Source organism: Marmota monax, unplaced genomic scaffold (assembly GCF_021218885.2).
Source record: "Marmota monax isolate L192 unplaced genomic scaffold, Marmota_monax_Labrador192_F-V1.1 WCK01_AAM20220418_F8-fsc00002, whole genome shotgun sequence".
NCBI lineage: Eukaryota > Metazoa > Chordata > Mammalia > Rodentia > Sciuridae > Marmota > Marmota monax.
Window position 1 is genome coordinate 3,945,758 of NW_026693571.1, and position 144,179 is coordinate 4,089,936.

At 36.2% G+C, this 144,179-nt stretch overlaps 1 protein-coding gene and 1 long non-coding RNA gene across 4 annotated transcripts; one reads left to right on the forward strand and one right to left on the reverse strand.

The window, feature by feature from the left end:
* Positions 1 to 2,505: 2,505 nt before the first annotated feature.
* On the reverse strand, positions 2,506 to 83,010 carry Ugt8 (UDP glycosyltransferase 8). Of its 3 annotated transcripts, none has more exons than XM_046459113.1 (6): positions 82,347 to 83,010; positions 54,848 to 55,671; positions 14,560 to 14,702; positions 12,809 to 12,885; positions 9,826 to 10,045; positions 2,506 to 6,763 (listed from the first exon to the last, which is right to left on the reverse strand). In XM_046459113.1, the coding sequence occupies exons 2-6, from the start codon at positions 55,667 to 55,669 to the stop codon at positions 6,400 to 6,402; spliced, it is 1,626 nt and encodes a 541-aa protein (XP_046315069.1). In that variant the 5' UTR covers positions 55,670 to 55,671; positions 82,347 to 83,010; the 3' UTR covers positions 2,506 to 6,399. The 3 variants fall into 3 exon arrangements, with proteins under 3 accessions (XP_046315069.1, XP_046315068.1, XP_058439723.1); XM_046459112.2 differs by having other exon boundaries at positions 82,423 to 83,009; XM_058583740.1 differs by lacking the exon at positions 82,347 to 83,010 and adding an exon at positions 81,367 to 81,931.
* LOC124102643 (uncharacterized) lies at positions 74,207 to 78,826 on the forward strand. Its single transcript, XR_009228137.1, has 3 exons — positions 74,207 to 74,313; positions 75,277 to 76,588; positions 78,686 to 78,826. It is a non-coding gene; the product is annotated as an uncharacterized LOC124102643 (long non-coding RNA).
* Positions 83,011 to 144,179: the final 61,169 nt, after the last annotated feature.

A 144,179-nucleotide genomic window follows, 5' to 3' on the forward strand; every position in this document is an offset into this window, starting at 1 on the left:
GTTCCCTTCATTGTTTTTTTTCTATTTAGTTTTCATAGAATCTGTTATGTGAATAATTTGAAAACATTTCCCATAAATATCTAAGAGTGGTTTCTCAATCAGTGATGTGAGGAATGACAGACTAATACTAGAGCTGGCATCTGAAAGCTGGTAGAGTAACAGAACACACTTGGCATAAAATAGAATTCCATGTAGCCAAATGCTAATTTACTTTAAAATTGGAGAATGACGCTGGGCACAGTGGCACACACCTGTAATCCCAACAACTCAGAAGGATTGCAAGTTTGAGGCCAGCCTCAGAAACTTAGTGAGGACTTAAGCAATTTAGTGAGAACCTATCTCAAATTCAAATTAAAAAGAAAAAGAAAAGAAAAAAGAACAATGAAAATGTATTAAATTGCTACTATTTCCCTCTGACTTAAGGAAACCCAAGCAAAGATGAGCTAAGTACTTCTATTTTGGCAGATGTGACTTTACCTACCCCTCCACTGGTGTAACTACATTCTCAGGGATTGCATCCATGTATACTGAAAAGCGCATCACCAGAACATCCACTATGTAATAGGGCCCATATGCCTATACATGCCTGGACACTGCCAATGTCTTACATTTGCCAATGACTGCTCTGGATACTACATTCAAGATCTTTAAAGGTCTCTGCTTGATATTGCTCCTTCCTAAGATATATCAGAGGCATTCTGAGGTGAATTTTGATCTAAACATCTTATCTCTGCCTCCTTCCCAGGCAGACCCTGTATTTCTTACACCTTTCTACTGCTACATGGAAGATGATTCTGCTGCCATCCTAGGTTGAGATGTTTTTGAATGCCTACCACCTGTCCATCTGGGACTTTTCTTTGACTCTATTAAGCAGCTGTCCACATTTCCAGCATGTTCTGTCAACATTGGGAATATGAACTATGCTAAATAACTGGAGTAACAGAATCAATGACTTACACATTTAACACATGCTAAAGGATCCTGTTAGTAACATCAACAATGTATGAGGCAGGCATTCACTGTGGATAGGCAGAGTTTTTCCTGGTACAAGTGGGCTGTATAAGAATTTTAATTGACCAGTGGGAGGTAAAAAGAGGTACATGTGGCATGACAGTTTAGAGATCACTGAGCTATGCCCCAGAAAATTCACCCAGTGCCATATCCAGAGAGTCACACAGCAAGTGCCCCAAGGGAAAAAAATGAGCACTCACTGGTAGGGCTCTTTCAATACCCACTAGAAGCACGGTCTGCACATTCATTATTTTCAACGAACCTTACAACCTACGTGATATTCAATTGGCACAGATAACAGGTTTTAAAAACAAAACAAACAAACAAACAAACAAACAAAAAATACGCAGGACATGTTCTCAGTTTAGCATTCTGTACTTTTGGATACTTGCACTCCAGTGGTTTCCACATTCTGTTAATAACAAAATGCATTACTAAATAGGCACAATCTACGCAAAATAAATAGGAAATGGGAGTCCAATTTAGTAAATGCCTAACAAAGATAAGAGAAAGCTTGGAAGCAGGACCATGGATGAGAGAACAGGTGGTGCAGAAAAGCAGAGGGACTTGAGTGAATTTCTCCATTGTCTTCATCCTTTTGAGACCCCCGAAACAGAAACTGTCATTATTAACTGAATTGATTATGAGAAATGTTATTTATACCTAGAATTTACATGTAGTTTAAATTTCTAAACCTAAAAATGTTTTTATTCTAGAATAAAAAAGAAGATGCAAGTACAAGAAGGAAGAATACATTCAATGCAGTGGATTAAGTTTATTTTATATCATGTTCTTTCTATATTATCTCATTTTGGCAAGATGTATTAGGAAAGGTACTTCTGACCAAGTTTCTAAAACTTGTTAGTTCTTTTGAACTTTCTTCAGTTTAAAATAGACAGCTTTTATTATGTGAAAGTCTTTAAAAATTCCATATTACTTCCAGTCTTCAAGAAAAAAAACAATATTTTTAGTTTGAACTTTTAAAATAATTTCTAAAAATACTACATACACATAAATATATATAAAATTCTATTGATATATATTTTATCCCATTGATATAAATATCATTAGCATTTTTTTTTCTTTTTCCTTTTTGTTATTGGGGATCGAACCCAGGAGCGCTTAACCACATAGCCACATGCCCACCCATTTTTAGATTTTGAGACAGGGTCTCACCAAGTTGCTTAGGGCCTTGCTAAACTGCTGAGGCTGGCTTTGAACTTGTGCTCAGTCTCCTGTGCAGGAATTACAGGTGTGTGCCACTATGCCCAGCAGCATTTGCTTTTTCTGATGAAACTTAACTAATTGCTAATGTTGGTATTTTTAAGCATTGATGCCCTGTCACATTCATAAGTTGAATCTATGCTATAACCAGAAGGCAGACTTGGGCTTGAAAGCAGAACTGATGATTTTTAAGCTATTCATCACCAGTTCCTGTGGTTTGTGAATAAAATGCATAGGCCACTCCAAGATATCACAGCACACACACACATATCATTGCTAATGTGAAATTTAATGTTACATGAAATTTACCAACGTATGTATATTCAAAAGTTTCCATTTTCAGCTCCAAGTAAAGAATATTCATGAATCTCCTTCAGAGTTCTAACAGGGTGACTAAACCAGAATTGTCATGAACATATGAAATTCACCTTTTCAACATATTATACTTTAATGCAGTTCTGTTCTAAGTACAAGAGTAACAGATCTCTCATTTTAAAAATTAAATCTATGTGAATGAAGTATATTGATAACAAAACTTTTCTTGGTTGCTTGTTTTTTTTTTATTTAATTTCGATCTAAATGGAAATCTCATCTTGAACATTAGGACTAAGGAATCTGATTTTAGGAGAAATGATCTCTTGAAGTATGGATGACTCTATAGATTCAATGAAACTCAAATTAGTCCCTCTCTCTGAAGTAGGGAATTATCACTTATTACACAAGATAGGATTACTGAAAAAGCTTAAATTAACTGTGGGAAGTAACATAGGAATATAATACTTTTAATTCTATAAAATTCAGTGAGAAATTCATGTTTTACTGGTTAATACATAAAAGCACTTTGTAATACCTGAGATATTGTAATACCTGAGATTAATGTTGGTGTTGGACTTCTTTTATAGACAGACATTTTAGCCATCATATTTGAAATAACAGTATAATTTTACATGGAGTTCAGATTTTTCACTCTGAATTCTGATTATACTCTATTGAAAAAAATCTGGATTTACCACACCACCTATGCAGAGTGTCAGAGATTTTGCAGATTATTATGAGAATTATCTCTTAAATTATGTCTGAATTACCCCAAAGAAAGAGTAGGAATGATACAATTATTGCATGCCTCTTGGTTTCCCTATTTTAAAAACTAAGATTATCATTATTTATGTCACTCATCCCCTGCTATAATCACCCCTAATTCAGGAATACAAACACCCAAGTGATTTGGGACCTGTGACGCTTTGCAGGATTTGTAGGAAAATGAAAACATGAGTATTTTAATTGTGTGAACTTCTAAGCACGTTTTATTAAAATTTGTCAGAAAAATTATTTTGCTATCTGCCAAAAATATGAATAGCATTTTTTTTGCATGAAATATATGTCTTTAAAAGCTAGTTAAAACTCTTACCATCTCAGAAGTAGGACAAGATGTTCTCTGACACATTTAGAGAGGTTTCAACAACAGAATTCCTATGATTCTCAAACTTCATTATATAAGATTTAAAAATTCTCCATTTCAAGTTGTTTTTGATTATACCAAAAGGAAACAGACATTCTCAAATGTGATTTTACATTTACAAACTAGCTGAATTACTTAGTAGCAAGAATAAAAATGAATTAATTGTACTTTTTTTCAATAAAAGAGATCACTGGATTATCACTTGAAGTCATTCTTCAAATTACTTGGGTCGTTTTGAAACATTTTCTCTTCAGAGTGAAGACATAGAATTTTAGTTGTATTTTGGGATTTGGTAAGTAGCTGAGTTTTGGAGAGTTTCTAGCTTTCTCCAACCTCAATCATAAATCAATGCTTTAACCCAAACATTAGCTTTTTCCTACCCCTGTGCTTATGTGGTGGAATACTAGAAGTTACGTTCTAGAGGCAAAGTGTCTTAATTCTCATTTGTTTTGAACATCATAGTCAGCTATAGAGATATTTAAAAAGCTGCAAAAAATCTTTCTAAAAAATAAATGAATAAATCCCTTCTTGAAAATTTTACTTTATTAGAGAATTTAACCCAAGTGTGGAAAATTTAAAATCACTCTCTCTATGAAAACTGTCTAACAATAAGCTTCCTAAGAAAAAATAAAAATAACAATGATCAGTAAATACCTACACTTAACATTCTTAAATCTGGAATAGAATTTTAATATCCATGTTGATGTACTTGTCAGGTAAATCCCTCTGTTTAATAAAAATACATTCTCACATTTAATACATTGTTTTCACACCCGAATACACATACAAAAATTGGGAGACCTGTCTTAGAAACATGTTTATAATGAATGTACATAATATTGTGAAATAAAATCTGAATAAAAATTTTATTCCAACAACATTTCTCTATTTTAAATCATGTTTATTATTTAAGTTTTTATCACAGTGGAGATTAAGTTATAATCATCCAGTCAGTGCCTATTAACTTCATCAAATTCCAAGAAAGTAAAATCAACTCATTCATACACTCTAAGCCCTGTTACCATCCCACCATTCATTGCCTGTGTATTCTTTTGTCCCTTTTAACGGCAACATTATTATAAGATTGTGAAAAAGTATAATAGGCTTATATGTGTAATACCATTTCTTCAAGTATTCAGAGAGCAGTACGTTTGTCTGTATTGTACATTAGAAAACTACTTGTGACATTATTTCTAAGTACAGGAAAGTGGCTCCTGGTGGGAGTGTAATGAAGTTGTATGTCATAGTGTATGACAAGGATTTACAGCATTCTAGAATTTTCATAACTCTTCTATTAGTGAATGACATTAGGTAAATGTTGCATTTTTCAGATGTCAGTCATAGGATTTCAAACTACAAATAAATAAAGCATACACTCAACAGGTGTAGTGCAAATACTAAGTAAACAGAATGACATGGAAAAAATAATAGTAAATGGTCCAGCAGGGAGGTCCTGGTTTTATGATGTCTGTGACTTGCATCCCTGTTCTACATGAATACTGTCACTATTCCATGTCAGTCACAATGACTGGAAAAAGGCTGCCGAAGTGAGGCTGAAGGACCAAGGAGGGAAAGAAGAACTTATCTTTACAAACAAGTGGCTCTATTTCTGTCACCTCTGTATACCAGCAAATTCTACAACTTCTGCAGACAAAGCAGGTACCAATAATGAGAACCATTTAATGTTCTGTTTGAAAGAAATAACTGTTGGCACCTATGTACAATAGAGTGTGGCCCAGAAAATAAAAGAGATAAAGATGATGTTATATCACAGAAAAGCCATCAGTCACATAAACATTCAAGCAATGGCCTTATTTTAAAATGCCCCATATAAGCAATAATCTCTAGTATTCTGAACAAAAGTCAGAGTTTGCTGCTTTGTCTTCATTATGCATTGAACAAAATGTTACTTGTTAAAATAAAAATAGGAAAAAATAATAAAATTCTTCCAGAGGAAAATTATTAGTAGGGGGAAAATGTGACAACTAATTTATACATTTTTAATTACACGTTTCCCCCCAGAAGTGTCCATAGTTGGTAACAAAAGGAAAACAAAACAAGTAAACAAAAAGGACAAAAAACTGTGCCATTTATCTTTTCATTTACTTCCTCTGTATTCAGTTTTGAGTGTTCTCTGATGGAGTGTTCTCTGATGTAGTGTTCTGAGTTCACACGTTAATGCTACAGGAAAAGCTACAAGAGAGACATCTGGATCCTGACTGTCTTATTACTTCATTCATGAATGTGTTGTACCCTCAACAAATGTAGCAAGCAGCCAGATAAAATTCTCTGAATTAGGACACGGACATACATACACACACACATACACACACACACAGACATACATACACACACACACCCCTCTTAGTAAGAGAAAAGAAACCATTCTTTATCTGTGACACACACATATCAACATTTAAAACTAAGGTCTGATACAGTCACTTAATTAATTTAAATAATTAAGGCTTCTAAAAGGTTCAGTGCCAAAACTTTCTGCATCAGTATTTGAACCAAATACATTTTCGCATTTTTAGGTTTGTGCTTTGTACAGCCATCTTAATTCCACAGAAATTCATTAGTAAGATCTGATAAGGAAGTGTTAGAATTGTTTGCTGACATTTTACTTTTAGTAGCTGTTAAACTAATTTCTAGCAATAAAAATTCAATGACTGAACAGATTTATTTTCATCACCTGGGCTGCTGGCTCATTTCACCTTCTTTTCATGTTTAATATGACCATTTCTTTTGTATTTGCCATTGAGGAGTCCATTGTGGTAATGTCCATTAACAGTGCTATGCTTGTTTTTAGGCCACAGACTGGTGATTTTTCTGTAGGTAAATTTGGTCACCCAGGACAAGAGGAAGTAAAACAAGGCAGCACCAAGCAAAAGCACACAGGCAATATCCAGTAAAAAATACTGACAGAAAGAAATTTGATGGACAGCGGCACGTAGGTGATGGGCTCCATTGTGACGAAGAATGTAATCTATCCAGTAGACAGTCCGATTGACAGGGTGACCAGGTTGATCCTTGTGAATTTCTGAAAGCTTCTGAGCTCTCCGACGGTAGCTGTGGAGTGGGTTCAAAATGCAGAACAATTACGCATATTGAAGGTTCTGTATTTATGGATCTCTCAATTTAAAAATGGGGGAAATAATAAAATTACTATCCTTCAGTGGGTACTTCATATGCTCCAGGCACTGAAAAAATATTTTAAACACATTATCTTATGCTAACCCAATAAAATACATTTAAACTGGTGAGGCAAATGAAAACCACACAGAAAGTAACCTGAATAGAACTTGAGATTCTAGTTCAAGTTTTCCGGACTCCAAACCCTATGCTCTTTCCACACTAGAGGCTTTTAATTACTACTAATCAATCAGTGGGTCTGAACCAGCAAGGGCAGTATTTACTAGATTCTAAAAGTAAAGGACAGAAAAAAAATGCAGAATCAATTTTTAAGCAATGACTTTCTTTTTGTATTTAAAGCAATACTGAATGATACTATAAGAATATTCTTAAACATATAAAAAGGTTGAAAAATACTACTAATTACAAAGTCACATATGACATTATATGTAGTATATGTGTGAATATATGTGAGCATGTATGTATGTTTAAAGAAAGCACTCTCAAAGAGTTAATTTTAAAAACAAGCTACAATGGTAAATATAAATATATTTTATATTAATTTAAAAATATGTAACTGCAATAAAATGCATTTCATTCTAATTTAAAAATATCTGAACACAATAAAGTGCATTTTATTTTAACTTAAAAATATGTAAATAAATAGTGACAATCAATGACAAATGACCAGAGTCCCTTTGTATATGGATCCCTGATTGAAGTTGATATTGTTTTGACATAAGAAATAAAAATTCTGCCTAGAGAGATTAAGAATATATATAATAGAGGATATGGTTCAAATTGTGCTTTACAGAGAAACAAAAATTTGTACATACATGAAGACCTGATAGGTCAAGAGAAGAGTATGAACTAAATCATAATGGTGGGAGGCAAGAATATAGCCAAAGTCATTTGGAAAAGGCATCTAGTACTAGGGATGTTCAGTTGAGTTAGACTTGCTTAACAGTAATCAGAATGACAAAATATGTAGCTTAATATGAAAAAAATTCAAAAATGTATTCCAATAAGAATATGAAGATTGCAAAATTAAAACAAACAAACAAAAAAAGCAAATACTGTGATTAAAATGGTCATTCAAGCCAGCATTGAACTATTCCAAGGAATATCTTCAATAAGGCCCTTTGGGAAAAAGGAATTACCTTGTAATTACAGCTCATTACTTTACAAAGTATGTCTTCCGTTAAAAGATGGCCACAGATTAAAGATGCAATTTTAATAGTGATTAACTCCCACCTTTCTTTATAACTTGCCTTAAAATAATAAAATCACCAGATTCAAAACAAACAAACAAAAATCCCTCAAAACAAGAGAAGCAATGAGTTCATTAAATAAACCCTAAAGACTAGTTAGGGAAGAAGTAAAATATATAATGTAATTTAAATATGATATGCTATAATATCACTTAATTATAAGTAAAAGAAATAAGAAATACTTCTTCAGCAATATTGGTTACTTGGTTTAAAGTAGAATATCTTGGATATGATATTGGTGAAGACCTCTCAATAATTATTGCACATTAAATGTGGTACATGGTCATGTATTTGAAAACAAGAAAGATAATGAATTCAGTTTATATAATGAATTTTAGCAAAGAAAAATACTTTATAAATTATTGTTATTTTATACAGTAAGATATGTTCAAAATATTTCAGCTAAATATTTAAAAACTTCAAGTTATATGCAATTAACTCATTATTTATTAATGTGCATACTTTTCTTAGAATGATATAAATGTATTCACTATACAAAATTTAAAATTCTAAAATTGAGCTTCTATGCATACTTTGATATTTTGTAACTATTGTTTAATTTTAATGTTACCTGAGATTAAATCCAGCTTTCCCTGTGATTCATCCTGGCTAATACCTCACAGAACACAGAAGGACTGAGCTGGGGTTATAGCTTAGTGGTAGAGCCACACAAAACTCTTAACAAAACAAACAAAACAAAACAAAACAACCCACTGAACTATTCTAAATTACTGAACTTTTTGCTCTTCTCTTTATAATCTAGTATCAGTAATAATTGCCCCATCCAAAACACTCTTAACTTTTGGGCTTCATTTAAAAATTTACATAGAATATAGACAAATTTTTTCCATAAGAACATTATGTTTTGAAATTCATTAGATCATAAGAAGAGAAGTACAGGTTATAGAAGATGAATATACTCTGGATCATAAAACATACTGCTCAAGTGTCAGAGCAGTGATTAAGACACTGGGTATTTTAAGGGGTCAGAGCCTAAGGGACACCTCTGAGCCCACACGAAGGCTACAAAATGAATCTCAGTCAAATCCAGAATTTTCTATGCAAGCTGTATCACTTTATATGGAGTAATACTTCTTACAGTTGGTATTCCTTAGAATATGGCAAAGTTTCTCATCTCAAAGTTAAGCCCTGGTTATGAACAGAAAAAGTTACACTCTTCAAGTCTAATGTTATTTGAAATACATGATAAATTCAATATCATTACAATGGGGAAAACTGCTCCTTTGTTTTCAAACTACACAGGCCATTCTCCACCCTCTGAGACTCATTTGCAAAACTCAGGGCACAATGAAAATTTAAAAAAGAAAAAAAATTGTGATTCATCATTTACAAAGTAAATAAACCTGAGCATTTCAACAATATCTAGTACTACGGAAAGCCAGCAGCAGCAGGCTGATGTTGTAGTTACAAAAAGCTCTGGCCTCAGAATCCAACAGTCCTGGCTTCAAATTTCTACTCTAATAGCTGTGTGACCGGGCAATGACTGAAGCTCTCTGAGTTTCAAGTGCCTCATTTCTACCACGTAGATGATGAAAACTATGATATATTTAGGATTATAAGCTTCACACTGAAATAAAAGACACAACATTTGACACACTGTCGGGCCCCAGTGATTGTTCCCATTGTAATCTCTCTGACAATGTATTATGGGGTGGGTGTGTGTGTGTGTGTGTGAGAAATCTACTTTAATATTAATTGAAACCTTACCTGGGGTTATTGATAACTTTCACCAATGCTTCATAAAGCTCTCCTTCAGTTACTGTCTTCCACTCTAGCAATATTCCCATGCCTTTTGCCTGTACCCGGGTCATAGTGTCATAATGGTCTCCAAAAAGTGGGATGCCCACTACAGGCACACCATGATACATAGTTTCAAAAATACTGTTCAAACCACCATGGCTCAGGAAGGCTTTAATATTTGAATGCCCTAAAGAATTTTAAAAAAAAAACAACTTACATTATCTCTCTAGATGTTTCCAGAAATTTCTTAAATAGCAATACTACAGTAAATATACATTTAAGATACAAGATTTTCAAAGGCATAATTTAACTGATTCCTGTCTTTAGCAATGAAAACGTTTGCTCTTAACAAAATTACCTGGTTTGTATACATCAATCAAAAGCCATTTTTAGGTAACTGAAATGTATATCTTCAAGCATTAAAATACATTACAACTTTCAAACACTGACAACATGTGCCTAGCAACACAAATTTCAATGGCCAAGAAAGAATAGGAAGCCAATGAAAGCAGAAATGCCAAATGTTATCAAGGTACGACCACATTCTACTAAAAATAGGGATTTCCTTTCTGGCTACTCAAGCATTTATCTATATTAGAGTCAAACACACTTGTTTAAAAAAAAATGTAAGTCTGGATTCCAGAAGTCAATTAACTATTTAGTGCTTATCTATGAAAGAACACTGTACAATAATCACCATTTACAACACTCAAGTTCTCCCAGAATCCATGTTTTATAGTACTTGTTTATATACCTAAAGTGTAAAACTGAACCAAGCAGAGGAGGATATTTGTACAAAATCAGTACTAAGAGACGCAACATCATCATGTAACATCTAGTTGTCTTGGGAATAAAAGAGATGACTTCTCAAAACTTTAGTGACATTTGTCCTCATGTAGTAAATAGCCTACGTGTCATAAAAGGGATCAAAAACTTTCAAAAGAATTTTTTAAAAAATAAACTCCACACTTAGGAAATCTGTTTTTGGTAAAAAAAAAGAATTGCAGCATGCAGAAATATATTTTAGATATACACACAGCATTCAAAGTAGACTGTGTGTGTGCATCTCAGCCTTAATGGGCTCCCAGAACATTCCTGCCCAAAGTCAAACAGAGTTTGGTCAGGCAGTGTCTCTATCCCTTACTTGCAAAAATGGCTTCTCATACTTTTAGGCTCAAGTAAAGGAAATCCACAGAAATCCACAAAAGTGGTTTTCAAACTTTCTTTTTAGCAGCAGAACCCTATCTCTGAACAAAACCATACCACCAAACCCAGCAGTACAAAATAAAGCAGAGCTGGTGGGCAGAAAGGAGGGGGATATTAAGAGGTTAACAGGAGGGGAAAGATACTGATTTGGTTCCTACTTCTCACTCTGGAAGAATCTTCTGATCATAGTTGGAAACCATCAAAAAACATGCAAAGATCATGCCTAGAGTGAAAAAGGGCATTTATCTTAGAGAAGTCAGGGAGCTGACTGGAGGACCAGAGAAGACATGGACACCGGGAGGCCTCCGGGCCTGGACCATTGAATAGTTACACCTTGCTGTAGGTCACACGGTGAAAGAAGTTTAGATGTTGCTGGATAATAGTGTCACACTTGCTCTGAGACAGCTGATTGTCAAGTTATTTAACTTTCCGGCTTTCTATGGAATTTGAGGTCACAGTAGTAGACAAAAAAGTAAAAAGAAGGAAAAAATGCAAGCATTTCTCACAAGAAAAAATGTCTTATGTTTGTGTCTCCTCGGTTTTATCATTTACAGAATATTTACAATGAAGTAGATAAAAAGAACTATATGTATAAAACTCTTTACTTTTAATAGTTACAAATTCATATTGCTGGTTTTTAGGAGGATCACTGTGTACCTTTTAGAAATCGTGTATTAAAAGCTTATTTTTAAGAGTATAATTTAAAATTAAAGTCACTTTATATAATGTTAGGTGTTACCATTCTTAAGTAAATTGTGGCTAATATTGTGAACTCTAATAACTTTTTTCTTTATGATTTCCTTTATATATATTAAGCCTTAATATAATATTATATTTTCCTAAAAACTTAATAACACTTTTACTATCTGTGCTTATTAAACATAGAATTAAATTATTTAGATTCAAATATACCTCAAAGATATGAATAAAATTATTATATTTTAATTTTGAGTTGAGGATCAGAAGCCCAAGAAATAAATAAAACAAAAAAAAACAAAGTGTTTTACAATGAATCCCACTTTCATTTATGACTATGCCCATTAAAAATAAATAAATAAATGGAAAGGAAACTAGTAGAATATTGGAAGGGGATTGGGGGAGAGAGGAGATGAGGGAAAGGGTGAGTAGTAGGGAAATAAATTAAGCAAACTGTGTTGTATGCATGTACAAATATGTCACAATTAATCTCCACTATTATGTACAACTATAATGCACCAATAAAAACACTTAAAAATAAAGTGTTTCAAAAATGCCTACTGATTTATGAAGAAATTCAGACTGATGACCCGATACTGAAATTAAAACAAATCTATTTCTCTAGCTTTCTGCTTCTTTTTGGTTTCATACAAATGAATAATTTCTAATTTCTCTGGATTATCAGAGACATCTATAATAAAACTGTAACACCAGTTTGTATTATTTTCTTTAGTTTAATTTTACTACTTTTATCTGGCTATCCAAATCAGGTATAGCTTCATCACTGGTAATTTATGTAGCTTATTAAGTATATTTTCCAGATAATTAAAATTGATGACTGGTCTAAAATTTTAAATTAAAGACCATAGTGATTACATTTCACATATCATTTTCCAATAAAGGTTTGAAATGTTGGTCTGAAATTTAAGAATTGAGAGACTAGATAAAACATAATGACTTCATCATAAACTATACGTGTATTTTACAAATTGCTTAAGCATAAAAATTAAACTCTTAACATCCAAGTAAGTACCCACATGTCACTCACCAAGCAGGTCGTTTTGCGGTAACCACTCTATTAGTTTTGTGTTGTTTCCTAGATTCTTTGGTTTGGTTCCAGAAAACCTAAAATGCATACCAGACAATGAATCTCTCAAAAATCAAACCTTACTCATGGTACAGTGTCTCTGGTTAAACTTTAAAGTAAATGTTTCATGATTATTTGTTGATATTTTTAAGAAATGAAATCATCCATCAGCATCAACAAAAATTGATTTTCTTTTTAACCAAACATCTTTCACTGATTGAGGGACAGGTAAGAAATAATTTGCTTCTATAAAGATCTATTTTCCACTGGCTTTTCTCACCTATGCATAGAGATGCGGGAAAACCAACCAAATGATCCTTTGCTAGAAGTCATTCCACACTAGTTAGTACTCAGAAGCTGAAAATAGGAAGAGTCACCAGGGGCAGTCACCAGCCCTCATCGTGGACACCCTGAGCCCAAGGAGAAAGGGGCAGGAACTGGAAGAAAGCATACAGAGCCCCAGGGAAAGGAGGTCTGGAGACCAAAGGATTTTAGTAGGCTGTTCCCAATCTGATTTTTAAAAGATAAATCATAAAGGTGCTTAACAACCAGAAAAAAGACAAGAGTCTGAAAAGAACAGGTAAAACTATCCTAAATAAAGAAGCGGCAAGTTTTCTGGGTGAAAACTAATAGAATAAATAATGGTACTGGAATCTGAAAGGAAAAGTTCTGAATAGTTAGAATACAACATGTGTCCATCTCATAGCTCAGCCAGGAGAAGCTGGAAGTCATTCCTACATGGTAATTATCAATCAAAGGAGAAACCTACATGACTCAGAGTACTTGGAATGACTTGAGACACTTTCTTCTAATTGTGGTAGAAACCCTGGGATTGACCATGTTCATTACTATATCTCTATAACCCCACAGCAGTGGCACATCCTAAATAAATATGTGACAAATAAAGTGTTCAAGTCTGATTTGTAAACATTAGGTTGGGAATTCCAGAGACAGATACCTGTTATCAGGGTCTGCACAAGAAGCTGGAGTTGATCTAGGGGGTCTACCTTTTTTATTTTTTTTTTTATTTTTTGTACTGAAGATTGAACCCAAGGACACTTAAACACTGAACCATATCCCTAGCCCATTTTAAAAATTTTATTTAGAGACAGGATCTCACTAAGTTGCTGAGGCTGGTTTTTGGTTTGTGATCCTCCTGCCTCAGCCTCCCAATCTACTGGATTACAGGCATGTGATGGTTTACAGTTCTTTCTTAACCAGTGTTAACTAGTAAGTTCCTGAGTTTTAGAGGCCTGGTCTCTTGGATTAAGAAATCAAAAACATCTATAAAGTGGGAGCCCAAAGAAGTTCAAAAGTCCTTGAAATATTTTATCTATTTATTCAATCATCCTTTTCTGCCTCATTTCAAAACTGATTTGAAGGAGTACATACAGGCAATATATGACTAAATTTTAAAATATCATAGAAGAGTAATCAAGGGTAGAAATCTAAGGGAAACATACAAATTAACCCTCCATAAATCATTCCAAATCATATAGGGTAAAAACATTATAGATCAGAGGTCTCTTTGTCTATAATAGTCTTATGAATTAATTCTTAAATTTCAATAACCAAGAAACAAAATGAAAACTCAGGGGCTTTCTACTAATCTTGCCAGTGAATCAAATGTGATGTGTTTTATGGGACCTGCAGGCCAAATAAGTGGGTACTGAAAATCAACAGCAAAGAAAGAATATGAATCATTACCTTACCTCCAAATCACTTTTTGAGGTAATCTTCCCAGAGCTCCTGCCAGTTTGTTAGCAATGTCTTCTGACAAATACTTGACACCAGCTCCAAAAGACACCAGGACAAAGCCATGTTCATTAGCACCATTTACCCACCTTTGGAGATCCTGTAAATCAAAACAGGACAGTTAGTTTTATGAAGACCAGTATCATTCTCAGTCAGGGTCATCAATACCTTGGTTTAGAAAAGTGGAAGGTAAAATATATCTTGGAGAAAAGACAGCCTTTTAAACAAATGGTGCTAGGAAAACTCAATAGACATACATAGAAAAATGAATTTAGATCCCTCTCTTTCATCCTGCAAAAAACTCAAATTGAAATGGATCAAAGACTTAGGAAAGAGAGCAGAAACTGCACAACTAGTAGAAGACAACATAAGGTCAACACTGCATCATATAAGTACTGATACTGACTTCCTTAACAAGACCCCTAAAGTGTAAGAAATAAAACCAATCATCAATAATGGGATGCCATCAAACTAAAAAGCTTCTGCACAACAAAGGAAGTAATTAAGAGCATGAAGAGAGAGCCTACAGAATGGGAAAAAAATCTTAGCCAATTACTCCTCCAAAAGGGGATTAATATCCAGAATATATAAAGAACTCAAAACATTTAACACCAAAATAAATAAATAAATAAATAACACAACCAATAACTGGGCAAAAAAAAAAAAAACCTAGGCAGAAACCCTTCAAAAAAAAAAAACAAAAACACAAATGGTCAACAATTATATGAAAAAATATCCAACCTCTCTAGCAATCAGGGAAATGCAAATCTAAATACCCTAAGATTTCATCTTATTCCTATCAGATGGCAATCAAGAAAAGGACAACAGAAATACTAGTCAATTTGTGGGGGAGAAAAGGAACACTCATACATTTTTGTTGGGACCGAAGACTAGTACAACCACTCTGGAAGGTGGTATGGAGATTCCTCAAAAAACTAGGAATGGGGGCTGGGACTGGGGCTCAGTGGTAGAGAGCTTGCCTAGCATGTGTGAGGCACTGACTTCTATTCTCAGCACCACATGGAAATAAATTCATAAAATAAAGGTCCATGAACAACTAAAAGTACATGTAAAAAATATTAAAAAAAAATAACTAGGAATGGCACCACCATATGACCCAGCTATCTCACTCCGTGGCATATATCCAAAAAACTTAAAATCAGCATTCTATAGGGACACAGCCACATTAATATTTGTAGCAGCACAGTTCACAATAGCTAAATTATGAAATCAACCTAGATGCCTGTCAATAGATGAATGGATTGAGAAACTGTGATACATACACACACACACACACACAGACAATGGAGTTTTACTCAGCCATAAGAAAGAATGAAATTATGGCATTTGCCGGTAGATAGATGGAAATGGAGAATGGATTTTATGCTAAGTGAAATTAGTCAAACTGAGAAATTAGAATGTTTTCTTTTACATGCAGCAGCTAGAGTGAAATAAGGAAAGGGGGAGGGAAGAATAAAGATTACATAAAGAACCAATCAAATACAAATTAATAGATGAGCAAAAGGAAGTCTAGTAGAGTAGAGGAAGAAGAATGGGAGAGGGGAGGGAAGACAGGAGGGAAACAGGGGAGGGAAAGCGGGGGAATCATGAACTGAAATCAATTTCAATGCATGTGTGAATTGTCAGGATGCACCCAACTATTATGGATAAATTTCTAATAATTAAAAAAAGCTGAAGGCAATTTTCTGAAACAATTAAAAAGTAAAGAAGACCATATGTTATTTTCCTCTGAGTAACTTCCTTCGATTAAAATATTACATCTGACAACACTAACTGAAATAAGGCATACTTTTTTTAGGGGGTGGGAGGCAAGGATCAGTAAATAATAACAGTTGGAAGTGGTGGCACATGCCCCTAATCACAATGACTTGGGAGGATCACAAGTTTCAAGTGAGCCTCAGCAATTTATTGAAACCCTGTCTCAAAATATAAAGTAAAAATGACTGGGGTTGTGGTTCAGTGGTAGAGTGCTTGCCTAGCATGCATGAGACACCAGGTTCTATCCCCTGCACCAAATTAAAAAAGAAAAAAAAAAACACTAAATAAACAAATTAAAGGTATTGTGTCCATCTACAACTAAAAATATTTTTAAAAAAATAGATTGGGGATGTGACTTAGTAGTTAGTAAAGGGCCCTTGAGTTCAATCCCCAGTACCAAAACAAAACTAACAAACAAATAAAACAACCTTCCAAACAACAACAAAAATCAGTAGCTAATGACCTAAGATCTCAGAAAATTGAAACTGATATTTGATACATAGTCAGAGACAAATTTTATATGAGGTTATAAAAAAAAGACTTGGATTGAACATGACAAATCAATCATATTGGCAAAAAAAATTAATGCAGCTTTGACATATGCTTGATTTATATTGAAAAAGAAAGCATTTTATTTTATGGGATACCGCTTGCTATATTTCATTCCAGAGGCACCAGCTTATTTTTAAAGACAAGTCATCCTTCTGAATAAATTTTGCCTAAGACATCAAGTTTCAGTTCCCCATATAAAAACCAACAGTGCTACAGCACTTTGAAGAATACACAATTCCTCTATAAAGACAACACATCTGCTGTCCACTGATACCACGTAGGCCACATATAGTCAGGAAAACAGGGGCCTGACCCATCTGTGCTCATGTTTGCAGTGAGCTCTCAGTTATCTCTCATGCAGCCTATAGTTGTCCTGCTCTGGATCACGAGTCATTGCATTGGCCCTGTCACTCAGAGTTTACATCTCATATCATTTTCCAGCAAAACTAAACATGTAGCTGAGGAGTACTACTCAATAAGGAGTATTATCACAAAGTAAAATGGAAAGTTAGGCCTAAGTTTTCTTTTTTTTTTTTTCCCTTTTCCTCTGATCACTTAATGGTATTTGCTTTACCTGGCTCTACTACACACATTCTAAGTAGGAGAAGGGCGGGACCACCTTCTAAGCTCCAGTGGATTAGTGAATACTGTCACTACTGGACTGAAAGTGAAGATGGAAAGGAGGAATAATATCCTAGCTACTGAGAAAGTAAAACAGACTACACTTATTTGGTAGGAAACTCTACTCATTTATAAATATATAAAAGAAATAGAGGCTCTATCAACCTTAGATTAGAGCTATTAACTGCTGCCTCTACCAAGCATATCACATGTACTGAAAATTTAATAGTGTTATCTGTGGATTTAAGTAAGAAACCAGAACAAATCGATTTAAAAATTTAATGTTATGTACAGTCCAAAGCCAGATGTACTTAAAACACATATATAAATGCTTCATGATAGAATGATTTGAACACAAATAGTCCTTTATTCCTATGGTTTGTCTTCAAATAATTTATCACCTATGATCTAGTTGTCTAAAGAAGAAACTTTTAGGGTCAATGTTATTTACAAAAAGTTTACATTCAAATTTAGTAAGGCTTATGATAATGCTATTTAAATTTTGCTTTACAAAGACTTAAAAAGTCTCTGAGTTTCAACAAATTCCCCATAAAAGACTTCTTCATTTTTTTTGTTCTTTGTTTTGCATGATATAAGACAAAATCCAAGTGTTTATTTTTCCTCCCATAATCATTAGCCATTACATGAATACATTTAAGTATTTGGCCTTCATTGCTATGTAAGGGAACAGGAAAAAAAATGTATTCATCATGGTTTTCTTCAGGAAACATACTCAGTATTTTTAGAAGATACTAACCTACTTATTTCCTGGGCTGGAGGGAGAAGAGATGAAGGGAAAGGGCAGAATAGGGACTAGGAGTTAGTCTAACTCTTAGTAGGACTAACTCCTAGTTAGTCTGGCTAACACCTGGCTACTCCTGGACACACACCTCTTTCCCTCCATAATCTCATTTCCAACCTAAACACACAAAATCTTAACGTGACAAATGTTTTATGGGAACATTGAAGGGGGTGAGTTTTGGATGTGACTGACAAGGGTGACATTAGGAGGCATTAACAGCTGAGGCTGAGGGGGTCTTAAATTTCCAGAACTCATGGCAAAGGCTTTGGAATTGAAACTTCATAAAAAGTATGTCCTTATCTCTGATGGGCTGGGAGGCCCTAGGTGCCTTCTCTACTATGTATATGTATACAGGATTTTCTGAACTTTAAGACCCCATCAAAATGTGTGCCAAAATGTGTTCAATATAAACAAAATAATTTCAGAAATTTAACACTGTTAAATAATAAAGCACTTTAGAATCCCCCTGTCCCCACCCCTCAGAAAGTGTCATATTACAAAAACTGGACTAAATCTTCATCCATTTACGATATCAACGAATCTGTAAATACTCAAGAAGAAATCCGAAATATAAAAAAGTACATGAAAAAATGAACACTTTATTAAGTAAAGTGTAAGTAATACTGCCACTTATTAGCAGTATTACTTCCTATGTATATTATGGACATTTTTGTATATACATACCCAGCAAACATTTCATTCAAGAGATGAACTTGGAAATTGCATCCAGTTCTTAAATTTAGCTGTTAGCACTGCATGCACACTGCTCCACTAGATGGCATAGCAGGCACAGAGCAGGGAGGCCTGGGCTTCAACCATCACCAGTCCAAACTCAGAGCACATATCTAGGGGTTCAGGGAAAGGATTCTTTCAAAATGTAAGTGAAAGCCAAGTGATCAAAGTAATGGGTCAAACTCTGAGCAATAAATCATCAACATTCATACGTATCTCCTCACTTTGAGACTCAATAATCCCATTCCTATGCTACTTATCACTTCAGATAGCCACCTATACTTTCCTATAGAGTTCTCTCTCTCTCTCTCACACACACACACACACACACACACCCCTATATACATACATACATATATAACAACCTCACAATATGAATGACACCTTCACAATAAAAATACTCATTTTATCTCCTCGTAGGATTAAATGACAAGTTCTTTGAAGGAAAAGGTACCACAATAAGGAAACACGGATAATATATATTATATGTATCATAATCAGATACATATATAAAGCATTTGTCTTTTTTTAATGATCATGACCAATATAGAAAATGATTTGTTCTCTAGTGTTGCCAGATTTCTTTTCATAAAATAATTATATGCCCAATATTTTGACTGGGTCACAGGATGAATAAAAGCAATGAGAAATACGCTATGCTCCCATTGCCCACTGCCCTACACATAGCACCATGAAGTACGACAAGGAACTTTACATGCAGAAAGCAAATACTCCAAAAGGGTAAAACTTTCAGGTAAATCTTTGACATGAGGAATGTAAAGAAAGGGAAGATCGGAAAACACAATAAAAGACGGAGTACAAAGTTAGTTCTTGAGACTTTTACAGAAGACCATCATTGGATGACTCTTTTCTTTTATATACTCAGCCTCTTTCCAAACACAGAGACCTCCTATTAATTATGGCTAATGTAAAACACGTCCCAATGACAAAAATGTAAAAACCACCTTTTAAAAAAAGTACTACAGAACCAATAATGTAATAACTAAAAGCTGGATGGTGAAGGCCCCCACCTCTGTCTTCACTAGACTTAATTCTGAGGACACGAGAATTTTCTAGAAGTCACATCTTCAACAGGTGTGAGGCCTGTGGGCAGGCTGGACATCAGTAGTTAGACCCAGATATGTCCTGAGGGCACCCTGTGACCCAAGTCTATTCCTTTCTCTCCCCCCAGAATGGGAACATTGAGAGGGGGCCAGCCAGACAAGAAATCAAAAACACTGCATCCTTTGTCAGCCCCACCATTCTGAGGGAAAGAATGCCTGGACTGTGACAGTATCCCACACAGAGGCAGTGATGGCAGAGAAGGGGGCAGGGTGCCGGGGCTGCTTTCCTTGTTCTTAACACACATCTATGGGCCTCTTTTCCCATTTTAAGTTGTCTGATAAAAAATGTTCTGCTTAGGTTAGGTGAAAAAATATTTTCATTCTGCAAAATCCAGTAGTTGAAATCACAACATTTTGACATAAAATATTTTTAAAACATCTTGGGATATCAAATGTGATCTTTGACTACTAAAAAGATAGTTAAAACTTATTAAACAAACAAAAAAAAATCCTACAGAGAATGTAAAAGTTGCCAATCAAAAGGATCATTATTTTCACCAAAATTTGTTTGACAAGAGAGTTTCCTCAAACCCCAAATCTACAATTTGTTGTGATTACAATGAAGATGGCCTAATCTCTGAGGCCCAGCTTCCTCATCTCTATAAATGTTGATAATACATCACAGGACACTGTGAGATTAAATGAGATCAAATATGTAAAAGTTGTTTTCTTTCCAACTAAAAATTAGCCTATTCTTTTCCCTAGCTAGGATATCTGATAACAATATCTGATGAACAATAAATGGGCTAAAATGCTATACACATTGAGAAAAGGAAAAAAAAGGAAAAGTCATATTACACCAAGATATTTTATCTGTTATTCTTTCTTTGCCATATTTTAAATTCTTCAGAACAAAGCTGCTTGAAATACAGAAACAAAAAGTAGTGAATACAATGTTTTTATATGTAATATCAAGTCTAGTTGTCAGATTTTCAGAAAATTATTTATAAGATTATCCAAAGGGTTAAACTACAGCTAACCCAAGAAAGAGAGAGAGATCAACGTCAAGGTGATTTTTATTGAGATTCTGCAGTATATTTTTTTCTTTCTCATAGGCTTTTACCTACTGCCAGTACAGTTACAATTAGAAGAAGTAAGCAAAACTTGAAACCTGCACTTGACTTTGAAGAGAATGAAATTTTCAAGGTTCTTAAGACCTTCAAGAGACTGCATACAAGCGGACAAGCGGTCAGGATGACCCAAAGACATGGGTATGGCAAGGTATTGAGGTACTATGAAAAGTACCCGTGGGATGTAAAAAAAAGACAGAAACATTAAATAGAGAAGCTTTCATTGGAAAAGAAAAAAATTCTATTTGAAAATGACATGTAAACCTTGGAGAGTATGGGGGAGGATTTGCACGTTTACTTAAAATAAGAAAAGGGGAGGCAGGGGAGAGATAAAGATGAAGAAAGAGGAGATCCACATTTCTACAAAGATCCTGGAACATTCTTTACTTAATATACCATCAGGCTAACTGTCAAAGTTCTATCAAATGATCACTTATCAAATAGTGCCCCAGAAAGGTTGGTGGGTTTCTAATTTCATTCATTAATTTAACACGGAACATCTGTTGTGCATAATACTGGATACTCTTCCAAGTACATGGGGCAAAACAAATAATAAATGACTAAAACTTCCTGTCTTTGAAGTGTTCACATCCTTTTTTAGGGGGGGGGGAGGCATTGGGAATTTAACCCAGGGTTTCTTTACTGAGTTATATACCTGGTCCTTTTCATTTTTTCTTTCGAGACAGGTTCTCACTAAGTTGCTGAGGCTGGTCTTAAACTTATGATCCTCCTATTTCAGCCTCCTGAGTTGCTGGGATTACAGGTGTGTACCACCATGCCCAGCAAAGTTCACGTTCTTAGCAATGTGGCCATACCTATATTTCCACCTGGAGTACACTGGGTTCTGGCATTTATTCTTCATTCCCGAGATACAGCCTGTCTGGAAGTGCCTAACACTTCCACTTCACATCACAGCTCTTTACCAGAGGCCCTTGGTTCTCCCTGTAGACCTATCCTCTCACAGGATTTTGAACTTACTATCTTGCTGTAGTAATTTTAGCATATAGATATAACATACAAGACCCACCCACCCCCAGCTTATGAGACTCAGTACTTATTTCTTTTAGTAAAACAAGAAAGCTAATAGTAATTTGAATCCTTAAACAAAATAAAAACAATAAGTCTATTGCTGTAATTTTCCATTCAGTGAATTGGATTAATAAGACTATCTTTCCCTTAGAATTTAAGAGCAATTATTGGTCCACTTACAACAAGTTTCCTTTTAAAATGAAAGTTTAGCTAATAAATTATGTGACCTGACTATAAGAAGACAGGCCAGTCTTTCTGCCTTCCTTCTTTTCTTCTAGGGGAAAAAAAAAAAAACTGACACATTTTCCCTAATCATTATAATGTAAAGTCACAGGGACATAAAGATTGATGAAGAATATTTGCATAGCTTCAAATTTTGAGTAATTACCAAAGTAAAATTAGTAACTCGACAGAGAGTAAGCCTGGTGTCATAACACCTTAGTCAAAATGGACATTCTCAATAATGAATCAAGTCAAGACCATCGACCCCCTGATCAGATGCATGCCTTCTGCAGTATTCCTGCCAAGAACACATAACCTGAATCCAATCATGAGGAATGGAAGATAAGTCCAAACGGAAGGACATTCTATCAAATAATAGTCCATACTCTGGAATCCAAAGTGTCAAAGTCATGAGAATCAAAAAAAGCAACGAATAAACATTTATGAAGAAAGGGCTGAAAGACACACACCTGGTTCTGAACTGGAGTCTTTCTTTATAAAGGACATTATTTAAAAAATGGCAAAATTCCAATGAGGTGTGAGAGTTAGGTGGTAGGAATGTACCATTGTTAATTTCCTTATTTTGATATCCCGTATTGTGGTTATGTACAAGAACAGTCTTGTGTGTACAAAACACATACTAATGTGTTTAAGATCTCATACAGGAAAATTACTTTCAGACAATTCAGGTAAAAAATAATAATAACTATATGGGCTCGGTAGTTCACATCTATAATTCCAACAACTCAGGAGCTAAGGCGGGAGAATTTCAAGTTCGAGGCCAGCCTCCACAATTTATTAAGACCCTCAGCATCAGGATGAAATCCTGTCACAAAATTAAAGAACTGGGGATGTAATTTAAAAGCACCCCAGGGTTCAATCTCCAGCACCAAAAATCAAAACAAACAAACAAAAAATACTTTGAATTATACTTGCAAATTTTCTGTATATTTCATATTGCTTAATAATCGATTTTGCAGATTGCTATATTGTATAGCTTACAAAGATCTGTATATCTTATAAAGAGAAAATAAAAGAAATACAGCTTTTTATTTTTTTGTAGATATATATAATAACTTTATCGTATTTATTTTTTTATGTGGTGCTGAGGATTAAATCTAGTGTCTCACACATGCTAGGCAAGTGCTCAATCCCAGCTCAGAAATACAGCTTCTAATGACAATTCCATGCATTACCATTGGTTTAAAAACCAAATACTCAGGATTTGGGACAAAAAATAAAATTTTATTTCACTGCAGAAAATATTTCTAGGTAATCTATTTTTATTTATTTTCAGATTTAAATTTCATCTACGCTTCAGCATCTGAGTAACACATTTAACTGCACTTTTTTTTTTAACAGTCTATATATAGGAAACTGATAAGTAGTCTTTGGTAAAAGCAATGTAGGATACATATATTACTAATCATTCCTGAAAATTACAAAAGCCATAGCAAAAGACACAGGAATTACATTGTATAGCAGACTATTTTCCCAAAAAATAGCTAAGGCATATTTCCAGTCCCTCATGTGCTTTCAGAACCTCTGCATCAGGAGGGGCTGCTACATCCATACCTGGGCAAGCTGGTGACTTCTCTGATCAACAGAGAACAGCAGGAGTAACAAAGGATACAGCTGCCACCTGTTTCTGTTGCTCTTGGAACATCCACCCTAGGGAGCCAACTACCATGCTGCCAGCAAATCTAAGCCACATGGAAAGGGAAAGAGTAGGTGTAAAAGCCCGAGCCAGGGTCTCAGCCAACAGCTAGTGTCAGCCACCAACCACATGACTGAAGGAACCTGATGATGATCCCACCCTACAGTTGTTGAGCCCCAGATCATGTGGAATTCAAAAAAATCTTTCCCCTGTTCCCTGTTGGAATTTCTCACCTATGGGCATGATAAATGGTTGTTTAAACATCATTTGGGTTTTTACAGCTCTAGGGACTGAGAGTCTCAATGTATCTTCATTTGGATCCTTTCTCAAGAGTCACAAATGGATTTTAAAAGCAGGGCTAAGAGCAACCATTCTTGCTCACAAGAGATAAGGAAGAATAGGAAGTAACTAACAGTAGCTGAACATATTATTTTGTGACTTTAAACTCATTTATGTTATATCTTCTAAGAAGAAAAAAAAAGAGTGGATAACAATGAGGCCCATTGATACCAAAAAAACTAGTTCTAAGGCATGTACCTCTGGTCCTGAACAATACTTCAATTAAAAAAAATGCAAAAACCTGGTATTTTTCCAAAATAATGCTGGAACAACATTCCCTTTTGAAGTCTACTGATATTGCCAACAGGGAGAGAGTACAGTGCCCTTTTAATCTGTTGGCATATTCATTTCATCAATAATCCAATCACAGTTGAACAAAGCTTATTGGTCACCTTCTATGTGCCAGGCACTAGACGCCAGGAAAATAAAAGAACAAGATATGGTTTCCTGCCCAGAAGTTCATAGTCCAATTCAGACTGTGGCCCATATAAACACTGCCTTTTCTCCACTCACTGCTTGCATGTTGGGGAAAGGGAGACCCTGGAAATAAGTAATAAACTTTAAATAGCACATTTACATTAAATATCTGGATATGTTATCTTTTTTTTTTAACTTCAGGGTGGCATTCTCAAAGAGTTTGACAAAAAGCAACAAAAGGTTGTACACTAATATTTTCAAAACCAATTAGAAAAATATTGATAATCAGCTCTATGAAATAAATTGTCAAAATTCTTTGGCAACTAAAGAAGCCCTTCATAAATAAAAACAATTCTCTTTTTTCTAATATTATAACGTAGCTATTTGGAGTTTCTAGATTATAAACCTGTATAGAGAAAAATAGTAAGTGCAGAATTTGGCTAAAGCTAGTCAAATTCTTATGATTTGCAAGGTAAAGTACTCAAATAGATCTTTCCAGGTGAATGACAGTCCCTGAGTCAGATTATCCCAAACACCTAATAATGTATAATGTTAGGTAAAGATCCAAATCCATAAAAACATATCTTAAGACCTCATGAATATTCCATTAGCTCTAGTGTTCCTATCTGACCAACTTGAATAGTGTATGTAGGCAAGAAGGCAGGAGAAGTCTCATTCACTTTCTTGAGGTGAGTGACTACGCAGATCAGAACACTAGGAATGTTCTGCCCTTTCTCTTCTATCTCCCTCCCCCTTCTATCTCCCTCCCCCTGTACATAGTCTATTTCTACAATGATTGATTCAGGAAGTAAACTTCTACTATGCAGCAAGGTCAATGACCCAGAAGGGCATGGTCAGTGGTGCATTAATCCTGGGACGAGTATCTGGTCATCCAGGGAAAGCATTCCTACCTTGGGCAGAAACTTGCAAAGCCATGGTAACAGCCTGTGAGGCTGTACACGTCCATCTTCTACCTTACATAAAGACAACTTAAAAATAAATCTCTCTTTCTGCTTGGACAGACAACAGACAGATGAAAACTAGAGAAAAATCCCAGTGCGATTCAGCAATGGCTATATAAATAAAGAACAAACATCAGTTACAAAACCCAGTTAGCTGGGTGTGGTGGTGCACACCTATAATCCCAGTGGTTTGGAAGGCTGAGGCAGGAGGATTGTGAGTTCAAAGTCAGCCTCAGCAACTTTAGGAGGCCCTGAGAAACTTAGCAAGATGCTATCTCTAGCTAATTTTTTTTTTAAGGGCTGGAGCTCTGGCTTAGTGGTTAAGTGTCCCTGGGTTCCATCCTCTGTCCAAAAAAAACAGAGCTGTTTGGGTTTGCTGTGCCCCTGAGAATCCCATCCAGGAACCACTGGAATAATACTTCTTCATCACATTGTGTACTGTAGAGCCAATTCTATAGAACCAAAAATTTTGATTTATCTATTTTTCTTATATTCCAATACATGCCTTCTTTCTATTGATACAATTAACCACTATGCACTTAGAAAAGTCTGTGTAGTCCTATAGTTTTGAATAAGCAGCCAAAAAAATGTTTTTTCTTACCAAAATTACCTTTTATCTTAATTCTTGGTCCATCTAAAGTTCACTTCCCAATCCTAATAACCTTATTCTAAAAGTCTTATTCAGGTACTCTCGACTCAAGGTCAAATGCTCAAGATCTCAATACTAATCATCACCACCACCACCACCACCACCCCACCACCCCCGCCTTTTTTTAAACTTTACTCATGAAAAAAAAATTCAAACTTTTGGGCTGGGATTGTGGCTTAGGGGTGAGGCACTCGGATGTGTGGGACCCCGGGTTGGATCCTCAGTATCACATAAAAATAAACAGACAAAATAAAAATATTGTGTCCCTGTGTAACTAAAAAAAAAATCACACTTTTATTGGTTTAATTGCCAAATGATATCCAAGGCCCATCTGTTTTTCACTGACTACTCTGATGCACACCATGTCATTTGACATTCTCTGAGCTTATCCATCCATGCCCACTCTGTGACTCTGTTCACTCCTCACATGAAGTTCCTTCCACGTATCCAAATTCAACAGAACCTTCACGGTCAGCTCACATGCTGTCTACTCTATCAATCTTTGTCTGATCTTACCAAGTTTAATAATTTATTCTTTATCCTTCCTTAATAGTAATCTCTCTATGGAACTATTCACATTTGAACTTGTTATAATATCATTTGTATAAATATGTCACTGTCTCTAACATACTACAAATTCCCTGAATTTCAAGATAATACATTCAATTCAATTTCAGAAGTATACATGTATTTTCCAAAATGAATGCTGCTAAACATGGTAATTTAGGATAACTAAAACTATACTTCAGTACTTCAGGTATATTATGGATTCATTATTAATTTAAAAGACATCTGAAAGAAGCACTAAGACCATGGAACATCAAATTCTCTCTACTCCCATTCCAGGCAACAAAGACTGATGTACTAACTATATCATTCAGAAAATTCCTCTCTTGCACGTGCTGAAAAGTGAGCAGAGATTCAGGAAAGACATTCAATCTGAAGATTTCAGAGAGCAGAAATGAGGTATATATGGAAAATCAGTTAGTATTTGTTCTTGATCTTGAAAATGTCAAAATTTTCCATGAAATTAAAATGGGATCTGAGATAGATAGATAGATAGATAGATAGATAGATAGATAGATAGATAATGGGGATTGAACCCAGGAGTCATTTACCACTGAGATACATCCTCAGCCCTTTTTATTTTTTATTTTGACACATGGTCTTGTTAAATTGCTGAGGCTGGCCTTGAACTCCTGTTTTAGTCATCCAAACTGCTGGCATTGGAGTGTACCACAATGTCTGGCTAGACTTTTATATTTACAAAAGAGAAATATGGCTCAAGAAAAAGGCTTCAGTAACACTTCCAAGGAAAGGGCACTTTTAAGTATTCTTAACTGAGAAAAAGAATGGAGTCATTTGTAACATGCCAAACCTTTTCAAGTCAAATTGTTTGAAAATTTCATGATATATTTTATATTATCACCTAAGGAAAATTGATTAGAAAAAAATAATCCACTAGAAGAAAAAACTGAGGGGGGGGGGCGGGGAAAGGTAAGCAATTTCAATTTTTCCCCTCTAAGTCAACAACAAGGGAAAAAATATGCTGGCAAAGGTGTCAGTCTCATCAAGTTCTGAAAATTTGAGTCTGGGCAATCTCAGAACCAAGGTCTAGAAAGAATGCCTAGTAAAGGAAGGATCCGATTTTTTTCCAGGATCAATAAAGAAGTTTTCAGAGAGGTGAGTTTCATGTAGGAAAATTTATTATATCATACATAAAAAATGTAGGAGTAAAAAGGGCTTTCAGGCAAAAGGAATAGTAAGTTCAAGGGAAAACAGTTTAAAGACATTGCACAATAAAGAAATCTTAACTATTCTATGGAAAAGCAAGAAATGAACACAATTGATTAAAGAAAAAGAAGATACTAGAGGGGCTCAAAGGTTAAAAGCAAAAACCCTGAATTAATAATAAATTCATCTTGTATTCTTCTTACATGATAGTTGATTCCATACAACTGAATAAGCCTCCAGATTAAAAACCAATAACCAAAATTTTAAAAAAACACCACCATTATTTTTTTATTTTGAGATAGGGCCTCAAAATTGCTGAGTCTGGCCTCACACTTGGGATCCTCTGCCTCAGCATCCTGAGTTGCTGGGATTGCACCACCACAACTGGTAACTTAACGGAACTGGAAAATGTAGTCATAATATTGACTAAGTATTTCATCTTCATAACTACGTAAGAACTCATATTTAAATATCACTTTTAAGTAGAAGCTGATAAATTGATTGTAATATATTTGCAATGTGCAGTGCACATAGATTGTTTTGAAGAATACTAGCCTTTAAAAAACATAGCTTAGGGACTGGGGTCACGGCTCAGCAGTAGAGCACTCACCTAGCACGTGTGAGGCACTGGGTTCGATCCTCAGAACCACATAAAAATAAAAGAAGGAAGGAAGGAAGGAAGGAAGGAAGGAAGGAAGGAAGGAAGGAAGGAAGGAAGGAAGGAAGGAAATAAAAGTATTGTGTCCAACTACAACTAAAAATTCTAAGTCTTCCCTTTAAAAAAAAAAAAAAACATAGCTTATACAACAGAGAGACGTGAACATGGAAAAATTCAAGTGCTATTTGTAATGTTCCAGGAGGAGAACATGCAGATAGAATGGGTAGAAAAAGGGTTCCAAGGCCAGCCAACTGCCTGTCATTTTGGAATAAAGCAACACCAAAGGCAATAAATGTGACTATGCAGCTGAAGTCACTGCAAAGAATTTAGCACCAGGGCAGAGGGGACTCAGTGATCCTAATACTCTTCAGGCCCCCGGGGCGAATGCAGACTGTCCATATGAGCTCAGCTTGGGAAAATCTCTGCATACCAATCAAGTGTGGTTAAAAAACTCACTGGTCCAAAACATTGCTGCTTTTAATTAACAGTTCACATACAATTCTAAATCACTATTCATTGAATTTAAATAACTACATATAAATCACGACTTCTCAAAGTGGAGAAAATAGAAGATATACCAGGGAATACATATCATAAAGCCATAGTATCAATATATTATCCTGGAATGTTCATTTTAATCCACAAATAAAGTTTAAGTCTCTTTTTAAAATAATAAAACAAACTAAGGTGTATCATTGTGAGAGATTGCTAGTTGTCTAGCAGTAGTCACTTCAACTTTCTTAATAAGAGCTCCAAATTTTACCTGGACAGGTAAAGACCACACTTTTCAGAGCTGGTGTTAATGTGCCTAGCCAATGTTCTAGCCAATAAGATGCAAGCCAAGGTGAGCACTCTAATAAAAGATGGTAAATACCTCCTCCTTAAATAAAAAAAGGGAGAAAAAAGTACTGGAATTGGACTGATGCTTGAACCATCATTTTGATACACCAGGGATGGTAGAGTGTTGAAGGAGCAAGAGTTTCTATTGACTTCTCAAATCTCTCATATCACCTTTGACCTCTCTCAGACATTCCTTGATGTGACACAAAAATAAATTTTCATTGTTGTACAGCTACTTATTTTCAGTTCTGCTCATTAAAACATATTTTTAATGTGATCATAAGAATATAAAACAGGAGAGACTTCAAATACAAGTCAATTCTAATGGTTGACTATATATGGTTTTATCAGTATCACCCAGGTGAGCAGAATTCCTTGCTTTGTGGCGTGTAGGTTAAAGAAGTACTGCAATGTAAATTATTAATATGAGACTATCTTCTAGGTCATGTGGGTTGTTTTAAAACTAGAATATCCATGCTATGTTAGCAACTTCCAGTACCATAGAGACCCAAAGCTGCATCTAAAACTCTATCATCATCCCCAGCATCATTAATTTGAAAAAAAAAAAACTAAAATTATATTGGCCTAGTCATTTATTTCACTGCCAAAGAAATTGAGGCAAGACATTGACTGACAGGAGGTAATCTGAAGGAGAGCTAGAATTGAATTCCAATTCTAAGTTCCAGTCCACTGCTGCCATTTCTAAAATGCTGGCATGGCTGGAAATCTCTATGGAATAATGCAAAGGCTATTTTAAGTTCCTCAGAAGTATAAACCTGTATAAACTGAAGCAATTCATAAGCTTTTTAAATTTTTCTTAATGAAAAGAAATTGCTCTATATTCTCCAGGGTTAGACTTCTCCTTCCTCTTGACAGTGCACTTCTAGAGAAAAAAAAAAAAAAAGATACACATAAAAAAATCTGAACCATTGTTTCAAATAACAAATGCATTCTGTTTCCTAAATAGGATTCTTTTATTTCCTTTAAACAAAAACAAAATTAAAAAAGGGAGAAAAGTCCGTAGGTATTACTCCACCTTAATTACTGCCACTGGAGTTTAAAAATGTAATAACTACTTTTTCATAAATATATTCTTAATTATGATTCATGACAAAATTGGACTAAATTGTACAGACCATAAATCTCATTTTGTGCCATCATGGCAAGTTTTTTTTTAAATGTCTCTTCCAAAATTATTAAATATAGCCTGAATATTAAGTTTTCTGGAGCTGATATGACTAAATAAAGAATAAAATATTACTGAACATATATGCATATATGTATATGTATGTGTGTGTGTATGTGTGTGTGTTTATATATTCTATTTCCTCATCATAGGCAAGAAATGAATACTCTTTCTCTTATGCATTGAGTGCTAGTAAAGCAAATATTATCATATCCTGATTTGCTCGGAGTAGGCTCAAATATGTAACTACGGCACTCCATCCTATGCAAAGAGAAGGAATAAAATGGACTCAAAACAAGGAATCTTTTTCATTACTTATAAATAGTACAGACCAGGCAAAGGACCTTAGAAGAAAAAGGTTGAATTAATTAGAATTTATATTCCTCAGGGAAGAGAAAACACCCACCCGAAAGTTGGCAAACAAGACGTTTCATTGACACCAACTACTCATAATCAGAAGAAAGTACACTCCATTAACCATGAGCTGAAATATCCACAAAATGTCTTCCACAGTTCTGTCAATTAACATATAAGAACAAGAAAACAGCAATGGAAGGCTACAAAGGACACAGCTGAGGTGATACCTAAGAGCTGGCAGCCTGAGTTCAAATTCTGTCTTCTGCCATCACGGGCTGTGCAACTTTGGGCAAGTTAGTTAGACCACTTGGACCTCAAGTTGCTCATCTGTAAAATGAAGATAAAAGCAGTCCTTATCCAGATCAGGATTCACATCAAGAACAGCCCCCTCAAATATGTCTCTATGCCATGTGGTGCTAATTCTTGAGGTGTTTTGTAAAATGCCCAGAAATTAAAGTATTTCTTGTTTCAGGTAAATTAGTCCAATTGTTTTTTGGGCCATTGCCAGCTTTATGTCACAGTCATGGCCCTGTAAAAAAAAAAAAAAAAAATTGTGTGTGTGTGTGTGTGTGTGTGTGTTTTCCATATCATTGGGAACAGCCTTTTGCAAAAGTTTCAGAGTTTGAGACAGAGCATTCTCCTTTGGAGTTCAGAAGCTTGATTTAGGCAAAAGAAGCATTTTATTGTCCCAAGGATTTAGGGACTTCATGAGGCTTAAATGAGCTAATTGATATAAATTGCTTGGAAGGGTAAAAGGTACTGAAAAGCCTTCAATGAAGCTGGGTATAGTGGTATATGTCTATAATCCCAGCAACACAGGAGGCTGAGAAAGGAGGATCACAAGTTTGAGGCCAGCCTCAGCAACTTAGTGAGGCTCTGATCCAAAAAAAAAAAAAAGAAAGAAAGGAAGGAAGGAAAAGAAAAAGAGCTGGGAATGTAGCTCAGTGGTAAAGCACCCCTGGTTTCAATCCTGAATGCAAATAAAATAAAATAAAATAAAAGCCCTCAATGAGCATTAGCTATTATTAGTACTTAACTTATTGTAAGTGCTGAGTAATAGAAAATTGTAAGTTCTTACTATAGATCCTCAAGAAGGAAGGAGTTTGCACAAATTTTATAACATTTAGGCAACTCCTCTGGAAACTACTTGTAGATTAAAACTACCATTGATATATTTTTTAAAACTCTCTACAGGTGTCAATATTACTTTACAAAAGGATAAATTATTTGCTACTGAAAGTGACAATCTGTTTCTAGTTGTGTATTTTTTCGCAACCAGAATCAAGCACTCTAGAATGAAGGGTTCAGAATAAATCCCAGGGACAGTACTTTTCCCCACGTCAGTAGTTAGGTTTCTGAACGCCAAAGGATTTTGCTCTGTCTCAGTCTCTGAAACTTTTGCAAAAGCCTATTCCCAATGATGTGGAAATGTATTTCTGCAGGGCCATGACTGTGACATGAAGCTGGCAATGGCCCAAATAATTTGATCAAATTTACAAGAAATACTTTCATTTCTGGGGACTTAAAAAAAAAAACGACAAGAATTACAGGTAGTACATGGTATGGGGACCTATTTCAAGGGGCCAACCTTGGTATGAACCCTGATTGGGATCCTTTCTTTCCCTAGGTTTTGAGAGAATTAAGCCTAATACCCCATCCATGTCATCCTCGATGGATAATGGATTAACTACTTTTGAAGGCAGCTGGAATGGTACTAGCTCTGCACCATCATTAGAACTGAGAAAATAGTCATTCACATCATTTTATACAGGCCTTCCCTGTGGGACCTCAGCTGAGAAATGCCACTTCTGGGAAATAATTTCTTTCATTAAAATAGAAATTATGTCTCCTGAACTGTTGATGCTGCTGCTGATGATGACAACAACTCCACTGTTTCCAACACTGTTTCATCACACTGATTGATGTTATAGTGTTTTATATGCTCATCTAATGTACTTAAATTAGCAGTTATCTTTTTCACAGTGAATTTCAAACAGATAAATAATTTATGTTGTGCTGTTTTCAACAAAAGATATCTGATTCCAAGTTCTCTTAGTTAGCAATAGAAAAACAAATGGAAGGCTTTTTTTTTTCTCCCTAAGAGGCATTTTTGTTTTGTTACTAATAAATTCCATGGGAATCATTCTTTAAATATCACGTCACATATAAATTTTGTAAAACACTATAACTGAGTACATCTGTCAGAAGTACTTCTGAACTAATTCACTTTTAAAGATCAAATGTGAATAGATAGACTATAATACTTCTTATTATATGCCACATAAGATGATTATATCTGCATTTTGTATGTTTATATCTGACTCCCTCCTTCAAAATGTACATTCTTGGCAGAACTTTATTCATTCTATCTTCTTCCCCAAAACCTTGAAAAGCTTTAGTTTTTAGGAAGAATTTAATAAATACTTGGTAAAGTAATGGGTCCTAAAGGACTTAAAGTCTACCTATTTCACTAATCTATCCCTGCATAACTCAGACAAATAAGAAGCATTTTATAGATCATATTAATTCCCAAAACATAACAAGTCTATTTTTGTAGAACTATTTAACTTGAGTCTACTGGTATACAAAAATGCTAACTTCTTTAATGAAAGCAGGTTTCCCTATGACAATCATAAGAAAATTTTTATTCCTCATCTCTAGTTTTTTCTTAATCCTGTATAAATCATTATCCAGGATTTCACTGTAGTATTTAGTTACCATTTGTAAGTCTTTTTCTGTTTCCAATATTGTGATAAATAAGCAAATCTATTATGTGTTTACATAACATGGTCTAATCAAATAAGTAGAATCATAGTATGTGCAAGGGTACAGAAGACACAAAACACTACTCATTTTGTACTAGTTTTGTTTAACGGTTCAGCCTATTTGATACCAAATTAACTTCACAGAGGCCAGAAATAGTGGTTAGGAACAAAGGCCTTCAAAGAGACCTGAGCCTGATATTTTACTATGTGACTTGAAAAGAGGTACTGATTTTTCCTTACCTGATTTTAAAAAATGAGGTAACCAATAGTTCTTGCACCTCACAGGTATAAGAGGATATCATGGGGATAAAAGAAATGGTGTATAAAATGCCCTTCACACTGGATCCTCACAGTAAGCACTCAACAAATGGTAACCACTGGTGTTATTTTAATGGATACTGAGTAGTGAAATTCTTTTTTTTTTTTCCTTTCTTTTTTCCAGTAGGGAGTGAACTCAGGGGCACTTAACTACTGACCCACATTCCCAACCTTTTTTTTTTTTTTTGCTTTTTTTTTAGAGATAGGGTCTCACCAAGTTGCTTAGTGCTTTGCTAAATTGCTGAGGCTGCCTTTGAACTCTGTCTGCCTCAGCTTCCAAGCTGCTGAATGTGAAATTCTTAATGTTTCTATAGCTTGTAAACAATTTTTCATCAATATTTAGACTAGTTAATTTGCTCACTGAATTTTTTCCACTATAAACAATCTGAATTCCCTTCCATAATTTTTTCCAATCCTTGAAGATGATCAGAACATCTGTATCTCTGGGTCTTGCAAATAGTAGGTGTGATAATTATTTAATTATCATAGTTAGAAATATTAAGACATAAAGACTCCAATGAATATCTAGCCATGTGATAAGTTCCAGCAAAGTAGTACATAAAAATGACAACCTAAGAGGCAAGCGAGCCATTTTTCAGCTGTAGAGGGACTATCCAGAGGAGCATGTTTACCACTATACACTCAGTACACCCTGCAGATAATAGAACATTAATTGAATGTCAACGGCCATTAACTGAGTGAACAAAAGAGGATGTGGAATTCTTGTAGGCATAAAGCAAAGGACAGAACATTTTAGGAAGGGAAAGATTTGAAAATGCATAGACCTCAAACTATGATTTATAGTCACATATTAATTCAGTGTTTATGGAAGACCTACAATACTCTTCAGGGGCACAAATATGATGGAATAAGAGGTCCAGTCGAGGAACCAATGGTCATCACAGAACAAGGAGGAAAAGATGAATAAATAAATCATTACAATTCAATGAGATGGGCTAAAACAGATTATGGGATTTAGATTTTTAAAAAATCAAAACTTTTGAGGCTGAGATTGTAGCTCAGTGGTAGAGTACTTGCCTAGCATATGTGAGGCGCTAGGTTCGATTCTCAGGACCACATAAAAATAAATAAATAAAAGGTCTATCAACAACTAATGTGTGTGTGTGTGTGTGTGTGTACCAAAGCTTCCTTTCAAATAAAATTATATTAAAAATGGAGAACAGATCAGTTGACCTGTAAGGAGTAATCCTGAACAACAAAATCAGAAATTTATGATGAATAAGCAAGCAGATCTGATAGCTGCAAGTCTCAGTTTAAGAGACTTGAAGATCATTTAAGTGGGAGCACACAAAAGGAGATAAATAACAAGCACTGCTTTATTTGAAGGTTAATCAATCATTGTTTTTAGAGTAGATTAGATTCATGGAACAGAGTTTGAGACTGGATGAAGCCTGGAAAACAGGTTGGTGGGCTCTATGCTCTATCATTTGCTCACAAATGAAGTGTTAAAATTTTGCAGAAAATGGGAGTGGAAATAAAATGGAACAGAAAAGGATGAATGACATTTCCAAAGAAGAACCACCCACCCTTGCTGAAACCAGAAAGAATGAATCTGAAAAGAATTCAAGGAACATGTATTTCATTTTTGATGTGTCATAGCTTTCAAGAGATTTTAACAGAATATTAAATAAGAATGCCTGTTAACCAAAGTGATTCCTTTTCTATGTTTATTAATATGCTTAAAGTCTTATTTCTCTGCCATCTGAGAAACTGATATATAATTTACAAATGCATTCATTAATCCAACAGAGATTCACTGAGCACCTACCACGTATAGTACCAATGACTGAGCTCAGCACCATCAGAAGGAGATAGTGATTGATCTTTTGTTTGTGAAGTAGGGATCTACTATAAACTAATGCCCTGAACCTACTTAAAGGCTGAATATTACTAACCTCTCTCAGAAATGTGATAATAAAACATTTTTTCCTAACTCCCCAAAAGTTCCTCTTTATCAGAAATCACTTTTCTGGAGCTTTCAAAGAAAAACTAATAGCTTGAAGATGTAAATGGCTACAAAAAATAAAAAATTCAACCAAAATTAATATAAGCAAAAAAGCTCAAGGTCCTTCCGCCACCAAACCTATGAACAACTTCTTGATTCCTCAGGGCTCAGTCCTAATGTTTTTCAAGCTTAACTGTCCCAACTATTTCTGCTTAATTGACCCCACAGTGACTCAAATGACTTTTTAAGGTGTTTTATTATTCCTCAAAGCTAGGTAACTTAAAATGTAAACTTTTTACAACATTTCTTTCCATCTCCCTGAATATGAAGATAAAATTGCCTAGGAGCCAATGTACTTCTAGGTTTTCATCCTTTAATATAAGCAAAAAAGCTTATATTTAAAAAGCTTTAATATAAGCAAAACAATCAGAGAGAATGTGATTGTCCCTCTTAAGTCCTGAGAGAGACCTATTCACGGTTTTTATCTTGAACCTTAACCCCAAATTATACGAACTAAAATCCCACTGAAGTAACAAGAACTCAAAAGAGCTTTAGTTCTTGTTTTCCAAAGGTGAGTGTCTTCCTTATAGGGATATTTTGCAGTCTGAATAGGATAATGCCACACCCAGTGCATTAAATCATTAGCAATTACTTAGTTCCCAGCAATATGAAAACATGATTATAATTTCTTAGTTAGAATTTTATCAATGTGTTCTTTCTAAGAGGCTGTTCTGCGAAACCTGTTCTTTTTACCAACTTCTTGGGCTGTCAATATTTTGCTTCCGTAATTCGGCCGTTGTATTTTCACTTGAATGAGCCTGTGCATACTGAGTCACTCGGCATAGACAGCTGAATAAACTGCACTCATCGCTTTGTATATAAACTTCCTTTTATTTATTTTACCTTTCTCTTTCATAGCTATTTTAGTTTGTGAGCAATTGGATTTAAGTTAGCTGTTTGACTTTCGGTTGACAAGTGATAAAAACGTCTTGATTTCAAAAACATTGTTTTAAGGCTCTTTTAGAGGGATAAGTCATAGAAAAATAAATAGAGTGGAAATGTTTAAAGACTATTTTTCATCTTGCATTTAAAGAAATGCCTTATAATACAGAATAAGGTACTTTTATCTCGTGAATTATGATCTGTGAGCCCCTCAGATATGTTGTGTGATCTCTGATCAACACTATGCCTCAATCATAACATAATCAGATACAGCTACTGTGTTAATTTTTCTTCAAAATGTGAAATCACTTTTCTGGAGCTTTGAAAGAAAAGCTAATAGCTTGAAGATGTAAATGGCTACAAAAAATAAAAAATTCAACTAAAGTTAATGTAAGCAAAAAAGCTCAAGGTCCTTCAGCCAGAAATTGCTGCATCTGACCTTACAATTCTATTAACACATGAGGGTCATGTTAACAATTTTAAAAAGAAGTGACCTACTCAGCATATGGGTAATACTGACACCCCCTCTCACACCTTACAAGGATAATGGGGCCCCTTTTTTCCTTTTATTAATGTTTATTTTTGTCTCTCTAATATGAATTTCCATGCACTTAAAAACTACTAAATTTCAACTTACAACTTTCAAATTCACTTTTAAAACCATCAGTATTGTTAGTGTTATTTTCAGAGCACAGATGAAACGAAAAAATATAAACCTACAAATATAAGCCATCTACAAACTTTCCCTTTTTTCCCAAAGTACAAAAGAAGATGAGAAGGCTAATTCAGGCATGGAGAAATACATAAAATTCTTTCAAGTTTAACTGTTTCTATTTTAGATTCTAAAATCCAATATACATATATTTTTTTTCTTTACCATCTATTTCCCTACAGTTTACTCCAATAGTTTATTACATCAGTTACTGCAATCACTTCACTAAAATGGTCAATCATTCATCTTAAGAATCAATAAATATCACCAATACCCTAAGGGTCTTAATATCACCATAACTCTGGTCAGATAAATAACTCAGCTGGGTGCACTGGCACACATCTGTAATCCCAGCTACTCAGGATGCTGAGGCAGAAAGATCATAAGTTCAAGGCCAGTGTGGGTGCTTGCCAAGCATGTACAAGGTCCTGGTTCAAGTCTCAGTCTGACTAAATAAATAAGTAAATCTGTACTAATATACACTGAGGCTTATATAGAAACCAAATATTATTTTTATTTCTTTTTCTTTTTTAAACTGGTATATCATGGAAGTTTTGTTGGTGTAACATTCTAAATTATAAAATAACTTTGTTACTTCTGTAAATTGAAATTTATGATTGGGTCATTTAGGGAAGTCACTAGACTCAAGTTTAATATAATCCAAGTACTTTGATTATGAAAAAAAGTGAAACTGAGCCAAGAGGGACAGATCTCTCACATGGCTGGAGGAAAGGGAAGAAATAAACTAATAATGATAGTGTATTTTAAGGTAACATCACTTAAAAAGATAGCAATGCCACCCCTAGCTACCATCCAAAATGAACAGAAGATTTTTTTCAAAGAAAGTTAATACATATATATTATACACCTATATATATGTGTATATACATATATACATATACACATATATATAGGTGTATAATATATCACAAAAATTCAGAAATATTTATACATTTTTAACTTTCTTTGAAAAAAAATATTTTATTCATTTCGGATGGCTGCTAGGGTCCCCTTGAGTCAATAACTATAAATTTATTTCTCCTGAAAAATATTACATAAGTAGAAACCCGAAAATGTTTCTCTTCTAAGAAATATCCCATTCCATGAAATTTATCAACCTGTGAGATCTCAACAGTGAAAAGAAAAATGCACTATCACTCTAAACTAACTGGTCAAAAACTGGTCTTTTGTGAACCCAGAAAAGCATCCATCATCCCCACTCCAGTTCATTGCTTCCATGTGATCCCTTTTTCCTCCTACCACGCTATGTGAGGAAGACACTTGAAGCAATCAAGGGAAAGCAACCCCCTGTGAGCCAAGATACTTATTATCTTGCTCATTTTCATAAGGGGATTATTTTCTGTTTTCATGAAGTTAAGATTCAAAGCAATTACATCATTTGCCCAATGACCTACAACCCATAATACTAAAACCACAATTAAAAATTAAAACTCAGGTTTGCTGTATCAAAACCTATGCTCATTCTAATACTAAGCAGCCTCCTTAAATTTAGTTCAAAGTTGGTTTCTTAAAAAAAAAATACTAAGATACTCAGATGATATCAAAAAAAGTCAAATGGTAGCATAAAAGAAGAAAAGGCATTATATAAGACAGAGATTCATTCTAAATTAACTCAAGCTCAGTGGAGCCACCTTTCTTGATATCAGTCTCTGGACACATAATCCCATTCCAGCCCTCTGCCTCAATTGTGCCTAGATTTAATGGGTATGTGAATGTCATTATGTTAAACAAGAGACCCAGGGACATCAGAATAGACAGACTTGGAGATGGCAGGTTCTTCCAGTCCTTTATAGGAGGGCATGGTTAATATACAATTTAGCCATAACATTGAGAATAGATTCTAACACTGAATGAGTATTTGCTGGTGGTTACTGAATGAATGAAATGAGTGATTGGAGTCTGGTAAAGAGGATAGAAGAGATGTTAGATCGCTGTCCTTTATTTCCTCTTGAGGTTTTCTTTCAAGAGTGAAATCAGCTATTAGAATCCCAGGGTTAAGAAAACTACAGACTGCATGTGAGACCCTTGAGAATATTAAGGACTATAGCATTTTATGCTGCAACCACAGCACCTAACAAAAGGGAAGTACTCAAAAATACTGCTAAATAAGTAACTGAATATAACAAGAATATAGGTATGAAGAACCAGGCATTTTTTAAAAAGAATGAAATAATATTCTTAGTCAAAATCCTAATCAGCTAAGGGAGTCTCTGAGACCAAGAAAGTATGAATTGCACGTAGGATAGAAGCTAGAAAATCTATAGCAAGAGATATGTAATGATGACAGTTGGACCCAAGTATGGATGGACCAGTGCCAACCTATAAAATCTCATGGAATCACAAAATGACAGAGTGTATTCATCACTCAAACAAGTAGCTATTGCAAGGGATTAACTTTCTAATAAAACAGAGATTATGCAGAATGAACAAATATTAAAACAACCTACAAGTCAGCCTATACAGTAGCAAAAGAAGGTCCTTGATCCATGTCACAGGAGTGAGCTTAAAAATATATGTATAATGTATCACACATGGTGACCTTCAATAAAGTTCTATATAAAGGATGGAAAAGTACGGAAAAAAGAGGAGAGAGGGAAGACAGATGAATGCCCCTAACATTTGTCTAGGATAGAGATTTCTTTATTATTTTTTTTCAAGGACCTTTAGTTACTGGGTTCCCCAGAGGGTCTTATTATAAGGCATTAGTCTAACTCAGTAGAAATAGCACGGATTAAAAGTCAAGGATGGTCAAACTACAATAGAGCACCGTTGGAACTCTCAGGTGAAAAGCTGGTACTGGTCAGGCTTGGTAGTGCAAGCCTGTAATCCCAGCACCTTGAGAAGCTGAGTCAGGCCAATAGTGAATTCAGCCTCAGCAAATTAGCAAGGCCCTAAGCCACTTAGTGAGACCCTGTCTCTAAATAAAATACAAAGGTGAGGAGTGGGAGGGGATGTGGCTCAGTGGTTGAATGCCCCTGGGTTCAATCCCCAGTACCAAACAAAAAACAAAACCTGGTCCCTGTTCCTTTAGCCCAGGCCTTCATGACATTCTCCCTGTTTTCCTTCACAGCACTTCTAAATGTCAATTACTAAGCCTAGCAGTTTAATGTTCATGTCTCTCATTAGACTTAAGCTCCTTGAAGACAAAACTCAAGTTTGTTTTGCTAGGTCCTATTCTCAGGAGCTAACACAGTCTCTGAATTTAGGAAATTTTCAATGTATAATAGATAAATAAAATTTATAGATAAATAAAATTTTCCATTACATTCTGACCTCATCATCATAATAAAATAACTTTGAGGGGGTTGTTTTTAAGTAACTAAAGCAAGTTTCAATTGTCATTCTATACAATAGTATATTCTATGTAACTGATTTCAAGAAGTCTGCTAGAAGTTTTAATACACATTATTAATAAGATGTACATTTTATTAATCTGGAATAAGGTATATATGAGGTTACAAATTTTAACCTGTGGTTCTAAAGATTTAATTTAGCCCGAACTCTTCAATTTGCAATGAATAATTTGGGGCTATTTTAATGAAATAGTTCCGAACTGCTTAACCTAGGTATAAATGCAGTTATCTGAAACCTGCTGTGAACTGAGTCTTTCTAGAACATTCAGTTTGCACGACAGCTGCAGTCCACTGCTGATGGAAGCTCCTATTAAGAGGTGCCCTAAACTTTTTTCCTTGTTCACACTGAGTATGTACAACATATGAACTTAATTATGACTTGTGTACTGTGACAGAGAGCCGTCCTCCGGCTCTGTGACACCAAATGGCCCAAGAAGGCCAAACCTTAAGAGAAACTGATATTCTTTTTATCGTTGTCATTCTGGAAGGGTCTACTCCTTCTCTTACAGTTAAACAATTAAACCACAGTTGTCAGTTTCCACCTGGCTTTCAGCACACCTGCTTTAAAAATTAATTTCTGTTTCATTCTTCCATGGATTGTGGAATAAGATAATTAAGCTCTATAGAAGGTAAACAACTGGAGTAAATTAATGCAGGGTGAAAAAGGCCTGAAGGTGACTACTGTGAACAAGCATATGAACCTTAGTTCCTGGACATTTTAACATTTATTTTGGCTTCTGAATGTCTTTTTGACTTTCTAGCTTTCTGGTTGTCATCCAGATTAGTGAGATCGCCAAAATACTTTGCTTATTATTGGAGTTGTAGGAAAAATTACACTGAAATTCCAAATCTGTGCATCTCTACTAAATATGCTCTTAAAAATAACAGCTTACCTTAGTGAATGATGTGTTTTATATGATGTGCGGTGGCAGACATGAGACTCAAACTCTGAACTCTAGAGTCCAGGGACTTTTATTACTTCAGGTACATATGCACTACATGAATTGGTGAAGCAGAACTAGTCAACAAAGGTTAGGACTAGTTATGTACCTGGTGACTTCCAGACAATCAGGAAGACTTGCTTATTTCCCAAAATGCATTTTTCAAAACAAGGGTAGTTTCAACAAAATCTGTACAGCTCACACATTTTCAACGCACTGAAGTATTTTCTTCACATCTTGACTTCTCAATATGGCTTGTGTCCAGTCTATTTTATTCTTAAGCCTAAAAGAGAAAGTCAAATCTATAGGACAATGTTAAGCGCCCGTTATATTAGCACCATGTCAGATTTTTTTTTGGGGGGGGTAGTGGTGTTGGGGATTGAATCCAGGGCCTTGTGCATGAGAGGCAAACACTCTACCAACTGAGCTGTATGCCCAGCCCAACCAAGTCAGAAATTTAACATTGGCTATTACTTTTGAAGTCACAGTGACTTTGACATCTGGGGCTATAAAAAGCTGAAAATGCTGCACTACTTCCTTTCTAAAACAAGTTCAAAACTTTGAGACTAATAATGCCCCCATGCAAGTGAGCCATAAAGACTGATATCGGGGATACCCAGAGCATGTCCTCAAATCCTTTGGAATCACTGTATTTCTGCCATTTACTAACCAAACTACTTACGTTGCTAGTATTGATTCTTCTGACTTAATGCTAGACCTTTGACTTCAGTATAAAATATTCACTACTCCTAAAAAGGTAATGGGTTAAACTGCTCTCAGCCATTAATACATATCACTGAATGAATTTTTTCGTCCTCATTCTTTGCTGCAGCTTACAACATAAAAGGTTTAGAAAAAAAGGTGTGTGTGGGGGTATGGGTGTGTGTGTGTGTGTGTGTGTGTGTGTGTGTTACTGAGGATTGTACCTAGCACCTTATGCATGCTAGGCAAGCACTCTACCACTGAGCTACATCCCAAGCCCTTTTTAAAATTCTGTTTTGAGGCAGAGTCTCACTAAGTTGCCCAGACTGACCTGGAACTTGTTATCCTTCTGACTCAGCCTCCCAAGTAGCTGGGATTACAGGTGTGTGCCACAGTGGGCTGCAAGAAACAAGGTGGTTTTTATTAAAGTAAAGTAGAAAGGGATTTTTGGAATATCAGGCAGACTGAACCACAGTAAGGTCAACTGAGGATGCTCTAGTGTGATTCTTGGCCACAGAGTTCCAATTAGGGGAAACACAAAGTGCAGGGGAGAGAGCAGTAGAATGTTTATGCCTATGAGGTGGAAGGAGCTGTTGAAAAGAGTAAAACAGAAGAAAATGAGACAATAGAAAGAAGTTGAAAGGCCAAGTGTAAATGTAGCAATTTTGACTAAGGCTGACCTTATTTTAAAGAGATTATGGATTTCTGTGAAAGGAGAGTATTGACAAATTATTCCTAGTGGGTTAAGACATTTTATTTAAAGATTGCCTGCTTACATATTCAGCACAAATGCTTATTAATGAAACCACTAATGTATAAAGATTATTTATCTGTTTCTTAAACAAAAATGGTATTGTATCAGCTTCACTGAGTATGCTTTGTGTGGTTTGATTTTCTAATTAGCAATTCTTAGCATGATTAAATGCTAAATACACAGCTGTGTAAAGCTTCAGCTGGTAGTAACCAGTAGTGCCTAATACTGACTTTTTAAAGAGAATAACAAAAGTACTCAAATACTGGATATAAAACTTTTGAGGCCCTATTCAAATGAAAGAAATAAAGTTATCAATATAAGCATTGATTGTATACAATAGGTGAATAAAGCTAATAGTTATGTAGTATTCGTCACTTCTCTTGAAAAGCTATGTGGACTAGAGAGAAAACAGCCCTAGCTTAAGTAGCATATCCAGTTGAAATCACATATGCATACATATGATTTCCATTAAACTATAATTTTTTAAAAAATTAAAATTTATTACTAAGCAAGCTTATGAAGAATACACTGCACCATCTACATTAAAACACTGTCATCAGAGGCCCATACATGATTTGAAAACACACAAAAAATGGATTTTTGCATTCAACTGAAAATAAGCTGTACATAATCTATTACATAAGTAAATTCTTTTTATTTTTACCTTTCTTGTAACATCTAACAATCCTAAATAGTTAAAAATAATGGAGACTTTTGTATCTTCATAACAGAAAACAACCATATTACACATCAGCATAAACATCTTTAAATCTATAAAGATCTAATAGACAAGCCTGATTTTGAAGATTTATTTACAAAACAAGTTGCTTAAAATTTATCTGAAATAACTGTTAGGGGAAAAAAATGAAAAGCATTTGAAGTTTACCAAAATTAAATCAAAATTTTCAAAGAGTTGAAGCATTTTCCTGTACTTTCAACTTTTGCCTTTTATAAAAAACATTTTCAATATTTCATAATTTCTGTATTACAAAAAAATTAAAACATTTAACTTCCAAAAAGGATTAACTAATATATACACAAACATATATGTACATATGTATATGTTAGTTTATCCTTAAAGATATATACATATATGTATGTATAGATGTGTGTGGATGTGTGTGTATGTATATATGTATATGTGTATGTGTGTGTGTATGCATATGTATGTATGTGATGTTTAATGTGCCCTAAAATTCTCTTTAAGTTACAGTTCAAGAAAAAATATTTTCATAACAATGGTAATTTAATTATATTCTCTGGAAGAAAATGTGGTTTATGAATTATACAAAATGAAATCAGGGATTGAATTTTTAATCATTAGTTTTTAAAAATGCTATTTCTAATTATCATTTCTGATTTACTAGAAAAGTCAAAGTTTCCATAGTACATACATTGCAAAATCAGTCCTTTTGTAGGCCTCCCCCTTGTCCACCCCCAAAAGGCCCCACCTTTATGAAATACTGTACATCTGCTTGACTTTGCTTCCGTCAACATAACTTCACCAAATATAAGAATGTTTCAAGTTAAGAATAGAAGTCTGCATTTTAATATATGAATGGTGCTCAAAAATATTCTCTTTCACATCATCACTGAAGTGCAAGAAACTTTAAACAGACCGAGCCTCACCATTCACCTGTCCATAATTCAGTGATATGAGCAAGGTGATCTTCCCCAGGACCTGCAGTGAGAGGCTGAATGTATTCACTTGGTTCCCAGTGGGTGCTCTGCCAACTTTGGCAATCAGATAGACACACAGATCCAACTGGATTGTCAAAGGAAAGTATGGATTATTATAGTGTAGTTGTTTATTGTTATTTATCTGCTTTACATTTAAGATTGTGCAGAGATATAACCAATGCAAACACACTGGGAAACATCAGATTCAGCAGCAATCATAATAACTGGGCCAAAACACCACTTGTTCTGGTCACCCTTTACTTCTTAGGTCATGACTTCTCAGAACCTTGAAGGCTCGCCCTACCACCCTACCCCTTGACTTAATTTCTATACAGTAGAACACTAGAGACTGTACATCTCTATGTAAATGATATCACTTATGTCCTGGTATTAGTACAATATTTTGGGAGTCCCATATTTGAATAACTCTCTCTGACTTTTCCTATCAACACTATGTTCACAGTTTGCAATGTCAATTTGACATCTGCACTTGTATATCCACAGGCTTCTCAAATTCAACATGCCTCAAACTAAATACAGAATTTCCTGCCAACATGTGTTCATCCTTCAGTCTGTCTCTTCAAGGAAATGCCATTGCTCAAGCAGGTTTGGCCTGTTTTCTTAAAATCCCCTGTACTTGACTCCAGCTCAGTCAATTCTACCTCCCAAATAGTCTTAGAATCACTCTACTTCTCACCACCTCTGAAGCCACCAAACCACGTCTGATCTACTGCAACTTCCACTCACTTAATCCTCCCTGTCTCCTTTCTTCCCTTCTTACTTTCTTCACAAAACAACCAGCATAACCCTTTTAAAAGTAAATCCAAGCATGTGCTAGCCCACTTAAAACCTCAGTATGAATTCCAAACTCTTTACAATGTATAAGAACTAATCTCTGCTCACCTCTCCAAACTGAGTAGAGCCACCTTCCCTTACCTCATGCCATCAACTCTTCAGCACCTGGATCTCTGCCAGGTCTTCAAAGCACTGGGTCCTTCCCACTTCCCCTCTTAGGTATGGGTGCACTCTCTCTCCAGTGACTACCTTCCCTAGAGGCACTACTATGATCACCTGGGAAAGCAGTGTGTGTTTTGTTTGTTTTTTGTTTTGTATTTTACTCTACAAGAACAGATGTGGCACAAAGAAACTATAACTTGTATTTAACATTGTTAGCTTAGTGCCTGGCCCATATTGGGACCCAATGACCTGCACTGAATGTGAAAGAAAATGGCTATCCCTTATTTGAGTAGTCATTCCTTTGTGGTTAGCAAATCTTTTCACTACCACACATGTGAAAAAGTTCTAAAAGGACTTTGCGGCGAAAAAGTAAATGTCAAATCAGCTTAGTTGATCCTTGCCATGGTCCAAAAATGGTGGTAGGAGATTTAATTAGCCTCAAAGTTTTAATATTTATCAAGTTACTTGGGCTGTTTTCACTGATAAAAAGTTATAGTGTAAAAATAATTTTATCTCTTTTTTTGAAAAATGAATAGAATTAATTCATTCATTGCAAATTTAATTAATTAATTTTTGCAAAATGAATTAATGTAACTTCAAGTTACAAACACTGCAGGAATTAACATGAGAGTGGGTGGGATGTAAAGAATGACTCAGATCTCAAAGAGTTTTGCTTCCTCCATTACTCTTTCTGGAAGATTTAAAAATTTTATAGAACCTAGAGTTTTTCTTAAGGATCTATGCAAATTAAATCTTTTCAACTGCTATAAAAGACCAATTTCTGTAAATCTAATTGAGTATAAAACAATTCAACAGACATTTATTAAGCGGTTGCTATATTCAATGAAGTATAAAATCAGCTCAACTTTGGTAAGTTTATTTTTACTATATTATAGATCCTGGGGCTTGGGGAAGCAGAAGCAAATTGAGGAAAAATAAATAACATCTACAACATGGCGTTAGGCTTCCCTCTTGCATCTGAACAACATAATTCTCCTGAAAAGCCACCCTATCGAAAATCACCCACATGAAATACTACAGGCGAAAGTTAATGACCACTTTAATAGGAAGTCTCTGAAGTAGAAAAACATTTCAGAGAAAAGCAAGATCTGCGTTTTGATCTTCCTCTCTCATATTTCATTGCACTCTTACCTCTCAGAGTACTTTCTAGAATGGATGCTCTGTGAACCAACTAATTAACTGACTATATTTACGTTAATATAATCAGAATTCTTGAATCTAGTAAACATGGTTCCTACAAAGAGCAATAAAGGCTGCTTTACAAAAATATACCTTGACACAGAGCAAAAAAAAAAAAAAAAAAAAAAACAGTAGAGATGAATGAAAAGAGAGAGAAGAGTTTGAAAGAATTAGTTCTGAGGTCTTTACCTCCTTCGAACAGGACTGCACATGGACACTGTGTTTAGATCTACATCTTAAAGCAAGGGTTGGGTAATTCTGCAGAAATTTTGTCTGATTTCACAAAATGAAATTCTAAGGTAATGAACTGACCAAATGTGCAACAAAATCCAGAGTTTTTCTAGTTCTTGAAATCAATATACATACACATTTTCTTTGGTACAATTTACACTGAAAATAATTCTCTAAAACAGAGGAAAATTTGTAATTAACATGAAAAAAAAGGTGTTTCTCACAAAACACATTATAACACAATTAAAATTTCTGGATCACAAGATTCAGATTACGGTTGAGTTTAAAGCAATGGCTCTCAAAGAGTAGACCCAATAGTATCACATCACCAGAGAACTTGTACAAATTATTAGGCCCACACTGGACCTACTAAGTGACCTACAATCAAGACTTAACATGTATGCCATAGAATTCTGATCTAAACAATACTGAGGAAAGGAAATGAGAATACAAATTATAAGAAGGGATATATCATACATATATACAGGAAAATATAAGGATGAAGATTGGGGTTGGTTGCTGGGTCTGTACCCTCAGTTTTAGAAAATATTCAACTTACTTTTAAGGTTTCTACGTTATGTAGTCCAGGCTCATTGAAGTTTGACTATGGAACTGAGCCTGGGCAGGAAATCAGACTAGAAGGACAGATGTCATCAATTTGCCTGGAGTTTCCCCTCAGTTCCCTGAGGAATAAGAAACACAAAAATAGAATGGACAGGTGTACAGGCAGCAAAGAGAGGCTGGAATTCCAGCTGTCTGGCTCCTCCATTTAAAGGCCTGAAAAATCACAGACATACCCCTAAGTCTAAAGAGGCCAGCATCTGGAGACCCTCAGAGCTACTCCCTTAATTCTTTCTGCCCTTGAAAAGACATATCCATCAGTTTCTGCTCATTTAAAAGACACTCATGAGGGCCTAAGACCACATCTTTCACTTGTCAGATTCCTTCTACTTCCATGAGAACAATAATGTAGGAAAGATAAATAAAAATCCCGAAGCAGTACCAGAGTTAAGTGCTAGAACAGAGATGAATGCCTCCCCTACATCCATCCTTCACCTCCACCCAGAAACTATTCTTCTATGTGCTATGTGGAAAACAGGGAGTGATCCATGACTCAGTAATTATAGATTATCATAAACTACAAGAGTTACTACAGCAATAATAACAGCAGCAACTACCACCCACCAGATATAGCTACAACTGTTATCCACCAAAATCCTCTTTGGGTGAGTATCCTAATGTTAATAGGGCTGACTCCTTTATCCAAGAATTGCATGAAGACCAAGATTCAAAGTTACAATCACTTGGCTAAAGAAAAAAAAATAACATGTTTTTTCTCTTTGCGAAACACCGTCCAGTGTCTGGAAAGCTGCTATAAAATATTCCATAAACAAAACTAGGAAATAGGTAGTTTGTTTTCAGTATCACTGATTCTTCATAAACCGATGCTCACTTCATCCTCTCTTCAAAATCTGCACTCAGGAATAGATCCAGCAAACTCATTGGCAGTAGCTACTTTAATTTCCAAAATAGAACTATTTGGATTGGAATGAGAAGTATTTATTGAAAATATCATACCAAAAATATTGGTGCCAACAGTAATTTATTTGCAAAAATTGTCATTTGTAGAAATGATCTGTTAAAAAATATTTCACTTACAATTGCCAGTATTTGAATTAATATGTAAATGAACAATTCTCTGGGGCATATTAAAGCTTTAAGACTTAGCAGAGGTGAAGAGGTGTTTAAAAATCATGCCAGGCCCTTAAATATCAATTATCAACATGTTTAATTTGAATTTGGTTGTATATTTTGTTCTCATATTAGAAAATGCTTTTATACTCATAAAGCCTGCAGAAACAATAGATAAACTGTTTAAAACTACAATGCTTCTCAGAAAATTATGGTATCAGTGAATTGAACAGTAAGTTATTGATGGTTTCAACAGTGCCTGATTTACTTCCTGGGTAGATTCACGTAACAAGGCAATCTAGTTTCTTACTACAAAATAAAGACAAAAATGTATAAGCTACAAAACTACTGCAAATACATCTGCAAGAACATCTTACGTTAATGAGTTCCCATAGGGAATCTATTATTTCTGCTCAACTATCATGTTGTATTGAATATCTGAACTCAGAGTTAGTAAATAGAATTAAATTATTAGTCTCTTCCAAACACTCTAGTCCTCAATTTTCTAATCCCCAAATAGCTACCAATATAGTATAATATTACTATACAGATGAAGACATTCTATAAAACTATATGTGAATGATGGGATCCAAATTAGGAACCCAACTATATAGGATATATATTTTGATTAAATAATACTTATTTTAAAACTAGCACTTTAATCAATATGGTATAATAGCTATAATGCTGTCTCAGGTTTTAAATATCATGAGATAATATGTTAGAAATGTAAATGTAAAATATTATTAAAATGGCCTTGATTTTCCATAACTGCTGCAACCCTGCATCAGCCTTACAGCACTAAGGACTCTAGTCCCACATCCCAGCCTGGGAACTCCATTCCTTAGTGGTGAGATCAGCTTTCAAACACCACATGGACAGTAAATAATGGCTTCCATGCGAATTTCCATGTGAATCAATGAATGCTGAAGACACACAGGAAGGCACTGTTGTTTATTTCTTGGTTTTATTCTTCTCACAATCTTATCTCCTCACAAGGGGCTTATCTATTCAATCTGTTGTTTTTTCTTTCATTTTCTAGGTAGTCTGGCCAATGACAAAATGACAAACAGTTGTTATTTCATGATCCTCACCTTGATCTCCTGCTATTTCTTATCTTTGTTTTCTCTCTTTATATGTATTTATTTATTTATTTTTGGCACCAGAGATTGAACCCAGGGGTGCTTACCTCTGAGCCACATCTCCAGCTCTTTTTATGTTTTATTCTGTGACAGGGTCTCACTAAATTGATGAAACTGGCTTTGGCCTCCTAAACTGCTGAGATTACACACCTGGACTCATCTCTTTTCTTATTTCTTACTATCTCTCTGCTCAAGACTATGCTTCCTTCAATTAAAAATTCCCAGAACAGGAAAATGAAGATGCCCTTATCACTCCTTACCTGGCATTAAAGCATCACTGAAAGGCACCTAAGGAGTGCCATGCCATCTAACATCTTCCTTCAAGACAGAAATAGTTGCTCTGTCATTCATTACTATCCCTGTTTACATGCATATTTGGAACAGAGTAGAGATTATTTTAGTTTACCAATTGAGTAATGTCTGGCTCTCTCATTTTCTAAGTATCAATAACATTAAATAGGTATAACAGTTCATTAAAATAACTTAGCATGGAATTTTTTTATTGCTTTATGGCTGGGATGGTATAAGGACCTCCATTTGGAACAAACAGATAACAATGGTTATAATAACAATATTGTTACACTAGCCAAATCATCTAATTTTTTGGCAACTATTTCTACTTGATATAGTTCACTTAATATTAAATATTTATTGAATGCAAACTTTTTTTGCATTCACTCAGTGTGCAAAAGTGAACAACGAGGGTATCTGCCTTCAAGATGGCCACATTCTGGTCAGAAAGAGTGTGGTATGGAAAACCAACAGTGAAGGCAAAATGGTTCAGTACTGTAAGAGCTGAAAAGTGCCAAAGATCCAACTACCTGATAGGGCCAAAGCACAGGCCAATGGGAAATCACCCAAAAACCATCACGTGAAATGTTTTCATTTTAATAACTGAAAGTTTTCTGAAGTGAACTTGTAATACAATAAATTGGTATTACTGTTATTGCCCTCCAATAAAACTACTAAAAGCTACAATCACTTTCTATTAGATTTCATTCACTTTTAATATTTAAAGGACCCACTCAAAATAGGGAGCTATTTAAAGGTCTTTGTCTTGGCCAAAGCAAAGTTTATTTATTTATTTTGCATCCATGTTCTCTTCTGACCTGCCACGGCATAGCACATAAAACACTGTACTGATATGGTCCAATCTCAACCTCTTCCCCTTTATCCACATCTTTTGGGACTCCTTCCACGGGCACCCAAATAGTTGATACTACACAGAGAGGGTTCCTCCAGGAACAGTTCCAACATGCATTTTAAAATGATTCTATGATCAAGACACTCTGTTTCTTCACTTTTTACCAACACAGCACTTTGGGATCAAAAACATTTGGATTCAGTTGATTCCTATTACCAAATTCTTCAAGAACTAAAGTCCCAAAAAGTAAGAGAATCATCTGATGCTTACTTTAAGCACTAACAATCTTTTAAAATATAAAAAAATAGCAAAACTGCTCTCTCTGTATAATTTTGTACACATTTATGATTGTGTAAATGACAAGAAAAAATGAGTGACAAGAGGGATGGGCATCTTGACAAATTAATATACAGCAAAACAATCCACATCACACAGGCTGTTGGGCAGGAACATTAAATGAATGAAGCTGATCTAGATACTCTATAAAGATTCTTAAGACTCAACACTTATGAAAGCTTCTAAAAAATGTCTTTTAGAAATTTTTTCTACCTTTTCATTCCAGGTCGTGAAATTCAAATCCCTCTGGTCAAATCATCTCCAGACATCTGGAAAACTCAATCCATTCCCAGTGTAAGATAGCAAGGCAATTAACAATTAAGCCATTATTAGTGAACTGTGTGTTCACTACTTGCTGCACCCTCTTGTTTAGTGTCAAACCATGCCTTGTAAATAATACAGGCATTTGAAAAACTCATTAACTTTTAGAACCCCATGGTATAGTTTATCATCTCACATAAATCAACTGGAGAAATCTCAGTAGGAACACAAGTGTTCCCAAGCACATAAAACCTCAACAAAGTAAGGAATATCTAAAAGACATATCATTTTTCAAATACTCCCTGCTGAAGAACTATAAATGGTCTACTGAAATGAAAACAGCCTTTCAAACTTAGAATCCAAAACTTTCAATGCTAATAATATACTTATCCGTGTCCTTAAATTACATATAACATACATGCCATACATGTATGTCTGTGTGTGACCCAACTACAAAGCAATTGTTGCAAACAGAAAACACACCTGAATAAAATCACTACAGAAAGCCTGAAGAGGAAAAAAGAGCAGCAAAGTCCACAAAGTAGGCTAAAGCCCATGTCAAACAAGACATTATGGCAAATCAAAAAACTTTTGAGCGTTACCTCACGTGATCATACGAAGAAAACGCAAATGATTTTGTTTTTAAAGTAAAACAAATAGTGAAGCTAGTCAGGACATCAGGATGCATGGGAAGCAAGATAGGCTTCGACCATAAGGGGAAAATGCTCACATGCTATGCATCTTAATGAAGAACAAAGTATAAAAAATGACATAAAAAATTATCTGGACTTAAATTGTGACATTCAAGTTGCTGCAAGGAGTAGATTCCTTTTCATAGTGATTCCTTCTTCAATAAGGTGATAAAAGACGAAACAAGGCATCCAAATCAAACCAAAATGAGCTGACTGAGGGCACTGCTCTCAGTGGGGGGAGAGAAAGACCTGGACAGAATGAGGCTGATCTGTATAACATTATAAATGACTCCATTACAGTCAAGACAGACTTGCTTACCAAATCTTTTAGAAGGTACTTCTAAAATCTGATTTTAGCTACCTTTAATTAGGAGAGTGATATATCACAAGGTGACTCTGGTAGAGAATATTTTAAGGATTCACATTGGACTTGGATAAATACATGAGTGGCTGAGATAAACTGGGGTTAGTCCCTATCCCTTACAGTTGTCAGAGAGCTAAACAGTGACACTAGCTCTGGTGGCTGTATCAATTCAAAATGCTAGCACTGAACAGGATACAGATCTGGCTATTTCCATGTTTCTATGTTACATGAAATATACCGAGGTATTTCTTCTCAAGTATAATTCTAATGGTTGTACTAGAAAGACTATAGGTCATATATTCCAAACACCTTATTAACCCATAAAAAATTCTGCCCAGTGATTGTCATTATCTGATACCTATAGGAGAAAATCTGAATTTACTATTCAGCAAAGCTCTGATAGATTTGTTTGAGTAGAGTACCCAGAGCTGGGGAACAACAATTTAGCAGAGTTGTTTTGAGTAATTATTTTCAGAGATTAAGAGTAGAAATAGTTTCAATAAAGAAAATTCTGGAACAAGTCCTATGTTTCCTGGTAAATAGCATCAAATGTTGAGACAGCCTGAGATTAGAAAACCCACAACAGACATGTGTTTGGCTCCTGCTGGTTTAGGATACCTAATTAAAAGCAAACTAGGATAGAGAACAGAACATTCAGGGATTCACTGATAGCTCAGCCAAAAAAACTGAGGTTTGGCAGTGAACAAAAAGATTGTCTTGAAGTGGCATTAATTCTGTCCTTGAAATGAAATTGCACTAGAGCATGATTTCCTTAAAGAGTTACATTTCCTTACTAACTTAAATTAGTTGGTAGTCCACTTTGATGGAAGTCAGTGCCTCATTTCCATTGTAGGAGATAAACTTTCTAATGATTCTGACTTTCCCAAGAAGAACCTTTATGCCATCAGTTTATGTTAATTTGAGTTGACTAAACATAGAGACCTGTGATTGTGCTATTTGAGGAAAACAAATAGTTTAATAGCTTAATTTAATTGTTTAATTTAAACAAATAGTTTAATTAAAAACAAAAATTACACTCATTAAAACTAACCATCTCACTAAATTCTCTTTATATACTATAGTTATTACTTAAACAAAAATCTATTTCCCAGTCTATTGATCATATGGCAGAGAGGCCTCTTGATAATATGGAAATGCTCATTCAGAGCAGGAATGTGTCCAGGGGAAGTGGTGGATCAGCAAATTAAGGCACTTTTGTATCCTAACTGTTTTTTCAAGTAGCCTTAGTTACGGAACAACCCTATCTCTTCTGGAAATCAAAAGTGACCTTTACATTAAAAAAAAAAAAAAAACAATTACCAAGAAGTTCAGCAAACCTTACTTCTGGTAGTGGGCTGGCCGGTTTGGTGAGGATTCCTCCTACATAAACAACGTTAGGCAGAGTGGGTCTTGGAAACTCCAGTGCCACGTCAGTACACAGCATCCACAGGCTGGACCCATGAACCAAATCATACATGGACTTCTCCGGCAGCAGGTTGTACTTCTGCATTATCCTTTCATATTTGGGAAGAACCAGAAAGCTGACCCCTAATCTGGAAATGAGGTAAACGCCGGTATTTTTCATCCTTTGCAGCAAGTTCATGCGGTCCGTGAGGAGTGAGTTAAACTCTGGGACGTAAGCTAATGGAGCAGGAGCTCCCACTTCAGCAGGATACCAAAGGCCAGTTGAAAATACAGCATATTTAACCCCTAAAAGATGGGCTATCACAAATCCACACATATCATTTGGGTCTACCAGCAGCAAATCAAACTTTTCTTTTTTCAGACTCTGGATTAGGGCTTGGTTGCCAACTATCATGTCACAGTTCTTAGTATAATGATCCAGTATGTCAAACAGTTCGATTGCTGTCAATCTCCCAGAGAAAATATTCCGCATTTTGGACTGCAGGAAAGCGTCAGAGGTGGTACTGTTGAAGATCCCTGGGTAGCGCTGGAGGCTGTAATGATTAGATGGGGCGATGTCTCTGCCTTCAGAAAGGAGGAACACTGTGCGGTGGCCCCTCTCATGCAAGGCTGAGGCTAGCGTCTTGAAAATGTACATATGGCTTTCAAACATAATTGGCGGCACGATGATGATTTTGGCAGCCCTCGCTATCCCAATAGCGCTCCACAGGAGCATGAAATACAGAGTGTAAGACTTCATAGCTGTAATGACAACCAGAGAACAACTTAAAACAGAATACAAGGTTTACTATTCAAAACAATGTACAAAGTCTATGTTTTTCAAACTATCTGATGATCCAGTACTTTTAGAAATTATGCTAATATTTTTTCTAATTAAACCTTCACTTTAAAATGCTAGACTGTTTAAGTACAGAATTGGAAACAATGTTGATACATATTTAAAATGGGCCAGTCTGAATGCATATTATTTCATGAATAACCAAAGATTTTATAATTTAAAATAAAACATAAAGTTGAATGACGTGATATTTCTTCTTTGAATATAACCTATGAAACCACTTATGTTTATCTCCTAATTGAACATCAATGTTAATTCCAAGAAGAACAATTGAAATTTTTTATTTCCAGGTATATCAGCATACATATTTCTTACTTAAATCATCTAAATCAGCAGTCACATTCCCAATTATGACCAAAGCATACCAAACAGAGCAAGCTTTAGAAAACAATTCTTTTAAATACCAGTTCAGTAACTCTGTAGAAAAGACTTTTCTCCCACAGGAAAAAAAATTATCTTTAGCATATATTTCCCTTCTACTAAACATCATTAAATATCCCAGAAGACTGCATTTGTGTAAGTTATATCAATTTGCTGATTCATGCTAAGGGTGTTATCTAGGAGAGAAAATTTTTAGAAACATACAAGAGGTACTGCATATCAGAGAAGGGACTGATGAGTGAACATGTCCCAGACCACACTTCTTATGTTCTAACTTTAACTTGGATGCAGACGGCAAGTCAGATAATGGCTGTACATCCCAAGGCTAACACTTCTACTCTTTAATGCCAACAGATTTTGTGTAAAGCCATAATCTATGGTTCTTTAGAAATGAACACATTCCACATAGGGTCCACATAGAGTGCAAATACTTCCAACCTTATTCAACATAATTTATACTTGGACTCTAAATAGAGAAAAGGTCTAAGCAATTGAACATGCAAACTAACATTTTTATACCAAGGAATAATTTGGAATGGATTTTTTCATACATCAGCAAATCTACTCCTATTCATATTCATTTTCATTTAACAATACTATTTGAAAAAAGTCACACCTAACTACAGTTTTAAATAACTACGCCTTCTCAAATACTTCCAGAGACCTAAAAAAACAAAACAAACAAAAAACAATGGGCAAATCTTGGATTCTTCTAATATCAAAACTGAAGTATAAGTTAAATTTCTAGATGCTTTTTCCCTCCCATTGGCAGAAGAAATAAAAGTAATAAATGTATAATGTTAAATGTTGCTTGCATACAGGGCCTTAAAAATACACAAATTTGGGGGCTGGGGTTGTGGCTCAGCAGTAGAGCACTCACCTAGCACATGCAAGGCACTGGGTTCAATCCTCAGTACCACATAAAAAATAAGTAAATAAAATAAAGGTATCGTGCCCAACTACAAATATATATATATATATATATATATATTTTTTTTTTAATATACAAATTTGGACAAGATGTTTTTATAGCAAAGTTGTCAATTACAAAGATCAATAAGAAAGAAGCAGCAAATCATGGAAAAAAATTTCTAGGACATTATTCTACTGTATTGCCTTATGGATGTGTCTCTCTGATGTTGTCTTCTTCCAATTCTAGGGAAGAAAAAAAAATAGAGATTTTACATGCTCATGTTATGAATTTCAGGAGTGAGATTTACACAAAAACAGGTATTTCAGGTCCTTTGCTGTCACTGTCTGCATGTCGCAGAAGATGTACTTAATGGTGGACAAATGATAGACAACTCTTCTCCCCACTGGGATTTGAACCTTGCTGAGAAGACAGCAGGCACACTCTGTTCAGTCACAAACAACATAACTAAAAACAAAGAAAAAAATAATAGTAGAGGAACAAGTCTTTTCATTGTTTCTTATCTTGTTCTTTCTCCTTTTGTATTAATATTTTATTTCAGTAATTATTACAAAGTAAAAATAAATCACCAAAATGGTGATTCTTGTTTTAGTGAACTATGGCTTATGACCTATAATAATGCTGTCCAACAGAACTGTCTGTGATGATGAAAATGTGTATCCTTGCCATCCAATATGGTAAACCCTACTCAACATGTGACTACTGAACAGTTCAAATGTGGCTAGTGTGACAAAGGAAGTGAAACACAAATTTTACTTAATTTAATTACATATGGTTTGTGACTACCATACCATAGATTCCATACCTAGATTCTGAAAGTCAACTACTCAGAAGTACCAACCTTCATGTGGCAAAATACTTATAAAAACTACCTCCTTCATATGTCTTCAAGAAACAATATCAACTGCCAAAGAAACATCATGCTATTCCACTACATAAATACAAAATTAATTATGGAAGATTACAACAGCAGTTTAATATAAATATCAGAAAGATAACTGCAGTAAATAAGAAAATGACTAACAAAACTATCAACAAATGTTGAGATTTTGCTAGTGCAGAATGATCTGAGTATGTCTCCTGGGAAGATGATCTTCAGACATATTATACTGTATCAGACCCCAATTTTAACACTGCTTTTTATCTTTATAGTAAGTGATTTTAGTTACAACATAGGATGTGGCACCAAAATTTCTTACCCAATATAAACATTAATTATCATCAAAACACCCAAATAAGAACTGATTCATACAATGACGATTCCAGATACCACACTGTTAATTTTTAAAAATAATGACTCATTATTTTCAATATATGACATAAGACTACACTTGACATTTTAAAATGCCAAGGATATGCCTTTTTATTACATGAGGTAAAAAAATAATAATAATGCTATCTCTTTAGTTTCTTGCATAATTACACTAGCATAGGCTTGGGTGGGGCTTTAAATGCAATAACATCCAAGAAATCAAAAGCATGAATCCACTCCTACTAATGCTTTTCAAAACTAGAAGATTGGTGATAACTTAAGAATTCTCTATTATTTCTACTATTTAACATAATTCTGATGTTCAAGCATGTAATAGAAAATAAATGAGGTACAAAAATGAGAAAGCAGGAAACAAACTTTATATTTGCTGAGATTAATAAGATTTTCTTCATGGAAAACTTGAAAAAAAATGAGTCAGCTGATATCAAGGCAAATTGATAAGAAAAATCAATTCCCATTTACCATAAACACACACACATACACACACACTCTAAAAGTTTTAACCACTAGCAATAATTACTTACTCATATGATAAACATTTTATTTCCTAGAAAACAATGAGAATTATTCAAAAATAATAATTTTCAGAAATACCGAAATCCCTACCATTAAGGAAGCCTGTATTTTATGGAAGAAGAGTAAAAATTCAAGAAAAAAACAAAAATAAATAAATATATAATAATTTAGAAAATATTACCAAATAGTAAAATAGTAAATAGTAAAAAACAAAACAAACACGCAATACAAATTCTTCTACAATCACTTTCTAAAAACAAATGTTAAAGCCTTTGATTTTTATGGAATTAACCTGAGAATCTGAGTACTAAACATACTATTTGATTTGAGACTGATTTTGCCTTTCAATTTTAAAGAACTATTCTTGTATTTTCAGGAAACTTTATAAAAATCAAGAATTTTGTCAACTGTTTATTTTTTTGCATCTTAAGTTCATAGTTTTTAGTTTTTCTCTGGAAAAAAAACAAACAGAACAGTAAAGGGAAAACAGACTTATATACATCATTCATTAATTCATACTTATTTAAATAATATACCTTATACATAAATTTTAAAACTGCTCAGAAACATTTAAGAAAATGACCAACTGAGAACCAAATAATGTAAGGATCAAAAAATTTCTCTAAAGTATAGATTTATAAAAAACATAATCAAATTTCTAGTAACATGTGCCCCCAAAGTTAACAAAATGATTCTGAAATCTACTTGAAAAAGTGAAATTGTAAAAGCAAAAAAAATTAAACATTAAATGGAAAAAAAATGAAGAGGCTTGCATTTTCAGCTATTAAAACATACTACAAGCCAGGCACAGTGGCCCATAACTGTAATCCTAGGGGCTCGGGAGGCTGAGGCAGGAGGATTGAGAGTTCAAAGCCAGTTTCATCAATGATGAGGCACTAAGCAACTTAGTGAGACCATGTCTCTAAGTAAAATACAAAATAGGGCTGGGGATGTGACTCTATGGTCAAGTGCCCCTGAGTTTAATACCCAGTACCCCCCCCCCAAAATACTATAATGTTACACTAAAATAATGTTACAGTAAAAATAATGCAGTAATAGTTAAAGAGAGAGAGAGAGAGAGAGCGAGAGAGAGCGCGAGCGAACGCGCTGGGTTAATATGAAAGAAAAAAGGACCCAAACATGTCTTTATAATATATGCATAAATATGTTACACTAAACTTGAACATTTAAATTCAGTAGGAAAAGAATCAATCCCTAAAATAACAGGATCACTCTTTAAATAACTAGAAGTTAGAATCATATTTCAAATTTTAAAGATAAAACCAATTTCAGATAAGTTCAAGAAAAAAGTATACAAATATATAAGGAAACGAACAATCAAAATTTTAAAATGGGCAAAAGATCCGAACAGAACATCTAACCAAAGAAGATATACAGATTGCAAATAAGCAAGTGAAAAGATATTCAACATCACATGTCACTAGAGAACTGTAAATTTAAACAATGAGATACCACTACACACCAATCAGAATAGCCCAAATTCAAAACACAATCATCATCAAGCTAGGGAGGATGTGGGCCAGTAAGAACTGCCCTTCAATCTGATGAGAATGCAAAACTGTATAGACACAGTGGAAAGAAGATACACTCTTACCATATGATCCTGCAGTCAGACTTCTTGAAATATACCCAAAGGAGTTGAAAACATGTCTACACACACATCTGCACACAGACATTACTGACAAACCTTGAGAGCAATCAAGATGTCCTCCAGGAAGGGAGTGTATAAACTGTGGTACATCCAGAACTGAAATATTTTCCACGACTAAAGCAGAAATGAGCTATCACGCCATAAAAAAACAAGAAGGAAGAAATCTTAAATATATATTACTAAGTGAAAGAAGCCAATCTAAAAAGTCAACCATAATGATATTCTGGAAAAATCAAAACTAGAAACAGTAAAAAGATCAGTGGTTGCCAGGGGCTGGGGGTATGTCTAGGCAGAGTATAGGGAATTTTTAGGGTAGTAAAGGAACTCTGGTATTATATTGGTAGACACATGACATTATACATTCTTTAAAATCCATGCAGTGCCCAGCACCTCTTGGTGCACCTTAATGTAAACTATGGGCTTTGAAGGATGGCGATGTGTCAGTGTAGGCTCACTGATTGTAATAAATGTAGCACTATGACACAGCATGTCCACAGAGTAGGAATATAGGAAATCTCCGTTCTTTCTATTCAACTTTGCTGTAAATTTAAACTTGCATTAACAATAAAAGTTTATTAATTTTTTAATGGTTCTATGCAAGGAGTCCATAATATTTATCTTATAATTTAATATAATTACATAAAATATTACAGTTTTATTGTAACCATCTTATATTTTAATATGATCATAATGTCATTATAATAGTTGATAATATTGTTTATATTTAAAGCTACCTAAAAGAAAAAACTTAATAAAAAATAAATAAACTTTGTATAAAAAAAGTGAATTGGGCTAACTAGAAAAAGCAAAGTGGATTAATTAATCCAAAACAGATTATGGAGTGTGGCTAGCTGAATAGCCAAGTTCTCAAGACATTTAAGTCTTCCTGGAGTTGAGTATTATATTTACAATAAGATAAGCAAATATTCCAGTCATAACTGCCACCAGAGGTCAATTTTGGCACTACACCAAACAGGGAAACTCAACCTCTCTTCAAACACAAGTAAGCCTTGGAAAATACCATCCAGCAAAATAAAGATTTTTTTAATATTTTTTTAGTTATAGTTGGACACAATACCTTTATTTTATTTATTTATTTTTATGTGGTGCTGAGGATCGAACCTGGCACCTCAAATGTGCCAGGCGAGCGCTCCACCACTGATCCTCAACCACATCCTCGTAAAATAAACATTAAATACATAAAGATTCAGTAAAATAAACTGACTGGACATCATTACTAGTGCTTTTAAAATAAATATACATTCTATTTTAATAATTTTTCTCTTCCCCAGCACAAATTAAGCTCAATAAGCGTAGGAATGCTAGTAAAATGTGGAAATTGTCATTCTCATTGCCTACCCAAGGTATTAAGTGCTCAGTAAATGATAATATTTGAGTAAATGACTGCAGGCGGGACTGTACACCAGGACCCCATGGACCACCATTAAGAGGCCCATTTTTTCGCCTTAATTTTAATGACCGAACCTTCTAAACACATCCATTGCCTGACTTTGGAACAAAATTTGAAGTCAAAAGCTTTTGCCTGAGGCACTGAAATTAGTTATCACCTCAACTACAGAGAACTTTCTGGGTTAAAAGGGCAATGCAGGTGGAGGAAGAAAGTAGCAAGTCCAAGTGCAGATCTTACTACAGTCCTGAATTCAGGGATCTTTTTTCATCTCATTAGCTAACTTCAACATTCACAGCAATATTATAAATGACTATGAGATAACCACAAAATCCTGAAAGGAAACTGGAATACCTTGGGTGGCAAACAGAGGCACATAATAGGACACAGCTGTGCCATCTATTTTTTTTTTTTCCAAGAATGGAATCCTCTAGCTTGGCTGATAGACAAAAAGACAACAACATATCCAAGCCTTCCTAACAGGAAGTTGTAGTCATATATATAAGTTCTAGTGCCTGAGAATGAGATGGAAGAAGTGTTACTTGCAATTTCTAATTTATGCCCTTACAGGTTTCACATTTCACCTTCCTACCAGTTGGAATGAGAATGTGGTAATGATTAACATCCTGGACCAGGCAGACAGGAAAGGTGTAACAACAAAGCACTTGAGCACCAGCACTATAGAACCAGAACACCAGTAAACCCTGTTTAAACCCAGAATATTGTTTGTGAAGCAACCGAAGTACCTTTCACTGTCTCTGCTGATTGCCCCAGGGTGACTAACCATCCTGGTTTGCCCAGAATAGAAGGAGTGCCCAGGGTGGGACTTTCAGTGCTGAAATTGGGAAAGTCCTGGGCAAACCAGGGCAAGTCAGTCCCCAGAGGTCTCACCCTGTCTGTACCTTTCCTGCATCACAGACTTGATCAGAATTATTTAAAGAACATACAAGGGCAAGAAGGGTTGTTCCAATTTTATAGATTATAAAACAGAAGATAAAAACTTGACAAAGATGTAGTCTCTAGTAAATTAATCCACTTATATTCTACCATGTGAAAAGAGGAAGAACATTAAAAGAAAATATTGTAACTGTGGGCAAGCTTCAGGGAAAGTTAGCTCTTTTGCTACATAGTTGTTAAACAGCCCAGGCTTTAAAAATTCACCTTTCCGGCTGTAGATATAGAGATATAACTCAGTGGGTAGAGTGCTTGCCTTGCATGCAGAAGGCCCTGGGTTCTATCCACAGCATCACAAAACAAAAGCAAATAAATTTATCTTTCAAACATAGGCAATATCTGACTTTTTAAAGGTAAATTATGAATGGCTTTCTGCAAGTAAACTACTGAAAGCAAAGAATCCCCTAAAATCATATTAGAGAATGAGAACCTCTTGGTTTGGGGTGGAGAGAGAAGAAATAATTTATAAAATGAAAGTCATCTACTGTTGTTGACTCCAACCACCACCACCACCCCACCACCCCACCACCCCACCTCCGCACCCTGCCAAAAAAAAAAAAAAAAAAGAAGCTCTAATCTGGGTGAATATTTTACACTGGGAGAATTCAGTTGGCTATCAGCAATTAATAGATGAAGATAGATAATGCTAGATCTGCAAATCCACCTGTTTACTACAAACTTATTTGTATGGTTATGCACAATTTAACTGCAGAGATAAAACTGGAGAACGATACATACAAAAGAAAAAAATATTTGGTTCCACTTCACAAATAAATTTGGGTTCCCTAGAAGAGAAGGTTTTAGTCAAACTTCTAACACAATCACTTTTCGTTTTTTTTTTTTTTAAACTGGTGAATCTCAATTATACAGAATGGTGGGTTTCACTGTGACACATTAACACACACATAAAAACACAAGCCAAAGGCTGGGGTTGTGGCTCAGTGGTAAAGCACTTGCCTAGCATGTGTGAGGCACTGGGTTCAATCCTCAGCACCACATAGAAATAAATAAAAATAAAGGGAATGTATCCACATACAACTAAGAATATATATATAAAAGCCAGTAAGTCCCCATCCTTCCTTCTTTCCTCCTCAGGCCCCTTCCTAGTCCCCTCCCTACCCCAATGATCACCCTTCTTCTTTTATGACATCCACTTTTTTCCTTGTTGGCCCCCCTTCTGGCTTCCACATATAAAGAAAAATGTATGACACTTTTCTGAATTTGGCTTATTTCACTCCACTTTCATCCATTTTCCTGCAAATAACACAATTTTCTTCTTCTTTATGGCTAAATAAAACTCTCATTGTAATACAATCACTTTTTATTTTTTAAAACACTTTTGTCTAAAAACAAAAATCATTTGAAAGGGCATGATGGGAAATATTTTATTCATATGACTTACAATCCTCATACTAACATGTCCCATGAGAGAAGATGAAAATTAATATATCTCCAGAAGCACTATACAGGCATATCTTTACGGAAAGAACAGACCATTAGCAGTACCATTCAAAAAATTCCATTCTGAACCTGGGACTCCAAACCCTACCCTTGAAGAAGAGGTTATAAAGAAAGCTGTTGCTTTTGTAGCATCCCAAGCCAGCTGCACTTAGCACTTCTCCTGGATATAATGATCTGCAGTTATCTCCTTTCAGACATCAACAGTACAGGTGGTGAAGCTGTAATGAGAAACTCAACCCCATTCTCTTATCAGTGATAGCTGGTTCCCGCCCACTTGGGGAGCTTCACCACAATCATCAGGTGGGAAGTGTGGTAAAAAAGGAGACCATGGTGAGGAAAGGAAAATAGGATAGTATGAGTAGCAACAGACACTGCACCCAGAACCTTGTATCCAGTTAACACTTGAAAATAGTGCCTAAGATTAGTCACTTAAAACTCACAAATTGAATTACTTAAAATAGTGATCCTCAAATTTTAGAGTACAGAAGACTCACCTGAGGCACTTACTAAAAATGCAAATCCTAGGTCTCTTCAGCAGATAGGCTGTTACTTGGGGGAAAACCCCAAGAATGTGCTCTTTTAATAAGCAGCTGCAGATTTTTATGCAATTATCTACGAGAATAATGGATAAGGATCTAGTACTTACCATCTAGGATGTGGCTCTAGCGCTCAGTGGTAGAGCGCTTGCATGTGTGAGGCACTGCATTCAATTCTCAAACCGCATATAAATAAATAAAATAAAGGTCCATTGACAACTAAAAAGAATGTTTTTTTAAAAAAAGATGTGGATCTAAAATGGAAAATATGAGTTAAAGCCCAATTGCTTGGTTGATTCAGAAAAATATAATGCATAGCCCCAGAACAAGGGAAAAACAACTAAAAATATCACAAAACAATTTTTTTTATTTCCTTTTAAAAAACACCTAGTCTTTCAAGAGCACATGAATAGCTTTGTATTTTAAACACAGAAAAAAGACATGACAGTCCCTTTCATTTGCATTCAGTTTAATATCCACTTTCCCCATTATCAGTTATTACACAAATTCTAAACCAATTTGAACTATTAGTGTGTTAGTAAAATATTATTATCAATTTAAAAACAAATGTCAATTTTAAATTAGGGGGTTTGGGGAAATGCATCATACTTGGTAACCTAAGACTGTCTTTCAGTTAGCTCACATTTCAAGTTCTTTAAATTATAAAAATAAAATTTTAAATGATCTATAAATAAAGGAAAAATTAAAATGAAAGTAAAGTACATCTATGGATCCCAACAAGTCTAATTTTTCTGAACCTAATTTTCTTGACCAGCGAAGTGAGGTTTTGAAGATCTTGCTTGCTAAAACCTACTGAAAACTGGGTTTAAGTATATGTTTAAAGCCAGGTGTATTAGCACAGATGTGTAATCTCAGCTATTTGGGAGACTGAGGAAGGAGGATCACAAATTCAAGGCCAGCAAATTAGTGAGATCCTGTCCCCAAAAATAAAAAGGATGGAAGAAAGTTTTAATGAAGGTTGGGGAAATTAGCTTTAGCTTGCTGTTGGGCACTTCCCTAGCAAGCAAGAGGCCCTGGGGGTGAGGGGGAAGGATGGATATTAGTGTAAAGAGACTGATATGGAAAGAGACTGAATTTGAGGAGACCCTCTGAAATTATGAACAACTTTCTCATTATGAGATTGAAAGCCGAGGGGCCTTGCCCCGCCACCACCAGTGGTGGTGATATGCTCTAAAGAAGCTAAGAATGGAGACTGTCCCCTCCCCAGGCCTGTCTAGCACAGACTAACTAAATCGGCATATATACTAAATCTGCATATGTACCTTTCCTGCTTTTTGTCTCTTTACTGCCTCTTCTGATTTAAAAGATTTGCTCACCTTCAGAGATTTCAAAGATGGAACTTTTGAAACAAGTTTCTTCTATTTTCCTTCAAAGTTGACTTTGAATAAAACATATTTTCCTACCAATTTGACTCCAAATAATTCTGGAGCACTGTAGCCTAACCTCTTTTCCAGACAAGTACTGATGCTGAATGGTAACAACATGATTTGGTTTACAAAAGTACTTAATACCAGGATCAAAGGGGTACTAAGGAGAAAAATTAAGAGATTCAGTATTCACCTTGTTTTTCAACTTTACAGAAAAATCTTTAATGTGAGCACAAATTTCGTAGGGTTACTGTTAAAAATATAAATTAAAGTTTAGAAGGTACAAGGTGGGCCCCAAATTATTTCTTTGTAAACAAGCTCTCTGATGATAGGATGGGAAGATGGATTACTCTTGAGTAAGCCAGGATTTTGTTTTTATATATTTTTAAATTTGTTCTAATTAGTTATACATGACAGTAATATGCATTCTTGACAAATCATACATAAATAAAGTGTAACTTCTCATTTGTCGGGTTGTACATGATGTAGAGTTACACAGGTCTTGTAATCATATATGCACATAGGGTAATAATGTCCATTGTACTATCATTCCTACTCCCATTCCCCCACCCCTCCCTTCACTCCCCTCTCTCTACTCCAAAATACATCTATTCTTCCCCACACATTATAAATTAGCATTTTAATATCAGAGAAAAAACATTTGGCCCTTGGTTCTTTGGAATTGGTAAGCCAGGATTTAGAGTAAAGCCAAAGGTAAAACAAAGAATCATAAAACACCATCAAAAGCACAGTAAAGCAGTCAACAATACCAAACCTACTGGAAAATAAATTACTTTTTAGTCACACATAAACAAAGAGCAATTGGCTTCAAATAACGGAAGGACCTAATGGGCCTAATAAATATTTGTGGTTTTTGTTGTTGTTGTTGTTGTTGTTTTAATGCATTGAGAGGTGGAAGATGAGTCAATCTTGAAACATATGGCTATAGTTCAACTCTGGATGCATGTTATCATCATGTGGGGAGCTTTGAAAAGCTAAAGGTCCCTGAAAAGCTGCCACCCCTAAACGATTTCAATTAAGCCAGAGTTTATAGAGATTAGGCTCAGGTCTTAGAAATTTTTGCTTTTTAAAACATGCTCCCCAGATGTTTATAAAATGAGAACTATGAGCCCACACTTACAAAAATATACAAAATTAACAAATATAACTAAATTTTTCAATAGATTGGGGAGTGTGGGTGTGTTAATGGAGCTAAGAATTCCTGCATCCACCTAAGTAGCCAATTAGTAAGTAGAAATATAATATCATGAATTTAGGCTATAACACTAAATTTAGGCTATAACACTAAAGTGGGAAATGTTAAGCAGAAGTGTATTTTGAAGAAGTGTACTAAGTGGAAATTTCCTTTTGTCCTCAAAATGATCAGAAATTTTTTATCATATGAGAAAATGAAATGACTGGCTATTTGGTATCACAGATTAGTGAGTCTCAAAGGTATCACAGGCCAAAAGCACCTAAACGGCCATTGTGGTGGTGCATTTCTGTAATTTCAACAACTCTGGGAGGCTGAGGCAGGAAAATCTCAAGTTCAAGGCCAGCCTGGGCAATTTAGCTAAATCCTGTCTCCAAAAAAAGGAGTAAGTGGACTGGATGGGTTAGGGATATAGCTCAAATGGTTGAGTGCCCCTAAATTCAATCCTCAGTACTGAAAAAAAGGAAAAACAAACAAACAAAAATCTAGAGGATTTGTTAAAACACAGACTGTTGATATAGTCATCATAGTTCCTGATTCTTAAGATGGGCTCAAGAATTTGCACTTTTGAGTTTCTAGGTGATGCTAATGCTGCCAGATCAAGAATCAATGAGAATGAAAAAAATTATGATTTCAAAAATGCAATTTTCTTTTTCAGTAGAAACATAGTGTCAGAAAAACACTTTCAAGTCTTTTATCAGTCCCAGTTTTAATATCCACGTGTTTGTGCCCTATAGTGTAGCTCTCTTTTTCTGCAGTTCCTCAAAAACCAGCTTGGTACCACTTATCTGCATGCATTTGCATCATGTGACCAACATTCAGCAAATAACATGGAAATACTTTGTTGTGAATCTAATCTCATCTTTAAAAAAATGAGAAAAGTTTCATAAATCAGACAACCAAGATTGTCTAAAGTTTAAAATTCTGATGGGCACATGCTTTCTTAAAAAAAAAAAAAAAACACTCTGTTTTAAAATGCTTTAACTCTTTTATTGGAATTTTAATTAGTGAGACACAGTAAGTGAATCTGGAGGAAACACAGATCAAATTTCACCTCCCACACTGAAACCCCTTCACAAGTACAGGGAACTGCTTTCTAAATATACCACAACTCAGAGGTTTTTAAGACTACAGATATGTACTAAGATTGTAAAAGATCACAGAATTGCATCCTCTGTTTATTAAGAATTCCCATTTTTTAAATATGACTAAATGGATTTTTAACATGATCTGCATTAACGTTACTAAGGTCACAAAATAAGTTTCCAAATGATGTCTCAAACGTATGTTGGGGCCAAAAATATCTGGCTGAACATTAACAAAAAAGAATTCTAAGTATTCCCCATTTGTTTCTTTGGAAATCATCACAGGTGAACAAATAACAAAACCCCACCACTCTTGTCTCATGAAATTCCAGTACAATCACTACCAGAAGACAGTTACAAACCATTACATTAAAAAAAAAAAAAAAGCAAAGTGATATTATTCCCAGGTTTTGTAAGGTTTTAGAGAAGACACATGCATTTCTCTAATGCTCCCTTACTCATGGGTAAAAATGTACACTTTTGTGTCTTCTAATATTTAGGATTATACCAGATATTTACCATAATGAAGCAAGTGGTGTAGGTACATCACTGCTGTTGTATTAGTCTTCCAAATATTATGTAAATATACTTAAACATGGAACCTTAATGCTTGTTATAAGAGTATATGAAATATGTTTAAAAAAAGTATTTCCATTTAAAAAGTCAATCAGAGCCACAATTTAAAGCCTAAATATAACTGAGTATAAACCTTCTCATTTGTTAGAAAGGTACAAAGTCTCTAGGGAGTGGTTGCCTAGCATCATGCAACTAGTTCATAGTTACTCATTGGCAGAGTCGAAACTAGCACTCAAGTTTCCTGGGTCCTTACCCTGGATCTCTCATTTGTACCCTATAAAGATAGCCCAAGGTTGTCACTTCCATGTCAGAAAATTGTTCAAAATTTTCTTGAATTCTGGAATCAATTAAATAAATGTATAAATCAAAATAGCAGCCTTAGAAAAGTCTTAGTAAAGATGTTCTTAAACCTTGTTTTTTTGTTGTTTTTGTTTTGGAGGGGGTGTCTGAGAACTCAACTCAGGGGTGTTTTACTACTTAGCTACATCCCCAGCCCATTTTGCTTTTATAGGGCCTTGAATTTGCCATACTCCTATCTCAGCCTCCCACCTGCCCCATCACATGGGTTTACCTTGTTAAATGTTTATGCTAAAAAAGCCTTAAATATTTATACTATTTAAAAAATTCACAAAGCATTTTCGCTCTAAGCAGAAGAGTTTTATTATTAATTGGCTGTTTGTTGAATTGGCTGAATTAGGTCTTAAACGCTGTAGATATTACTGGTTCATATTTCCCCTCCCACACCCTTTTGGGAAGGCCAACAGGGGTACAAATAGGAATAATTTTGCATATAAGTAATATTAAAATGAGTTAAAATACTTTTCCTGGAAAATACAATGTTCAAGAAAGCATAAAGTATTGAGGGCCCCCACTGAGACTGAATAACTCCATAGGGGATGGTTTGAAATAACCACACCTCAGTGATGGGCAAATCCCAGTGCTCTCTAAACCCACATCCACATCCCTGGCCCCACCACCAATCTGTAAGCCCATCACTAGGATCTGGCCTCTGAATCCCTAAGAAAAATAGAAACATTACCTGCAGAAGTGTAGATAGGTCCAAGGAGAGAAAAAGAAAGCAAGAGAGAATAGGATAGTCATGGGAAGCAAGTTCTGTATGATGCATAGTTAAGAAATCTGAAGAAAAAATTTATTTCAAAGCATATGTTCAAAGTCTAATTGATCAAAATAGCATAATTACATCTCCACACCTTCAAGAATGACCTAAAACTGGCAAATAACACAAAAGCATTGCTTTTTGACACTTTTCCCATTTTGTTTCTTTTTTCTTCCTGCCTTTCTTTTCTTTCTATTTTATTTTGATTTTTGCTGAGGAAAATTCTTAAAATGTGTTCTTATTTATATTCCCACTCCTGCTTCTATGCCCGGAGAGAGATGAAAGAGGAGGCTTTCTGAACCAAAAGAATTTCGAGAATTACCAAAGGAGGAGGAACTGAGCCCAGAGAAGGAATATATATATATATATATCACTGTGCCTGGGGTGGTGCTTTGAATTTATTGATTTAAATAAATATAGGACATAGGCCCAAGGTAGTTAGAAAGCTTCCTAAGTCATCGTCCTTGTGGGTGATCACTCTTCACTCCAACTACTATTTTATGACATCAGGTATATGCGCATTCAACTGTAAATACACACACACAAAAAACTAAATATGCTTAATCACCATCATTATTTCCTTTTATTAGAACTACCTAAAATTAGCAATGATTGTACTTTCATCTATTAAAAGTCCCCAGTTAAAAAAAAAATTTTAAAAAAACCTCCCAGAATTTTCAAAAGAAAATTCTATGAAAACATTATGATTGTATAATAAAGAATTTCATTGAACTAGAACATGACCTTTCCACAGATGTTTCCCTTGTGACTATATGATGCAGCAGTTTCTGGATAACATATGTGGCTCCTATATATACAACATTTCATTTAAAATCAAAGTAGTAGAACCTTTCAAGTGTGAATGATTCAATTGGGGGGTTAAAAAAAATCATGAAGAAAGCATCAGAATACACATAGAAAACTGGGGGACTTCCCTACCTTCCCTTGCCTATCTTGAGAAAAACTAAAGATATCATTCAATGATGTTTGAATATCTTATCTCTGATAAGCACTGTTTGCCCAAGGCGGTATATGGGGGGGGGGGCGGAAAGAAGGAAACTCCACCCTTTCAGAGTTCTGGCTCTCCTTATAAGGAAGGAATAAACAGAATTAGGTGTTAAAACAACCATCAAAGTATCTAAAAGTGGAGGTCAAAGGAAAGTCAAAGAAACTGGGAGGCAATAGTGTGAGGTGAAAATTGAGTGTCAAAACATTTTGGAGTAATCAGGCAGTGCCTGTAATTCCAGCCACTGGGGAGGCTAAATCAGGAGGACTGCACATTTGAAGCCAGACTCAGCCATTTAAGGACACCCTCAGCAACTTAGAGAGACCCTGTCTCAATACAAAAAAAATAAAGAGGGTTGTAGCTCAGTGCTAGAGTGCCCATAGGTCAATACCTACTGCCACAAAAATAAAAATATAAGTGAAATTTAAAAACAACAAAAAAAGGGGCCATGTAGCTAAGTGGTAAAGCACCCCTGGATTTGATCCCCAGTTTAAAAAAAAAAAAAAAGTTGCCCAGGATGGGGAATATCTTGAAGCATATGTCCCAAGGGACAAATGTGACCCTGACCCTGTTGGGGGTATAAGATAAATAAGCAGTGATCTTCCCAATGCAGCTGATACATAATAGCTTTGAAGGCCAGGCTAAAGATTGCAGATCCCCACGTGAAAATGAAGGGCACAGACAAATGGTACTCAAAGGCAAGTTGGTCAGCAATAAAGACAACAGACAAATGGGAAAAGATCCAAGGCCAAGGGAATAGTGAGAAAAAGGCACTAATGCAGTCAAGGTCAAGTGACAAGGGACTGCGTGCAAAGAGCACATGATAGATGGACCGGATTAAGAAAGGCAAGAGCTCTTCATGAAGAAGATGGTGTTCAAATTAAGAACCAGAGGTAGCAGCAAGCAACAAGGCAGAGGGTAAACTCAAAAATAACTCCAAATCTGTCACGTGAAGACTGATGCAAACAGGGAGGTCATACCTGAGCCTGGAAATTTAAGTTTGAAGCTTTTGAGAGAGCAGGTAAGAAATTAGAGCTAGATAGACCTGTAGCTCCTCTGTTTATAATCAACACCCACCCCAGATGCAGGAATAACCTCACCTAAAGGGCAAGAACAGAGAGGAGAGTGGAGGCTCAGGGACAAAGGTGTTCTTTTAAATGCCCAAGAAAGAGCAGAAGAACAACCGGAAAAGAGCACTGTTACAGCTGGCACAGGGGGATGGCACAGCAATTTGAGGAGGTTTGTTTGTTGTTGTTGTTGTTGTTCTTAGGGACTGAAGCCAGGTCACTTACCACTGAGCCACAATCCCAGGACTTTTTATTTATTTTTTTGAGGCAGAGTCTTACTAAATTGCTTAAGGCCTCACTTAGTTGCTGGAAAATATATCTAACATGCAGAAAAGATTAACAAGCCTTGAACTTGCAACTTGCAATCCTTCTGCCTCAGCCTCACAAACTGTGCCTGTGCACAGTTTGTTACAGGTGTTACAGGCCTGTGCCCCTGGGCCTGGCTGAGGAAGCATTAGTTTAACAAAAGTTTACCAGCCTCCTCCCCAGCGACCATTCCCTAAACTACTCTTCCATCTTTGACAGGATAGTCTCAGTTCTAAAGAAAGACCTCCACAATGCATCTTCCCTCAGATCAAAAGGTAACAAGTTTATCTAAAAAGAAGATGCAGATGCTGGAGGTTGAGGTTCTCTTTGATAGGATAAGGAGACAACTGAGACCTGAAGATCAGGAAGGCCAGAATGTCTTGGAAAAGGGTGAACCTTGTGAAATTCCTGCCTTGGGTCCCAATCTACTCCCTTCCCCTTCACAAGTTTTCAGCACCTGAGTCCCCTTCCCCCTGAAGATGGAGCTTTAAAACAAAAAGTCCTCTGTCTTCCTCAGAGACGGCTTTGAATAAAACCTGTTTTTCCTTTGCCACACTGTCTCCTGAGTTTTAGTGGAGTGTGACCACTTGGCAAAGCTTTTCCTTCTGGGTTTAGGGGGAGGATTATGACACTAAAACACCTTTCCCTTTATCTCAAGTAAGAAAAGAGTGAGAGGATGGACCAGACTGAAGAGCTGTTACCTACAGGTAACTTCAGTGAGGTCAAGGTCTTCACATTCCAGAAAATGAGGCAGCAGTTGAGCTGCACCTCAAGCACAGGGCTCTAATCAAGAAGCCTAGGTCCTAACACTAAATCCCCCAGGCATGTCCTGGAGACCTCAGGAAATGACTTAATAACTCAGTGGCCCATGTCAGGGTCTGTAAAATGCTAACACCTACTACTGGACAGTGCTCAGGGGAAGAATGAGGATAAGAACACACAATGTACATTACTGAGATTTGCAAACTGAAAAAAAAAATCTGCATGAATATAACATTTTATTATGATTTAAAGGAAATGAGTATTTCTGAGATGAAATTAGTGTCAGAGAAGCTAACTACATTTTCCCACCAAAATTTGTAGTATATACACTCCAGCCCTGATTTGGGATGGTGTACCCCATTTTGGATGCTTAAGACCACAGATGAGAGGAAGTATCTGTTATAACATCCTGTCAATACTATGGTTTCCTGGCATGATATACCCAGTTAAAACAAGGCCCCACTACGACACTAAAACACCTTCCCTTCTTGAATTTTGTTTTTCCCTTCACTGTTAATTTCCTTTCTGCCTCCCCACCAAACTCTTATTCCCTTTCTTCCTTCCCCTTCCAGTTTTCCTTATTCTCATTTATCTCCGTTAAGACACATTTTCACAAACAGCCACAACGTATTTTCAAAAATGGCATTAATATTCCTTAAAATGTTTTCACCCTTGACCTAATCCATAACTTTCCCTATTTCGCCTTGTCAAATGGACAGGCAAACCTGTTGGACAAGTTTCCTTCAGGCCCTGCTCTCCTGATTGGTTCTTTGAGAGCAACTGGACAAGAGGAACAGCAGCACAAATGCAAAAACTATGTAAAGCACAAGGGCTTTCTTCATCAAGAAGGCTGCATTCTGACTGCCCTCTTCGAGCGCTTTCAAAGCAGTAAGGTAATAGCACAGGTTGTGCCATTAGTGATAATAAAAAAATTTTTAAAAAAAGCTTTTAAGACTTCCTCTTCTAAATTATGAATATTATGATGAGAATGAGGTAGAATCAGATAAAGTGTTTAAGTGACGTTTTTAAAAATATGATGAATGAGACTATATCCAAAATGTAATTATACAGGTGCCCATGATTCTTCTTGTCATGGTGTGTGGGGGTGGGGGGGAGTGTGTGGGTGTTGGCTTAAACAGAGTAAAAATTTGAATTTTCAAAACAGATTAATCAAAATAGGATTTTTTTTCCTAGTACAAGGGATTAAGGCTTCTTTTTTATTTATTTATTTTTTTTTTATTTTGAGCCAGGGTCTCCCTAAATTACTGAGACTGTCCTTGAACTTGTGATCCTCCTGTCTCAGTCGCTGAACAGGCTACGAATTACAAACATGCATCACTATGCTCAGCTAAATAGGATTCTTTGGAAAGATTTACTTTCATATTGCTTTACATAGCAAAGTTCTTGGGTATATTTAAAATATGCTTTAAAATCACTATCCACATATTTTAACTGGAAAATATATCTAACATGCAGAAAAGATTAACAAACATCTATAAACGCTCACCTGTATTTAATTATTTACTTTGTTACTGGGGATCAAACCCAGGGGTTTTTAACTACTGAGCAACATCCTCAGCCCTATTTATTTATTTATCTATTGACTTTGGGTCTATGTTGCTGAGGCTGGTTAATCTAGAAATTCTCCCACCAAAGCCCCCTAAGTCACCAGGATTATAGGCATGTTCCACCACACTTGGCCTACCACCTATATCTTAAAAGGGGTAAGTATTTGATCTATTTTCTTCAGGTGTTTTGAAAATTTAAAATTATGATCCTATTTATATAAACTGAATTCTCTACAACTTTTCAGAAACATTATAGTATATACAACTTTTTTTTTTCTTTTGTTACAGGTATTGAACCCAGGGACACTTAACCTGAGCCACATACCTAGCCCTTTTGTCTGTGTGTGTTTGTGTGTGTGTTTTTATTTGTATTTTTAGAGACAAGATCTGACTGAGTTGCTAAGTTGACCAAGCTGGCTTTGAACTAGCGATCCTCCAGCCTCAGCCTCCAAAGCATCTGAGATTACAGGTGTACAGCTACGGAGCCCACCCAACTATTTGTATAAATGATTGTACTTTCTTAACATAAGGGCATGTATTATTTAAACTTAAAACCTCACATGGAATAAAATTAGTCCCATAGGCACAGCTTATTAAAGCAAGTTGTAACTAATATACTAACTAAAAAATTATGACTTGGCATCTTGAAAATATTTCAAGTATTAATTTTTTTCAAGACAATTGGAAAGTATAAATTAGTTCTACACATATCATGTAATTATTCCTAAATCAAGCAAAAATTTAACAAATCCATTTTTTGTTTTGTTTTGTATTTTCCTTCTTCTTTTTCTTGGCACTGGAGATTGAAACTAGGAGTGCTTTACCACAGGGCTATATCTCCACTCCTCTTTCTTTTTTATTTTGACACAGCATCTCACTAAATTGCTGAAGCTGACCTTGAACTTGCAATCCTCCTAGTCTCTATAGTCTTAGTCTCTACAGTCATAGAATTACCAAGCGTGTGACACTGTGCCCAAGAAATCAGTTAGATCTAAGTGTAATTTTTTTTTTTTTAGTGAACAGAAATACTTGCAGACTTATGTACATCAAGTCAGTGGAAACTGACTATACCTTTAAAATAAAGCCAATGTTGATTATTATTCATTAAAATTCAGATAAATAGCAAAAAGCTATAAGCAAAACACAGTGTCTCTACAATATTCATACGATACATTCTTCCCACCTAAGTTAAATGTTTTAAAACTTACATACACTTCCAAACTGTAAATAGGAACTGACCTAGGCTGCTCAGATAACCCACCATTCGGAAATCCCAAACTACCATTTTTATACTGGCTATACACTCCTATGTGCTTACCTAAGTGTGGGACTCCTGACTAGGTGAATTCTGACTTCATGGTATTTTTATCTCTGTAAGGCAGGGCTGAACATGGCAATATATAGTCAACAAGTGAACTGATGCATATACACCATGGAACTGGAAGAAATCCTAAACTGAAAATCACCTCCAGGATCGCTACAAATTCCAAATAAGAGGACCATACGTAGTGAGGTAGTAAGCATGGTGGAAATAAAGCACCAAAACTCCACTGCAGCATGAAGAGTTGCTGATAACAAAAGTATGGCTGGAGAATTTCAGGTAAAGAAAACGATCAAATATAAAGACACATACATCAAGACTGCAAGTCACCTTAAAAATATAGAACAACAAATTCCATTAACTCGACAAATACTTATTGGGTTTCCTAAAGCTATGTACTACTCTAAGTACTATATAAACAAATGATAAGCAATAAATAACAATGGGATGTACTGAGACAGAATACTAACTTGAATTAAAACATAACCAATTAATCGTCATTATGTCTTACAACCAATTTGTAACCAATATGCACTGTGTTCAATTATTGGCTGATATACAAACCAGCTCATAGATGTAAACATTTTCTCAAAATACCAACTAACTACAGGGTAAAATATTCATGTGCATATGAAAATAGAAATCTCATTGTGATGTATGTCACTTATATAAAGTATTGCTTCATCAAAATAGAGAAAATCCTAAGATTAAAACAAGGTATAATGAAATATTATTAAAGTAGACTCCATCAAAAAAAAGAAGCAAATAAATCTCTATGAATCAGTACTTCCTCTATTACACCCATTAATCACTGCTTTTCACAATGTCAATTTTAAGACGTTGTAAGATATGGAAGCATTTTCTGAATCATTCAATATTGAATTATAGTTTGTTAAGTTTTGATAACATCTGTCTTGTACTTTTGTTTTGCTTTCGTTTTCTGATCCATTAAAATTAATAATCAATGTCCTTATTAGATTATCTAAGGACCTAGAGCACTTAAAACACCAAGAATACTTTAAACAAGATGCTTAAAATTTCTACTATTCAATATTCAGGTCCCTTTAAAAAATAATCCTTCCAAGCTGGTGGAGTCTTCTTCCAGAAACCCACCATGTCTCTAGAGCCCTGGAGGCAATTCCCACTCTCTCTACAAGGACCTTATTTATTTTCTCTCTCTTATAAGGACCTTGTTTTCTTTTCAAAATGTTCAATTGCTGTTAGTCTACTGGCTTCTAACCCAAAAGGTTATAGATAGGATCAAGTTTTCATCAAAAATCTCTTTTCAATCACTCTTCCTGAACCCTGACAGCTAGCATTTTTTTAAAGCAAAAGTTACTACGGGCTCCCTAACTAAAAATCCAAAACCTGCTTTCATAAAAACATCTCACATTTATGAACACAAACCACGAACCTCTGGACAGTGTGCTTGATAGACTCTCTCATTGATCCTCTCAGTAGCCCTATGACTAAGTAAGTAATGATCCACATTTTGTAGATAAGGAGGAAAAGATACTAAATTGTAAGCCCAAGGTAACAAATCTATTTGGGGGCAGAACCAGGACTGTTTAATACTGCTCTTTTTAGTACCTGAACTCTTCTTGAAATTCTTTCCTTCTTCAATTATTTAAAATCTGTTTCCCCCTAATTCTCACTCTTGCCTCTCTTATTATCTTCTCATTCTTTGCTGCTTCCTATTTACCTACCCAGCTCTCAAATTTCAGGATCTGCTCAGGTCTTTATAGTCTTAACTCCTGGTACTTACCCTGGAAAATCTATCAATTTTCATTGTTTTCAATTACATATGTGCTACATATTGCTAAATAAGTCCATTCATCCATCCTTCCATCAATCATCCATCTTTTATCTACCTACTGTCTAGCCCAGGACCTCTCTGCTCACAATTGTGAAATGATTCCTTAGACACATATCACCAGTTGGATTTTCTAGAAGAATTTCATATTCTACATGTCCAAAATCTAACTCTATTGCCCTTGCTCCTCAAATGTGCCATTCCTTTAAGATTCTTATCCCATCCTCCTATGACACCCCACTTCCCCCATCTAATCAATCACAATTCTAGAGACTCTATCACTAGAATATCTTTGTGACCAAGTCCTTTTCCTCATCCAATTAGTAAGCTTTTGGTGTGATATTTCTTACCACATTCACCTCAATACCTTCTAAACTGATATTCCTATCTTACACTCCTCAGATTCACTCTTCTAGATGCTGTAAGAACTGACATCTCAACATATTATAACCTTGTTTAAAACAACCCTAAGCAGAAAACGGTCCACACTTCTGAGGGTGACAAACAGCCCCTTGTGATACTACTCCTGCCTACACTGATTCATCTTTTATGTCATCTTCTAGGAAACCTTTTGGGTCTTCTGCTGCCATGAACAACTGGCCACAGCGCTTCATATTGAAGCTAACTTTTTTCCTATCTACCCACCCTTTAAACCCAGAACCTTCCTGGGCTCTTAACATCTCCAGGGCACAGAGTCTGGCACATAGTACCAGAATTTTTTTTTTTTTTTTTTTTTTTTTTTTTTGGTACCAGGGTACTTTACCATTGAAAGACATCCCCAGTGCCCCCAACCTTTTTTTTTTTTTTTGATTCAGGATCTTGCCAAGTTGCTTAGCGCATCCTTAAATTGCTGAGGTTGGCTTTGAACTTTCAATTCTCCTGCCCCAGCCTCCTGAGTTCCTGGGATTACACGTTTGTGTCACCCCCGTTTGGTTACACAGTATGCTTTTTAATAAACATTTGTTGGAGCAAAGAATGAATGCTTGTGAAATGCATCAGATTAAGATAATATTATCACCCTGTTCAAGACTAAATTACACTACATCATTCAAATGGATTTGATTTTGTAGCTCCTCCTTAGACAGATATGCAAAATGCCAGTATGGGTAACAGGATTATCAAAACACACTTCTGCATAGCTTCCAGGGCAGGGAGATATTAACCATACCACATGGGGCTAATGACTTTCAATGACTGAAAGAAGCATATAAAATATAGTATACATATTTCTAAAAGGAAAAAAAAGACAATCAGACTTTTTTTAAGGGCTGCTTAAATTTCTCAGAAAAGCAAAGAGTTTTCTAGACAACTGAACTGTCTACAATTAGGATATTCTTCTAATAACCTCACACACAAAAAGGAATTTCTATTGAAAACACATTAAAATCTTGAATATAAAAGCCACCCTTCTGGGAACCTCAACCATTCAGCTCACTAGCTAGCAGAGAAATAAAGCATGTGAAAGTATCTGTCACAAAGTCCAGAGGCTTTATACTCAGGCAACTGCCCACATCATTTCATGGCAAAAAAAAAAAAAGACAACAGATAATATAGCAGCAGGGCCCGCTCACAGCCTGACAGCAGTAGAAAGTGATAGCTGATAACAGAAAGAGGACCCAGAAAACCATAAAAAGAAGAATGGTACTTCTGTCTCCATTCTAGTATTTCAATCCTGCAGGCAGACTATCCACTATAAACAAAAACAGCTCTATACACCTCGACCAATAGCACTATTCAATTCTTTATGAATTCATGCTCATAAAGAAAACACAACCAGCACCACAAAATGACATACCCAATATTATCCAAGAATAGATTAACATTTAGTACTTGCTTATTTGATTTAATGGCTATTTTTTTAATTTTCAGTAATTAATGGTGTGAGAAGTAAGCTATCTAGAAAATGTGCTTACTAGTGCTTATAAGATAAGCATCAATGTAGATGACATCAAATAATTGAGGTATTATACACTGCATAAACAATCAAAAGTTCTCAATCTCTGGGTGAATCTTGGCAATTTCCCAATATACCTTGGAAATCCAGTGTAAAACATCAACAAATCAATTATCAATTACTTGATAAACAGGAACACAATAAGTTTGAAAATGAATTTGATGGATATTGCAGAAATATTTAAATGGTAATTAAACTGATAGTTGTCCATGGGTACCTTGGAATGTTTTCATTTAAATTAAATTACTGATAAATGTGAATTGTCAATATTTTAATTCAAAAAATAAATTTTACAAAAATAAGTTTTATTATAAATGCATTTTCTGTATTTGTTTATTCTTACAAGTGCAGCAAACGTAAGTAAAAGCATAAAACTCTGGAAATATTAGATTTAGAAAAAGTTAAAATCTCTACAGTAGTATTATCCAGAGCTCAGTTATGGTCAAGCTCCAATTAGAGTTCCAAGCTTTTTTACAGAATGTCAAGGCACTCCAGTGTATCAGAGTGTTTAAGCATTGCCCTATGAAACTTAGTGTGACCCTTTCTCAAAATAAAAAATTAAAAAGGGGTGGGGATGTTTGCTCAGTGGTTAAGTGCCCCTGGGTTCAATCCCTGGTACCAAAACAAACAAAAAATCAAACAAACAAAAACACTCCTATGATACAACACTAGATATTAACTTAATCTTATTAGTTGTAGGTAAATAATACAATACTAGAGTATTTCCCTTTAGCACTATCAAAAATAGTTGTTGAACAAAGACACATTCTCAAAGCAAAATTTCAAACTATCAAGAGATAGTTTCTACAGAAAAAAAAAACAGTCTGCAGGCTCAGATTTACTTCAACTAACACAAAGTTTTGTATTCCTTTCAATTTAAAAATTCCCTGGGGACAAATTTTCTCATACAATAAAATATCAAGTTTAATCACTTCCTATCTTTCCTGCAAATGATAGTCATTTCCTTGACCCCAGGGGATGTAAGAGGATGAAGTATGACTTTTCTGAATGGCATACTTCATTTTTTTGTAACTTTAAATTATCAGAAATAGAAATAACAGCACACTTGGCATCTCGCCAAACTGCCACACATTCATGTCATTAATCTTGAAAGACTCCTTGTACAAGGTGACAGCCTAAGGGCACTAAAAATATTTTGAGTAGTTTGGGTTTTTTTTCTTAACCTTTTCCAACAACCTACCTGAAATAAAAGCTGTCTCCATGGCTAACACTCGCCCATAATAAAGGTGTCTCTCCAGGTAAAATGCCTGATTTGGAAATACCACTCACCCGTCTCTTTGTGATACTCCCTCCCACTGCTGAAAATGCTTTCTGCATTAGTTTCTGGGACTCTGAGGAATTCTCCATCTTCTCTCCTCCCTGCCCTCTGGTGTGCTAAAAGGTGATGGGAACCCTCAGAAACGGCTGCATGGTGCCATGTTCACCATACCCAACTTTATAAAACCACAATTAAGCCAGTGAGTTGGCACGTACTGTTTAGGTACCCGATCCCGCCACCTCATCCTTTTGCCCGGACGCACAGCAAATGCTGGCTCTCTTCGATGCATGCGGTTTGCCTCCTACAACTCCAAACCACACATCCCTGGGCCCCTCGTCGCTCCTCCAGCCCATGGAAGGCGCCCTTCTCCAATTACAGCGCGTCCTTCTCTCCATCCTCTCGCCGCCGCTCACCTCCTCTTTAACCCGCTCGCCTCTTCTTTAACCTCCCCACCCCCGCAACACACACACACACACGCACGCACGCACGCACAAGCTTCTCAAATGCAAGACGACCCAGCCACCTTAGTCCACTTCTGGGGTCGCACGGGCATGCGGACACTGGCGGTCGCAGAAAGGTCCCCGCCTGTGTGTACTGCCCGAGACATTTCCCACCCCCAACCCCCAATAGCGCCTGCTCAAGTTCCCCTTAGGGGAAAAACGGAGTAAAGGAGAGTTGGAGAGGTCCCGAAGCACCTAGTCCCGCACTCCTGCCCAGAAGATCCTCCGTGCCCATCCCTCCTGGGTCAAGTACAAGGTCCTGGGCTGGATCCGCGCCCTATTATCCCCACCCTCCTCTAGCGCACGAGAACGCCAGAGGACCCTCGAACCGGTGCCGCCGGGAGCGAAGAGACTGAGGGCGCCCCTGGGGGCAGCCTGGAAATATCTCCTTTACCCTACCCCCACATCCACTACCCATTCCTAACTCCCCATCCGCACTTTCCGATTCCTATCCCCTGCCTCTGGATCGCTGGGAGTTGCCGGGCACTTACCTCAGGGAGCCAACAACGCTCCTCTCCTCCGCCCGCCCCCGTTCCCCTGCTGGAACGCTGAAGTCCCTCCTCTTACCTCTTCCCTAGGCTGCTGCGCGTGAGTTTGAGTGTGCCTGTGCAGCGTAATCGTATCCGGGACCGAAGGGACCCGTGTTTGTGAGCTGGATCAGGTGTCGCCGCCTTTGGTGGCACGGGGGCGTGAGGGAGGCTGCAGAGTTCGCGTGTGGGCTTTAGACGGGCTCTCGGGGCTCACAGTTGATGGCAATACTTTAACCGTGCCCTCTCTAGGGGCCGCAGCGCGCCTGCTCCTCGGCAGCTCCCCTCGTGTGGCCGGGGCCCCCCAGCCGCGCCCCGCCCCGCGCGCCGCGAGCCGAGCTGGAGCGCTCCCGGTCCTCCCGCGCCTGGTTCAGCGGGACACGACAGGGGCCGCCGCGCCCTCAGCCTCTCATCACACGCCCCGGGTTTCGAGCACCTCTAGCTCACCCAGCCGGGACATGGATGAGGACGCGCTTGGTGCCACGCGCTCGCAATCTGGGCAAGAGTCAGAGACCAGGAACCAAGGTTTTCGCCTGTGGGGTGGCTGTTGGCCAACAGGCTGGGACGCTGGTGAGCTCTCCCGACGCGCAGAAGCTGCTAGCTCTAGGACTGGCACACGCGGCCCCGCCTCCTGTCTCCCCCTACCAGATGATCCTGAATCCTCTCGCCACCACCCGGCTGGTCCCCGCGCCCGCCTTTTTTTCATCACGTGCACGCAGGGAGCTCCGCGTGTTGGTAGTGCGCCTTCTCTCACCTTCTCGTCATCCTGTGACACACCTCCCCAACAAATTAAAAAGTTGCTCTTGGACTAGTGGGTGGAGGAGATAGGAGAAAGATGGGAGGGGAGGCTTACGTGAGTAGACACCTGTGTTGCCGCCAACTCAGGCGTCAATTCTGGGCCACAAGAAACGGAAAGCGTCAGAAAACGTGGGTTTGGGGATCCTAGGAAAAGTATATTGGGTTGCTGGGCGTAGTAACATCCCTCCTTTGGGGCTTGTGCTGAAAGAGCCATTTATGTTTTGCTTGGTTGAGTCTGTGGCGACTTTATTCTGACTAATCTGTGTTTGCCAGCAATATATCCTTGCCAACTTGGCGTCTAGGCCAGGAAGCAACTTTGCCCAGGACCTGCTGGAGCAGCCTTCCTGTGGCGCCTCAGACCCTAGAGGCCGAAAATATTTAGGTGTCCAACAGTAGATTATGGGCTTCATGAGAACCAGGCAAGTCTAATTAAAGTTGAAGTTTATCCTCAGAGCCTGATGAACATTGTATTCTGAATAGATAGGCATAGACATATGACCTCATATAAGTACATATATACTGATGTGAACTGAATTGATTAGTTCAGACTTTTAGAAAAGTAAAAATCATTCCAGAAGCCGAGGTGCCGCCATTGCACACAAACATATTTTTAAATGTTGGGAAATAAAAAAAAAAAAAGTCTAGTCAGGCTATTCTTCCTTTATTACAAACACAGATCCAAGGACGCATTGGTATTTTCTGTCCTTAGATAAGAAAATGGAACTTGTGTTTTATTTTGCTTATTCTTACATAATAATAAATGGAAAAGTATACATTGTCTTATTGTTTTATTAAGTTTATTATATAAGTTTATTAAGCCTAAGTTTAAGATATGCAGGACCTGCAATCCGTATATTCAAGTCTGCTCGCCATTGAAAACATTTTCAAAAGCCAATTTCAAAATGATAAAGAACATTCCTTCTTTGCACATTAAAAATTGAATTTTCCTAGACTTTGTACCTGACCTAGAGAGATTACCATACAGCATATTTCTTATTTATATTGCACTAGAAAAAACTAAAATAAACATTTTACGTAACACAAATAACAGTTAACAAAAGAGCTTTAAAGAATCTATTATCTCAATTGTCAGCCTTTCATTTTAAACCATAGTTTTGATGATGCATATGTAAATTCTTGGTTAAAACTTAATTAGAAATTAAAGCAGTAACCTCAGCTTTTATTTTGTGAAAATCTTTCCAAAATTTGTGTCACATGCATATGCTTAATAAAATCATGAATTGATTATTGTGTAAGATTTTGTTAGACTCATGGATATAAAAGGAATTACTATGTATTATGTGTGGCTATGTCCGTGTATATTGTTTCTATGGTCTAGCTATTGTCTTCATATTTTTATATAATGATTATTGCTACTGAGAGGGCATTCCATAACTTAAGACTTTAGTCAATCTCTGTATAAATACTGTTTTTGAAGTTCGAAACTATAAAAGCAAGAAATCAAAAAGTTTCTTCCTGTCCCCTCTCTTTTCTACCTTCCCTTTGTCTGTATATATTTCTACTTCTACATCTATCTCTACCTCTCTCCCCCTAAATACACTACTCTTAGCATATAACATTATTGACAGAATACTTGGTTTAAGTAAATAATGAAAGAATTTGCTCTTTCATTTGCCCATCTTTATTGAAGGATGCATATTTTTTATATTTAATCTATCCTTCAAGTTCCCATCCAAATTAACCAAGATTCTCCTTGTCCTATTTAGTTTACAGAATGTTGAATTGCACAGCATATCTTTACTAAGTTTCAGTTAATGTAGAATATGGTGTTAAAAATTCCTCATTGTTTCTGTATATGACTGGCATTAATTTACTCAATTTATTTTTTAAATGCTTGTTAGAATTCTTCATCCGTTTAGGCTTGTATAATTTTATTGAAAAATATCAATCACCACATCTGAGATACTAGCTTAGCTTGATAATCATTAGCCATTAAGTTCAGAACCAAACTGCCTAGGATTAAACTTCAGCTTCACCATTTGGCATGTGAATATAATAATATTATTTATTTAATAAAGTTATTATGGGAATTACAGGAATTAAAACATGAATTGCACCGAACACAGTTCTGACACCTGCTATATGCTAAAACATGTTAACTTAATGTCATCTGTCATAATTCTAATGAATAACAGAAGAGTTAATCAACTTTGTGAGTGTTGTTGGGCTGTTATATTTACTGACAAATTTATTGAGGAATTTTCACATTATAGGATGCAGCACATTATAATAAAAAAATTCTGGTTAGGTCCATTGCTACCTTTCTTGATTTTAGGATTTTACTTTTCATACAACGTTCCAATAAGATCAAGTTCTCGTGCTTGTCCATTTACTATGACAAGAATATTAGTATTTCTTAAAAACCGTTCTTAGATTCATTTTATTCATTTAGTTAGTACTTGGTTAAACATTCAATATATGCTCAATTTGGTATGCTCTATAAAGAATATATTCCATTAACACATGACAAAAAATATTTCATGGATCCTGCCCTTAGCTGGAGAAAGAAGTAATTTACAAACATTTAAAAAATTATATGAGTGTATAATCATAGCTTATTTTAATGTAATCAAGCATCAAATGCATAGTAAGAAGAAGAAAAGGTATGGAAAGGAGATAAGAGGAGATTAATATCAGCTAGATTTGTTAGAAAAGGTGTCTTGGAAAAAATTATATTTGATTTAGGGCCTGAAGGTAGGGTTTCCAATTCTACAAGAATTACTGGGTACTTTGTGTAAGAATAAAATAGTCTATTATTAGTTCTTTCTGGACAATTTTATATGCCAAACAAATAAACCTACTACCTTAAAGTGCATAGTGTTAAAAATGAAAAGGTAGCTTTTACATCTTAAACTTGAAATCTATTGCTGTGTTCAGTTGTACTTTTCCCTAGTTTAATTCAGGTGAGCAGACAATTAAGCACCTTTAGGGGCAGACCCTGCTAGACACTCCAGCCACAAAATTGATTGCGACGTAATCCTCAGAATGGTGGGGCAGAAGACCAACCATATTATGCATGTAATCATAGAAGATGAAAGCACAGAAATAATTCAGAGGAAGTATTTTAACTGCGTGGAAAAGTCTAGGAAGACTTTCCAAAGAACTTATGTTGAACTGTGTTTTAAAGGATGAATATACATTCAAAAGTCATCAAAAGGACAATTTAACTACAGGGGATGTTCAGTTTCTATATTTCCCTCTCATTAAATTGATCTATTGCTGACCATTATCACCTTAATGTATTTGGTACTGCCTCTTGTGCATTCTCTGATAAAAATTGCCTATATTCTTTTTTCCATTTTCAAGTAGAAATAATACAAATATAACTTGCTGACAAAGAAAAGAGTAGATTATAGATTGCTAGATACATATATTCATGTAACATTTTAAGGGAAGAAGAATGAAAAGGTGGGGATGGGTTTAAATGAAGAATTCTTTAAAAAGAATAACAGAATAAACTGCTCAAAACTCTGGGTTTTACTCACATGGCTAAAAAAGTATGGTCTTAAAAAGCTATTACTCAGATATTAAAACATTTGCAAGAATACAATTATGTAACTTCATGATTGGTTACTAATTTAAAGCTAATATATTGTACAAATTTTCATTTAAAGCTTTAAAAAACCGCACCTCCTGCAATCCATTATGAACAGTACAGTTTTATATCTTTGGACCCTGTAACACAGACCATGTAATGTAAAACACAGCAGAATAGATTCACATTCACTTGTGGGCAGAAATATAGGTAGCTGTATATTCCAATACTGCTTTGCTAACGGTTCCAATCATTTGAGTATATTGTTTGGGGACACCTTATTGTACTGAAAACTTCACTGACTTCACAAGCCAGTCTTGCTCTTGGAGTCCTACAAGACTGCTTAGGTCTTTGATGCTTTTCTCCATAATAATAATGAAAATTAGGACTTCCACCTTGAGTCCATAACAACGCATAATGCTAAAAGTGATCTCATTTAATTTTTATAAAAATAGCCTGGAGGTAGGTAGTATTATTATTGAAGCAGGAAGATCGATCACCCATGGGCAGCCAGGATGAGGGCCTTGAAGAACAGGAGGGAAGGGAACATCATGCCAACCTGAAAGGAAAACTTGGGTCTGAAAGACATCCTGCAACTTGCTACTCCCTGCCAGTGTTAACCATAATGCCTCCTGCTGACCTAGAATACCTACTTCTGTTCCTCACAGCTGCAACCATAGCAGCCTTTCCTTCGTTACCCTTGCCCTTACCCCTAGCAATGGCCGACCACAAGCAGACTCCCTACCCAAATGCTTCTTTTTTCTAACAGACATATCAAAAAACACCAGTTAAGACCCGTACTCTTAATTATTTAACAAGGGATTAAAATCATGTAGTTTTGATTGACTTATTAAGCTGGGAGTTCAGAGAACTTGAATGGTTCATGCTAGCATTCCTCATCCCACCAATCACCTGTACTGTGTCATCAGATATGCCTTTAAAAACTCCTAGACAGCCAGGCATGGTAGCACAAACCTGTAATCCCAGCAGTTTGTGAGGCTGAGACAGGAGGATTGTGAGTTCAAGGCCAGCCTCAGCAATGGTGAGGCCCTCTAAACAACTCAGTGAGAACCTTTCTCTAAAATAAAAATACAAAATAGGGTTGGGGATGTGGCTCAGTGGTTGAGTGCCACTGAGTTCAATCCCCAGAACCAAAAAAGAAAAAACTCTACATAGGATAAGGTTGTAGCTTAGTGGTAGCTTGCCTAGCATATGTGAGGCACTCACTGAGTTCAATCCTCAGCACCATATATAAATAAGTAAGATAAAGGTATTGTGTCCATCTACAACTAAAAATAATAATTAAAAAAAACCTGGACAACTGATACCAGTTGGCATCCCTCTCTTTGGGACCTTCCCCTTCTTTCAGTTACTCTAATAATCCTGTTATTTTGCTCTCACCCTTGTGTCCATAGATTTCATTCCTTGAATTCACAAGACAAAGAGCCTGACTACCTAGATCCATGTTGCATTATCACTATTTATGGGAGAGTAGCAGAGAGTTAAGTAGCAAAACTGGGAATTGAATCATGGTCTGCTTCAGTCAATGGTCATGCCATGAACTGCTTGAATGATTAGGCAAAGTCATCAATGAAATGCTGCTTCCCAATCAAGTGCACAGTAAGATGAATCGTTAAGTAATTTCCAAAACCATGATGAACCCAGTTGGGTTAATTTAACTAAGTTATGGAAACATCAAGTATGTCTTATATAATCAGGCCTTTCAGGACTGGAAAGTTTGTTATACTAGATCCTTATGTAGCCTATATCGAGTCTCTGACAGTGATAACAAGTTTTAAAGGGGAATACATCATACTATAAGACATCAAAGGTAAGGCTCTTTTCAAAATTCATCTTAGCTCCCCTTCCTACCCAGTTTATAGGTGTTAATTATTATTACAACCCTTCTATATTTAGCCTGTAATGCTCCGGGGAATAAAAAGTTTTGAAATATATTACAGTGGTAGCACTATAATTTATTTTATTTGACATAAATATATTCCAAGCTCCAGGCAATAACAACTAGTTCCAATATCCATCAGTAGGCGAATGAGGTCATGTTCCACCATATCTTCTATATTTTTACAGATGCTAATCTTCAGATCTTTTCATTAATCACACATCCACATACAACAGCTCTCAGACTCATTGAGCATAATTCTAAAACATCAAAACAGCCTGACCTTTTCATCATATATCCCTGGTACCATGATAGACATTACTAAACATTAATTTCTAAACATCAGTTTACTTTCATAATCAACTTGCCTTATTGAGGAGGTAAAAGGAAACCTCAGAATCCATGATTATTTTTAGAACAATATCTTCTGCATTTTAACATAAAGAGCTACCCATATTGTTTTCAAGAAAGAAGTGAGGATCTTGCCCTGGAACATTGGTAAAAGTGTTAAAACACTGGTAAAACCTTAAAATGTAGTTACCTTAAAATTCTGGAACTTAAATAGTCACTCAATTCAGGCTTGAGTTCTCAGATGAAACTACTAAGTATATGTTTGCTCATAGTGCCAGCCCTAACTCTGGCCCTCCCAAAGTCTGCAAAGAGCATAGACTTGTGTGTTGTTTTGTTGTTGTTGTTGTTGTTGTTGTTGTTGTTGTTTTTGGTACCAGGGAATGAACCAGGGGGGCTTAACCACTGAGCAACATCCCTATACCCCACCCCCACCCCAATTACCCCTACCCCACTTTTTTTCTTTTCTTTTTGAGACAAGTTCTCACTAAATTGCTTAGGGCCTCACTAAGTTGCTGAGGCTGGCTTTGAACTTGTGATTCTCCTGCCTCAGCCTCCTGAGTTGCTAGGATTACACCACACCCAGTGAGCATAGACTTTTATGCAATTGAAAAACAAAAGCACTAAGAACTTCACCTCTAATGATCAGACTTATCAATATTTTACTAGCATGTATTTTACTTTATGGACTGAATCTTGTTTTGAGTATTTCTACCTCTTTGTTTTTCCCTCACCACTTTCCTTGTTTCATGTAATAAACCATAATGGTATAGTAAATAAACTGTCTAAAGAAATAGTCAATATAAAAGGGTAAGCCAGGTAGAAAAAAAATCTGGTGGTGAACAACATTATTTCCATAATGTGAGGACATCAGGGTTGTGGGATATTTTTCAGGGTATAATTAGAAGCGAGATTCTTACTGTATACCAGAAACAGATTACCTATTACTTTTTAAAAATATGATGGCCAAGTAAAAGCTGTCCCTTTATGTTTGTAAAAGCCTTATGCTTTCATATCAAAATAATCCTCTCTAACAGATCCTCTCCCACAAACCATTTGGTTAAATAATTACCTGCCATTAAACATACCCAGGGTTTTAGATTTTACTCCTAACCCTGTTCAAGTGATAACTTTTACAAACACAGATGCAATACAGTGTCTTCATAAGATGCTTTTGTGTAAATTTTCTGTTGCAAACAAAAATTTTCTGGTAAAATATAAATGGAGGTGGGAGGATAAGACAAAGAGGAATTTAGAAATAAGGTAAACATTTTCATAAACTAGAAATGCAAAGCAGGGAGCCAGCCTGGAGCCAAAGGCTGTGACCTCTGGACTAGACAGACAGGACCTTGAAGTGTGTTTTAATATGATGTTTGCTTTTATATTTTATAGAAATAGCTAATGAATATAGTATTCAAAAAAACTATATATATATTCATCTACCTATATAGGTAGAGATATATCTAGTTTTTTGAATACTATATTAATTCAAAAAAACTAGATATATATCTACCTTATATAGGTAGATGAATATATATATATATATATATATATATATATATATATATAGTTTTTTAATACTATATTAATTAGCTATACTATATTACCTCCATATAGAAAGAGGACCATGGCCAGGCTTACAGCTTGAAACTGGAGGCATGTGGGACTAGAATTGGAACAAAATGGTGAGTGACCTGGTAATGTGGAAAACTGTGGCTATGAGAGGACTTGAAACTCTAATCTTGAGTTGTTAGCTAACTCTACTGTCAGGATCCATGACAGTCAGAAAATCTCCCCAGAACAGAAGCTTACTAATCCTGTTATAAAAGTTGGATGGGGACTGGTATCTCAGGCATGCCAGGTGAAAAGCAACTACTGGTACCTGAAAGCTATTGGTCAAGAGAGTTAAGACCAAAGAGAAAAGGAAATCATCCCCCCTTCAGCCAAAACAAGATATATACACAAATCCCAAGGCAAATGAAGAACTCTAAACTTAAAGAATGAAAATAACAATGCTGCAAGCATGAATTCCATGCAGGTGAGATTAATTTTGCGGTAGCTTGACACAGGTTTTAAAATATACTGGATGAACGAATAGCATTTACTAAAAGTCATATGAATTTGAAATCAAGGACATGTCACAGAAAAATTTGAACAGGAAAATGAAAATAGAAATCTTAAAAATTCTTTGTGTGAAATAAATTCTACATATTTGTGAAAGTAGTAAGCAAATATGAAGATGGTTCTGAGAAACTCATTCAAGACAGAGGAATGGAAAATACACTCACACATACACGTGAAAATTTAAAGGCCTGAAGACTATTGCCTCATGATACATGTAACTTGTGTTTCTAAAAAAAAAAAAAAAAAAAAAAAAAAAACTAGGGAAGGACTATCAAGAGAAATACAAAATAATACCTAAGATTTTTCCAAAATGTACGAAAGACTGAATCCTTAGATCTTAACTGATATCTAGTTGTCATGAGATATCAAAAAGCACCTATTAGAAGAGTCAAAGTTACTGATGATCTCTGAGGACACTTGATTATAAACAAGTACACAAATGCATACTTGAAAATATCTCCACTCTTCCTCCTTGAAACTCGTAACTCTAACCAAGTTGTTGGGAGGGGGGGAAGCATCAGATAACTCCCAATTTAGGAATACCTGGTTAGTATTTATCAAATCTGTCAATCATCAAAAATAAAGTCTAAGGAGCTATGGAAGCACAGAGGGGCCTAAGGGACATGATGACCAAATGTGATGTGTTCCATATGGGGTTCAGTAGCTGACAAGGACATTAGGTAAGAAGCAAAGTAATCTGAATAAAGTGTGAATTTTAGTTAATAATCATGGATTAATATCAGTTACTTAATTGTAGCAGATATACCACATTAATGTAAATAATAAGATGTTCATAAGTGACAATGGATATGGGACACCGGAAACTTTTTACTGTTTTTGCAAACTCTGTAAACTAAAATTATTCAAAAATTTTAAACTATTAAAAATAAAAACTCCTAGTTTCATTTTAATTATCAGATATATTTATTTATTCTACCCCTCATCATCAGCTGGCAGTCTGAAAGTTTGCTGGGGCCCCTTCGGCCCCAGTCTGGCTGGGCACAATTCAGGAGCCACTTGTCAAAAGAAATGAACTTTATTTTTAGAACCACACAAGCCAAACAAAACAGCTCCTCAGGAAAAACCTTCAGAGCCCAACTGCCACCACCGGCTTCCCACAAGCCTCTCAACCTCCCCCACTCCTCCTGCTCTTGAGGCAGATTGGCTGGGTCACATGGGAGGAGCCAAAAAAAGTCCCCCAATGAGCAGCTCTGTAGTCTGAAAGGGTGGGGAAACAGCCCAATGAGCATCACCTCAGAGGAACCAATCAGCTAGAAGTTGCTGGAGCCGCTGTGAGCCAATCATCAGCTAGCAGTCTGAAAGTTTGCTGGGGCCCCTTCGGCTGTGGCTCTCAACATCTCCCCCTCTCTGTTTAAACAATAAGCATGTGGCTTAGGGACCATGTCTGCCTTAGGTTGTCCAATAGTACATATGGTCCTTACCCGTTATCGGATGAGCTGACCTCAAGGCGTCAGCCTCCTGTCTTAGGTTGGCACCATTGCAATTGGATCTTACCCGTCACTGACTACCAGTCCAGTATACAGCCACACCTGTGGATAGGTCCTTGTACCGGCGGGGGGGGGGGGTGAGGTTCTTTGCCTCACCTCTGTTGGCCCCCAAATTTTAGCTGAACGATCATGACAAGCAGAAGGGAGGAAGATACACCAAGCCAATTGATGGCTCCTTTTGGAAAAATTGTACCACCGATGACATCATCAGCAAAAATACCCCAACACTACCACAAGTCGCTGCACCAACAGATAGTTCACAATGCATACAGGTGAGTTCACAATGCATACAAGTGATACATAGTCCAGGCAAGTTCTGCAAGCAGTTCAGTGATGGTTATTGCAGAAGCTGTAGATTGGTTTTATCTTTGTCTTCACCAGCACTGGGATGAAGATAGGAATTCTGGCAATAATGGCTAAAGAAAAAATTATGTAACACCTTTCACAAAAAAGGTGCAGTCCCACTCATCCCAATTATCAATGTGCTTTTTTGAAAGGCTGATTTTTCTTATTTACTCTGTCTTCTAAATGTCTCCCTTCATAGTGGACTGACTCACTGAGGTAGCTCTCCCTATTGACAATAGCTTTGAAATTTCACTCTGGTGAAACTTCACTCTTACTAGATGTGTGTGAACTTAAGTATATCTCACTCAACTTATTAATGACTCACTTTTGCAGCTTGAAAAAATAGCAACAGGATTACTGACTGTAAAGTTGTAAAGATGTAATGAGGTATTGTAAAGGAGAATGTTCTAAAGTCTCTGGTGTTTCAAAGATACGTAATTCACTAAATGACATTTCTAAGAATAATTTCCAGTTTCTAAGGAAACCCAAACACTACATGGGAAAAATATATTCATTTCTTATTTATCTTCAGAAATCAAATCAGTTTTTCCTAAACTTGATACAGTGAACTTTGACTTAGTCAATTGAAGTCTTATGGGTTTAACTGAAGTCTCATAGATCATTGCTATTAAAATTATGAACATTATTCTTCACAGTGTACTAAAAGGTTATTCTTCACAGCATACTAAAAGGGGAGAAAGGAAAGTAAGGAAAAAATGGAGAGGAGAGGGAGAGGAAGAGAAGAGTAAATCACTGCTACAGAGGGGAGAACTAACAACAGAGTAATATGGGAACAGAACTAATAAATGTTTGAGAAGGCTTTATTGAGAAAATAACATTTGAGCAGAAATTAATAGTTAATTTGCCTTCAAGATAATAGGAGCTACCATTAGAACTTAACCTCCATGAAAAGAGAGACTTTGGTCTTTATTTCTGTCTTGTGTCTATCTCCATTGCCTAGAATACTACCTGGTTCACAGTATGCTAAAAATCTGGGATTAAGTAGTTAAATAAATGAATGGTTGCTAGGTAATAAAAACCTCTGAATGAAAACATTTACTACGTAGAGGTCTAATTCATGTTAAAATATATATATACACAATTCCTGACACTGTTGGTTTTCACATAATTTCAAATGTTGCTAGAGTCAAGCTAAGTAACTCCTGTCTTAGAATTTTTCAATTGCCATGAGTAACATGAGGAATTTTAAGAAATAAGAATAATCTGATAGTAAGAAAAAAATAACTTAAAAATGATAATAATCTGAAGTTGAGAAAAAGGCAAGTAGATCTATTTCTTCCACTAAAATTCCCCACAAATATATGCATTTACATGGCTTGCTGGGCTGGACCAAAATTTTAGCAAAGGCTATGTCAGATGATTAAAAATGTATACAGAATCACTTCTTAGATCAGTTGAAATGAAATAATCTTCTCTACAGCAAGATTTAAGAGTCTCCACGTTTTGGGCACATGTGATAAAAAGCTTTGGAACATACTCTTACCTATCAATTTTTTAAAAATAAATTCTGGCTTTGAAATGTCATGTCCATCATGAAGCATTCTTGAATTGATCTTCACTTTCTTCACGTACCCATGGCTCTTTCATCTGACCTTCCTCCTGACATCCATACAGTCTGTACTGACAAGTGTATCTCAACTTCCTATTATAATATAAATTCCTTGGGGCCTTAAATGACACCTTCTCATTCTTGTAACTGAACCCTTATCTTTTACATTCCCATGAACACACATATATACACTCAAACATTTATTGAATGAATGCTTTTTTAAAAAATATTTTTTAGTTGCAGATGGACACAATACTTTTATTTATTTGTTTTTATTTTTATATGGTGCCGGGGATCAAACCCAGTGCCTCATACATGCTAGGCAAGTGCTCTACTACTGAGCCATAATCCCAGCCCTGTTGAATGAATGTTGACATAAAACTGTAACCTGATATACTTTGGGGAAAAACAGACTTGACATTTTCTGAAATAAGGAAGGATCTATAAAGAAATACTGACATAAGGCTTATAATGGCAATGTAAAATGTTTTAAACAAGCTAAAAAATAAACATAAAAGTAATTTAAAATGTGAAATATAAACCATGATGTAACATTAAGTACACTTTCTGATGCTGGTAGACATATATTTCATCAAAATTAGAGCTTGGATCTTAAGGAAAACTATACCACTGCTTTTTATAGTTTTAAAAGCAATGAGTTTGCCACATCATCAAAATATATATATGTATTTATGTATTTGTTTGTTTGTTTTGGTGGTATTGGAGATTGAACTCAGTAACACTCCAGCCCTTTTTATTTTTATTTTTTGAGACAGGGTCTTGCTAAGTTGGTGAAGCTAGCCTCAAACTTGCAATCCTTCTACCTCAAACTCCTAAGTTATTGTAATTACAGGTGTGCACTACCACACCTGAAGATGTTGTGTGCTATTTCTCACTTATATCAGTAAGTATGCTTTCCTCAGAAAAATGAGAAATTATATCCCATCTGATTCAAATGTATGATATGTCAAGATCATTGTACTGTCATGTATAACTAATTAAAACAAATTTTTAAAAAAAGTAAGGATGCTTTCATGTGTAAATATTGCATTAACTGGGCATGGTTGCCAAACAATAGGATCTTTATCTCCTATACTAAGAAGTATGGAGGATGGTGACTACACAATGCTATCTGGATTTAAGCTTTTTCTACCTTCTGCTTTCATGGCTTCAATATGGATGTGAGAGGTGCACATCTGGTATCCAATAGAAGAAGGTAGGAGCAGACATAAAAAAAAACAAAAACAAACAAAAAAAAAAACTTTCTTCTTGAGCACCTCTTTTTTAAAAGGCAGTACTTTTCTTAGAAGAAAATTTTCAACAGACTTCCCCTTACATATCATTGGCCAAGTTAGGTTAAAGACATCTGTCACTCACAGGAAAGGTATTGCTGAGATGTGCTTATACCATTTGAAATCACTCACCAGAGTCTTAACAAAATCAAGATTCTGTTAACAATGATGGAAGACAAATAACTCTTGAAGAGGAAACCATTAGTGCCTACCCATCACACAAGGATAGTCTGTGTAATCACTGTGATGGTAGAATGCAGACATTTGCTGACCTTGATTTCACTGATTAGTAAAAATCCCTGAAATATTTATTGCTTTAATATTAAGTTTCAAATGATTTCTTCAAGGCATGGGTAAAGTGGATTATGTTCATTTGTAGCATCTGTAAATACCTGTAAATAACAGGAAAAAAAAACATTACATTTTAATTCCCCACACCTATATCAAGTAATTCAGATTAAAGAAACATTGTTTTAACAAAATACGAGAACTTAGACATCCAAATGAGTGTTTTTCTACTTACCTTGGGAAAATGTACACTTCCATAGAAGCCATGAGCTAAAGAAAGTCAGAAGGTTTTTTTTGTTGTTGTTTTTGTTTGTTTGTTGTTGTTGTTGTTGGGTTTTTTGTTGTTGTTGTTGTTGTTGTTTTGTGTGTGTGTGTGTGTGTGTGTGAGAGAGAGAGAGAGAGACTCTCATTATACTATCCAGCAGAACTTGAAACCCTGGGCTCAGGTGATAGTTTTACCTCTGCCTCCTGAGTAGCTAGAAGAACAGGTAAGCACCACCACACTGTTTCCAGAAAGTAATCATGAAGAGTTGCTGTCAGAGCCTGTGATACCATTCTTAGAAGTATTTTCACTAACAAGAAAGCTTTGTCTTTTGTGAATGGATTTGCTTGCTAGCAGCTAATGCCATTCTGAGCCACACCCAGAAAACTGGATAGATAGTTAAGCTGATAAAGACATAATTTGATGGAAAAATAATGACTACTAAGAAACATCTTACATGCTTACTCTGGCTTGTTAACATGCTCTAGAAACAATTTGAAATGGGAAATTCTAAACCTATTTTTGGAAATGGAAAACAATTAAATCACACCCCAAAATATGGTTAAAGGACAATATCATTTTATGCAGTTACATTTGAAATTATTTATGAGGTCAACTGTATGTACAGTACATACAGTTGACCAGGCCAATTTTTAATAATATTATCCACTAATCTATAGTCTATAAAATGTTTATTCTAAAAAATATAAATTCCTATTTTCAAGCAAGTATTCTTTATTACTTATTTGAGATTCACAATTATACAACAGCATGCATCAACTGTCTTTTATGTCCTAAGCACTTAGAAGAAATGTCTTTAAAAATTGAATATATCACTTCAAAGATATTTTTAAATTGAATGATGTCAATATCAAATAACTAATAGTTAAAAAATACTTGCTTGAAAATAAAAATTTATAGTTTCAGGTAGTAAGTGTTTTCCCATTGACTTAGTTATTTAGAAATTTAGCAATGGGAATGCACCTATCTAAGTGTATCATAATGGAACCTATATTTTTCATTCTACTTGTTGTAGTCAAAGATACATTCCTGAGTAGAAAAATTGCCTAGGATTTTAGAAACAGTATAGATTGAAGACTGCATATATGAATATGTACTTGGCCTGCAATGGTAGTAGGAATAATGAAAACAACATAACAAATAATAAGATTGGTGTAGTAACCAATCACCCCTACCCAAATTGTTCCCACCAGTGAATATGCTAATCAGGTTTTAGAGTTGTTGTTTGATTTTCCCGGGATGTGTGATGATTTGCTAAGAGATGCTATGATGTATATGAAGTCCCTGCCTTCCCCAAAGAATGCATAAAACTGCTGCAAACCCTGGGCTCAGGGCCTCTCTGCGTCACCAGTTGCTGTGTGTGCGCACAGAGGATGGAGCTAGCTCACAATAAACGCCTCTTTGCTGCTTACATCAATCTTGGTCTCTGGTGGTCTTTTGGGGGTCCCAAATTCGAGCATAATATATGGGGGCTCGTCCGGGATCCCCCTTATAAGCCTACCCAGACACCTCGATCGAGAAGAGATGAAAACCCGGCTGGTAAGTAAAAGCATTGCCGATCTGTAAGTTTCTGTACTCTGGTTGCCTGCAGGTTCTGGTTCTGTATTGTGTGGTTAGCAAAAGGTCCAGGTGGATGCACCAAAGGGCAGCCGATGGGGCTTGTGGGAAACATCCCCAGCCCCTTTCTGGGTTCTGAGTGGATTGCCTATAGTAAAGTATTTTATGAAGTATTTGGTATAGTGTTTCGTAGCTGATGGATCCTCTGTGCGCCTCTGCTTTTAGTTTCTGGGTAGCAATCCACGATGCGCTGCGAATTCTGTGGCCGCGCTGCGAAATTTGTGTTATGTGTGTTTGTCCTGTTCATCTCCACCCCCAAACCCTGGCAAGAGACTAATCTCCCAATCTTGGATCGTCAGACCCAATCTGAGGGGGATACTCCCCCAATCTGTTTGTCTGAGGGGAAGGCCCCAGTTGGCTTGGAGCCAACACCCCACTTCCGTTTTTTTGACAGTCTGAAAAGGGAATCTGTGTCCTTGTGTGTCTTTTTGTGTCTTTTTGTCTGTGTCTCTGTTAAGTGTGATGGCATTGTTTTACTTTGGACAGATGCAGAGTCCCAAGTTACGATCTGCCTTAGATGTGTGGAGATAACTTTAGCTAATTTTAGCCTAAGAATGTCCCTAGTATGCTTCTTCTGCTTCCCTGTAAGGGACCAAAAGTCAATAGAACCACCAGCTTTTCTGTTCTCACCTTTTACACCCCTTTTAGCTATGTTTTAAAGAACTTTGATAATCTTTACTCCCCTTTGTTAAATGGGATTAGGGAAGCAACAGTTTTCTTTTCTTCCTGTAGTTGGCTTGAGTGCACCCACTGCAGAGGGAAATGCCTGCTGCGAATCTAAGAACTTTGATATCTCACTTTTTCTTTTCCTCAAAACCCTGTCCTCATTATTAAATTGGCATTAATTGGTTTCGGGACAGGAACCAAACTTTCAGTTACAATTTTGACACCCCAAGGAGGACTCTAGAGGAGCCTCCCCTCTTTTTTCTTGGGGAGCCTAGCACTCCAAACAACATGCCAAGGATGTAAGAGGAACTTTTTGGGAACTGACTACTGAAAAGTTAGGAGACATGTAGAGTGCCTGGTGCCTGGGGTCAGACCAAACCAGAGGAACTAATCCTGTAAGTAAAAGGAGGGACTGAGGGACTCCCAACAGCTGCCAAAGCCATTTTGCTTTGGGGAACTCCCTTCTTTCTTCCCTGCAATGTAAGGATTACTCCACCTCTGTCTACTTAAAAAAAAAAAAGGGACAGTGAATGCAGTAACTTGTTGATATTATAGATTGATTCTTGGGAATGATCTTGGCTAAATGTGTGTCTAAAAGATGATGTTTTATTGTAACAATCTGGTATCTGAATGGGTTTTTGAAGCATTGCACAATCTTGCAGTTAAAAGTTGGGTTTAGGTAATTGTTTGGTTTATGATTTCAGATAATTCATGCCAGAGAACTTAAATTCTTAGGATGGAAAATTAAAGAACTCTACTTCCAAGTTGGCAAGTAACTCCCAATCATTTGTTTTATTCTTTCATCAATTTTTGAATTGGGTAGCCTGAGAAGATTTCACTGGGTGTACCAGTGCATTATTAATTTGGGCAAGGATAGTAAATCATGGTATGGTATCTGTTCCCCTCAGTGTGTAGGATTTAGGAAAGGAAAGTGTTGGATTGGGACTTTGGTCTGGTTTATTGAAATGACATTGAATAGCAACAGTCTTGGGAAATTTTAAAGCTTAATTTTGGATATAGATGGTAGTGTGTGGTTTTCTTTTGAAATTTTTTTCAGGTGATTTAATGTAACTTAATACTACTTTAGGAACTTCAGCACAAAGGAAGTGGCTTAATGATTCTGAAGGGATTTCTTCTGATGGTAGTTTTTATATTATTAAGTAAGATCCCATTTTCAGTTGTGTGTGAGCAAGTTTTTCTAGTGTAGGAAAATTTTTTTCTTTGGCAAAACAGGATGTAAAGGTATAAAATTTTGTGAGTTGTATCTTAAACTTGTATCATCATTTTCAACATCCAAACCTGAAAATTATGACTTAAGGTTAAAATGCCTTAGGCATGAGGTTTCTGTTCAGAATTGCAGTTTTCCCTGCTCCTTCCAGATCTCAGCCAGGACTTAAGGTGAAATGCAAATAGAAGAAACCTGCAAGCTACTGAGGAGACTGATCTGAGGCCCAAGGGGGAAAAAAAGGAGTAAAAGTGTCTTTTACCTGAACTCAAACTAGACTAAACCAAAAAAGAAAATTGTATGGTATTTATCAATTACTGGCCAATCATTTTTTCGAGGACTCTTGCTTTTTCTTAGATTCTTTATTTTTTTTTCTTTTTTGAGCTCATGATTTTGATCCTACAGACCTAGGTTAATGTTTTTCTGATCAGTTCTATTTTTGATCAACTGTGGAGTTTTTTTTAAACATTGCAATGGAGATTTTACCCGAGAAAAGCTACAAGGCCTTTATTATTGTGTTATGTGTGCACACTTGTGTTATGTGTTGTATATCTGTATATATGTATGTCCATATATCATGCACATGATATGACAATTGGCAGATATATGAGGTGCCTCATGAAATTTAAAAAAAAATGGATCCAAATATCTTTGATTCACATGATTTAAACGGTTCAATTTAAATTGGGTAAACAGATGAAAGTAAAGATGTCTTTAAAATTAAGCTTATAAGTTTTTACAGGTGTTCAAAAAAATTAATAAAATGTTGATGTCTATGAAATAATCTGCCTAAATTTAGAAAAAGGATTGTTTCAAAATGTGAACAGAAAAGGAGGTTAACAGATGGAAAAGGGAAATTAGAAGGTTCTAGGTATGGATTTAATAGAAGGAAAATGTGTTTCTGGATAAGAGAGTCTATGTGATTAAGTAAATAAGAGGGTTTTAGTAAGTGATAAAGAAGGTCTCTGTAAATTGATTATATATGTAAGTTTTTTGAGCAAGTAATCTTAAAGAAATTAAACAACTGGTTAAACAAGAACTGTTGTTTTAGAGAATTGTGCTGTTATTTCTTTAAGAGCTAAACTTGGTTAATATAAAAACATCAATGTAATTGTGGTACTATTAATGTGTTCATATCTTCCAGGTATACAAGTCTGTAAGGTAGAAGCTTTAAAAGAGCATTATATTAAGCTGGTGTTCTAAAGTTGCATAGTAATTTTAGGCTTAAAAGAAATATATTGGAGATTTATTTATATCATTTGATGTTCTATAACTGTACCTGTTATCAATAAGGTATGCAAAGTTTTATGTTACTTTTTACACTGGGGTACAATTTAAATGTATTTTTAAGTTAATGAGAGCCTAATCTATGTAAAGGTTAATATTGTAAAACACAAAAGTACTTTGCTACTTTTCTATAAAAGGTTAAAAGCTTTCAGCCTTTCTTTAATTCATGTTTTATATGTGATATTATATTGTGTTAGCTAATATTTATGTGAACTTGAACAACAATTTATGTAGGCTTTGTAAAGTGATGTCTAAAAAGCAAAGATCAGCTTCAGAACTACAGTACTTAAGATTTATGAAGAGCCCCGCCTTACCTGAGATAAGGCTCTGTGTCCCATCTCACAACATGTAAACTTGACTACGAAAGAAGTAGGCCAGATTTCAGTACATTTAAAGTTGTGCCCAAAAGTTGTTTTTTGTCAAGATTACTAGGGTCTCAAACAGGGGATTATAATGTATAACTCTGCCAAAATTCAAGGTAACTATTACATGAACTAAATATGTTTTTACTTTTGATAATTTTATTTTGTAATTTTCTTATAAATGATCTAAAGATTGCCTGTTAATGTTTTGCAGAGGTACTGCTTTAAGAACACACAACCTGGGTTGATTTAGGATAATGAGTTATCACCTACAGGATAGACAGAAAAACATTAAAGCCCAGTACTCTTAATGTAAGGCTGTTGAAATTTATTTGCTGGATGTTTAAGATTAAGTTTTAAAATTAAAGTTAAATTAAAAGGGCCAAGAAAACCAATATTTGGCTCTTGCCCTCTGAGTCAGACTGAATCCAGGCAACAGGGGACTTCTCTAAAGAGCTTTGCAACTCTGGGCCACTTAACCTCCTGATCAGGGAGATTAATGAGACCACTGGAGAACAGAAAGCCAATCAGTGCATTTGCTATGAAGAGGAGGGTCACCGGAGAAGGGAGACAGTTTGACTGCTTCATCTTAAACACTTAGCAAAGACAGTTAAAACCAAAACACAGTTATTCCTGGGCATTTTAAATAATAATAATAGTTGAATGTAACTTAAGGTATACACCTTGTGTTAGCTCCCAAGAATAAGTAAACTGGAGGCTACAAGAGATTCTTAGGCAGGAATGACTGATAACTATTAAAAGAAACTATCAAGAGGAACTGCCAGAGTAGTTTTTAGTTTAAGGCCTACAGATATTCCTAACTACACAGGTAGGCTTAGTGTTTGCTAGCATATGATTATGCAGCCCTAAGTAACAGAATTAAAGGTTTCTCTATTAGACACAGAGGTCATACTAGTAAAAGGATTTTGCAAGATCAGATGACATTAAATTATTAAACTGTATCTTATGGGGAGGGACAACTGTAACACTAAAAGTTAAATATTATGTTTACAGTCCTGATAACTGGATATGTTAAAGCCTGGTGAGGGAACTTCTATACAGTGACATATTCCAGCTGCTGCAACATTTATTCAGTACTCATGGTTTTTGTTTCTCTCATAGAAGCACCCATCCCCAGATGACAACCTGTTTTTCCCCAATCAGACTTCAAATGGAACTGACTTCTAAAAGGGAACTCACATCCCCCACATCGTCCCCCATGACGTCGGGCCCCTTACATTCGACACCCCCTTTCAGCTCTGAAGCAGCCAGAATGAGCCGTCACCCCTTCTCCTTACAGCAATAAAGAGTTCCTAAAATTAGAGGGGGGGGGAATTAAGCCAGAAATAGATAGACAGTGTAGATAGGTAAATCGAGTCTGGTTGGATCTAGGAGGCCAATTTTGAGTGAGTCTGGGAAGTTGAAGACTGTCCCCTGAGGATTACTGTTTACCAAGATGTAGAGCCTGCCCAAATAGGCCCCCAACTGAGGGAATCATGATTGGTTCCCAAGTTTCCAGACAAAGGGGGGAATGAAAAACCAGCCTCTACCTCAGAGCAAAGCCTGTCCAAGGAAGGGGCATGACCTTTGTCATGACTCAGTCAGGCTAGGTGAGGACCCAGAGCAATCCCCTAGCAGCCACCAATCAGCATGAGACAGGGAAATACCTGGGATGCCAGATGACCCTCCCAGGAGTTTATGGTGTTGGGAAACCATGTAGTGAACACCCCTATTGGCTTAAACCAATCAGTTCAAAGGAATCCCCCTCTTGTAGTAACCAATCACCCCTACCCAAATTGTTTCCGCCAGTGACTGTGCTAATCGTGTTTTAGAGTTGTTTTATGATTTTCCCTAGGTGTGTGATAATTTGCTAAGAGATGCTATGATGTATGTGAAGTCCCTGCCTTCCCCAAAGAGTGTATAAAACTGCTGCAAAACCTGAGGTTGGGACCTCTCAGCGTCACTAGTTGCTGTGTGTGCGCGTGGAGGACACAGCTAGCTCGCAACAAACACCTCTTTGCTGCTTATATGGATCTTGGTCTCTGGTGCTCTTTTGGGGGTCCCGAATTTGAGCATAACATAACCATTATATTTGGCACAACCCTTACAATTTAAGTATGTTGCTGTCCACTATAGATGTTTAATTGCTGAAAGAAACAATAAGAAAACTATCTTCATTTAGAATTTTAGCTATCTACTTATAAGTCTCACTGATACTATTTATGTACTACAGGAGTAAAAAAATATAATCTATCTAACAAAATTTTTGGATTTAACTTTTTACCTCTAAGAAGGGAAATTAGTCCATCAAGAAAGAGATATTAGTGTCAGTGAATATGCCTCTCAGATGTGAAGTTATTTCCAACTTTAACTTACATACATGATAAGAACTAGGCAAATATAAATTCATGGAAGATGATCATGTATTTTGGAAGTATACCCGTCATAATATTTTGAAGTATCTGCTTATATTAATTTGATATAATTAATTTGATAAATATAAATATTTATCCTACACCAGTACAAAAGTTTTCCATAGAAGATTTTATTTACTTTTAATTTGTTACATTTTCCTACTTTGTTTTGCTAAGAGTTATTTTAACTCTCTATTTATATAGGAATCACACACATGTATACACACACACACACACACACACCATGTTACTCAGAGTATTTCAGAATGATGTAGTTTTATTACAAATAACCTCAATTTTTGCCTTTCCTACACATTATTTCCTTAGTATAAGTCTATGACGAGTTGAAAACTATATTAAGTTGTAAATTTCTGAGGAATGGGGCCTTATTCCTATATTTCCAAAAGAGGATTCTTAGCCCGTGCTGATTATATGTTAAATTTATGTCAGCTGGGAGATAAATAACCTCTCTTGATGATGTCTGTGTGACTTTGGAAAAAATGACTTCTTCTTTTTGAGTTTTTTCTCCTTCTAGTTGATTACTAAACAATTTATGTTTACTCTACAAGTGTTGTGATTAGTTCCTTTTTGCAATTGTATACTATCTATTCAAAATTAAGACATCACTTATCTGTGTCTTCTAGTCATCCACCCTCAAGCTATTTTCTGCTCAACAAGTACTCACACAGGTATGAAGACACCTTTAGACATAGTCTCCTCTTAATGGAAATTATAAAAATACTCTTACCTTCCTATATTCAAGAGTTTAAAAAATGCACAAAGTGTAAAGGATTACTATCATTATTTCTTGTTTATATATGAATGTATTCTGTTATTCAGTGCTGATCTCAGGCAACAATCTGGTCCCCCAGGGAGAATAGAAAGCTTTGAACATGGTGTCTCAGTGTCTCGCAGATCACTTATAGAATCCTTGAAAGTGGCCAGGTGATGAATACTACACATATTTTTAAAAGAAATTGTGGCCTTGTGAAGCAAGAACAAACTCAGCCAGTTAGTGTAGGCAGATGAATTGGGTTGGGTCAGGAAGATGGAAACTGAATAGGGCTGGAAAGATGGAAGCTGGTTCAAAGGGGAATGGAATGTTACTACCTTCAAGACACAACCCCCTAACTGGAGACCAAAGTCACCAGCCTCTGGGGTATTGGAATGTTAATACCTTCCAGACACTTCCTCCTCTATTAACTGATAACCAAAAAAAAAAAAAAAAAACCTTGCCTCCAGGGAGATTGTCCCTCCTGTTAAGAGAATTATTAATGAATATTCCCTGGGCAGCTCCCCCTGAATTTCCCCTCCTCGTCTTTTCACCTCAAGGGTGGGATAAAGGGAGAGGAGGATGAGAAGTAAAAAGTCTGAAAATTATAAAAATACAAGATGTAGAAATGGTGGAAAAACTCCGTAAACTCAACAAGCCGAAACAACCATTTACCTGTCCGAGATTTTATTAGTGAGACTGTGGCAGCCAGTCACAGAAGAGAAGGGGGGAGAGAGAGAGAGAGAGAAGAGGAGAAGAGGGGGAGAGAGAGAGAGGGAGAGAGGAAGAGAAGAAGGAGGAGGAGGAGGAAGAGAGGGAGAGAGAGAGAGAGAGAACTAACAGGGTGTTGATATTTATGGGCTCAACACAGGATGAGGAGGAGCAAGGTGAGTGGGCTGCTACTTCTTCATTGGCTGAGAGTTTGCACCACTTCAGGGATTGGAGGTGCACCATTCAAAGTTTGCGCCATTCATAGGGATTGAAGGTGATGGTTCGTGGGCCATTCAGTGCATCATGGACCTGAGCTCCTGGAAAAGAAGCACTCCAGGTACCATCTTTACCAACACAAGATTTGCCCCCTTTCACAGACACCCAACTCTGGGACCCCTTTCTGCAGAGAAGACTGTGTTACTATTCTTTAAATAAAACTTGTTTCCTATGCTTAACTCCACGTTTGCCAGGTGTTCAATCTTCACATGTAGGGAAGCGGAACTTGTCATCACTGGTAACTAGTGGTAACTCTGGGACATAACTTACTGGCCCAGAGAATAAGAGATAGTTAAAGGTGTGTTTGGAATTAAGCTAAGATGCTAGGTTTCCTCACCAATTATGTGATATACTGTAAGGTCCTTGCTTAGTATCTGGACTGTCATCTTAAGTGACAGCCACCAGCTTAAGAAAAAGTTTCGCTTTCCCACCCAGGGGCCTTTCTGAGAAAGGCTCACCACTCCCTCACACCAACCCCACCCTTAACTGCCCACATTAGGACCTGACAGCTCTAATCCCTGAGCCTCTGAGCCTCTCCCATAAAAATCTCCAACCTGATGGCCATTATTTGTCAGTTCTGACAAATAAACTCTTGTATGTATCTCTGCTTGGTCTCCATCTTTCATACCGTGCTCATGCTCGCCTGTATCCCTGGTTCCTTGCTTTCCTTCCATACACCAAATAGTATAATGTGTGAAACCTGAATATAAAAATTTTACTATCTATAAATTTATTTCAATTCCAAAAAAAAAAAGAAAAGAAAAGATAAAAGTCAAGAGCCATTAGAGTCATTTCACTCTGACATGGTCACTCTGCAGAGATGTTCATAACAATAGTTCTTTTATTTCTGTAACACAATGGATGCCTAATCAGAGCCAAAAACCAGAGAGGGAAAAAAAATGTAACACGCTTCAAAGAATCACCTCATCACTCTTTTAAGAGTTCACAACTATTAATTAACATGGTGTATATAATATATGTGACATACCTATGACATATGACAGAATATAAAATTATAGCACGTGTGCATGCACACACACACATACACACACACACAGCTAGTTTAATAGAATACAATTCATTTCCTTATCCACTCTGTAATTGCAGTTCCATTATATCAAGGTACTCAGCTGTGATAATCCGAAGACTTCAATGTATGACAGATACTAATTTCACCATGCATACTCTGAGCCATAATAATGTAAAGTTATAGAACTCTACTTCCTACCAAGTATATATTGAGCCTTGAAATGGCACTGATACCACCAGTTACCAGTGATAAGTTCTGCTCCCTCGATGTTGAAGTATAACATTAGAGAAGCACACTGAGGCAACCATATAAAGCAGGGTTTATTTAAAAAGGGGTAACATAGACTTCTCATGGTGTTACCGCTGTTTACCAGTGAGGAGTCCTTGCTTCCCTGAATGTTGAAGCATAAAACCATAGTGAAAAACCAGCCTCTATCTCAGAGCAAAGCCTGTCCAAGGAAGGGACATGGCCTTTGTCCTTGGAAAGACCCACAGAACACTCCTAAGCACATTCCCACCATGCTAAGTTATTTATCTACAAATAACAGAGAGATCTGCTGTGCCAGGTGTCCCTGACTCAGTCAGGCTACGTGGGGACCTCTAGCAGCCCCCTAGCAGCCACCAATCAGCATGAGTCAGGGAAATACCTGGGATGCCAGATGACCCTCCCAGTAGTTTATGATGGTTGATAACATATTGGGAAACCATGTAGTTCAGCACGTACACCCCTCTTGGCTTAAACCAATCAGTTCAAACTAATACCCCTTTTGTACTGACCAATCACCCCTACCTAACTTGTTCCCGCCAGTGAATGTGCTAATCATGTTTTAGAGTTGTTGTTTGATTTTCCCTCAGCGTGCGGTGATTTGTTATGCTGTATGTGAAGTCCCTGCCCTTTTCAAAGAATGTATATAAGCTCTGCTCAAGCTGTTCTCGGGGCTCTTTGCTCTTTGCTCCTCTGAAGTGAGCTCTGAGCCCCAGCATGCTGGACCCCCAATAAACCCTTTGCTGTTGCATGAGACAGTCTCTTGGTGGTCTTTTCCTCCGAAGTTCGCCCGACCTTTTCAATAGAAGCACGCCGAGGCAAGTTTAGAGTGGAAAGTAGAAGCTTTATTAATGGACAGCAGAAAAGACTTCTCCTCAGAGGAAGAAGGGGACCCAAGAGGTGGAATCCGTGGAAGAGCTATGTCTCCCCTCCTTTATAGCTAAGGTCTTCATTCAGCCTTCCCGCATTCCTGACACATTCCCGTCCTTTGTTCTGTTAACTTTCAGTGCTGGAATGTAGGTGGGAAGGCCCAAAGGGTGGGGCACAGTTGGGCCAAAGGAGTAATCTGGGCAGCCCAGGGTTTGCAGCAGTTTTATACACTCTTTGGGGAAGGCAAGGACTTCACATACATCATAGCATCTCTTAGTAAATCATCACACACCACAGGAAAATCATAAAACAACTCTAAAACATGATTAGCACAGTCACTGTGGGAATAAGTTGGGTAGGGGTTATTGGTTACTACAAGAGGGGGATTCCTTTGAACTGATTGGTTTAAGCCAAGAGGGGTGTTCATGCTGAACTACATGGTTTCCCAACATGTTCTCAACCACCAAGGACTTTTGGATTAGCATCTCCATGTTTGCTGGGAGCTATTTCACTAACATTTCTTTGGGATGGGCACTGGGCCTTGGGGACATTAACATTCCAAGAGTTGTTCTGCTTTTCCTGGGCTCCATTCTCAACATGGCCTTCATTTTCAATTTTACTGGATATTAGACCTGATTTACCTAACTACACTAACTACCTATCTTTAAATCTGGCTTCACTGGGAGGGAGAAGGGGCCCATAGCTGGTATCCTGGTATCCCAAGAAGTGAGGGTGTTCTGCCTTTTTATATGTCTGATGCTTCTTTCGTTTTCTCATTTTCTTCCCTATCTCTCTCCTTCCTGCTACGTGACTAGACTCAGAAAATGCTTGATGGGATGGCTAAAAGGTGAAAGACAAGTGGGCTGGAGGGCCCAGAGAGGAGTGATCACAACCCTGAGGAACAATCCCGGGGACAGGTTACCCTAGCTAAAGGTTGGAGCAGGGTCAGGTTATCATGAGAATGGTGGAAGAAGGACTCTGAAGGAATTAACATTGTCAGTTCCTCCATTCTCAAGATCCTTGATAGACCCAACCTGATCTTTTACTAAAAATTGGGAGCAATCTCACCACAAAGTCATGAAAATGATAATTTCGGCTTTACTATAAATTACTGCAAATTCTGAACCTGCTTGGAATGCCAGCCCCTGCCTTGAACTCACCCATGCCTGGCTCTCTGACCAGATAGCAGCCCTCTCTGAAACTTTAGTGACACCTCATAAATATTGGCCTTCCCTGGCCAGACAACGACCCTCTCTGAGGCTCTAATGTTCCTCATAAATTCTGATGTTGGGGCCAGCAAAAAATGTAAACTACCATTAGTGTGATTCTTGTCAGAGTTCTGTTGTCTGTAACCCCCCTTTTGTGTAACTTTCTGGGCTATAAAGCTGGGCTGTAGGAAAGGTGGGGTTGCTGTCTTGTTCCCGCTGTTTTGGGAGGGAGAGGCAGCCCGGCCGGTCGAAATAAAAAGCTTGCTTTAATTTGATTTTAATTGGAGTCAGTGGTCTTTTCTTGCGTCCTAGTCTAACATCCTACCCTTGCCTATCTGTCTGTCTAATTCTGGCCTCAGCACTCCACTGAGTTCTCTAGAAGAATTAATAGAGTATGTGAATTGCCTTAGCCCTTCCAAGAAACAGGACTGAACATTCTCACTATATAATCTGAATTTATTCTTTAACATATTCTTTCAGTACTAGTATCTTCAGTAACAATAATGTCACCAAGGCTTTTCTTCTAAATTCTTCATTTTTAATTTTAAAAAGTATGCACTGTTTCTCTCACCAAACTTTGCCCACTTAGGTCTCATTTTTTTTCTTTTCCTCAGAGGATACTATCTGATCCTTGATTGTGAAGCCAGATTTAAAGATAGGTAGTTAGTGTAGTTAGGTAAATGGAGGAAAATCGAAAATAAAGGCTTTGTTGAGAATGGAGCCCAGGAAAGCAAAGCAGCCCTTGGAATGTTAATGTTCCCAAGGCCCAGAGCAGGAAATGTTAATGAAGCAGCTCCCAGCAAACATGGAGGTGCTAATCCAAAAGTCCTTTTCGCCCAAGATTACTCCTCAGGCCCATCTAATTCTTTCCTTCCCACCTACATTGCATCACTGAAAGATAACAGAATAAAGGACAGGAATGTGACAGGAATGTGGTAAAGCTGAAAGAAGACCTTAGCTATACAAAGGGGAAGATCGCCCTTCCATGGATTCCACCTCTTGGGTCCCCTTCTTCCTCCAGGGAGAAGTCTTTTCTGCTGTCCTTAATAAAGATTCTACTTTCCACTCTAAACTTGCCTCAGCGAGCTTCTCTGGTGTTATACTTCAGCACTGGGGAAGCAAGGACTCATCACCAGTAAACAGCAGTAACAATTGTCTATGCTTATTATACCACTAACTTCTATAACAATGGTTCACTTCATGTTTTCAAAATAGCCTTCCCTGCTCTGAGGCTTTTTTTTTTTTTTTGGTGAATGGGCCTCATCCAATCAGGCTCATTCAGAGCAAAACTGAGAAAATGAGATTTCTCTCTCTCTCTCTCTCTCTCTCTCTCTCTCTCTCTCTCTCTCTTTTTAAAAAAAAATTAATTGATTTTATTTTTTTAAATACACAACAGTGAAATACATTACAATTCTTATTACACATATAGAGCACAATTTTTCATATCTTTGTGTATATAAAGTATGTTTACGCTAATTCATGTCTTTATACATGTACTTTGTTTTTTTGCACTACAATTCTTATTACACATATATACCACAATTTTTCATATCTCTGTTTGTATATAAAATAGGTTGAAGGACATTTTTTCTCTCTCTTTTCCCTTTCCCCCTCCCTAACAGGATTAGGGAGAGAGTTATCTTTTTTCCTCCATTTTAGGCCTCATCTGTCCTTGAGCACACACCCACAGCAGGAAGGAGATGGCCCCGGATCTAGGAAGTGACTATCTCCCAAATTAATAAATGAATCACAGTCCGCCTATAGGGAACACCTTTTATAGTTTCTTTAAAAAGCCCTTTGTTCTCCCTAATGGGTAGAATCCCAGCCTCTGGAACTGGAGTCCCCTGTGCTTCTCCTTTGTTAGCAAAGCAATAAACTTCCACCTCCCCCCCCTCAAAACTGTGTCCTCTTTATTAAATTGGCATCAGGATAAGGACCCAGCTTTTGGTAACACTTCCTCTAACTGGCCCTTATACTAATTTATTGTAATTACACAATTGTCTGTATCCTTTGCTAAACTTCAAGTTCTACAATGACAGTGACATGATATGTAATGAGAAAATGATGGACCAATGAATGATAGTAGGTATACTTTCAGAATCCCGTTGTTTGGAATGTACACATTAATTTTCAGGCATCAAAGATTTCCCAAGTAATGAAGTTTCACAAGTAGACAGCCACATTATAGTCCAAAGTTTTTGCTAGAAAGGGGGAGGGGGAGAACACTATCTTGCTTTATTATGCAAATTAAATGTATACTAGTGTTTTAGTTAGTTTTTCATCGCTGTGACTAAAATACCCAACAAGAACAAGTTAGAGGAGCTGAAAAAATTACAGAACCCTAAAGAAAGAAGTCAAAGAAGACCTTAGAAGATGGAAAGATCTACTTTGCTCTTGGATAGGCAGAATTAATATTATCAGAATGACCATACTTCCAAAAGCAATATACAAATTTAATGCAATTCTGATCAAAATCCCAATGACATTCCTCATAGAAATAGAAAAAGCAATCATGAAATTCATCTGGAAAAATAAGGGACCCAGAATAGATAAAACAATCCTCAGCAGGAAGAGTGAAGCAGGTGGCATCACTATACCAGACCTTCAACTATACTACAGAGTAACAGTAACAAAACACATCAATGTTTATAGCCGCACAATTCACAATAGCAAGGTATTGGCACCAAAATAGACTGGTAGACCAATGGTACAGAATAGAGGACACAGAGACTAACCCACAAAATTTACAATTATCTTATATTAGACAAATGGTGCCAAAACATGCATTGGAGAAAAAATAGCCTCTTCAACAAATGGTGCTGGGAAAATTGGAAATCCATAGGCAACAAAATGAAATTTAACCTTTATCTCTCACCATGCATAAAAATCAACTCAAAATGAATCAAGGATTTAGGAATAAAACCAGAGACCCTGCGTCTAATAGAAGAAAAAGTAGGCCCTAATCTGCCTCATATGGGATTAGGTCCCAACTTCCTTAATAGGACTCCTGTGGTGCAAGAATTAAAATCAAGAATCAATAAATGGGATGGACTCAAACTAAAAAATTTCTTCTCAGCAAAATAAATAATCTGTGAGGTGAACAGAAAGCCTATATCTTGATTGCAAATCTTTACCCCTCACACATCAGATAGAGCACTAATCTCTAGGGTATATAAAGAACTCAAAAAGTAAGCACCAAAACAACAAATAACCCAATCAATAAATGCTCCAAGGACCTGAATAGACACTTCTCAGAAGATGATATACAATCAATCAACACATTTATTAAAAAAAGGTTCATCATCCTAGCAATTAGAGAAATGCAAATCAAAACCAGTGTAAGATTTCATCTCACAGAATAACAACTATTATGTCAGAATAGCAACTATTATGAAGACAAACAACAATAAGTGTTGGCGAGGATGTGCAGGAAAATGTGCACTCCTACACTGCTGGTGGAACTGCAAATTGGTACAGCCAATATGGAAAGCAGTATGGAGATTTCTTGGAAAATTGGGAATAGAACCATCTTTTGACCCAGCTATCCCTCTCCTCGGTCTATACCAAAAGGACTTAAAAACAGCATACTACAGGGACACAGTCACATCAATGTTTATAGCAGCACAATTCACATTAGCTAAACTGTGGAACCAACCTAGATGCCCTTCAATAGATGAAGGGATTAAAAAATGTGGCATATATACACAATGGAATATTACTCAGCAATAAAAGAGAATAAAATCATGGCATTTGTAAATGGATGGAATTAGAGAAGATAATGCTAAGTGAATTTAGCCAATCCCAAATGACCAAATGCTGAATGTTTTCTTTGATATAAGGAGGCTGATTCATAGTGGGATAGGGATAGGGAGCATGGGAGGAATAGAGGAACTCTATATAGGGCAGAGGGGTTGGAGGGGAAGGGAGAAGGGCATGGGGTTATAAATGATGGTGGAATGTGATGATCATTATTATCTAAAGTGCATGAAGACAAAAATTGGTGTGAATGTACTTTGTATACAACCAGAGTTATGAAAAATTGTGCACTATGTGTGTAATAAGAATTGTAATGCATTTCACTGTCATATGTAAATAATAATAATAATAATAATAATAATAATAATAAAAAGAACAAGTTAGAGGAGGAAAAACTTATTTGGGTTTAACCATTTCACAGGTCTCAGTCCATAGCTAGTTATTCCTCTGGGCCCAATGTAAGGCAGCACATCATGAGCAAAAGGCCTAGTGGAAGAAAACTGCTCAGCTATTGGCAAGATCAGAAGGCAAAGTGGAGGGAGGAAGGGACTGCAGGAAGAACAACCCTCCCGGGCACAACCCGCACTGACTCACCTCTTCAGCCACATCTTAGGAAAAGTTACTACCCAGTCAGTCCATTCCAACTAGAATGGACTGATCAGGTTACAGCTCTCATAGTCCAATCATTTCACCTCTGAATGGTCCTGCATTAACAGGGGGCACCTCACATCCAAAGCCTAACAACTGGTTAGCATTTGTCACATACTTCTGTATGTTCCCCAGCTTTTCTATCATGAGTACTTATTACTGTGCTACCTGCACTAGTTAATACCTTCTCTCTCAGCTTCAAACTGCCTTTCTTCCATCTGCTTTGGAATTCTGAGGTAGGAAAGACACATTTCCACATTTTCACAAGGGGGCACAAGAAGTTGGAGAAGGAGTGCCTTTTCCTTTCTTGTTTCCTGTGGCTTCCAGTCTGCTTTGCTTTCATTGGGCAGGACAGAAAGCCTGCATGGTTTCTCATTCAAATAACAAAAGTCCTTTCTCTAGTTGCATGAGAATCCAGTTTGCAGTTCTCAAACACTTCCAAAAGCAGCCTCCTCCAGACTTTGTCCTCATAGGGCTAGGTTCTACACCATGGAGCCTTTCCCCTAAAGTTCTAAACTTGAATAAATCCTTCTATTTTCCTAGAAATATGGATGAGAGCTGATCTCTGCAGTTATAACCACTACAAAATCCAGAGTTCCCTTTCATTGACCTAATTAATTGCTTCATACATAAGGATAATCTCATGTGACTGGACCTTGACCCCTAGGAAGTTATATATGCAGCTATTAAGTGATTAAAGTCAGTAACTAGAGTTAAGCCAGTCTATCAACCACAGCTCTTATCTACTGTGGAATACTCTTATCACTCTGTTAATCTATGTGAAATTCCACTAGCTTATCATTTTTTTCTAAATAAATAATAATAGTAAAAAGTGGAACAACAAAGAAATAAACTCACAAAGACAAAGTTTAAGGCTTATAGATTGTCAAATTTAAATCTACATTTGACCATGCAATCATATGTACCTTTTCTTTTTCTTTTCCTTTTTTTTTTTTTTAGTACCAATGTTTATTATGCTGCCACGTTTACACTTTGGTTTCTGGTATTAATTAATAATTTACTTATGATATTTAATAGAAAGCAGACATCACCTCATCGACGTTTAAACAAAAACAGTGCTATTCATCCCATTAATTCTGGGGAGGTCTCTGCTATGCGACCAGCAAGCTAGCTTCATACCAGAGGTCCTAAGCATAGGAGTTAACTAGTGAAATCAAAATAAAATAAAGACACATAAACTCAATTTACCTTTTTCTTTGGCCAGGTCAGAGTCGGCCCCCTCTGGCTCCTGCCTGGAGCCAGGAGCCACCCGGTGGGGTATCCAGGTTTACACAAAAGACTAGCAGGAGAGAGAGTGGGCACGCCAGGGAGTGGCCTTTTATTGGGGAACAAGAAATTCAGGGGAAAATTCCATCCACTGAAGGTTGAGGGGAACAGCATTCCAAGGTCAAGGTCAATGATTTGTCTCAGGGTCAATGGTGAGTCACACCCCCACACAGACAGCCTCTCGCACCTAAAAAGGGTGGGGATTAGTTCTGACACAGCTTGGCTGGAACACCTCATACCCAGTCAGGGAGGTGCCCAATCAGGTGCCAGAACGGCTTCCTACAGAGGTCCTCTCTCTTCTGCTGTTGGATTTGAAGGGTGGTGGGAGGAAGTGGGCACACAGCCCGGGGCGTCTCCTCTGCCAGATGATGTTTGGCCTCAAGTATTGGCTTCTCAATCTGGTGGGTCTCTGATGGATCACTTCTGAAGGTGAGATGATGGGTGGGACTGTGGAATCAGGGCCTTGGATGGATGGAGGGAACAGGAGGCCCATTTGCACATGTGTCCCAAAGAGTGAGTGACAATACATAGCTCCAGCAGAGGTCCATGAGTGCTGAGCCCTTGACAAGCAGGATCTCCTTGATTCCTTCCAACTCCACTATGAGGTACCCATTTCACAGAGGAAAATTGCAGCTCAGAGGTGTAAGGGTAAAAGAAATTGAAGTTAAAGCGTAAAAGTTAAAGGGTAAAAGACCGGGTGTTGTAAAGTTTCTAAGCTGCAAGGTCTGAGTTAAAATGTAAAGGATTAGGTATTGTTAGGTTTCTAGGCTACCTGCAAAACCTGAAATTTCTGTAGCTGTTAAGACAATGCTTGGAACTGCCCAGTAAATATTTCCCCTGACTATTTGGTTGTTTAATAAGGGCTCTGTGTGGTCGCATGTAGGCATTGCAGGGCCTGGACCAATCAGTTTAAATGTAACCCCCTCCTTAGGAATGACCTATCACTCCAGCCTGACCTGTTCCCGCCAATGAATGAACTAATCATGTTTAGGAGTTGTTGTTCAATTTTCCCGCGCCTCATGATGATTTGTTCTGATGTATACAAAGCCCTCCACCCTCCCTAAAAAGTGTACTTAAGCAGTGCTCAGCCCCTGCTCGGGGCTCTGGGCTGCTTTCCCTTCTTGAGTGGGCACGGAGCCCCAGCATGCTGGTTCAATAAATCCCCCTTCTGCCAATTGCATGAGTGGTCACTTGGTGGTCTCTTTCTCCGACGTTTCGCGGGACCCTTACAGAGGAATCCAGCCCCTTGCCAGCTCCATGATAGTGTAGTCTGGCCTCTCCCCAGGGGAGTCTCACTCGGACATTCTGCCTCTTTCTTGCTTCTCTGGGCTGGAGCATCCTCTGCTAACCTTTCTCCCTTGAGCCACGTTCTTCTTGGCCCAGTCTCCTTGGGATCTGGTTACAAAGTTGGCTCAAAATTTTTTTTCTTAATTTTTTATTTGTTATTTTTAGTTACCCATGACAGTGAGTGTATTTTGACATACTATACACACATGGAATATAACTTCCCATTCTTGTGGTTGGACATGATGTGGATTTCCCTGGTTATGTGTTCATATATGAACATGGGAAAGTTCTGTCCCATTCATTCCACTGTCTTTCCTATTCCAATCCCCTCCCTTCCCTTCATTCCCCTTTGTCAACTTTCATGAGGGAGTTGAAATATCTGAGTGCAGTAGTGGGTGCTGGTCTTCTTGGTGGGGAGTGAGTGTGAGGTAGGGGTGCAGCCCCTCCTCATCCTGCTTAAGGGCATTGGCTTTCCTATTTGGAGGTGGGTGAGGATAAGAGCAGTCATATTCCATTTTAAGGATGCAGACAGCTGGGCGCAGTGGCACACACCTGTAATCCTATTGGCTCAGGAGGCTGAGGCAGGAGGATCAGGAGTTCAAAGCCACATATGTACTTCTTTAAATAATCTTGTCAGAGTTCGGCCTGGTTATACATGTCTGTAATCCCAGTGGCTTGGAAGACTGAGGCAGGAGGATTGCAAGTCTGAGGTCGGCTTCAGCAACTGAGCAAGAGCCTAAGCAACTTATAAAGACCTTATCTCAAAATAAAAATAAATAAATAAAAAGGGCTGGGATGTGGCTTAGTGGTTAAGTGCCCCCGGGTTCAATCTCTTAGTACCAAAAATAAATAAATAATCTTTTCATTTCAAAGAGAGAGGTCACTGAATCATATACCTTATAGATAGCCATAGATAGAGGGTATGATAGAGAAATCTAGCTAGATATCTACTGATTTGGTCTTATGCAAAATTAGAATATTTGTGCTTTCTATTTAGAATAAATATCATAAAGAAATTTGTGAGTATATTTTTTATTTACAGATTTACAGTTACTGGATCTTTGTAGCTGCTACACTTGTTTTCCACACCACTCTGTACATATAAATAAAAATTATTTAAGTTTTCATATCTAGAAAATTTTTAACACCTTTCATTTGACCAGAAAATACTTTAACCACTTAATACATTAGGGACAGTGTCAAGTGCTAGTTATAGCAAACAAGACAGAACATGCAGTTCCCATTCTGCCCTTCCAGCGTAGCAATATAATAGGCTAATGTTAAATAAATGGTACTTGATGTAAATATTCAATTTTATTAATTTATCTGAGTTTTTCTGTAAAAACTAGAAAATATCTCAATGTACAAGTAGAGGATAGTAATCAAAATTAAACTTTATTTGTAGTAAATGAATTCATTATCTCAAGTTCATGAGTTACATGGCAACCTCAGAAAGATCAAGAAGATGTAAGGTGCCTATGTATTGGTAACCCAGCTTTCCCTAAGTTTAGGCTATACCAACCCCTTTAATGTTTATATAACGTTAGTATTTGTTGCGTAAGTGACAGCAGGATGTTAATATCTGCCTCTGAATCCCCTAAGATTAATTCATTCTTTTTTGGGGGCGGGGCGGCGGGTACCAGGGATTGAACTCAGGGCACTGGACCACTAAGACACATCCCCATCCCTATTTTGTATTTTATTTATAGACAGGGTCTCACTGAATTGTTTAGCAACTTGCTTTTGCTGAGGCTGGCTTCGAACCCGAGATCCTCCTGCCTTAGCCTCCCAAGCTGCTGGGATTATAGGCATGCGCCACCATACCCAGCTAATTAATTGTTTTATTTTTTTCAAATTTTCTTTTTCTTTTTTAGTTGTAGATGAACACACTATCTTCATTTATTTTTATGTGGTGCTGAGGATCAAACCCAGTGCCTCACATGTATGAGGCAAGCACTCTATCACTGAGCTACAACTGTAGCCCTCATTCATTGTTTTCTATTGCTCTATATTCCACACAGATTTTAAAGCTGTGGTTTGCAAATTTGGTGTACCTAAGAATCACTAGGAAGCTTGTTAGAAATGCAAATTTCTGAGCTCTACCTTTCTATCTTTTTATGTCTGGGGTATACCTCAAGAATCTTCATTTTAAAAGCATCTACAAGGGCTGGGGTTGTGGCTCCAAGGCAAAGCACTTGCCTCGCACTTATGAGGCCCTGGGTTTGATCCTCAGCACCACATAAAATATATATATTTCATGTATAACTAAAACAAATAAAAAATTATAAAAGGATCTACAAGTCAGAAAGCTTAAATGCAAAAACAAAATCAATGCTTTGAAGATTAGCTAGATGTATCAGAGTGAGTGTGAACCAGGATATAGGTAAAATGTGTGGTCAGGATCTAGAACATAATTAAATCTATATAGCTTCTGAAGATATCTTGGCAATAGATCATTGAAACTTGCCTGATGATAAGAGTCACCCGGGAACATTGTAAACAGATCATTGCTGGCTTCATTTACAAAAGTAACCGTTCCCAACTTCATTTGCAAAAGAGAGTCACCTGCAAACATTAAAAAAATTCAGATATACAAGCCACATTGCAGACTCAACAAGGCATAAGTTTATTTTATTTTGTTGTTGTTGTTGTTTTGTTTTTAACTCCATTTTGATTTGAATGTTTAACCAAGGTTTTGAGCCACTATATAGAGACTTATTCCCAAAGTCAAAGGCTGAACTTTGGTTATTTTATTTATTTATTTAAACATTGGTTCTGTTAATAAAAGCTTCTGGTGATTCTTAAAAATATATAGTTTGGAGGTTATTAAATTTGATACATAAGTATTTATTTCAGGTTTTTAAGGAAAGAACCATAAACATTTGATTAATTTCTAAATATACAGGATAAAGAGATGAGTTTCTATTATTTGGAATTAATAATTACGGCATTCTTCACCTCACACTATCTTTAAACACAATCAATGTCCACACCAAAATATATGTGTGTGTTTTCGTATTTCTCAGTGTTCTCAGAGATACAAAACCAGTAGGATATACACAGATGTATATAAAAGGAGATATATTTCAGAAATTGGCTCACGTAGTTAAGAAGGATAAGAAGTCCCATGATCTGCTCTCTGCAAACAGCAGAATCAAGAAACCCAGTGGTATCATTTAGTTAGAATCCAAAGGCCTGAAAATTAGGGGACTGATGTGTAAAGTCTGGTCTAAGTCCATAAGCCAGAAAACCAAGAGCACTTATCTCTGAATATAGGAAAGTGTAGATGTCTTAGCTCAAGCAGAGAGTAAATTTTCCCTTTCTCTGTCTTTTTAAATTCTATTTGTGCTCTCCGCTGATAGGATGATTCCCATCCATGGTAGGGAGGCCCCTGTGCTTCTCTCAGTTCATCAATACAAATGCTGATATTTTCCAAATACCCTCACAGTAAACATCATCAAAAATAATGTTTTACTAGCTGTCTGGCCATCTCTTAACCCATTCAAGTCTACTCATAAAATTAATTGTCCATGGTAGATAGGTAGAAGAACAGACTGACATAAAAGCTTTTAGACACTTATATTGTGATATAAAGACTAACATACAAATGACTCGTGATTATCTTAATAAAATTTACTGCCACTTTACTAATGTGATGGAACATTATTTCCCTGACCAATGAATTTTCAGAGTGTGGGTTTAAAATTGCTTTTCTTGGGACTGGGGTTGTGGCTCAGGGGTAGAGCACTGGCCTGGCATGTGTGAGGCACTGAGTTGGATCCTCAGCACCACATAAAAATAAATGAACAAAATAAAGGCATTGTGTCCATTTAAAAAAAAAAAATTGCTTTTCCTGATTTAAACCTACTATTCACCCCCATCAAGCCCTTTAAAATTCAAAATGAAGCAACTTGTTCCTAAGTGGAAAAGTACTACCCCACCTTCTTAAAAAAACATACATGGGAACACAATGTAGATTCTATGAGGGCAGTAGAACACAGAAAGGTTACCTCTTCAATCCTATCCAAGAAGACAAAGTGATACAAACACCTCCATAAAATCCAACAACATAGAAAATATGCTGTCACTGTGGCTCCATGCAAGGAAAAATCCATCATGTTCTGCAGTCATCTCACATCTACCCTTAAATAAGAACAGAACATCAGAGAGCTCTAGTTGGTCTAGTCCAACTGCCACATTTGATAGAAAACTAGTGAACAGAGAAAGTAACTGATTTGAATCAAGTCACACAAGTTGATGACTAGTTTCCATGCCTTCACAATTTAACTTAGTCCCTCTCCCAACACATACATACTCCATGTGTTCTTCTCCTATCTTCTCCCTAGCTCACCTTTAAACTAGTTGTTATTAAACACTCTAAACTCTAGTAATTTTGAGGGATCTAATACTTCTCCTCATTCAGCTTGGGGAAGGGGAGCACTAAGTTGGCAAAAATCAAACATATAATACAGTGCTGAGGATGGGCTCTTGTTGTGAATCTGAAGGGTCTTAAAGTCTTTCTTTTGTGCCCTTTGAGCAACTTTTCCATCTGTCCATTCCTTGAATTATTTGGGAGTAAGATTAGGGCTTAAGTTAGAAAGCTAAGGATGTGAGCAATTGGTTAAGCTGTGTTCTAGTGTTTCTTTTGACCCTCATTTCCTTCTGGTTGTCTTGCTTCTAATATGGCTTCCATGATATTATGACTGGGTATATTCTGTAAGGATGGCCTGTTTTTTTTTTTTTAATGTATGTTAGACATTCTCCAACTTGGATATATTCTTTAGTATTCTAGAGTAATGCATGAGAAATTAAAATGGATTTAGTGCATTCTATAGCTTTTGAATGTCAACCTTTTATCCTAGTACCACAACTCAGTTTCAATGCCCACATTTATATTTGTATTCTTGGGTGCATTTCATTAAATGAAGATCAAATAACATAGGATGCTGCAGGAAGAAAAGCTTTGTAGCAGTACAAATAAAGAAAAATGGGAGGATAATTGAATCAAAGAATACAAGATAGTATGAACTCCTTAGTAGTTAGGTTATATTTTTATAGTAATTGGATATTTTGCTGGCTTGGATCCACATCTCTGTGCAAAACAAGTAAAATTATAACTATAAGTATAAGAAATCTTGATAATTTTCCTCTATCATGTTCTAGAATCTTCTTGCAGAATTACATGTGAATTAAAAAGTAAATGTGCAAAAATATTTTTGTTTTGTATTCTAGTAATCATCAGATACATTTTCTATTTCTATTTCTATAGATTTTATAATTGTTATGATACTTTTTCTTAAGTGAACAAGACAGTCTTATGAAGTTATCACCTCAATAAATTATCATTTGGGGATTTCTTGTGAATAGTTTTTAGATCAGTATGAGATTTGATTATACAAATTTAGCAAACATAGAGATTGAATAAAGCTTCCTGGTCAAAGACTCAAGCTCTAGAATCAGGAAGCCAGGGTCCAAATCTGTTATCTTGGTCTAGATAACTTTACTAGACAAGTTATGGAAAATCTTTGTGTTATTTCCTAAAATGTAAAGTGATGATGATAATGATTTCTACTTCATAGGTTTGTTGTTAAATTAATGACTCAAGAAAAACACTTAAAATAGTAATTTGTGCATAGTAAATTGTCCAAAAATTTTAGTAGTATTGAAATTGAAAAACACTTAAAATATTTTATATATTTTTTCATTAAAATATTTGGTTTCAGTAAGATACAGTATTGTGTGTCAGATAAAATGCTAATTCTTTTTTTAGGGGTTGTAAATACATTTATAATTAATTTGTAAATCCATTTACACATGATTTACATTTGTATATAGTTAAATAAAATTTATGCCATTCTACATGGTATTTTACCAATACATCCATTTATCAAGTTTGAAAAATAGTAGTGGGAGCCATTATTTATTTTAAACAACAATGTTCACTTCATTTTTTCCTATTGGAGGAAATAGATTTACAAATAATAAATAGAATACTTGAAAAAATAAATTTAAAAAGGATGTATAAGTGAAATATTATTGGGATGCCTACAGAATTATTTTAACTTGGTAATAAGGGAAAATTCATAAAGAGATGGTTTTAATGGCTATATAAATAGATGGGAACTTTAGTGGGTAAAGAAGATGCTATCTTTGGAGCCAAAAGACAGGTGTATTTAGTTGAGTGTATGTTGAATAAGAATTGGAAGAAATGTTGGAATCAGGTCAAGGGGCAAATGGATTCTGAGATGTTGCTGAGTGCATGGTTGAAATGTTGATCATGTGTTTCAGGCTGAACAAGGGTAGAAGAGAAGTCAGTGGTAGAAGGGAAGCCAAGGAAGTTTGGGCAAAGGAAAAGATGGAGAGTATTGGTCCTGAAAGGAATTTTGAGTGTTGATTTACTTGGAGACTTAAAAGCAGGAGGTTTTCAGTATGTCAGTAAATAGCAGTTCGAGTAGTATGGTAGAGTCTAAATTTGTGTAAATAACCATGCCATCAAAATGCCCTATTTTTTTGTTGTATTTCCTTCAAATTCATAACAGTACTATTTCAAGTTGCTCTTTCTAAAACAAAAGCCTGATTATGTTTTTCTGTGGCCTCAAACACTTTTCTGACGCCCTGTTACCTAAGGTATGTCTAAACTCTTTTCGTGTACATAGAGACCTTCATCATTGCTGCAAATGTTACACACTTACCACCATCCCACCTGTACATTTTTAAAAATATTTTACTTAATCATGTTTTGCCTTTGATTATGTTGTTCCTTCTGCCAGGTCTACTTGGCAAAATGGCAAACTCATCTTTATTATCTTAAACCTTTTCAAAAATATTACACCTTACAATGCCCAACACACATATCAGTTCATCTTTTCCTCATTTCCACTTGTATTCTTTGTATGTGCTTTTGTTGTTAATCTCAATGCTGTAGGATAGAGGTAACAAGCCAAATACATGCAGAAGGCATGCATAAAGCAAACATGCCAGAAATACAATGAAAGGTACACATGTTCCTCCTCTCTACATAGATCACACATAAGTAAAATGAGAGCTCATCATTAAGAAGCAACCAATAAAGCTCAGCTGTTAAGGTGTGCTCATCAGAAAACTGCTTTAAAATTGAGGTGGAAAGGCAACTGTACAGGTAAATACTACATGACATGATGAGTTTGGTATTTTACGATGACAATGTCTACTATGTGTGTTTCTTAGTCAAAGATCCCCCCCCCCTAAAAAAAATAGTGGCACAAATTATTACCTAGGAGGGAGCTGAAAGTGAACTTTGTACTGGCATGTAAAGACCGTCAGAATCCACCTGTCACTTTGTTGCCTCTCCCATCAAACTGGCCCATACAATGTCTGAAAAGATGACAATGTCATATTTCAGGTTTATAAACTGCCTCTGTGATTTACTTCTCAGTTCATGGGCTGGTTAAAAGTCAGCCTAGAAGAGTCCTCTGAGAATTTGAAATTTGGAAATGAAAAACAATTGTAATTAGTACCTATTTTTTGATTGCTCATACATCTCTATTTTCAACTATGATTTTTCTCATGAGCTTCAGAGGTATATTTCCAACTTTCTCCTGGACCTCTCTTAGTTGACACATAGGCATTTTAAACGTAATATATTCAAAATTGAATATATCATCTCTTCCTTCATAACCAGAAATAAGGTCAACGCATTTCTTTTCTTCATAATTCATCTAGCTGTCCAATGCAGAAACATATGGATCATCCTGGAGGGCTTCCTTGTTTACCTCTTCCTTATCCAACCAATCACAATCTTGTCTTCCTATTTTATCATACCATGCCCAATAGTATAATCCCTGTTCACTCTGAAAACTGATAGATTGCCTCTTTTCATTACGTTGGAATAAAAACCATCTTTCTAAAATGTAAACTACAGTTATAAGCTCTTCTCCATCTCCCCTACCTTTAGGATGAAGTGAAGAATTTCTTATAGCTAAGAATCCTCTGCTTTATTTGTTACCTGGGTAACTAGAGTCTCCCCACTACCCTCTTCCTTAATCTTTCAATCATTTGTTCTTTTTTTTATTGTTTCAACAAATATTTATTGCCTAATGTATGCCACAAAAACACGAGGGTGAACAAAACAGAAAGTGGGGAAATAGAATTTTTTTAAAAATCATAGAAATGTAGAATCACATGCTATGCTAAGGGTTGTGTAGGAAAAACAAAGGGAATATTGAAAGAGCATTAGAGAGTAGCATAATTTAGATTAGGTGTTCAGGGATCCCAATCTCAATAGTCCAGCTCAATATTCCTGAAAAGAGCTATGCTCTCACATCTAAGAGGCTCTTCCATGTCCACCACTGCCACCAAGTCCTTCTATGTCCTTGACTACATAGCATTTCTTCCAGGAAGACACTCCTGAGACCCAAAGCCTGAGATTTGTGTTCTTAGTGACCTGCAGTTTCTTTACCATTTATATTACAGTCTTTGATTACCTTCCAGTGGTTCAGGGAGGCAGATACTCTCCAGCACAGTAGCCATTACACAATGATCTTCAGTAAACTTTCCTTGGATAAATAAATGGAAGAATGTCACTGTCCCTGACAGAATTGAAGAAAATTCTAGATAGCTAAGCTCATGGAAACTGTGCCCTTTTACTACTAACCCCCAAAGGTCTTAGAATCTTAAAATCTTCTCTTGTCCAAATATGCTCACACATTGACCTTATTTGTATTAATTATTTGCTGTATTATAGGTAACTGACAATTGCAAGAGGGTAGAAGATTGACAACTGTTTAAATAGTTATTACTTAGGAATCTAAAACCCCATGCCTCTGTTATAAAGATAACAATGATTTGTCTTGAGTCATTTTACTATTGGGACCCATTCCATCTCCATCCTTGATGAGGGATCAGCAGTTTATGTTCTTATAATTTGTTGATCACACATTGATCAACCTGAAATACTGCAATAAAAACCTCTGAACAATTCTGTTTCACAAAGTTATCTATACATTTCTCTATGATATGATTCAACAAATATTTATTGCCTAATGTATGTCACACAAAAACGTGAGGGTAAACAAAACAGACAGTGGGGAAATAGAATTTTAAAAAAATCATAGAAATGCAGAATCACACACTATGTTAAAGGTTGTGACAATTACAAGAACAATTGTAATATTATAGAGAAATGTATAGATAACTTTGTGAAATAATATGTGTGAATAGTTGAAGGGGCTCTGTGGTAAGATTTAGGTAGGCTCCTTTATAGATGGGCTGATAGTCAGTTTTTTAAAAGGAAATAGATGAAGTTTATAACCTAATCACCTCATTTGGGAATCCAGGTGTATCATAGACCATCATGCAAATCATGCTACCTATTGAGAATAGCTTAACCAAATTAATACAAACCAGTCTGTTTTCATTTCCCTTATATCAGTTATTGGTTTATTAAGCTAGGAGGGCACCATCCTGCCCTGTAACCCATAGCCTCAGCAATCCCCTGGAACCCTGTGGAACTCTGTAGTTAGTGGGTCTCAATTTTCCAGGCTTTTCTCCTCCTCTGTTTCACTTTACTCCGATATAGAACACCCAGCATGGCTATATGGTGAGGTTAAGAGGAATGGTCCACTCATGCCATCTTCTCTACTGCTCAGTACATCTTCAAGAACTGTGATATATCCTACAGAATTCTAGTGTAATTTCTTGCTAAGGCAAGTGGGAAACAAAAATGTGACAAGGTCACATTTAGCTCTGGCTATGATCCGTTGAACTTTAAAACTCAAAGTCATTTTAAAATTTCAAATGACACACTATTACCTGGATGACTTATCTCTATGCCTTTCTTCATATTGTTTCCTGTAACATCTACTGGGCTCCCTCAACTTCATCATATTTTATAGGTCTAAACCCTACCCACCTATTTGAGCTCAAATACCAACTTGATCACAAAACCTTGTCAGATTTGCCCAGCTAGACGTGCTCTTTCTCTGTTTACATTACACCTAGCTTCTGAGCTCTCTTATGGCTTAAATTTCTTGAAAGTTTTGTTCTTGTTATTTGTTCACAAATGTTTGCTGATCCTTTAAATAAATAAATTACATAATTAGGTAGAGCAAGAGTTTCAAGTTTTCTAGAACACGCAATTAAAATCTTGCATTTGCAAATGGAAGTAATCTCTGAAACTTCCTGTTACATTGAGGAGCTGGTGATTCGAGCTCCTACTTGAAAATATATCTATGACTCTACAACTTTCTCCTCTTTCCTTCATTTTTCTAACTATACTGTTAAAGAGCACTGTTGATGAATTGACTGGATTTATTCCTTCCTAAGGTGATTTATGCTAGCTCTTTCTTACGCCCGGAATTCCCTTATTCCAACAAATGGTGCTTTGGTTTGAATGTATGTGTCCCTCCAACACTCGTATGTTTGGCTTAATCCCCAAGGTTATGTTAGTAAGAGGTGGAACCTTTAGGGTGGTGATTAGGCCATGAGGGCTCTGCCCTCTTCAGTGATATGAATGGCTTTATAAAAGTGGTTTCAGAGAAATGCCTGGTCCTTCCATCTCTTCTGCTAAGTGAAGATACAGCATCAAGCCACCATCTATGAGGAACAGACCCTCAGACACAGAATCTGTTGCAGCTGCCTTGATATTGGATTTCCCAACCTCAGTAACCGAGAACTAAATTTCTATTATTTATAAATTATCCAGACTAAGGTGTTTCTTATAGAAGTAGGAAGAGACTCAGGCAAGTGGATCTGGCTATGTTCCAGTAAAACTGTATCTAATGAACATTGAAGTTTGAATTTCACAGAAGTTTCATGTGCCACAGAATATGGTTGTTCATATGATGTTTAGTTTTTCAACTAAAAGTATAAACACCATTTTGACTTTGTGGCTACCCAAAAATAGGCAATGGGTTGGATTTTGCCTTTGGTTTGTATTTTTTCAGTTTTTGTGTAGACCACTGAAAGGTTAAGATTAGTAAAGAGTTGAAGGAGATAGAAGAGTGAGAATGTGGATGCTGTGGGGAACAGCATTCTGAGCAGCAGGAACTGTTGTTGCAAAGATTTTTAGAAAGGGACAGCTCGTGTGTTGGAAGAACAGACAGTGAATCTGGAGTAGGTCAAGAAGGGGAAGTGGAAGGTAAGGGAGCAGAGGTAATATCCATGAGATTGCTCATGTGTGAGCTGTGCCCCCATGCCCCCAAATTCTTAATTACCTCTCAAATTAAATGCAGGTGAACAAAACAAACAAAAAGCTGAAAAACCAGCCTCTACCTCAGAGCAAAGCCTGTCCAAGGAAGGGACATGACCTTTGTCCTTGGAAAGACCCACAGAGTACTCCTAGGCACATTCCCACCCTGCTAAGTTGTTTATCTACAAATGACAGGAGAGATCTGCTGTGTCAGGTGTCCCTGACTCAGTCAGGCTAGGTGGGGACCCATAGCAATCCCCTAGCATCCACCAATCAGCATGAGACAGGGAAATACCTGGGATGACAGATAACCCTCCCAGGAGTTTATGGTGTTGGGAAACCATGTAGTTCAGCATGAACACCCCTCTTGGCTTAAACCAATCAGTTCAAACGAATACCCCTCTTGTAGTAACCAATCACTCCTACCCAACTTGTTCCCGCCAGTGAATGTGCCAATCATGTTTTAGAGTTGTTTTATGATTTTCCCGCGGTGTGTGATGATTTGCTAAGAGACGCTATGACTATGTGAAGTCCCTGCCTTCCCCAAAGAGTGTATAAAACTGCTGCAAACCCTGGGCTCGGGGCCTCTCAGCGTCACCAGTTGCTGTGTGTGCGCAAAGAGGATGGAGCTAGCTGGCAATAAACACCTCTTTGCTGCTTACATCAATCTTGGTTTCTGGTGGTCTTTTTGGGGTCCCAAATTCGAGCATAACAAAGCAAAAAGAGAAAATAAGCTACCCCAAAGTTTGAGAGACCATAATATAGTTTGAATTACAAGAATACACATTTTCAAATCATTGCTTTATATCAGTCTCAAAAGTTTGACCTCAGGACCCCTTTGCATTGTCAAAAATTACAGTAGGTCATCTAATGTCTTGATTTTAATTCTGAATTAAAAGTTGAGCCATTGGAGAACTTTGGGTACAGCAGTGATGTGATTTACCTATTGTCACAGATGACAGGAAGCCTAAAAGATTATCTCTAATTCCAAAGATATAAACTTAGAGAGCCAACTCTGCTTGGGGTGGAATGTTGGCAAAGATTATGAGATTGAACCCTGTCTCTGTTAAAAACACTTGTGTGATCAATTAGCAATGCTTGCCTTGGTGTAAATGGTATGTTGTCCTGTGTTTATGGTCCTCAGCTAGTCTTACCTTCACCTTTTTTGCCGTTTAGAATTGCTGAACTTTCAACAGGTTACTTGACTCCTCGAATATCATGACTTAATTAACATCAGAACTTCTGATAATATTATGTGAACAATGGGGCTTCAGAAAAGCTAAAATTAAAATGTATATATATATTTTCAGTACCATGTACTATTCATTACCTGACTAAAAGACTATTTAAAACAATGGGATTAGTAAAGCTTCACATTTTAACATGATCACAGAGAAATGTTTAAAAATCCAAATTCTAAGTGAAACCCAGATTAGTGATCTTATTGTATGTAGATTGTATGATCTCATTGTATGTAGTGTTCTCATTGTATGTAGACCTTTCCCCCTTTCAGTTTTTTTTTCTTTTTACTTAGAACAGTAATCAATACATCTTTGCCAGAAGCTAAAAAGATATTAAAAACAAAGCTGGTATGGCAATGAGGATCACTAATGCAAATTTTATTTCTTTAAATTTATATAGGCTTCAGAGTCTCTAAAGCACTTTTGTCTTTTCTTAGGCTAGCCTCAGAATGGCCTTATAAATAGAATGATCCTAAGGCCCTGAACAAGGGAGAGCCAGAACTCTAGGCTGCTTTTAACTTCAGCAATATTTGCCTGTGACTGCTGAGCTTTATTTTTTTTTTTTAAAACAATGCTTATAAAAATTGATTTAAAATTATAATCACAATTTTATAATTACTACCAAAATACTTCTCAGGGTCCACAGAGCACAAAAAAGGAAGGACCAATGTCCCAAATGTTCCACGGGAAGCTGGAAACTGCCTTCTTTCTGTGCATTGTGGGGAAAAGGAGGAGGAGTTTGTGCTGTGCTTCTGTGATGACTAATGAAATTTTTATTCTTTTCAATAAGAAGAACTTAAACAATTGGGCTGTGTTATAATGAAATGTGCATTTGTCCAAAGTCTGATTCCTTGTCCATCAATACCTCTTTGTGAGAGGTACATCCCTAAAACATGCCTTTGTCTGGAGTGGAATGCAACCAGAGGCGTTTAGTGCAAGGAGTCTCAGTAAAGGGGGCGGGCGTGAACAATGGGGCTTCAGAAAAGCTAAAATTAAAATGTATATATATTTCCAGTACCATGTACTATTCAGTACCTGACTAAAAGACTGTTTAAAACAATGGGATTAGTAAAGCTTCACATTTTAACATGATCATAGAGAAATGTTTAAAAATCCAAATTCTAAGTGAAACCCATTTTTATGTTCTCAGAGACAATGTAAAGGACATTTGAAAACTACTTTTTCTTGTGCCTTTTTAAGGAATTTAGGTTTAAAACTATGTAAAATTTTAAAATAGCACCTAGGTTACCTATTTTGATGAGAAGTAGTCACTTTCCACCCATGTTTCTAATGCAACCCAAACTAGCTGGGCTTTAATTTTATTTCTGGCAACAAACCATCTCCTTTCATTAATATTTAACATTTAGGGAGAACCAACAACCATATTAAATATAATGTTTGTCACAGTGGATTCACATTTCCAACAGGACATGAAAGAACTATGTATTTATAAAGATTCCACATAGTGCAGAGAAAGAAAGCAACATGATAAAATCCTTAGGGATTTGCATTTCTATAATTTGTCTCTGTTTCTTTTCATAGCCCAAGATAATTCCAAATACTACTGAGAATGCTAAAGAGAGACATTTTACCAAGGATGGCACTTAAATTTGTAAATCTCTGTAGAGACTGAGGTCCTTGGAGCTGACGAGAAGGAGATGAGGCAAAGGCAGAGTGGGCAATAGGGGCAATGATAGTGAGACTGGTTCACAACTTTGTTGATGCTTTTTCTACTGTTGCATGATTAATCTGAGTATTTATGGACATTTAATGAGTGTTAGTTCCATTCTATTGTTTTCCTCATTCCCTTTTTTTATAGAATTTTTTTAAGAGAGAGAGAGAGAGAGAGAGAGAGAGAGAGAGAGAGAGAGAGAATTTTTTAATATTTATTTTTCAGTTTCCGGCGGACACAACGTCTTTATTTGTATGTGGTGCTGAGGAACGAACCCCGGGCCGCACGCATGCCAGGCGAGCGCGCTACCGCTTGAGCCACATCCCCAGCCCTGTTTTCCTCATTCCATAACCTATATTACAACATGTGAAATTATGCCATTTGCAGGTAAATGTATGGAACTGGAGTCTATCGTTGCCGCAGTCTGGCTGGGTACAAATCAGGAGCCACTCAAGCAGGAACAAACTTTATTTCCAAACTCACCCAAAGTAGCGGGTGCCCGAGGCGGACAGCAGGGGTCTATATACAATTGAATACACAACCTGTTTCAATCCAGCATCATCTTAATGGCTCGCCTCTCAACCATTACTTCTGGCAAAATGCCAGGTGTCATCCCGACTGGGCTGTGGCCCTCAACATATCATGCTAAGTGAAATAAGCCAATTCCCACCAAAAAACCAAGGCCAAATGTTCTCTCTGATAGGTAGACACTAACACACAAAAAGGGGAGGAGGGATAGAAGTTTAGTGGATTAGACAATGGAGAATGAAGGAAAACGATGGAGGTTAGAAATAGACAGTGGAGTGAAACTTGAAAAAATTCCCCACGCAAAGACACTTCGCCGGGAGAATTCCAATTTTATTGCAAAAAGCAGTGTGCTTATATAGAACTAAGGGGGAGATGGTAGGGTTTAGATAAATGGCAGGCAACCCGTTTATTGGCAAGTTCTTTCAGATATCAGCTCCGGAGCCCAGGAATTAGTTCTCATTGGGGCTAAGGTTCCCCGCCAGCGAGGTTTGAAATTGGCGCCGGCGGGAGAGTTCACACGGGCGGGAACTTTTCGCGCCACTGCAGAAAAGAAGAAGGTAGGAAGAAGAGGTGCTTAGGCGCCATGTTGGGGTTTTTTTCTCTGGGGTATGGCTGCCGTTTATACTTTTCCCAACAAAACTGACATAACTTTCCTATGTTCACATATAAATACACCACCAGTAACACTCCACATCATGTACAACCACAAGAATGGGATCCTAATTAGAATAAATTATACTCCATGTATGTAAAATATGTCAAAATAAACTCTACTGTCATGTATATCTAAGACAAACAAACATAATAAAATAAAATAAAACAATTAACAGAAAGAAGCACAACTTTTGGTCTTACTTTAATCCCATTAAGAAAGAAAGTCTTTTTATTATTGAAGATTTTATGCCATAAAGTTGAACAATGCTTTAAATAATTGGAAGGATGGCTATTATTCCTTCTATGTTTTGTTACAAATTTCTAAAAGACAATATCTGATATATAATGAAATAATGTTAAAATTAAAAAAAAAAAGGACATCTGATGGTACTGGAACCATTGGATTTAAACTTTTTATCTCTCCTCATGTATAATTATCTGCCCGTGTTCTGTTATCTTGTTCGTGGAATGAGATGCCACTTTTTCTTGCCTAGCTAATTTCTAACCAGCACTTTATCCCCTTCACTCTCTCTGCCCCCTCCCCACAGACCCAATAAAAATCACTGAAAGTTACCTGCTCTGGAAAACATTTCTAGCACTTACAGTCAAAATTGAATGATTCTTGCTTAAACTCCTGTAGTACTTTGGGCACACTTATGTTCTTACATGATTATTTGTTGTATGTACCTTACTTCAGCTTTGGTAAGATATATTCGATGTTCTTATATATGTAACATTACAAAATGATTACCATGATCTAGCTAATTAACATCACTTCATGTAGTTACTTAACTTTGTGTGTGTGCATGATGAGAATATTTAAGATTACTCTTTCAGCAGATCACAAGTATTAATATATTATTATTAACTATAGTCATTATGCTATACAATAGTTCATCAGAACTCATTCATCTTATAGCTAGTATAAGGATACCTAGTATTCTTCAACCACATCTTCCTATTTTATCCACTGCTCTTTCCCTGGCCACCATCCTTCTATTCTTTGTTTCTATGAGTTTATTTTTTTAGATTTCACATATAAGAGAGATCATGCAAGATTTTTTTTTCCTGTGGTTTATTTCACTTAGAATAATGTCCTCCAAGTTTATCTATGGTGTATAAAATAAAAGGATTTTCTTCTTCTTCTTTTGCTTTTCTTTTTGGTAATGAGGATTGAACTCAGGGGTATTCAACCACTGAGCCACATCTCCAGCCCTATTTTGTATTTTATTTAGAGACAGGGTCTCACTGAGTTGCTTAGCACCTTGCCATTGCTGAGACTGGCTTTGAACTTGAGATCCTCCTGCCTCAGCCTCCTGAGCTGCTGGGATTATACTGTACCCAAGCCAGAACTTTCTTCTTTTTTTAAGAATGAATGATTTTCTATTGTATACTTACACAACATTTTCTTTGTCCCTTTATCTGTCAACACCTAGGTTATATCAATATCTTGATTATTGTGAATAATACTGCAATGAACATGGGAATGCAGATGTCTCTTCAAGATAGAGATTTTATTTCCTTTGGATGTATGCCCAGAAATAGAATTCCTAGATCATATGATAGTTCCATATCTTAAATAATCTCTATACTATTTTCATAATTGCTGTACCAATTTACATTTCCACCAACAACATACAGGTTTTCTTTTTCTCCACACCCTCACTAACAATTGTTAAATTCTCGAGAATAGCCAACCTAACAGGTGTGAGGTGATCTTTCATTATAATTTTGATTTTTGCTTCCCTGATGAATAGTGATGTTCAGAACTTTTTTATACATCTGCTAACCATTTGTATATTTGCCTTGGGAAAATATCATTTTTCCATATTTTTCTACATTTTTCATTGGTGCATTATAGTTGTACATAATGATGGAATTTGTTGTTACATATTCAGACATATACAGAATATACATTTTCTGCAAATGTTTTCACCCATATCTGGGTTGACTTTTCATTTTTTTGAGGGTTTTTTGTGCTGTGTAATCATTTTTTTAGGTTGATATAGTTTCATGTAGTTGCTTTATTTATGTATGTTTTTGGCTGTCCCATCCAAAAAAATCATTATAAAGACCATTTTAATAGAGCTTTTCTTCCATGTTTAAATTTAGGAGTTTCATACCTTCATGTCTTATATTTCAATGTTTAATCCTTTTTGGGTTTATTTTTGTTTAGGTGTAAGATAAATATCCAATTTCATTTTATTCCATGTGGATATCCAAATATCCCACCATCACTTATTGAACAAACCAAGCTTTCCCTATTATGTGTTCTTGGAGCTTTTGTTGACTGTGTGTATGTCTGTGCTTTCTATTCTATTTAAATGGAATGTATGTCTGATTTTATACCAGTACCATGTGTGATAGAATTTGAAATCAAGAAGCATGATGCTGATGTCTCCAACTTCTTTCTAGTTTCTTACTATAGCTATAGCTATTCTAAGTATTTTGTGTTTTCATATAAATGTTAGTATTGTTTCTTCTATTTCTGTGTAAAATGCTATTCAGGTTTTAATAGTTATGCATTGGTTCTGTAGCTCACTTTGGATAATATGGATTATTGATAACATAGGTTCTCCTGACCCATTAATACGAGATATCTTTACATTTATTTGCATATTTTTCGATTCCTTTTTTCAAAGTTCATACTTTTCAGAGTAGAGATATTTTATCTCTGTTGTTAAATTTATTCCTAAGCACTTCATTCTTTTTGATCATATTGCAAGGGGAGAGATTTTTTTTCTTACTTTAGTTTTCAGTTAGTTCATTATTAGTGTATAGAGATGCCACTGATTTTTGTATGTTGATTTTGGACCTTGTAATTTTACTGAAATCATTTTTGGTGACTGTTGAGGGTGTGCTATAAATACGATCATGCCATCTGTAAACAGAGACAATTTACCTTTTTCCTTTCTTATGTAATTTCTTTTATTTTTTATTCTTACATATTTGTTCTATTCAGCATTGTGTTGAACAGAATTGGCAGGAGAGAAAAAGTGGGTGGCCTTGTCTTGTTCTTGATTTTAGAGAAAAATCTTCCAACTTTTCACCATTGAGTATGGTGTTAATTGAAATATATAATCTTTGTTGTGTTGAAGTAAAACCCTTCTTTATATAATTTATTGAATTTTATTGGAAAAGACTGTTGATTTTGTCAAATGATTTTTTTCTACATTATTGATATATGAATTTTTTCTTTCTTTCTGTTAATGTAGTAATTCACCTTTTTCATTTGGGAATATTAAGACATCCTTGCATCACAATGTTACAAGGCATCTGTGGACTGTGTGTGGATTGTGTTGTACATAGTAGCCTCTTGAGAGAATAGGCCTGGCTCTGTGGACTTCCTGTCAGGGATTGAACGCATGATGCTGGTGCGCCTCCCCCGGTAGCTCTGCCTCAGATCCCACACAGCACCTGAGATGGATGTGACTCTCCAAGATGTCAATCAATATGTTGGCCACGAGACATCAGAGACATTATGAGAGACATCATGAAACAAGACTCTACCCTTGAAACCTTATCCGCTATAAAATGAAGGAAATGTGGGCTCATCCTCTCTTTTCCAGCGCTCTTTGCAGCATGAAAGCTGACCCTTAAGGTCGCAGAGCCACCCCTCCCTTGATTTGAAAACTACTCTCACTGTCGCGTGGTTTTCCCACAGCTTTCTTAGCTTAAGATTGCAGTCAGCTCTTTTGAATCGAGTTCATCTCGTCTGCACAGGTTGTTGGCGAGATCTTACAGATAAATTCTATTTAATGTGGTATATGATCCTCTTAATATGCTACTGTATTTGGTTGGCTAGTATTTATTGAGGATATTCGCATCTATTTTCATTAGGGGTATTGTCCTACATGTATTTTTTTTCTCCTAATGTCCTTTTCTGGTTTTAGTATCAAGGTAACGCTGGATTTGTAAAATGAATTTGCAAGTATTTACTCCTCTTCATATTTTTTTGATTTTTTTATTTATATATGACAGTGGAATGCATTACAATTCTTATTACACATATAGAGCACAATTTTTCATATCTCTGGTTGTATACACAGTATATTCACACCGATTCGTGTCTTCACACCTGTACTTTAGATAATAACGATCATCACATTCTTGATAATGTTTGGCAATGATTCTTTAAATGCTTGATAAAATTCACCAGTTTAGTCATCAGATCCTGGGCTTTTCTTCAATTGAAAATTTTTGATTACTGATTCAATTTTGTTATTGTTATTGGTCTTTTCAGATTTTGTTTTCCTTCCTGATTAAGATTTAATAGATATGTTATAGTTTATCTCTTTCTTTTAATTTCTTCCAATTTCTAGATGTATAATTATTCACAGTATCACTTATGATCTTTGTACTTCTCTGGTATTGCCATTTTGTTAATTGTTTTCTAGACTTTTTTTTCCTTCTTTTTCTGTCTTCCTGGTAATTTAATAATTTTATGAGTGATTTAATGCTTTGATTACTTTATCTTTGTGCTTCTCTCTTTTTTGTAAGTTTTTATTTTGTAGTACTATGAGGCTTACATAAAATATCTTATAGATATAATAGTCTTTTTTTTAAAATATTTTTTTTGAATTTTTTAATATTTATTTACTTTTTTTTTTTTTAGTTTCCGGCGAACACAACATCTTTGTTTGTATGTGGTGCTGAGAATCGAACCCGGGCCGCACGCATGCCAGGCAAGCGCGCTACCGATTGAGCCACATCCCCAGCCCAGATATAATAGTCTTTTAAAAACTAATAATCAGTTCTCCTGGGTTCAATACTCAATACTGCAAAAATAATTAAATAAATAAGTAAAATAAAGCTAATAACTTCAATTACATACAAAATTGTATGCTTTTATTGCACTGCCCATATTATATAATTTCATGCCATGATATATCTTCTTATATTATTTAATTCTTTTTACATAGCTATAGTTGTTTTTGATATTTTTGTCTTTTAACCTTTATAACAGAGTTATCAGGGATTTATATAGCACCATTAGGGTTTTAAGAGTTTGACTGCATACTTACTTGTACCTAGTAAATTTTATATTTTTATAAATTTTTGTTACTAATTTGCACCTTTTAGTTTTAACCTGCTTTGGCCATACACTAACTTTGTGGCTATCCCACAGATGCTATGCATCAGACATCAGAAAGAAAGAACATTAGGAGAATTTCCAGCATTTTTCTTTGATGAAGAAAAATTCTGGGTCTTTGATGAAGAAAAAAGCTGTGAAAAACCATGTGACAATGAGAGTAGTTTTCAAATCAAGGGAGAGATGGGTCTGTGATCTTAAGGATCAGCTTCCATGCTAGAAAGAGAGTTGGAAAAGAGACTGTGAGCCCACATTTCCTTTATTTTACAGCGGAAAAAGTTTTCAATAAAAGAATAAAAAATACTGCTACCATAAATGTAAGTATGAGGAGCATAGCCAAGGAAGAGGATATCTGCAAGAAACAGCAAGGTCTATTAGGGTCTTTGATGAAGAAAATGCTGGGAATTCTCAAAATGTTCTTTTTTTCCACAAGGCAACTCATGGCCAAAGAGATCCTTCTTAGTGCATGGGTTCCTGTGGAAGGATCATACCTCTGAAATCCAAGGAAATGAGTGCCTGAGTGGGAAGGTACTACCACTATGGCTTTACTAAATGTGTGTGAAATGTGAGTGTTTGTGGAATAACTGTGGAGCTTGGGCCTATAGGCAGACATGCACAGAAAGAGCGACAGCAACTCTGGAAACTAGGGTGTATACAGAACAACATGTCACCAGGGTCTAAAGAGTAGGTTAGCATGCAGTAGTGGTAGCTCTGGTGTTTTGGGGGTTGAAGATACCTGCAATTTGGCCACTGAACCTGGCCTTGGAGTGTGGGCATGTGCAGAGCAGTTGAAACTCCAAGGTGCAGAGTATGCACGGAAGAAAGTAGGGTGACTCAGTTTAGGGTAGAACAACAGCAGTTCCTTCTGGTTTCTTCTTGCTGATGGGGTCCAGTGGTGGTAGTCATTGCCGTTGGTTACCTCAGTGTTGATATCTGCCACTATCCTCTTCAGGGAAGGCCACTGGGACCAACATGGCAACCGCTATGTGGCTGATATTGATAGACTCCGCACTTCTTCATTCCTTGCATCTCCACATATATCAGGTTTCCTAACCTCCCCATTTATCCTTTTTCTATGGTTATTCTTCATATTTTTCTCCATTATACTGCCAAAGGTTCTGAATTGGACTCCTGATTTCTCCCAGGGCTATTTTCTTTCATGAAGAGTTCATTCTAAATTTCCATTAATAGATTATAAACTACTTCAAGGAGAATATATTATTTATATGTATATCTCTAGTGCCAATGACAGTTCCTAGTATGTAATAGTCATTTTATAAATACTTATTGAACAAATATATGATGAACAGAAGAGGAATCATATTTCTCATTCTTTTTGTCTTTTTCATATCAATTTTACTGTTGGCAAGAAGTTATAGGTGAAATATTCCTTTACAGAAGCTTGTGTAAAAATGGAAGTGATTCTAAAATAATGAAATAATTTTTGCTTGTGTTAACATTCAGTGTATGTTAGCAAAATCCACTAAAAGAATCGGTTGCAGTGAAAAAATCATACCAAGTTAAAATTAGCTTGCTTGTGTTAGCAGCGTCTTTCGTAAAGCTGTGTAAAATATCATGTCAGGTAGAGCTGATCTAAACAAGGAGCATGTTTTAACCTCAGAGGCAATTTAAAATAAGTAGTGCTTGCATATAAAGATTTATATTGTCCACAGAAACTCTTAGATTCCAAATCTGTCATTCATTCCTCTGCCTACCATAAAGTTGAAATCATCCTGTGTTCTTTTATCTAGCATTGTTTCTATCAGAAGAGATAACTTGGAGATATTTTAATTTCTCACTTGATAAAGCCACTCACTACTAATAATTCTTTGCTAGAATAAGTAATGAGAGATTATGCCTTAATAATAGAAATTAACAAAAACCACAAGATCTGGGCTGGGGTTGTGGCTCAGTGATAGAACACTCGCCTGTCACATCAGAGGCCCTGGGTTCGATGCTCAGCACCACATAAAAATAAATAAATAAAATAAAGGTATTGTGTCTATATAGATAGATAGATAGATAGATAGATTTAAAAAACACAAGATCTGATGTTTATCTAACAGTAGCATTAGCTAGCAAATATTTGGGGGGCTTTGAGGGTAATTATCAATTCCTTGGGAGTTCTAACTGGTTGTCTATAAAAAGATTTAAAATTTTGAGTTTTGTAGTCCTTGTTTTAAAGAGTTCCTGAACCAGATAAATTTATAATAATAGAAAGTAAAACAGAAGGTCTATACCAGACCATTTGAAGGTTCTTGGATGGGATACTTTGGTAAAGAACCAAGACAGGCAGAGAAAAACATCTTAAAACTAACAACTTGTAGTATGAGATAATGGAGTTAGGGTTAATGTCCACTGACTTCACTCATTGGACAACTTTGCTCAGGGCTGGTGAGAGAGATAGAATTACCATTTATAGAAAACTGAATGACAGGCACAAAAGTGCATGGCCTTGGGAGCAATTAGAATTTTTGAAAAGCTTCTGGAAAAGTATTTTTGATCTAACTAGGACTATAGAGAAAATGGATAATTTTAGCCCGCGGCCAGCACAGCCTTCATAAATGAAGGTTCAGTACGTGAGAAATCCTTAGGGAGTTTTTGAATTAAAGAGACAAGACTCTAATTACCTTTAAACCAGCTCTAGGATGGCTTCTCCTAGCTCCAGCCTCTAGCCACCTATTATGGTAGCAAGGTTTACTGAAGAGGCTAGTGAGAGAGAGAGAACACGCCGGGGAGTGGAATTTTATTGGGGAAGAAAAAAATCTGGGGAAAATCCCATCCAATGAAGATTAAGGGGGGCAGTGTCCTAAGGTCAGGGGTGACGATTGTGTCTTCGGGATAGTGGCCAGGCCCACCTCCACATGGACAAGCCCTGGGACCTGAGAAGGGTGGGGAAAGCTCTGGACACAAGATGTGCCTAAGCGCCTCTCACCCAGCCAGGGAGGTAACTCAAATCACCTGCGAGGATGGCCTCCCACAGATAATAATGAATTGCTGGTTGAGTATGGGTGTTGTAAATATATTTACCAGCTTTTTGAAGGTTTAATTAAAGAAATGTATATAATAGAGGTGATGGTACATAAAATAACACTAATAATAACTAATAAATATCAGTTATTCTATTGATAGACTCTAATTCTTCATTTTATTCTCCTCACCTTCCTATGAAGTACATAGTATTTAATTTGCATTTCACTGAAAAGAAAACTGATTCCCAGGAATGTTAAATAACTTGCTCACAGTAAATGGTGAAATGTATTTTGAGCCCAGGCAGTGGACTTCAAATTGGCTTTGAATTCTTATCCATTAAGCTACATTAAATTACTAAAAATTTGTTTTAAAATGTAACACAAACAATTCAGCAGTGTTTTAAAGTGATACTCTTAGAATGATGGTGTTAGGCATGTAGCCATCTGCTTCATCCTGGAAACTGTTAGTCCCTTGCTTTGTGACTAACAAGCATCAGTGGCCACACTGTGTTGAGGGCAGGGGCAGTGTGCTCACCCACTTCTGGCTTTCGGGGTTGCAGTGGTCCACTTGGGCTGCTTGAGCAATTTGACCTTACGGCTCTCCCTAACAAGGTAACAGAGCCAAATGAGGCCCTTGTCCCAGTCTAACTAGCAACTTTGTGTAGAAAAATGGCATGGAAAACATCTCTTCATTTCTTCATGTTCTATAACACTCCTGACACAGGATTTATACTCCACTCATAGAGTTGATTTCAATTCCCAGGATGAATTTATGACTCAGATTGCCTCAAATATTCATTTGCCACTTTTGTTAGCTTTGTAGCAAGACATATTGGGTTTTCTTTTGACAAAAGGTGGAAAACTAAAATATCAAGTGAAATCTCCAGTTATTATTAGACATTTATTGAGGAAAAAACACAAACAAAACACATTTTTAAATGTATTAATTTACTGTATGAATCATTTAAAATAATACACTCATTTAATAGTCTATGAATTTATATTAGTATTTTGGGTACTTTTATGTAAATCATATTCACAAAATCGCGGAGTTGTAGAGCTAAAAGTTTCTTAAACATTTGAGTCCTTGGCCTAAGAACCAAAGATACTGAATTGCAAAACTCTTAAAATGTAAAGTTTCCTAATTCTCACTTCTGTGTGCATTACATCATACCACATTGTCTTGAAATTTTGACAGCAGAAAAAAAAAGTACAGGAGTAATCGTATAGTGTCTATTAGACCATTCAATTTCTAGATGTCAGCATAGCATTTTGGGAAATACTGTTGTTTCTTATATCAGTCACCTTTCATACATCACAGCATTTCCTACATTGAGACCCCTATTTCCTCTAACTTCAAATGAATTCCATTTTAGAAGTTATTGAGAAAAGTTTTCAGTTTAGTTTTAATAGTTGTCAGTTTTACGTATGCCTTTACATCACATTATTATATGTACAACAATTTTCAAAAATCTTAAAAATTGTCACTGTAGGAAAGCTTTCTGGGTGGCCTTAGACTGGCCAAGTTTCCCCCTCTCTTTCTCACTTGTAATTCTCAAAATTAACTATAGATTATGCAGGTAAAATAACACTCTGAGATAAGAAGGGACTGACAGAAATAGTCTAGGCCCACCCTTTCCAAGTAGAATGTCCTTCAAAACTTCAGCTAGGCAGCTTTAGGGGACTAACTCACAATGAATTCTAGGATTTTGTTGTCCCTTGTTGCCTCTCTGTATTTAATAGATCTGCTTCATATCATTTGTTTCATATATGTGTATTCTGTTTCACTGGACTCAGAAAAATTTGTGATAAGAACAAAGTGAACTTTCTTCACAATGACCATATATCTACTATTTCATATAAACCTCCTGTTGATGATCTGCAGTCTGCTTTTATAAAAGAAATGCTTAATAAATCTCGTTTTCTTGGACAAACCTTTTTCTTGGAAAAAGGTTTCTCTGAGTTTGTTACAGTTACAGAAATTGAAAAAATTGAGTAAATAATAAAAAAATAAATATATAAAACAAATAAATTGAATAATTGAATAAATTTTGAAAATTGAATCTGTGAAAACAACCTCCCCCCAAAACCAAAAAATACCCTCCAATTTTTGTCACAAATAACTCACTTAGATCTGCACCCAGAATGGCACCTAAATAATCATCTTGAATTTATGCGCTTGATTGAGTTATAAGGCCACAAATAAGTCATTGTTTTTTATACCCCAGCAATTGCCTATTTCAACATGACAATTAATCAGTATTCTCACAGGCTTACCAAAATAACTCTTTTGCAACAGGATCTTTTCTGTATCTAGAACTTCAGGAAGGTGTCTTGGGGGTTAGTGGAATTCCTGTGTCCCTGTAGCTTGCTTAATGTGGGTAAAAATGGTGACAAAAGGTATCAGCCACACCTTCAGTCAGTCAGGTACCTTTCCTGGCAGGAGCATCAAATATATGCCTACATGACAAGTCTATGAGGTTAGGTGGAAAGGACAAGGAAAAGAAGCCTTACCTTGAAGTGCTTCTTTATCTGCTTGTAAATCCTGCTTTACCTGTCTAAAATTCTGCTTCTAAGTTTTATTATTCTGAATGTAGCAGTAGCTCTTCATTCATTACAGTTGCCTTTACAAAGTATGGCAGCAAATGGTGCAGTCACTGAAATTAGCTCTTTTGTTTGCTATTCCTTTTTCAATATGATTGCGCAAAGTAACTTCTGACTGATGACACAGTATAAGAGAGGACAATGTGATGCAGGACAGAATGAAAATGTGGGGAAAAATTTAAAATGCCATAAGCAGTTCCTGAAATTTTACTTAGGATTAACTGGGTTTCCCAGAATTTCTAGAACATCTTGGAATACAACCAGGATGTGGGTGCTTTCTATAAAGCCTAAAACTGGCTGTGGGCGTGTCCTTGGGCACACAAGATGGATCTATAACCAGAAAGATGCTTACTTTTAAAAAATTATGCCAGATCAGGAACAACTTGGCCCTCTTGTCCTGTCACTGTGGACCAAGTGCAAGGAATTATAAGTTTTCTTCAAAATAGATATTTGAAAGTATTATGTGCTCTTTGGAGGCCATGTAAAATAACTTGGGTTCTTACATACTTCACAAAGCTTGTAAGTGTGGTACAAAGGTATTAAAATTATTTGGACAATAAGGAGACCATGCAACAAAAGGAAGTTGTTTAGTCTGAAGAAAACTGAACGGCTTAATAGGTGTATTAACAGTGGAATGGAACACAGGCAGCTTCTTATAAAGGTGAAAACTACTCACTAATTAGTATATAAGAACAATGTGAAATGCTAAGAAAAACATGTTACTAGTGGTATAACTTCCCTTCCTTTCTGTGATTCTGTAACACAGAATTTGAAAGAATAATAATAATTTTCCTCTAGAAGACTAGCTTATTCTTTTTGAAACTCTTTTTTAGTTTATTATTTTTAATCATCATCAGCCTTCTGAACTACAAAGATATGATTATTTGCTACTATTCTTTAAAGAGATAAAAAACTAATTTTCAATAAACTGATGTTAGCAAAGTACAGCAAGGTAAAAAATATGAAAATATGCATAGTAAACATGTCTTTGTATGCACACGTATGTGTGTTAATATTTTCCAAAGCTTCAGGCTAAAGTGAAAAGCATGAAGTTGTTAACAGAGGTCTCAGAGACCCTTAGATAATCTCCAGATCTACAGAACTGAAGAAGTTCTGAGATAGGATAGTTCCTATCGATCCTCATTTTATTAAAAAATTTAAGAGTTCCATCTAACTTTAATGTTATTTGGATTAGTTTGGATGGTTTGCTGTTGTTTAAAAAGATATGTTCTCCTTCATTTTGGGAGTGACTTGGTCATCCCTGATGCTTCTAACTAACCCTGCTCTAAACACACATATGCTGTGTCTTCAGAATTTTCCATTCATTATACTTTCCTAATTATTTCCTTTTTATTTCATCCTTTTTCTTTAGTTCATCTTTCTGTGGAGGGAATCATCTGATGTAGTTTACTTTTGAATTACAAAATCAGTGAAACGTGTTTTTCACAGACATAATAATTCAAACATGTATTAGATTCTATCTGGAAAAACAGGGATTTATAAAGCAATAAGTGAGAGAAACAGGAAAATCGAAATGGTTTGTGCCTCCAGAGTATTTGACTTGAAGCTATTACCACATCTGACTGGATCCACACTTGGGAGTAATGGTGGGTATCTGAGTGGTTAGACAAATTACTCATTTCGTTTTGCTTAGTAGCCTGAGTGATTTCCTTTTTAAGCTTAAAGGAAATTTTGAATTATTTCTTTTAAAAATTTTTATTATTTATTTTTATTGATGAAGTATACATGATAGTGTGATTCATTATGCCATATTCATACATGCATACATGGTAATCTGATCAATCTCATTCCCCAACGCCCTCCCTACTTCTCTTCTTCTACTCCTAATCTGTCTGTTCCACTCCACTGATTTCCCCTCCATTACTGCTCTTGTTATTTTAATTAATGCATTATAGTATATGTGTGTATGAATGTATATGTATATATACACATATTTATGCATATGTGTGAATATACATCTATATGTATTTACATACAGATGTATATACGTGAATGCAGGATTCATTGTGGTATATTCATAGGTAGACACAGCATAATTTGGTAGATTTCATTCCCTAGTACTTCCTCATGCCCTCCCTTTCTCTTTCGCTTCTTGATTTCCCTTCTTCTACTTTGTTCCTTCTATTTTCCTAATATCCCACACTATTTAAAACT

What these genes read in the sequence shown, in the direction of transcription:
- Ugt8 (XM_046459113.1), bottom strand. Translation starts at nt 55,669, where the DNA reads ATGAAGTCTTACACTCTGTATTTCATGCTCCTGTGGAGCGCTATTGGG. An exon ending in ACCGCAAAACGACCTGCTTG is followed by an intron (nt 10,046 to 12,808) that starts GTGAGTGACATG and finishes AAAATTCTTTAG; the next exon opens with GGCATTCAAATATTAAAGCC. An exon ending in AAAGTTATCAATAACCCCAG is followed by an intron (nt 6,764 to 9,825) that starts GTAAGGTTTCAA and finishes CCCACTCCACAG; the next exon opens with CTACCGTCGGAGAGCTCAGA.